This window comes from Erigeron canadensis, chromosome 1 (assembly GCF_010389155.1).
Source record: "Erigeron canadensis isolate Cc75 chromosome 1, C_canadensis_v1, whole genome shotgun sequence".
Classification (NCBI taxonomy): Eukaryota; Viridiplantae; Streptophyta; class Magnoliopsida; order Asterales; family Asteraceae; genus Erigeron; species Erigeron canadensis.
In genome coordinates, this window is record NC_057761.1 from 19,784,310 (window position 1) to 19,928,488 (window position 144,179).

General features: G+C 35.8%; 13 protein-coding genes across 16 annotated transcripts; 8 read left to right on the top strand and 5 right to left on the bottom strand.

Annotated features, from left to right (window-relative positions):
• Positions 1-17,042: 17,042 nt before the first annotated feature.
• Positions 17,043-21,248, bottom strand: LOC122586230 (expansin-A9-like). The gene is made up of 3 exons (XM_043758291.1): positions 21,008-21,248; positions 19,372-19,690; positions 17,043-17,426 (listed from the first exon to the last, which is right to left on the bottom strand). Exons 1-3 carry the CDS (start codon positions 21,246-21,248, stop codon positions 17,117-17,119), a joined length of 870 nt encoding a protein of 289 aa, XP_043614226.1. The 3' UTR covers positions 17,043-17,116.
• A 2,804-nt stretch (positions 21,249-24,052) lies between these two features.
• LOC122601204 (30S ribosomal protein S13, chloroplastic) lies at positions 24,053-26,134 on the top strand. The gene is made up of 3 exons (XM_043773970.1): positions 24,053-24,226; positions 24,305-24,529; positions 25,834-26,134. Exons 1-3 carry the CDS (start codon positions 24,101-24,103, stop codon positions 25,999-26,001), a joined length of 519 nt encoding a protein of 172 aa, XP_043629905.1. The 5' UTR covers positions 24,053-24,100; the 3' UTR covers positions 26,002-26,134.
• Positions 26,135-27,802: 1,668 nt separating this feature from the next.
• LOC122601196 (protein fluG) lies at positions 27,803-39,261 on the bottom strand. The gene is made up of 18 exons (XM_043773961.1): positions 38,876-39,261; positions 37,529-37,780; positions 36,349-36,416; positions 36,113-36,252; positions 35,560-35,665; positions 34,997-35,153; positions 34,786-34,881; positions 33,598-33,646; positions 32,581-32,855; positions 31,982-32,154; positions 31,603-31,723; positions 30,783-30,835; positions 30,561-30,690; positions 30,196-30,341; positions 29,509-29,697; positions 29,158-29,390; positions 28,351-28,493; positions 27,803-28,204 (listed from the first exon to the last, which is right to left on the bottom strand). The coding sequence occupies exons 1-18, from the start codon at positions 39,038-39,040 to the stop codon at positions 28,142-28,144; spliced, it is 2,559 nt and encodes an 852-aa protein (XP_043629896.1). The 5' UTR covers positions 39,041-39,261; the 3' UTR covers positions 27,803-28,141.
• Positions 39,262-41,729: 2,468 nt separating this feature from the next.
• LOC122586247 lies at positions 41,730-42,528 on the top strand. Its single transcript, XM_043758292.1, has 2 exons — positions 41,730-41,850; positions 41,936-42,528. Exons 1-2 carry the CDS (start codon positions 41,730-41,732, stop codon positions 42,526-42,528), a joined length of 714 nt encoding a protein of 237 aa, XP_043614227.1.
• A 2,784-nt stretch (positions 42,529-45,312) lies between these two features.
• LOC122586263 lies at positions 45,313-46,017 on the top strand. Its single transcript, XM_043758293.1, has one exon. The coding sequence runs from the start codon at positions 45,313-45,315 to the stop codon at positions 46,015-46,017; it is 705 nt and encodes a 234-aa protein (XP_043614228.1).
• A 13,847-nt stretch (positions 46,018-59,864) lies between these two features.
• Positions 59,865-61,208, bottom strand: LOC122586293. Its single transcript, XM_043758300.1, has one exon. It carries the CDS (start codon positions 61,206-61,208, stop codon positions 59,865-59,867), a length of 1,344 nt encoding a protein of 447 aa, XP_043614235.1.
• Positions 61,209-74,582: 13,374 nt separating this feature from the next.
• Positions 74,583-77,461, top strand: LOC122586322. The gene is made up of 7 exons (XM_043758324.1): positions 74,583-74,928; positions 75,016-75,948; positions 76,073-76,139; positions 76,300-76,449; positions 76,643-76,787; positions 76,846-76,902; positions 77,006-77,461. The coding sequence occupies exons 1-7, from the start codon at positions 74,583-74,585 to the stop codon at positions 77,459-77,461; spliced, it is 2,154 nt and encodes a 717-aa protein (XP_043614259.1).
• A 33-nt stretch (positions 77,462-77,494) lies between these two features.
• On the top strand, positions 77,495-78,040 carry LOC122586333. The gene has a single exon (XM_043758332.1). The coding sequence runs from the start codon at positions 77,495-77,497 to the stop codon at positions 78,038-78,040; it is 546 nt and encodes a 181-aa protein (XP_043614267.1).
• Positions 78,041-95,438: 17,398 nt separating this feature from the next.
• Positions 95,439-107,824, top strand: LOC122585128 (myb-like protein L). Of its 4 annotated transcripts, none has more exons than XM_043757228.1 (14): positions 95,439-95,566; positions 95,925-96,350; positions 97,058-97,566; positions 100,061-100,251; positions 100,788-100,949; positions 101,355-101,669; positions 102,724-102,882; positions 103,260-103,409; positions 103,980-104,180; positions 104,766-104,804; positions 105,217-105,402; positions 105,737-105,925; positions 106,345-106,545; positions 107,208-107,824. In XM_043757228.1, the coding sequence occupies exons 2-14, from the start codon at positions 96,005-96,007 to the stop codon at positions 107,608-107,610; spliced, it is 3,051 nt and encodes a 1,016-aa protein (XP_043613163.1). In that variant the 5' UTR covers positions 95,439-95,566; positions 95,925-96,004; the 3' UTR covers positions 107,611-107,824. The 4 variants fall into 4 exon arrangements, with proteins under 4 accessions (XP_043613163.1, XP_043613164.1, XP_043613166.1 ...); XM_043757229.1 differs by having other exon boundaries at positions 105,235-105,402; XM_043757230.1 differs by lacking the exon at positions 95,439-95,566 and adding an exon at positions 96,533-96,630 and having other exon boundaries at positions 96,324-96,350.
• Positions 107,825-111,215: 3,391 nt separating this feature from the next.
• LOC122586345 lies at positions 111,216-111,967 on the top strand. Its single transcript, XM_043758342.1, has 2 exons — positions 111,216-111,294; positions 111,351-111,967. Exons 1-2 carry the CDS (start codon positions 111,216-111,218, stop codon positions 111,965-111,967), a joined length of 696 nt encoding a protein of 231 aa, XP_043614277.1.
• A 193-nt stretch (positions 111,968-112,160) lies between these two features.
• LOC122586351 lies at positions 112,161-113,765 on the bottom strand. The gene is made up of 5 exons (XM_043758351.1): positions 113,681-113,765; positions 113,348-113,586; positions 112,917-113,264; positions 112,722-112,820; positions 112,161-112,618 (listed from the first exon to the last, which is right to left on the bottom strand). Exons 1-4 carry the CDS (start codon positions 113,763-113,765, stop codon positions 112,758-112,760), a joined length of 735 nt encoding a protein of 244 aa, XP_043614286.1. The 3' UTR covers positions 112,161-112,618; positions 112,722-112,757.
• Positions 113,766-129,182: 15,417 nt separating this feature from the next.
• LOC122586365 (zinc finger MYM-type protein 1-like) lies at positions 129,183-135,281 on the bottom strand. Its single transcript, XM_043758358.1, has 5 exons — positions 134,920-135,281; positions 134,650-134,842; positions 134,344-134,547; positions 133,793-134,089; positions 129,183-129,509 (listed from the first exon to the last, which is right to left on the bottom strand). The coding sequence occupies exons 1-5, from the start codon at positions 135,279-135,281 to the stop codon at positions 129,183-129,185; spliced, it is 1,383 nt and encodes a 460-aa protein (XP_043614293.1).
• A 4,985-nt stretch (positions 135,282-140,266) lies between these two features.
• LOC122585505 (cationic peroxidase 1-like) lies at positions 140,267-141,710 on the top strand. Its single transcript, XM_043757630.1, has 3 exons — positions 140,267-140,488; positions 140,594-140,788; positions 141,156-141,710. Exons 1-3 carry the CDS (start codon positions 140,267-140,269, stop codon positions 141,708-141,710), a joined length of 972 nt encoding a protein of 323 aa, XP_043613565.1.
• The last annotated feature ends 2,469 nt before the right edge of the window (positions 141,711-144,179 follow it).

A 144,179-nucleotide genomic window follows, 5' to 3' on the forward strand; every position in this document is an offset into this window, starting at 1 on the left:
CTGAAGGAAGAATTGAGGGGGAAATGCACATCTACTAGAATCCTGCAATGTGTTGATCTCGGTCAAGAGACAAAAATAAGGGGCCAACTGGGTACAGCAACGGGACCCAGAAGGGGAGTCATAATTATAACTGTATGAAGGACCTGTTGGGAAAGGTTTCACATAAAGCTTTGGACATCATGGCTGGTGAAATAGTACGCTTAGACAAAGTCCTTAAAAGACACGTAAAAAAATGCGGGTGCAAGGTTCAATCAAGTTGCGGGCTACCATGTGCCTGCAAGATTGCTGAGTACATGCAGTGCGGTTAGTATGTTTTATTACTTTTTTTCCATCAAAAGGACATAATTTTGTATACTTATTGATATCAAAAAAATGCAGGGACTCGTATTCAGCCTCATGTGATAGACCCGTTTTGGAGAAAGCTTGACTTAACACCGTGGACATGCGTAGAAGACGAAGACGATGTCCATAAAGTCGTCGATGGTCTTACGAATTTCTTGGATCAGCAACCCAAGGCCCAAAAGAAACATTGGTTGTCAAAGATTAAAGACATGTTTAAGCCCAGTAAGACACAAGTGAAAGATCCTCTTGTTCAAAAGAGCACACGCGAAAGACCAGTCGGGTCGAAACAAAAGCCGCCAAAGGTATACAAAATACATCATAAATTTTTCTATCAAATTCAAGAAATACATCATATATAACTACCTCAGTTTAGGTAATTGATTCTTACTAATGGTGTAGGTGCCGGATCTCAACAAAAACCCACCTGGGCTTCAAAAATCCAAGTCCAGTCGACCGAGGGAATACAAGGTGCCAGATTTGAACAAACCCCCACCTGCGCAGCCCGCCAGACAAAGTGAGTACGCCCCCACCACATCACGGTTCGACAACACACATGATTATTTTGATGACCTAAAGGGTGCGCGACACAGTATGTATGTGTAACACCCCAACGAAGGCGGAACGATGAGATGTACAGAAATTCGAGTATTCAAAACAAAAGATTATAAATAACATTTACCATAGTTTTATTTGATAAAAGAATTTACAAATGTACAAGCATGTGAACCAATTTCCAAGTACAAATGCGTCCACCGTACTTGAATATTAAGTTCACGAAACAAATAACAAGCACATGAAGTAGTATACTACAATGATCAAGGCGGATTCCATTGCCCATCACAAGGTTTTATCTTTGACTCCAAAGTGCAATGCAAATAATCATTAAGCATATAAATCCTCAAAGCTTAAGTTTATTTCCTGAAAAGTATGAAGAAAAAGTGTCAACTACGAAAACGTAGTTGGTGAGTGCATAAGTTTTTAAGTAAATCTCGGTGCCTAACCATTTTCAACACATAGAAAACATGTTATTAGATATTAACATACCCAAACCATATGTCCGGCAGAATTCTCATCTCCAAATATCAAGTTTTCCAAATACCATAATGTCATTTCAAGACTTGGAGAAATCCATGGTAACTTACAAAGTTCTCATTTGTCAAATCATCACGAGAGAAAAAGTATATATATATATCGATTAATTATATATCATACCGAAATCATTCGGTTATCAATATTTCAATGTCACCAATTTCAACAACTTTCAAAATTTCATATAGGGTCCAATACCCAAACCGTAGGTTCAAAACATAATATCCATCCATGAATAACATAATATTCCCATTTAGCCAAAGGCATAATTTGATGAGTAAATGCTTGAGCCACTATTAAGACCCTTTCACGTCCAAATAATTATAATAATAACTTGCCCGATAGATTATGATATAAAGGCACATGCTGGTAATCATGTGCAATAATTAATAATAAAGGAGTCGTGCCATGGAGACGACTAAATAATAAGTAGATTAGAGCACCCCACGACCGACACCGTTGAAGACGGCCACGTAGGCGGCCAAACAACCTGTCGCCGTTGATGTAAGTGAGGGGACGAATCCTAGTTGCGCAACTCTCTAACTACAGGCCTCAATGAGTTAATAGTAGTGTATAGGGGACTACCATTTGACAGTACTCAAGCTCATCATATAACATATATCACATTGAACATACAAATATCCCATATCATAAACAATCTTTCAAAGAATCATTTCATATAAGAAAACAATTTTATTTATCATGCTTTTCACCCCGAAAGTAAAACACATAGAAGAGTTTGAAAGGGAGCTATGACTCACCTTGATATGCCGCATATTATATTCACTTATCCAAAATGGGTACTTCCCATCGATAGCTTTCTTCACCATATATCCATTATGTTCCTCCATCATATTTCAAGCCAATACTATCCCTATGATAGGACAAATATACGTAAGTTCCTATCTTAAGCCATCACTTAGAAATGCCATTTTTATTCTGTTGCTATCAATTGTGGGATCCAAGTATATTGGTAACACTCGTATCGTTTTGGTTGTAGAGATTGATGGTGTAAAAGGTTACTTTCATTACATGCGTAGTTATAAGTTGTTAGGTTCTCGGTAACTTGGCTTCATTTGTTTTTCACTTGGCATATTAGGTTATCATATAAAAATGCCATATTAAGTTATGTTATCCTTATTCATCGTTTGTTGTGTAACCGATTTTAGCGCGAATTAGCATTTGTGATATCAATATATAGATTGGTTAACATAATTACTTATGCTTATCTCACTCAATTATCTTTGTTTTATTTTGATTACACTTATCTCATGAAATTCGTTTAAGTGTTATGGGCCATTATCATTTGGGCCAAAATGTGATGGGTTTTTAAGTGACTTGGGCTTAATTTAGTTATTGGGCTTAACCGTATTTGGGTTATGTGCTTAATGGGTTATATTGGTTATTGGACTTTATGGTTTGTTGGGCCAAGTGAGCCTACTGATTTATAGTTCTATGGGTTTAGTATTTGGGCCGGGTTAGCCCATTATGGTCTTTAGTGCACCTTTTAGCCCATTATACAAATGGTTAATTTCCTTTCAAATTTTCTGTTTTTAATTCAGATTTTTAAGAAATGTTGGCTACTATTTTAGGGTCAAGCTGAATTATTTGGACCTTCATGATTTTTACACAGTGACTTATATGTATCTAGTATTTTTGTGAATTTTTGGTGAATTTTTAGATGATTTTTGGTGTCCTTAAAAATTATCCAAACACAAACTATCCCGAATGAGCACTGCTTATGACATCAGAAGTTTTATAAAAGTTCTTGATGTTGTAATTGTTAGAAAAATCCCATGATTTTATTTTAAACTTACGACACATTGAAATTACTTTCTACCAAGTATGATCTCCTGGAGCCGTTTGGTTTAGGAGACAAAAATTATCAAAGTTCATAAAATATTCAGACAAAATTACAGTTTTGACCAGTTTCAGTAAAAAAATCATATCTTTCATTTAGTTCAGTATTTTTGAGTAATTCTAGTTGGTGCTTATTCTTAACTCGTTCCTCTACAACTTTTATTTTGAAAGGTTTTCTTGAAAATGTCCTCACATGCCCAATTTACCCGTTACAATACAGAAGATGGTTTCTGTCAGATTTGTAAGAGATAAAAACAACTCACCAATAGGCTTTCTTGCTTTATTTACACTTTATTTTACCTCTAACATGTTTGTTGGTTATTTTTGTATGGTTTTAACATCAATGTTTACTGATTTCAAACAAATTCAAGATTATTCATCACAATTTTCAACTGAACTTATACAAAACATAATTGATTAACTTAATTCTTGCAAAAACATCTCTTGATCATCGTAAAAACATCATGCATGTAAAGATCTTGTGATTTCTCAACATGCAATACATTATTTACTTGAAAAACACATACTTACTGATAATCAAACCCAAAAGCATTAATGGACCATTGAAAAATTTATAGATAAAGATGTATTGAAATCGGTTTTGAGAGAACAACCTTAGATGGATCGAATATGGTGGTGATGGGGCTGATTTTCAGACTTGTGACCACCAAATCGACTTGATGCATGACTCTCCATGATGAATCAACAAGAAGGGTTATTATTACAATAGTTTAGATTAAATTTGAGTTCCATTTTGGCTTGCATGTGGCTCGTAATCAAGAAGGAAGAGGGCTGTTTGAACAGCCTCCTGGTCGTGAGTTTTGAGGCTGTTGGGGGCTGATTTCGCATTATCATCCATGCTCCATCCCTTCATAGCTTTGCTCCTTACATTATAGAAATGATTAATTGTTTGTTTGATGATTTATTGTTATGTTTTAGGGGTGTTTTTGCCCCATTTTTCTGCCGAAAATGAGAAGAGGGGAAGAAGAAAGTTGAGAGCATTTGAGAGGTGTGTGTGTGAGATGTGTGTGTAAGAATGAAAGTTGTGAGCCTTCCTAAGGCTCTTGTCACATGAAGGAGGAAGGGGAAGAGAGTTGGGAGTGAGCTTATTGGTGGAATGGAGTGGTGGGAAGGTGGTGATTGGTTTAGGGAAGTAGTGTGGGTGTAAGGGTTTGAATTTGTAGTAAAATGAAGTCTAGCTTCCTAATGTGGGTGGGATTTAAACAAGTTTTGTAGTAAATGTTTTAATATGTAAGTTTTATTTATACAAGTATTAGGATTGTAATTATATATGCATGCATGTATATAGATATGTGTTTGTGTTAAGTGCAAATATTAGTTCTTGCAAGATTTAGGTGTATGTATGTCGTGTGTGTATATATATATATATATTGGTACTAAACCTTATAAAAATTCTCGATGTACGTTCTATTATTGGAGTTGTTGATTATATTTTGGATACGTACAGACTTGTTTGTTGGATTGTGTTAGGTCGAAAATCGACTAAGTATGATTTGTTCAAAATAGTTGAAGTTCAGTGAATGAAACTTGCTCAGGATTCTGAAGTCATTCAGAATAAAGCTTTGATGTTACCTTTGATGAATCAAATTCTGCAATCTTTAATAAACCAGTCTCTGAACCACCTTCAGAAGGTCCTATCAGTTTTGGTGAATCTGATCACAATGACAAATCTGATCAGTCACCTGAACATGTTTCTGATCATTCCAGTTCAGAACCAGCTACAAGTCAGCAAAGTAACATTCCATTTTATCCTTCAGTCACATTCAAACTACCCTCTGAATTGACCATTGGATCAGATGTGCGTACTACTCCTCAGATATCAGTATCCCCTGAAATACCTCAGAATGAAGAATTTCATGATGCAAATCATGATTTACAAGATGATGAAACTGAAATAGTTCATTCAGATCCATCTCCTGAAGTAAGCCAGAGGAGTTCTTGCACTGATATCATTGTTCATCCTGGTCATTACTCTAAATGGACTCGTTCACATCCAATTGATCAAGTGATTGGCGATCCAAGTAGAGGGGTTCAGACCAGAAGTGCCACGAGCGATCAATGCTTATATGTCAGCTTCCTATCAATACTAGAACCAAAGAAGATTGACGAGGCAATGAAAGATCCAAGTTGGGTTGAAGCCATGCAAGAAGAGCTTAACCATTTTGAAAGGAACAATGTTTGGGAGCTTGTTCCATGTCCCCCCAATCTGAAGAAAGAACCAATTGTGACAAGATGGGTCTTTCGAAACCAAGTTGATGAAGATGGTCATGTAATCAGAAACAAGGCCAGACTTATTGTAAAGGGTTATGCACAAGAAGAAGGAGTTGATTTTGATGAGACTTTTGCACCAGTGGCCAGACTTGAAGCTATCAGAATTTTCTTAGCATTCGCAGCTCATCATGAGTTTAAAGTCTACCAAATGGATGTCAAAAGTGCTTTTCTGAATGGAGAGCTAGAAGAAGTTGTGTATGTGTATCAACCACCAGGGTTCGAAAGCAAAGAAAAACCTCACTGGGTGTATAGACTGAACAAAGCATTATATGGTCTGAGACAAGCACCTAGAGCCTGGTCTGATACTCTAACTCGACATCTTTTAGATAATGGTTTTCATAGAGGTGCAATAGATAACACTTTATTCATCTTGCATGAGAAAAGTGATATCTTGCTTGTACAAGTATATGTTGATGATATTGTGTTTGGTTCTACAAATGAAAAATTGTGTGATAAGTTTTCAAAAATAATGTCCTCTGAGTATGAAATGAGTATGATGGGTGAAGTGACATATTTCTTGGGTCTTCAAGTGAAACAAACTAGTGATGGTATTTTTATAAATCAAGAAAAATATGTCAGAGATTTGTTAAAGAAATATCAATTTGATTCTGTTTCATCTAAAGATACTCCAAGCACCATTAACTTTGGACCCAGATCCTAATGGAAAACCTGTCGATCCCACAAAATATCGTGGTGTGGTGGGATCATTAATGTACTTAACTGCAAGTAGACCAGACATAATGTTTGCAATATGTCTTTGTGCATGATTTCAATCTGATCCTAGAGAAGCACACCAGAATGCAGTAAAAAGGATTTTTCGATACCTGAAAGGTGTCTCCAGACTAGGTCTTTGGTATCCCAAAGGCTCAAGTCTTGATCTCATGGGCTATTCAGATTCTGATCATGCAGGTTGTAAGATAGATAGGAGAAGTACCACAGGTGGGTGTCATTTCCTTGGTGGCAAATTAGTTAGTTGGACAAGCAAGAAGCAGACTGCAGTTCATTATCAACTGCTGAGGCTGAGTACATTTCTGCAGCAAGTTGTTGTGCTCGGATCTTATGGATGAAGAACCAACTAACTGATTATGGTGTTAAGTATACCAGAACGCCAATATTCTGTGATAACACAAGTGCCATTGCAATCTCTCACAATCCTGTCATGCACTCTAAGACCAAGCACATTGATCTCAGGTATCATTTCATCAGAGACCATATTATTAAAGGTGATATTGAGTTACATTTTATTCCCACTGGCAAACAACTAGCTGATGTTTTTACAAAACCCTTGGATGTTAGAACTCTTAGACATCTCATCAGCGAGTTAGGAATGCTAAATCCTGTGTAGCATCTCTGGGGGAATTAACAAAAATAGTTTTACAAATAAAGGAAATTTTTCTCTGAGGGGGAATTTTTGCCTCAGAAATTATTTTGTCTGAAATAACTCAGAATATGAAAAGACTTCAGAACTTTAGAAAATGAGAAGGTTCAGATTGCACTTCCATAACCTTTCTCAAAATTTAGATATATTAAATCTGAATTCCTTTAAAACCTTTTATTATATAAGTGGATACCAGGTTGGCAAGTGGACACGTGATTTCTACTGTACAAAGATACCTTTTTGCTGATGTGTCATACCACTTGCGCCGTAAAGGAAAATGATTATTGCTTTTGCATTAAAAACGATTGAATACTTTCCGAAAAAGTGGGGTCATGGCCGTTGTTGCATTAAATGCGGACGTATACCCAAAATTATTTTCGGATTTCAAACCCGATCAAAATTACTTTTCAATAAAATATTACTTCAATTTTATTAGGTTTGAGATTCAAAATCTTTTTATTTTTATTTTCGTGGAAATCCTTTCGTATTCCCTTGAAAATATAAATACCTTTTTCCTAAAATCATTCCATCATTTATTTCATTTTTCATTCACTCCCCAATCATCATTCTCTCTCTATCAAATTTCTCTAAAAACTCCTTCATTCAATTCACATTCTCAAACCCTAAATCCATTTCACTTTCTCTTTCATTCACAATCTTCAAATGGCTAAACAATCAAAGGAACCCAAATCTCTAATAGCATTTGAATTCTCTCCTCCTAAACCGGTGGTGAAGGCAAGTTCATCATGGCCGGAAAACTTTGAACCTAAAGCCATCAGGTTCAATATGAACAATTTCAAGGCGGCTTTAAATGCCAAATCCAAAACTCTCATGGGCAGAATAAACAGATTTCTTGAATCATGTCCTTTACACTATGCCTTGACTGCAGATCCCCAAAATCTATATCATAGGTATCTATTAGAATTCTGGTACACTACGGAGATCAGTAAAGATGAAAAATCTATCCCCTTCACTCTTAAGAATGGAACTAAGAAGTGCAGTATCACTTTGAATGGGTTCAGAGAGGCTCTACATCTGAACTACTTGCCTCCATCCTCTGCATATATGAAGAGAAAAAAAGGAACAAACTTCAGAGAAGTTTTGTTAAACATGGGCCATGACCAAATGCTTGATGGTGATGGAAATTTGAAAACCTCTGGACACATTTTTCTGTCTGGTTTTAAAAACTGTTGGAGGTATTTCTGGACTCAAATTGTTGAGTGCCTTGGTGGGAACCATGGTGGTTTGGATCAGATCTCTTTGATCCAAGTTGAGATGGGATATTATCTATGGCATGGAAAGGATGTTGATTATGCCGAAATGCTATTTTCCCAGTTGGTATCAAAGTTGAAGGGGAAAAGAAGTGTGCATATTGCGTTCTCAAGGTTCCTAAGTATCTGCTTTATCAATATTCTGGGAGACGCATATGCTGATGATCTTCAGGAGAGCTCTGCAACTGAATTCTGCAAAGATCTCTCCAGACTCTCCACATCTGAGGAAGAACCTGAGCTGTCTCCTGCAATGCTTCAGGTAATTGGTAAAAATAAAACTGACACAGCACGACCAGCTGGCTCAGAAAGATCACTGGGCGGGTCACAAAAGAATGTGAGACCCACCAGTGCATCTAGTGGCAAAATGTTGAACTTGTTTAAATCCAAATCAAGTTCTTCCACCCTGCCACCTACATCTTCCATTGGCCAACCTGAGGATCTCCCAAAAGACTCCTCAGGATCACCAAAGGGTTTATTAAAACTGCGTAAATTTAAGCCATCCTTACAACCCAAGGATATTAGTACCTAAGCTCAGCTTTCTGTATCTTCACAACAAGATCCAGGAGAAGGTCAAAAGGGAAACCCACAAGCAACCATCTCCAAAACTTCTTTAGGAGGAGATGGTGAAGAAAATATAAGTGTATCAGCCCAATACACATTAGAAGTTGAGTCTGCACGAGCACCCCCTGAAACTTCACAAATCTTACACTCTCTCTGTGCACAAACTGTTGATGTTTCTCAGGTGATACCCAGGGAAACTGAAGTTTCAACCTCTACGGCCAATGAAGGGATTCTTGGAGACAGCACGAGAATTATTGAGGCAACTCCGGTATCAACTGTTGAAGGCCAAGTTGCTTCGGCGGAGCCTATTCTGACTGGTGACGATGCAACTGCTGCTGCAGATGTTGAACCAGGTGTTGGTTCAGATGCCAGTCATCTGGACCAGGGCATATCTGATCAGATAGCAGCTTCGGCTAATATCTGGGAAGAAGATGAGCCAACTCAGGAGAATCTTGATTCTCTTGCTGACTTTGAGTTCGATGAGGATTTATTGGAGGAGAATCATTCGGATTCTGAGCCAACCTTCAACCTCTTGAACGCCCCAATGCCTCCTCCCCCAAATAACCAAGAAATGTTACAACTTCAGCAAGATGATCTTCCATATCAACCTCCTCAAATTTCACACCAACACCCCTACTTTCCACCAAATATAACTCCTACATATGTCACATCTCCCAGATTCACACCACAACTCTTACATCTTCACCCACAAATTCATGATGTACCACCAAGACGAAATTACGGTGCACCAGAAGAACAAGAAAAGGAACTAGATTCTGAGACTGAATCTGAGGGTCCTTCAGATGCTATGTTGGATAAAACTCTGGCTGGTCTTAGTACACTTCCTTTTATTGTTTCTGTTTCTGCTCAACCTCCTCCTCCTCTGAGCATGGAAGCACAGTTAGAGAAACAAAATGCCGAAGTCCAAAACCTAATTCTTCAGGTTGAGGGCTTATCAAAATCTCTGACTGCCAACACCAAGTCCTTGGCAGATGTTAAGGGTGCCCAGATCTTCATGGGTACAGAACTTACAAAGATTGCTGGCAATGAAGGATTGGTGGCTGGGAAGCTGAATGAATTGGTGTATGCTTGTAATAACATCAGTAGGACTATTGGTGAAGCCTTCAGACTGACCAAAAGGGATGTTCAGAATTCTGTTGTTGCAAATCTGACTTCCTCGGTTGAAATGATGAAACAAGATGTCTTTGCAGTCGGGAAGGAAGTCAGTGAGTTGGTGAAGAAGCCAAGTTTCGATGATAAAGCACTTGGGATTTCTGTTGGTGAAAATGTGGCTGAGAAACTGAAGTCTGTAATCTCTCAGGAATTAATCTCTCAGATTTCACTTTCAGTGTCAGAAAAGGTTACAAAGCAGGTCAGACTGATGGTCTCTGAACTTACAAAAGATACAAATGATAAGGTTGACAAAGACGTTACTGAAGTCAAGAATTCTATGTCAAGCCTTGACCAAAAGATTCAGGACCAGTCAAAACAGTTGGATGAAATTTTGATCTTTCTCAAGAAACCACAAGTTGTTGCCCCACTTCCATCTGATATGTTCTCTGAAGAAGATCGAAACATGCTCAAAGATGTGCAAGAACATGAGAAGTTGCTCCTTAACTCCAATTTCAGGTTAAGGGCACAATTTTCAACCATGAGCAAAGGCATTTCTGATTGCCTAGAACAACAGAGTTGGGAACCTCTGAAGGCCATGAAGGCCCGAATTGATGCTTATTCCAAAATGCCTGCAGAGGTCCCCAAAGGGGGAATTGGTCTATTGTCTAGCACTTAGGAAATGATTGAGAAAACAAAGAAGAGTGCTGAGACTAAAGCAAGTGCATTTGCACATGCTTAGGGGAACAACCATCTGAGAAGAAAGATAAGGAAGCTGGAAAGAAGGATAAGGGCAAGGCCTAGATGGTTGAAGAACCCAAGTTTTGGACTTGTGGTTGATGAACAAGGCTACCCTCTGCATAATCTTGACGCAGACAACAAAAAGTTAGAGGCCTTGCAAAAACAAGTCTCAAATCAATTTGTTATGTGGAGGGATAACAGAAGACAAGAAAGGGAACAACATCTGAAGATGGGGACCCTAGATCATTTGGATGCTGCAGCTCTTGGTCTTTCACTGGATAGATATCTGAAGATCAAGAATGATCCAAGAGTGCAGAAAGCCTTGGCAGAGATGGAAGAATATGAGTGTGGGAAGAATTATTCACCTCTGGAACAAAAGCTAGAAAGTATCACATTTAAGATGTCCATTGAGGACTTGGTCAAAAATTGAATGAGTGAGATGGAGATAAAGAAAAAGGAAATTCTAGCTGAAGTTCAGAAAGTGGAGAAGCAACTGAACAAGCCACCCCAGAAGCCAAAGCTTACTGGTCCAAGATCATCAAGGAAACATGCTCGTGATTCTGACCTTTCGACCTTTATACCAATTTCTGAAGACACTGCTCAGATTCAGAATAAACATGAGAAAGATCAATATGAGTATTATATGAAACACAGGTCAAATCCTGCAAAGATTCTGGATGTTGAGGTTGTCAAAGAAGATGGTTTGAAGTTGTTTGACTTAATTGTAAGGAGGGAAGGAAGGGCAGAAGAAGAATATAAGCAAGTTTCTGTGCATGAGTTTGGGATCTCTGAGCATAGAGAGATGATACATGCTCTAAAGGGGAAGCCAAAGTCTCACCTGATTGGTGCTTGGATGTCAAGAATTCAACAAAAGATGAAGGCCAAGGTGGAGATGGAAGGAAGGCTATTTGGCAAGATTGGTTCGCCCAAGAGGAAGGCTACTGATGCACCTTCTGGCTCAAGGCCTACAAAGAAGTAGCTTGCTTACATTGTAAATATTTGTACTTGTAAATATTTCTCATTTTATCATGTACTTGTAACTGAACTCATCTCAGTATCATTTATATAGTTGCAAGTTACAAAAAGTTGATAGGAAATAGTTTAAGTTAGAAAAACAACAAGAAAACTTTCTTAGGCATCAATGATCTATAAGATGTCCTTAGAAAATTTTACAACTTAAACCAAAAAGTTGCACTTTTAGACTTACAAACTTGTATAGATAGAAGTCTAAAATGCATGCACTATTTTAGAACAAATAGGGGGAATTTGTTAGGTCGAAAATCGACTAAGTATGATTTGTTCAAAATAGTTGAAGTTCAGTGAATGAAGCTTGCTCAGGATTCTGAAGTCATTCAAAATAAAGCTTACTGAAGCTTCACTTCAGTTTCGGAGTCAACCAACGCTGAAGACGTTCAGACTGAAGTCAAAGACTGAAGACTAAAGAAGAAGATCATTTCAGAAGCAAAGCTCAGAGAAGATCTTATCTGAAGGCGAAACTGAAGAGGGTCAGTGTAAAAGTATTTACAACACTTTTACACTGATTACGAGGAAGTCTTTTTGCAGGCTTTAAACTACTTTTACCCGGTTAATAACTTTATACCTGGGATTTGGATAGTTTAGGCAAAAGGTTGGGAATAAAGTATGTCAAGTCACATCAAAAAAACTTACATACTTTACCTTAAACAAACATGTTATGGATTTGTCCAACAAATCCATAAATGCACCCAACCATATTTGTATGGCATTTGCCATGTCATCAAGACATGTTTGCCTATAAATATAAGACTTCTCACACTTGCAAAATGGCTTGAAACTTTGGCATTTGCAACGTGTGATACTTACTCTAAGTATTCTTACGAGTAACTCCTCGTTGATTAGATCATTTGTATTTCTAGGTTTAGATATTTTCACAAGTGTGATTATCTTTGTTCCGCAACAACCTTTGTATTTTGTTTATAGCAATAAATAAAATACTTGGAAAAATACATCTTGACTCATTGCCATAATACTTGAATATAATTAGTATTTATATAGTTTCAAGCACTCGTTCTTTATTGTTCATATCCATAGCTGGATCGTGGTTCATAACTAGTCTTTGTCTAGATTCGAAGCACTTGCCAGTCGGGTTACTTGATATACTTGTGTAGGTGGACTCACAGATTGTGTACTTATAAACTTGTAATTATTTAAATACTGTTGAAGTTGACTTGATAAGTTATGGTTACATTCTTATAAGATTGTCATTATTTCTTCACTTTGGGATTGTCTTGAATGATTATAGTTTTTGTTTTTGGCATTTCTAAGGCATTGAATGATTATAGTTTTTGTTTTTTGCATTTCTAAGGCATTTCACTGTACTAGAGGGCAATTATCACTATGCCCTAAATGTCTAGGAGGCAATTCTCTTAATAAACTTCTAGGGAAAGATACCTAGATGATTATAACTAAGTTGTCCTAGTCGGAAATTGAGGGTTGTTACAGTACGAGCCGTCCCAGTCCTGTCGTTATCCCGAGAAACGAAACTTGTTCGGGGAGCAGTCCCACCTCGAGGCAGAGTGGGTCAAAGATAATCCTGACTTTTTCGGAAACCTGCACCCATATCCAGGTCTTGATGATATATATACATTCGGGGATCCGTCCCAATCCTACGGGGTCGGGGAAACACCATATGTGACACAAAAATTATATGGCTTTGGGGAAACGTCCCAATCCCATTGGCTCAACTAAGACCAACCATATTCCAACTTAGTTGATGACTTCTTCGGGGCACCACCGACACAACCTAACTATGCACCCATATATGAAACAATGCAAGAGCAGGTGTCAGATCCAGAGTCAGAGGCACAGTCCTCAGCCAGTTGGGTTGGGTATGTTGCGGAACCATATAACGCTAGTCTTTCCAAAAATTACGATTAGGTACTAGATGAGCTACCATCGTACTTACGCCCGTACGTTGTAGACGCACCGAATGTCAAAGGAGATGGTAATTGTGGATTTTGAGCTACTGCTGTTGCTTTGGGGCTAGATGAGGAGATGGGTGCAGAGTGGGTTCGTACGCAGATGCTCGCGGAGTATGAATCTGACCTCGATGGGTATATGCAAATGTTTGGGCAAACTGAGGGCACCCACATGTTGTCGGCGTTGCGAACATCTTATTATGGAAGAAGCCGGTCCAGAGATCATTGGATGAGTAAAGTGTGGTTCCATATCCTCCTGGCCAATAAGTTGGGTATAATAATCAACTGCGTAAGCCTAAGTGACCCCCGCACAGTATTCCCGATGCATCACGGCTTGGATCAACTGTTATTCCAGCAACCGATAAGTATTGCTCTCATAAATGGCGAAACCTATTTTGTTGCAGTGCAATTAGCAGGCGACTACCCAATGGCTTAGAAGAATCCAGAGTGGGATTTCCACGCAACCGGTCCTACATGTCGACTAGCATCAATGTACGCGAATCAAGAACAAACGTATCAAAATTGGATGTATGCAAACATACCAAGAGTACCACCTGGGCCTCCTATTGTAATAAATGATTAAATTCGTTCGATGTTGTTTATAGGTTGTATGTTTCTGTATTTTTTTATTGTATATATTTTTTATGTTCGAGTTTTTGTTGTTCCAAAACAAGTTTACAATCATTAATTTTTTTATAATATATTTTTTATCAACATATTTTTTATTGTACATATATTTATTTTATAATATTTTTTATTGTAAAGTTGATACCCATCGTATTTTTATAAGACGATTTCAGATCATATTTTTATAATATTTTTTATAATTTATTTTTTTATCAACAAAGATATACAAACATAAAAAATACAAATGATCAGATCACGCAAATCAAGATTATAAAAGGAAATCGAACTTCAGTTATAATGTGAATACAAACATAAACGAACAAGTTCGTAAAATTTAAAAACTAATCACTTTCATTATCACTATCAGTGCCCAACCGCTGTGTGGGGGCCCTTGACGTGCTAGGCCCAGGCTGGAATGATGCTTGGCTCCAAGGGCTACCCTAGGCGAACATATCACTCACGTTAAAGGACGGTGACTACTGGGCTGGGAAAGGTTGCTCTATATCCTCTGGGAGGGGGACATTCAGTCCACGTGTTCCCCTAACGACACGCCCAACCACACGAGTATGTCCCGATCGGGTCCCTAAAGCGTCCACAAATGTCTGCGTAGGCGGGGTATTGGGTACTTGGGAAAGTCTATGGTGGGTTAACAAGCCGCTCCTGTACCACATGAACAAAAAATTACAAAAAAATACCAATTAGTTATACTTAATAGAAAATTACAAAAAATTATCTTTTTTAAGTGTTGTGCAAGAACTTACATAAATGGGCATAACTGCATTCTGCACCGTCCCATCTCGTCTCGTGTGGGCCCACAAATAGAATTCAGGCGGATCCTCACGTCGCCCATCATTACCTTCCTGTATATACATTAATCAAAGTTATATATATGTATGTGTATCTCTCTATAGATATATGTATACATATGTGGATATAAATATTTACGTATAACTTACAGCGTAATGCGATTCACGCTGAGCGTATGACTGCCGACCGTGAGTACTGACAATATTATCTTGTTGCTGCCTGTTAGTCATGTTTCTTTGGGCAGCAATTATCCGGGGCTCGCTGGTCCAGTAACGCAATAGATAACTCCAAACCTGTGAAGGCATTCCATACGGCGGTTGACCCTCCAATTCTGCCAGCCTCTGTGACCCACCCCTATCGGTGAACCAAGTCTTCTTGAATTTTGATTTTTTGTCCCTGTAGATCTTCAGGGCATCCTGACGAATCATCTTGGTCACGACCTCTCGTAAGGGGTGAGTTTCTGGGTGATCTAGATAGGGTTCCAAGTAGAACCGTCTCTGCAATTTTGTAGTAATAGTTAGCATCTACCCTATTTTTTTAATGACGTATTTAAATTGTAAAAAATAATGTTTTATACCATAAGCCATCTAGTAAGTCCATCCTTGATGGGCTGGGGCACCTGATCCCACGACTCGTAATTATGTGGGACGGTAGCGACATAGGTCCCCAAATAGCTCTTGTACCATTTGGCGTGGTCCCCGATGGCCTGCCACCTACTAAGATCGTTATTAAGCATAAGAGAGATACGGCGTCTCGAATTCTGAAACTCCCGCTCCAGATCATTGTTAACAGCAGCAACTCTCCCTGTGCTAATACCTGCAAAACAAAATAAAATAACAAATATATATATATATACATATACCATATATTTATATGCTTAATACATCAATATATACACCATATATATATATATATATGCTTAATACATTAATAGTGGGGTCCATTGCACGTGAATCGGTCGTTTTGAATGGTGCAGACTGCCAGTGGGACCCACTATTTGCGGCGACGTCGCCGCTAATAGTGGGTGGTGGAGGACCCCTTTTTGGCCTGGTCATGTTACGCGCTTCGTATATGTAAGGCTGCATACACGAACTGTCTGTCGCTTACATCGGCTGACACGCTGACGTAAACATGTTGATTTCAAATTAAAACCCCGATGAAACCCTACGTAAAAACATCAAATTTGACATTTTTGGTAGTCATATTGAAGATGGTCTAAGTTGTTACGTAAATGTTCTGAATCGCCGATGTAACAATATACCAATTTTCAACATGGATCATTCAGGCTCTAAACGTCACCTATATAGTATTTAAAAATTTTTGGTTGCTAAAACGTACTATATACATTCATAGTTCTCATTAAACGGGATGATGACACACTACAACAAATTAGTCAAATTTATAAAGTGACTATATCAATAAATGTGTAAAAATTTAAAATTTTCATATTTAAACATGTGAGAAAAAATATTCACAGTAATAAGGGTGCACAAATTTTATACTTTATGCACTTATAAGTGTAGAGATTATTTTTTCGGGAGCGTAGAAATCACCCGCGAAGAAATGATTTTTACAGTGCGTACAAATCTTTCGCGAAAAAATGATCTTTACATTTAAAAGCGCGTACGAATATAATATCGTATACACTTATTTGTGTGAAAAAATTTTTTCACACTTTTAATGAAAAACATTTTTAAGTGAACTACTTACCAAAACTTTAGGCATTTTCAAAATTTGTATAGAAAAATGCGCACAAATGATAAAATTTTGCACGTTGGTCTATGTTGAAAAATAAATTTGTTTAAAGCTTATATTTAAAGCTTTTATGTAACAATTTAGACCGTCGACCACCCCTACGTAAGTACGTAACACTTTAATCAACATCGAGTCTTATGCACTTCTTAAAATCAAACATTTACAATAGATATAATTCTAGAAAACAAACTATCGAACTTGAATTCCATTTTCTTTAGCTGTGGACTGATCAACAAATTTTCTCTCAAGTTTATAGAATTCTAAAGAAGTATATTAATAAAACCGCATTATAAGTCAATATTCACGGTGTCTATGATGCTAATTTACTAGAAATTCTTTCCTTCGTAGGTTTGGCCAAACTGCCAATTTCTAGGGGCAATATTCAAGGAAGTAATGGTTCGAGAATCGCTAGTACGAACCCGAAAACTGAGTGATTGACCAACTAAAACAACATTAGTAACCCACTTCTGGCCCCAATTTCTACTCATTGTATTCCATTTAGCACCTTGATCATGTCCCTTTATTTCAACACCAGTTACATCCCCTGCTCCGCCAACGTTCCATACTAATACCATATTGAAATAAGGATTCCCGGTTATTGTGAATCTTATTCCTCCTTGTTTTGAGCATGGTACCCTGTCCAGATCACCATTATTAGGTTTGTCAGGTCCCAAGTTCAAATCCGAACATTAACAGTTAAACACTAACTTTTGAAAAGAACAATTACTTTTTTTGAAAGGAAAAAAAAAAGAAAAACAATTACTAACAATAAAATGTGTCACGAAAAAAATCACCATTATTAGCTACAAATTAAATGCTATAAAAATGTATTGGGTTAAATGCATAAAAATAACAAGTTAATCTATTTTCCTAAAATTCCTAAAACGCGTAATGTATTTATGTTTTGATTTAATTTGTAAGCAATAAAGGTAACTTCGTTAGTTTTTTAACGTTAGATATTCTTTAAGTGCCAACGTGACATGTCACATCATTAAATTAGTCTACGTGGCATTTATCTTCCTAATGCATGCACACCTCATTTCTATACGTATAGCAATGCAAAACCCATTTCATACCCATCACTGATCATAGATTTTTCTTCCACCGTTTCTATAACCATCACGGCATCACCGATAAATGGTACCTGATAGTTAAAAACGACGATGTTGTTATATAAAATGTTTATACCGACCTTTTTTTTATGGTGTGGCCTTTTTTTTATTGATGTAACATGTTACGTTGACACTTAAGAATATTTAACGTTAAAAACTAATGAGAATACCTTTATTGCATACAATTTGAAAACAGGACCCCTGTGAAAACATAAATACGTTGTCGTTTTTAAGAATTTAAGAAAAATAAATTTACCTTTCTATACATTTAACCCAAATGTATAGTCAAAAATGCTTTTTGATAATTCACTGGTAATTACTATCTTTATCATTGGACGGGACCAGTCGGTTAAACCGACCAGAGCATGTACCAGAGGACTTTGATTTTTTAAGAGCGGTCTGTTTAACAATTTATTGACAAGGCTCGAACACAGGACCTATGTAATGGGGTGGAAGAAGTGACGAATTTAAAAAATCGTATGAGAGTATGCAATATTATTTTTAATACTTCTATATTGTGTGCAGTCTCTGTATTAATATTATTATTTTTTTTGGTTTTGCTAAATAAATTCTTAAAGGCTTTCGTTAAGGTGCATTAAATAATTGTATATTTACCATAAAATTTAGGGATGGACTTTTGATATGAAAACGTACAACTTTTTTTTTAATGCATAATAAATAAGTACCTAAGTACTTTATTTAACAATTTTTTTTTATGTCCAAAAATTTACATTGGTATTCTTTCTTTCGTGGGCGATCCAAAGACTTGTTGATGTTAGAATCCAATGTTATTATTATTAGAGATTTGCTAAAATCTACATTCAATGCTCATTAATTTGAAATCCGGATTGATTATAGAAACATTGCTAGTAGTTGTTCTTTAGTATCTAGTAAATAGATATTCCTTTTCTTTTTAACACAAGTTTTGTTTTGTACTCGCTAGTCGCTGTTCGCTAGTAGTACATTTGGGCCTTATAGCGCTCGTGGTTGGGCCATATATAAATAAGCACTTCATCTAACTAGATAGAAATCGGTTTTACAAGTGATGTTTTAACATTCATTTTAATTTAGCTCACTACTTCATTGGGGGAGACAAATACCTATAGGATTAGGTGTATGTCCATTGTATATCCTCTCCTTGAACTAATGCTATTCTTATACTGGTCAATAAAAGGAGTTTTCTTTCATGTTTTATACTAGTATGTGATAGTGATAGTGACTCGTGACTTCGTGTTTGGTTAAATTTAAATACAAGATATTCGCCTGTGTTAATCTAGTTAGTAAAGTCATGATTCAATCTTTTTGTAAGTTGCCTCTTAAGATGTTGATCATTTTTTTATTTTGTTTGCGAATTATATATGTTGAATTATTATGATAAATGGTTAAAAAATAAACCATATATATGAACAAGTTATAAAATGAGTTACAAAAAATTGACCGAGACAAAAGTTATGATACTTAATGCGTACCTTCGGTATTGAACAGGAGTAATGCCAGCCTTGTATTCGGCTATCTGAAGAAACGATGGCTGAGACAAGTCGAAATGCTCGTTTGGGGGGTTACACCAGCCACCATTGTTACTCGGTTGATTGAAGTTCGGTGGGCAATAGTTTGTCGCGGTAACAATGAGCGGCGGACTGTTGGGCTTGCACCATTTGTTGTTGTTAACACACTTGATTTCAAAACAAGCACCACATGTTTGGCCGTTGTTAAATAAAGCTTGACTCAATGCTGTGTTTTGTACACCATATCCTCTCTGTTTCACGTCCTCGTAACCACATGCTCCCCCTTAATAGATCGATGCACACGTGTTAGAGACTAGATGTGCGATTTTAGAACTATCTATTTGTATAAATGAGTGATATAGTATTAGGTCATTTGTATATATATTATAAGCGATACATTTATCAAATCTGAGTTACTAACTTGTATTGTATGATATAAAACTAATATACTGTGACGAATTGATTAAAAATAATGACATAAATAATCATTCCCAATTTCATATGAAGGAAACAAATTTGTTCTCATGAAGATGAGAAATTCGAAATATTACACATTTTTCTATTGATTTTAATAGAATATATCATAAGGCCGGTTTAATATTTGTGTTTTTCTATTAATTACCATCAAATACGAGTAGTTAAAAAATCTTTAAATTCGTCCTTTAATAACTTCATGACCCCACACAATGTAGTAGGCTCGGGTTGGAGGCTTGGAGCCATCATGAGCAATCACAAAGTCACCACGAACTGTTGCGATAAACAAAATTTTTTGAATACCGACCTTGTCCCAAACACTATTTTGTCCTGGTACCGAGAACTTGTACCTAGTTTTATGGGACAGGGATTGATATCCATTTTTTTGTGTTTTTAAGGGTTAGAACTACAAATAATGGAGCATTTGTTCATACTTTTAGTTAGCGTAAACAAATTAAAAATTTTGTCACGCTTTTATGTGTGTAAAAATATATAGAACTAAAAGTGTGTATAATTAAAAGTTTACACTTTTTAGTGTGAATTTTCATAATTATTTTGTAACACCTCATTTATTCACACCACCTTTTTAGCTAATGTGAACAAATGGGGTGTTAGAAGATAACTTTAAATCTACACACTTTTTAGTGTATAGAAATTTCTACACGCCTTTAGTTCTACATATTTTTACACACATAAAAACATGCCAAAATTTTTAATTTGTTCACACTATATAAAAGTGTAGACAAATACAACATTATTTGTAATAACATGCATATTCCTAGTTGCGTCCCTTCTAATAATTATGTTTAACATAGAAAAACTTTGAATAATGTGACCGAAACAAGAACAAAATTTATATGTATTTTATTACAATAATAATGTTGATGGTTATACACAATATACACTTATACATGGATTTTATGTGAATTTGTACATTTACCTTACCGTTGTTATATACGTGCATGTTGGATGATTGATTATATAAGTTTAGCGTTTAGTTTGACCTATTTCATTATTAGTTATACAAATTCAACCTAAATTGAATTTGGTAAATTTATACGTATCTCATAAGTTCATGAAACAAATATGACATCAGAATAATAGAAACAGTTAGACACATATGTACCCATTGACTCGGTTCCATCGGTGCCTCCATAGAAAGTTGCATGCGCATTCTTCCATGGACCAGGACCAAATGGAGGAGGCTGCGGGTGGTTTTTGTCATGTTTTGGGCGTTTTGGGTGCTTTGGTTTATTCGGGTGCTTGGTGCGCGATACCGGATTGATTGTATTGGCGTACGAGTAGTATGACAATGTAATAAGGAGCAACCAACACCAACAAACGACTACATTCAAAGATGATGCCATTTTTGCATCATCGGTAAAAAAAAAAAAAAGGCACAGAGAAAATTGATGATTTTGGTAATTGATATGTCATAACATTTTGTTTTTGCCATTTCGTTTTTTTTTGGTAATTATGTGAACATAAATTAAAGCACGGTTTTTAATGACCGGGTTATGTAGGTGGTTAGTTTTTTTTTTTTTTTTTTTTTTTTTTGAGAAAAAGGTTTACGTTTTTAATTAAACTAATTCAAAAATAAAAAAAGGGTTGTGATCATTTGAAAACTAAAACTTTCGTGAAAATTAGAAAACTGGTCAAAACACACTGTAAACTGAATTTAACACAATGTGTTTTTAAAAAATACATTGTGTTAAGTTCATATCACGGTGTGTTTGAACAATTTTTCTGATTTTCACGTGCTATCAAAAACACAATGTGATTTAAAACTTAACATAATGTGTTTTTAGATTACACAATAAAAACACATTGTGTTAAATTCAGATCGGTGTGTGTTTTGACCAGTTTTCTATTTTTCACAAAAAATTTAGTTTTCAAATGAATATTTCACAATAAAAATAATACACACTTTCAAGTTCAAAGTTTTTTTTTTTTTTTTTTTTCGGGGGGTGGGGTAGATAAAAAAAAAGTTCACAAATAGTTACCTTATTAAAGGAAATAATATAAGAAATATCTTAGATAATCTCCAAAATAAAGTCAAAAGCATAGCCATAATTTTGCTAACAATACAGCCAAAAAATTTCAATAAAGGAACAACATGAAAACAATAACAATTCTGCACTGTTTCAGAAAACATGGTATAAAAGCAAATAATCTATCTTTAATTAACTATAAGGTACTAGCGAGCGAAAGTGTGAGATATACATAATTAGCTCTAGGTTCCTATAACAAGTTATATTTAGAGTGCTAAAAAGTAAACAAAATTTCAGATATTGGTCAATCGTAAAACCTAGAAATTGTTCGAAGAAGGTGGTTATGATCGCATTAAAAGAGTCTTTGATTTCAATAAGATGATTTTTGATGTACAATACAATGGTAAGATTAGAGTGATAGTTTTCAATTTATAAGACGATGGGTATATAATATTCTGACCACCGAAAAGAAACCCAAAATTACAGTGACGTGGATGTTGAAATTAAAAGTGGTTGCGCTCGATATCTGTCCATTGTCCATTATAAAGAGAGTTTAGTATCTTATATATGAGAATTTTATATTTAAATTGGTTTTAAGACTAGATTTATTTTTGGGGTATAGCTCGAAATCCATCGGAGAAGATGACCGAATGTCAGAATTTTGTTAGAGCAGGAAATTGCTTTACAAAAATCATTAAAAAGGTAAATTTTAATTTTCGTGTATCATGTTGTCACATTTTTGCACTTTTCGTCCTTGGTTAAGGAGTAAAGGACGTTTATGCCCTCTCGTGGGGTGACTGAATGGAAAAAATTGAACGTCGTTAGCGCGGGGGGTGTTCAAATCTATCTGTATCGAACCCCGTTATCCTATATTCTGATATGATTTTATCTGAAAAGTCAGAATCTGAAACTTCAGATTCAGATACTATTTTTTGAAATTTTCAGATATCCAAAAACCTTATTTACTAAAAAAGTTTCAAAATCTTTTCTTTTTTATATGTTTGAATTTCCGAAAGTATTCGAAAATATCCAAAGACATATTTATTTGAATTAAAGTTTGGATATTTGGGATATGTGTTCCAAAACCACTATCCAAAATTACTGAGTGGAAATCCGATTTTGAACACCCTTTTTATGTAAAGTTAGTTCCGATTCAGACGTGTTGACAACGAATTGCTGGACCTCTAACCCCCCCTCATGGAAAATATATTGAGATGAGAAACTCAAGACTCAAACCCTAGACCTTGATCACCTCCGAAACCCAAATAGTGGATTTAAAAGATACCCCTATCCAACCACTTAAATGGAAATGTGGAATTGCTGAACACCTCAGTTAGCATTAGGGCTTTAATTGAAAAAAATTTAACTATGCAAATTAATATATATATTAAAAACAAAAGTACGGAAATGCGTGTAAAGAATAGTAACGAACCATTTTATTTGTTTGGGCCCATTTCCATCTTTTTAATGGGCTAACTTCATTTTATTTTAGACCCATCTTATATTCTTAATTTTGGGCTTGACAAATTATGTTTTGATCTTTTAAATTGCTTCTAATTTGTTTACAAAGATCACTTATTTTAATTGCATATTATTATTTTTTAAGTTTGTAACATTTTTAAGATTATCTCATATTATTACAAGTGAATTATTACATAGTATATATACAAATAACAGTAGGGTGTATTTTTTGAATATATACACCTAACCATATCCGAAAAATTTGTTTGCAATACTTATTAGTTTCAATGTTATTTCGGTTGATGTTTTATTATTATGGATTATTTTTGTTACACTTTCTATTTTTAATGATTTGAGAAATTAGCTTTAATTATGTTTGTATTTTTATTTTAAATATTCTACTTTTATACTTATTATCTTTTAGAATTTATATAATATATTAATCTGTAATAAAATTTTACAGTCGATTTTTTCTAATTTATAATTGTTTATTCATTAAAAAATAAATATCAACTCAAGTTTTGAACTATATAATGTTTCTAAAAACATGTAATAATTTTTATACAGTACTAAACACAATAAATATAATGTCTCCTGGGCCCGCCCGGTAACATATCTCGTTAATATTATTTTATTTTAGGATTGAACATGAAAAGAGAGACTAAAAAAAATACTCTAATAATTTCCTCTTTACTAATTGACATATACATAAAGAACAACATATCTATCCTATCTATCTATATCCTACCAAGTAACAGAACAGAAGAATGGCTCAAACACTATCAGCAACACCAGTAGCACCTTCCCTATCTCTCATCTGCAAAACCCCTTCTTCTTCCTTCTTCAATTCCAATTCCAACTCCCTTTCATTTCGTACTTTCACTTCTCCAAAGGTAAACATTTAATTTTTTTTTTTAAATTGTTTTTTTTTTAATTTAATAATTGAATGGAATGGATACAAATACAAACAGGTAGGTGGGTTGAGCATAAGATGTGCACGTGTGGGAGGAGTGGAAATACCAAACAACAAAAGGGTTCAATATTCGTTACAATACATTCATGGGATCGGCCGTACAAGAGCGCTTGAGATTTTGAATGACTTGAAAATGGAGAACAAAATTACTAAAGATTTGTCTGAAGAGGAACTCATTGTTCTTCGTGACGAAGTTTCCAAGTACATGATTGAAGGAGACCTTGTACGTATCTGCTTTTTTGTTATTCTTCAATTTTATCTCTCATGATAGATATAGTAGTCTGTATGTATATATATGTGTGTTGAATGATAAAAATGAAAATGTACCCAATTATTTAGGTATTGGGGAATTTTTATATTTAGTGAATTTTGAATATGAAACTTATAAACAATGTTTGTATAAGGAAGAAAAGACAACCACTTCGCCTTTCGTGATTGTAAGTGTGTGTCCAAAGATTTAGTTATGTTTGTAATTACTAGTACTAAATTTCATGCTTTTTTCTTAAGCTTAGTATTTCAGGGCTTTTTTTTGACATAATTGCCAAATGCTAGTGTAAAGTCATTTTTAAACTCGAAAGAAGTTCGGAGGAGAGATGTTTTATGTTTATCTTTTCTCTAGGTATATTGTTACTTGTTAGGCAATTTGGTAGTTTTGCTCTAAGCATAAGATAGATAAAACTCTTTTGGGTTCGTATTTTTTTTTTTCATTGGAAAGTTTTCGTCTTTAGGAGAAAGTTAGCCTAAACGTTCGTTTGGGTTCCTTTCTGTTAGTTCATACATTACTCACTAAAAACATGTGACTGGTCCTTTTGAAGTAACTATTGGCTGTTAGATAAATTAACCTTTTAGGTTGTATCAATAACTCTCGTAGTGATATTTTTAACTAATGTGTAGATAACAATCGCTTAAGTATATGCCATTAATTGTCAAAAAGGTCACTCACCTTTTTTACTTTGCCTTAATCGTTTATGCTTTCTGAAATTAGCCTACGACATCTTACTGCCTTCATTGTTTATGCTTTCTGAAATTAGTCAAAAATATCTTGTTTAAAGGAACTCTATACTGTCTTCTTTTAAGAGTTGCTTTGTATCTTTAACATTTGGAAAATTTGCTCCTTAGCATATTGTATGTAGGTTTATTGTCTACATTCGACCTGAATACTTGCCTGTCAAGTTTTTTTAAGAAAACCTTCATCTTGGAGGCAAATTTGGTCCATTTCATTTCATTGTTTATATTTTCGTGTGTATCATGTTAAATGAATCTGCCTACCGAAAAAATGGGGATTAAGAAATAAGGGGAAATAATCAATGAAAGGATTAGATGGTTGTGAGTAAACATCCCACTTCAAAAAAAAAAAAAAAAAGTATGTTGGTGCAAGCAAAGCAAAAGGAAATGTGTTGGGGTGGTATTAAAATCTTGACAAATAGTCCTGTAAACAAATGTGCAAATGCAATTTATTCTGATTTTGATCATCGAACGTGGTTTGCGCTATCTATATTGGATTAACTTGTTTCCTTGATTGTTCAGAGGCGATTCAATGCACTTGCAATTAGGAGACTTAAAGAAATTCAGTGCTACAGAGGCATACGCCACATTCAGGGACTCCCTTGTAGAGGGCAACGGACTAAGAATAATTGCAGGACTTTAAAGGGTAAGAAGGTTGCAATTGCTGGCAAAAAGAAGGCCCCTCGCTAGACTTGACTTGTGGTTTGTTCATTTTCTTTCACTTTATGTGAAGAATCTTGTTTAATGTAGATTAAACTTGTTGTATGTCGAAATTTGACTACATTTTGAGTTTGTTTAATATCTGGGTCTGTTTTTTCCCTCACTTTCTTTATGTGCTTTGTTGGATTGACATGTTTGTCTGGCTTGAACTGGCTATTGGTACTGATCAAATGGAAATATTTGGGTCAGAATGCTGCCCATAATGTTATCTACATGCACCACGCGTATCGTCACAATTTCGATGTCATGTCACAGATTATCGTTTTTTTTCCTAATCTATATCGGGTGATCATACTTGCCGAAAGTATATCGAGTGTTTTTCATTATCAAATATGAATGGATTGTTAGACTGTCTAAAATTACTGGCAATTGATATATTGTTGCTACTTGTTAATTTTGTTTGAATGAGATTATTTTGGATGAGGCATTACAATTTACAAATAAGTGAATAACCATGTAAGGTCCTTAGATCAATGTTCGTCTAAAGCTCATGTACTGTTTTATGTTCTGGAACTTGATCATCGCGTATATCTGATGTTAATTTTATTCCATTATGCTCGCCACCAATTTTGTATGTGTCTGGGTAGATACCAAGTTTGGTATCATGGCGTGCTTACTGTGTTGATAGCAAGTCCTGTAAAAAGATGACGCTGACAATAGTAAACTTCAAAATTAACATCATAGCTGCCACACGCTCTAACACATTCTTTTTTCTTTTCTTTTTTTATCCTTCTAAAATTTGAAATTAAAAGCATCTAACACAACTGGAAGTATGAGAACGATTGTTAAATACTTACCCAAGCAAAGAGTATTTTTACAAACGACATCTATGTTACTAACTGCAATTCAGGGAGGAGGTATTTTTGATATAAACCAACACTCAACGTTCTAATATACTTAATAAACACAATACATTGTCATAACGTAAAATAACACTCCACATTTTTGGCTCCGGGACAATCGAGCCAAGAAGAAGTATATCTATTGCAAACAAAGCAACTGGCAACCATGACACTCCCCACATTTTTGGCTCCTGTGCCTGCGGGACAAAAGTTACTGTACGCTATCCAACCATTGGTAAAGCAAGAGGAAACAATTATGGTTAATAAGACAAGCAATCAATTTGTTACGGTTTACGGAAGTGGTGACATAATGAAGACCCGTGACCACCTCATGGGTGGCAGCACAAATGGTCAAGAGTTGCACTCCCAATGTACCTCTCAAGATCAGTAAGACTAGACGGAGTGGAAGAAAACACCCCCGACCCTCGCCCTCTCTCGCCCCCCACGCCACCCCCGTCCACCGACCTCTCTCTCGCCCATCTTCTCCCTCTCGCCCTCTCTTCCTTTGACCGGCGCGTTGACCGAGGTGTATTAATGCCTACCGGCTAGTTTTTTTACCTTTTTTACATACAACACCCTCTACCCCACATGCCACATGGTACAAGTCGCCCACCCCTTAAAAACCCACCCATTTCCACCTTTTTTGAGGGGCAACTCTTTTTATCCCACATGCCACATGGTACAAGTCGCCCCCTCCTTCCCCCGACACCACTCCTCTTAGTCTAATAGACCAGAAACACATTCTGAGTCAAAAAGAACATTTTATAATTATTTGTTTAATCCTGATACATTGTTTATTGTAGATTTTACCTCTTCACAATGACAACATATAGTTTCAAACCACAACAGAGGTCAAACAGGTCAGGGACTCAGGGTAGAAATTTGAAAAGTCCCATGTACTAAATGTTGAATGCATAGAAACTCCTAAATCACGTACAAAACTTTATATTATTACTGGTAATAGTTACTACAATCATACTTAATAAATTACTTATTTGTAGTCAAGGGAGTGAACCAAGGAAATGTAAGCGGCTCATAATGACCATTTCTGACACAGCGCAATCATGATCAGTATTCAGTGCTTTGCTTTCTCTTCATTCATCAAGAGGAAATAGAAATTGGTTCTGAGAAACATTAATGAAATTACTTGCTTTGTCTAACCAACAATAAGTTCTAACATTAAGTTATTAAAACAGTCAACAACTAACATAATGACACTAACTAATCATCATGAGAACTGCAATTGGCAACCATTCTACATGAATATATTAGTACTGGTGTATGAGTTTCTTGTACGCATCCTTATTCTCAGAGTAGTGTTTGATTTCTGCCTGTAAAAACAAAACAAAAAAAATAACAATAATATATAATTAAAAAATAAAATAAAATAAAAAGGAAGAAGATTTGTTCATCACCCGTTTTTTTTTTTTTTGCTCATTATTACTAAAAAGTAAAAAAACAAAAGTTTAACATGTACCTTGCGAACCCCTTTTATAGCAACTAATAATTTCTCTCCTAACAAAGACTCTAACACAGTGTCCTTTGCAAGAGCTACAACTGATTCTGCAAGGGAGGCTGGCAATCTTTGGAGTTTGTCACGTAGGATATCAGGATTGTCATCTGTTAAAATAGATGTAAAATTGATGTAGATAAGTCATAAGAAACATCTCAACTTCAATGGTTCAACCTCTTTATATGCATAATGGGTTTAAATTAAAATGATAAAAGGTAAAATGAGTTGAATGAACTATAGCTAAAAATGACATTAGTCCAGATCAGAAGTTACAAAACTTGTGTGTGTTTACAACTTAACAATCACAGTGAAAGAATAAACTAGCTGACCCGTTTATATTCAGATTACTTTGTTTGGCCTCCAAGGGGTAAATTAAATAAAAATGCTCGTGAGGAAACAGGTCAAATGGATTAAACATAAAGCTCAAAGAGTAGTATAAGGCGTCAAATATCAATTTATGCGAAAAGCGAATTTACATGAAATGCTATATATATTTGTAATCTGACTTGACAAACCAATATGTATTTTGAAATAAATTGTGAAGTGTTTAAGGTCCACCCAACCTTTTTCCACCTAAACCAAAAAACAATCATTTTAAGCCATTACCCAACCCGTTTTTCTTTTCATCTGTATATATAATACAAAATAAACATGGTTATATACAGAAAAACAATTTAATGCCACATTCAGACTACAAAACCACAACAAAAAAACCAAAGGAAGTCTGGAACCCGTTAGACAGGTGAAATTAGAAAGTTTATGGAATCTTACCAATAGGATCAGGGAGAGAAAGGTGTCTGCGAAGACCATCGATTCCAGAAGCAAGAATAGCAGCAAGCGCCAGATACGGATTAGCACATCCATCAAATGCTTTAATTTCGAAGTTGCTTACAATGCCATCGGCAATGCCAGGTGGACATGCTGTTCTCAGAGGAGCTTCTCTGTTTTCTTTACCCCAGCAAAGGTATGCTCCACTCCAGGTATTGGGTTGTATACGATCATAACTACAAATACATGAAAGTTCAATGAGATTATAGACTTCTCACTCTTCTTTGTTGTGTATTGTATAATGTAAACTTTATCCCAATATCAACAACAATAGTCAAAAATGAAACTTATTACCTGTTTGGGATTGGTGCTGTAAAAGCTAAAAGTGATGGAAGATGGTGTAGAACACCAGCCATGAACTCTTCCCCAATTTTGGACATTCCATGGCGAGACGACCCATCAGATGCGGCAAATACATTTTTCCCATTTTGGGACAAACTAATATGCACATGTGAACCAGATCCGATGTCATCCAAGGCATACCTGATTAAGACCACAAATAAGCATTCAAAAAGAGAAAGCATCAGCAGGTAGCAGCTGAAGAAGTCGTTATGAGCAAGATATTGTGCCACAGAAGAAACATATCTGCTACTCTTACATAAAAAGTAGAGGTGTCAATTCTGACCCCTAATAAATCAGTTTATCTGTTTAGAAGGATACATGTCAAACGTATCAAACAGGTCAAAGGCTTTCCAGGTGAATGTGGATTGCATAGAACATCTTCAATTATTTTATTCAAAAATATAGATTATTATTGTCATAAATATATATTACGAGTAATTATCATACTGAACCGTGTCCTTTTGTCTGTAAAAAGGACAAGAAAGACTTGGCAGGACCACCCAACCTAACCAGGGCCTTTCTGTCCCATACTAAAAGTAAATTGAGTCATTATAACCCAGAACCACTTTGACCGACTACCCAAGCCGCCCATCTTGCCATCTCTAGCAGCAGTGATGTTTTTCATCATGCATTACTTACTTTGGCATAAAAGTGGCTAGCAACCCATGTTTCCTTGCAACAGATCTAATAGCTTCACGGGCATATATCAAGTTATCTGCAGCATTGGTACAAGTTGTGTAACGCAATGCAATTTCAAACTGACCACTACCAGCCTCTGCATGTAGCTGCATTACCAAACAAAGAAACATCAGACTGCAAAATTTCAGAAGAATTACCGCTTATAACTCACGTTTTTTTCAATTTATGATGCAATACGTATACATATGCATGAATTATTACGATATAAAAACAATCAAGTCTACGAGTTATGACATGATTTTGTCATTTTGTGACTTCAGTAGTTCAATGCATCGATGCCCACAAAATTAAAAATTCCTTGTTACCTGTTCTACATCAATATTCAAAAACTGTAGTGATTTAACAACTTCATGTAACACAGGTGAAGCAGCATCAAAAGCAGCTGTCGAGCAGTAACGCGATGTGTCAAATGGGACCCATTCTTCTCGACCATCCCTGTTTAATTGTCTATGCAAGTTACAAATCATAAGACTATATGTAGATTTGCATCTTGAAGTACACAATTACTCATTAAAGTTACATAATACCTTAACTGACTCTTTAATAGATAGAACTCATTTTCAAAGCCAGCATTCATTACCTGTACAAAAGGCAGGCGGATGCCAAGTCCAGGTCAGGATCTTATTTGAAAGCTTTGAGGCTAACAGAAGCGTAACATTAATGCTACACATACAAAGAAATGCTTATAAACATTTGTCCCAAATTTTAAAGTTTTTTTCTCTCTCTCTCTTTGTTGATAGACAATATCACATGCCACATGTGCATGTAAACTGTTAGCAGGTGTAGCATTCTGCTAACATAAAGTTATGTTCATCATACCACCTAGTCTGCTACAAGCATCAATATTTGAGATAGCTTCATGGATAGGTCAAAGAGGATAATCATGAGTCAGGTCAAAATGAGCTGGGTCAAGTGGGCTAACCAGACAACACTTTTTCATCCTAGTTAATATATATAAAATTATTAATAATCCAAATAAGATAGTAAAGCAATATTAATGCAAGAATTATCTAACTTTTATATAAAAAAAATTACGGAGCTTTTATCAATTTTATACACTTCTGATGACTTTCAACGCGTTTAATCTGTTATGAAGATAACTTATCTTAAATCAGCCAATTAAAGTGGGTCAAGAATGCGACTAGTACTCAATATGTAAAAACGGTAGATTGAAAACTAAATATCATACTGCGTAAGCAAAAGAGTTCACAAGCTTATGTTAGAGCTCAGCTAGGATGCCAGCTTTAATAATTAGGAATACCAGATTACTAGGAGAGATATCGACAATATAAATTAATCGTAAGCAAAACACAAACTACCACATTCAATGAATAAAGTATTGAATACCAGGTTAAATTGTTCTTTCAGAACTTTTGAAACTCTTCTTAGAGTTTCTCTCGGGCAGTATTCCCACACTTGACCAGGTTTTATGTACATATCGGCTAAAACCATCTCTTCCTGCATCAACCTGTACATAAATCACTAAGATATGAGATGTCAAAACATATGTTCGAGTCATCGATGACAATATAACTGATTGAAAAAGCTATATGCAAAAATACAAAATGAAACTGGTATTTGCTTCATTGTTCAGAAAGATTAATGATCATAGATACAGAGAATGGTGACGAACATTGTCTGAATGAAAAGATGGCAATGACACTTATAAATAGAATAAGATAAAATGTGCTACTCTATTGTGACTGTTTCCAAAGTAATATTTTACCATGGTATTTTGCATCTGGTTGATAAATCTGGTATGAGTCTGATCTCACCAGTTCCTGTCAGATTGGTTTCATCAGCTGGACCATCCATTGCTGAACTCATTCCCATCGAGGCACAGGTTAGACCTAACCCATTCTCCTTCACAAATGTATCAAAGCGTTGTTGTGGGACAACCTGAGAGGGATGTATTTAAACTCAAAGTCCTTCACACCACATACAGCCAAATAATTAAATCTGAAGAAAACCAATATATCGATATTTAATTAACATTACCGGCTTTTCTTCGAAACCGATTGGGTATGCTGGTAGTTATAAAGTGTTGAACAAAACTATTTTGAGGTTTTATCGAATAAAAATACACTTTGGGTAACTTCGTCCCTTGCAACTCATTAGACAAAATGTAAGCTAGATCGACACACTCATTAGTAAACAGGATTGAAACTGCCACCTATAGTTTTTCCAATCTTAGATCTTCAGCTATTTGTGGCATTTGTCATAAAGACCGTAAATGACTATCGGAAACTATAAAGTAAAAGTAGATGTAAAACAAAAGTCCAAAGATGATGAGAAACAGAATGTATAAAGAGAAAAACGACTTACACGGCACCTATGTTGTCCAGATGCATCTACCCATAAAACACGAACAAGCGTGACATCTTGTTTTGTAGAGTTGAACTCCTTTAGACGATTATCCAACTTTGGAAACTTATCAGAAACACATCTAGATGTCAAAGAGCCATCAATTTTGTACAACAATTTTGCATTATCGGTAAAGATGTCGGTGACAGCTTCAAGAGCTTCAGATATTGAAAGATCACCCTCATTACATGCATCACGTAGAACTGAGAAAACAACATCTCGTGCTCTCTTTGCACCTGCGAAGGCAAGCAACAAGAGGAAGTTGACTTTACATTGATCTTACATGGAAGAAGTTGATACATATTTCTAAATGGTCCTGACAAACCACCTCCAACATGGCCTAGTGGTCAGCCATCCTTATGCCCTATCAAGAGGTCTCAGCTTCAAACCTCCAAATGTTAACATCTTGGGGGTGGCTAGGGAACCGTTTAGGGTGTGTACATCTGAGTCAAAGACTTCCCTCCCAAGAAACCTGAACAGGGAAATTCTCCTCTGTTTACCTCAGTGATTCCGACAAACAACATCTCTGTTAAACTTTTGTAGTTCGCTTCTTCACAGCAAAAGTGATTTTGTATAATTTTAACTGCTGAAAATATTTTGGTAACTCTTTATCAGAGCTACAGGTGGCAAACTCAGTTGGATCACACATTGTTGGGTAGTGGGTTGAAACTTGAAAGTTACTTATGTCAATACATACTTTTTGACATGGGTAGGGGATCGATTGACCTACAGAACATACCGTCCATAAATTTAAATCTTTTTATAGATAATAAGTGTGCCAAAAACATATTAACGTTTCAAATTATCTGAACCCTTTTCCCATTCTAGCCACTTTTTCGTTTGAACATTTCACCTGTTAGAGATGTCCCAATTTCCCCGTTCATAAGCAAAGGTGTTGAAATTTCCAACTCTAAAGAAAAATAATGCATACACATGCACAAGTCTTGTAGAAAAATTGCAATTTCCAGTTTCACAAACCTAAGTAAAATGTTTCAGGAAATCTACATCCATCAGTGCTGAACATCACCTGCAAATACGAATTTGCTTTTCACATTACAAGTAACATAGCAATCAGCCTAATTGAACAGTATATTAAAAGATAGACCATTAGACTAGCAACAAAAACATAAAATAAAGACAGTAAAAAACTTAAGATAGATATAGAAAAAGCCTGACAGTTAGTTGATACATTACATCAAGTGGAACCAGCCAGCTGAAGCATAACCTAGAAGCTAATTTCAAGCATATGGTATGAGAAAGAGGCATCCATTTGAATATCATTATGTTGTTAACTATTTACTAGACTTTAGACCCGTGTATTCACACACGTAGCGTATAAAATCTATGTTTTGTTATGTCACCTGCTTTTAGAGTAAGAACTCGAAGCATGGATAACTTATATTAGTATTGTGTATAAAATGTTCTTCTTTAAAACACTAATAGTACTAATTTCTCTTCACAAATTTAACGATGTTCGAAACTTTTATTATGTGTGTATGATGGTTACATAATATAATTAGATTTATCCAGTTATTGTTTAGACATTGTTCCATCTTCATTTTCCATGTTTATAAACATAAAGGTCATGTTTTTGAACAAAAGGGTTGATTGATATATATATTCGTTGAAAATCTGTGGGATAATGAAGTTTAAGTAAAGAATAAATTCTCTGGAAATGTATCCTACTTTAGCAGGCAGTTTATTGTGTGTATCTCACTTAAAACACATTTATTTTCTGTATTCAAGCTTTACTTCATCTACTTTGAGTATCTGGATACCAATATAAAATTTAACCAGTGATTCTTTCATTTTTCTAAAACTATCTTTATGCCACTTGACCTGAACATATCATAAGATCTTCCCTGGTTACACTTCAAGAAAACTTCTGCAGTTACATTCAATGTCAAACACATAGTAACAGAAAAGAGGTCTTCCTTGTGGATGTTGTGATGCTGTTATTATTGTTGGTCCAAACCTTGGCTAGTGCCAAAAAAGTACAAAATGACAACTCTAATGTCGCCACACCAGTCTCCCTCTGGGAGAGCTTTAGCTGGTTTGAGTACGAGTCAGGGTGGACTCGAACCTCGTGGATTAGTTCGCCAAAACCCAGACACCACTATTACCAAGAACTAAAAGTAGAAAAATCATACTGCGGATGAGCCTCACCTTCTTTATTGGTGCAAGCTCCAAAAGTTCTTTGACTGATGATATCATGCCATGGACACTGAGCTTAGGAATAGCTAAACCAAAATCAAGGTACACCTGAAATTGATTGCAGAACTTCTGTTAAGAACTAAAATATAAAACTCACAATCTTGAGATAACCATTAGAAGTGCTAGATTGCCCTTTCAAGTTTCAAGTCCCTCCAATTTTAACCTGGTGATAAACGGATGCCAAATACGATGCTTCCCTTGAAAAAGGGTAAGATGCATGTAAAAGGACTATTTGACAGTCCAAGAATCTCTTGTCTTCAAGAAGATTACGGAGATGAAGGGGATTAGCCAGCCTCAAATCCAGATCTTTGTCTCCAAAGCTAATAAGAAATTAATACATGTTATTTGGTACAGAAATACCAATGGGGGTGTTTGGATTAGAACTTTGAAACTGATTATCTGATTGAAATAATCAACTTAAGTGCTTTTTTTAAAGAATAACCAGCTTAAAAGGCTTGCCTTTGCTCTTTTATTTTTTCAAAAATAAATTGTCTTGTTGGATAATTTATCTATTCAACGATTCAGATTACACATAATTATGTATTATTTGATTATTGCAAATTTAAAAAGTAGAAGCACATCAAACACTATTTCCTACAGCCCATATAATTATATGATTATGATTTTTGCAACATCACGTAATCATCTTCAAAACGCAGATCCAAAGACCCTTTAAAAGTATATGCAATAAGTATCAGAAAATGCAACTCGGCAATCTGGTTTTACCCTGTATGTATCTGCATCGGCCAATCAAAACTCATAGCCACATCCAAACTATGCACGAAGATATAATCAACAAGATTCTTGTTTGAGATACGAACAGGATATCCAGCTGGAAAGTATAAAAGATCAGATAAAAACGTTGCTACTAGTTAGAGGTGGCAAAATGGGTGGGGTCTGTTAAGAAAGCTCAATTTTATGGGTCAGGCTGTATTTACCTGAAACCTTTTTAGTCCAAAAAATTCAAACTTATATTTATGGTCTTTGACATATCAAACATGATCAAATTAGTATAATTGCAGCAATAATCTTACTTTTTGAAGAGAATGACCTAAAAAATTATTTCGCATGGCAAATACACGTTTGCCAACTTACGAGTTACGACCCATTTGAACCATTAGACGGTCTAACGGTTCCCATGTTGGATTCTTATTTTTCATCTAACACGTTTGACTCATTACTGATAAAATATAACCCAAATCAGATCATTCATTAGTTGATGGGTCAAATCGTCCACCTCTGCCTCTAATAATATAACAAGGTGCTATATTGAACTCACCTTGCAGAACTTCAGCAAGACCGTCCTCAGCATCTTTCATGGTGACATTTGTATTGATTTCAAGGCCACTTCGATATGCAGCTATGCTTTTTAGACCAACCACTTTGGGGACATCTGTTGTACCAACTTCAACAGAAAATGTTACAGCACGATGTTAAGGAACTAACAAACTGTAGGTTACCTTTATATAGACAGAAAGGAAAACCAAAGTTCAGAAAGAAAACCAGCAAGGATATGACTTTAATCTTCCTAAGAAATTATCGGTAAATGTATCTAGTGTCCAACACTTCCCACTTAATATTCCCTGAAACATAATAATAAAGAAAATGAGTTATTGCCATGATGTTGCTTGTGTAATTAATGACGACAAAGCTCTAAAATTCATTATTAAAAAACCAAAAGATTTTGTTTTCGGAAAAGAAAACAGGAAAGAAGGAAATAGTACATCCGTGAATGCACATATGGTACATGCACAACATAAGACAAGCAGATAGATACATGTATATCCATTTGTTACATCGCAAGTTGGATAGAAATAGGATATAAGTATTTCCACACTTAACAACGCAAGTTTGAAACACACTAATTCTGTACTAGCAAACAAAAGGGAAACCTATCATACTTCTGAATAAACCAAAAGAATTATGTGTTTTGGAAAAGTAAACAGAAAAGGAGATAATAGTACATCCAGGAATGCACATATGGTACATGCACGACATAAGACAAGCAGATAGGATATATGTATATCCATACGTAAGTGGATAGGATATATGTATTTCCACACGTAACAGCGCAACTGGGAAACACGGTAATTCTGCACTAGCAAGCGAAAGAGAAACATACTGTATATTACTTCTGAATGAATCTTCCATATGCTAGAGACACTGCTTCTTAAGTATTTTATGGAAGGCTACAACAGAAATTTAAGGAACCGCACATGTTGTGAACACTAGGATTCTTTATATAGGTCAGCAAATCTACGACACTCCCCTCGAAAGTTAACTTCCACCTACCGCACGTTGTTGGGGCAGAAATATGGAGAACAAAATCAGAGAATTTACTTTGTATCAGCTGATCTTAGGGTCAAAATTATGTTGGTGAAAAGGCACCGAGAATTTACAGAAGGCAATTCCTACCCATTTACCTATAAATTGGTTTATTTCAGTAGCTTTTTATATCTGAAGGATCAAACGGGTTAAGTTAAAGGAGTGAAATAAAAGAGAAATATGTCAAATGTCTAGATGGTTGCACTACATTAGTAATATCTATAGTCTTTGGGCTTACACTAGAGCATGTTCCGACTTATACAGAAAATTGTGTGCAGCAGACATAAGAAGAAGAATAAAGACATTAAACGAATTCAATATAGTACTATTATGCGAGTATGTTACAAGAGTAAGGAAAAGACAATCTTACTTCATCAAGAATTTCCTCAGCTAGACGCTCAATTCTGAGTATTCTACCAACAAATGGCACGAAATCTCTATGCTTCTCAATACTAAGCATCTTATCAAGAATAAATCCATCATCTATTAGTACAGTAGAGATTCCTGCAGCTTTGAAGCACACTTTGCTGATTGTTTTGATACCTGAGGATCCTCTATATTCTTGGACTCCTTGAAGAGTTGACTCAGAGCCATATAATTCAGCAACATCCCTCAGACTTCTCTGCAATAGGCATCTATGAGTGGTAAGTGAAGTTGGCAATTTCAAATCATTTAGAATGGGTCAATGCAGGCCACACTTAATTGGTAACAAGTCAAAATGCGTTAAAGTTAAAACACAAAGATATGGCTAGAACTATAATGCGAAGCCGCTTGGTAAAAAGCAAAATGTTTGATGTGGTCTATCTTTTTATTTATAAGACCGTGTTACATTATTATTTCAATCTTCCAATGTATCATTTTTGGGTCCAATGGAATTCATATTATGCCTCCCAACCTAATAAGAATATAACAAATGACCTCTCTTACATAACGACCGAAAAAAACTTCTAAGAGGAAACTATTTCCTGAAGCTAGATTGCCAATGCTATGTGTATTAACATGTATATCACTGTAACTATATTCAAGACATCAATCATTTACCAAAAAAATATTTAAAAAACGACAATAAAACAAAAAATGTTGGCGAGTCAACGTAACCTGAACACCTAACCTTGGACCGTTTTCTTTAGACCACTAACTTGCTGGCCTACTATACCCTGAACAATTTTGAACCCCAGGGACCTCACCCAGCCTCGCACCAGTAAGACAATGTCTAGTCAGCTACATTTCCTCTTACTAAATCTAGTTTGGAAAGTTTTGTCACATGTATTAAAAAATGTAGTCACATAAATGAAAAATAAAAATCTAGCATTTCATTTCATATATCCATATACTACCATGCTTAATTGATTAATCTACACATGATGGTGGTCCAAATCAAAACACATTTACTTCATGTGAATTATAACTCTTTTTTCTTAATTAATAAAAAGGATTATTATCACAAACCGTCCCCGTGGTTAGTCATCTTTCACTTTTAACACTCCTACATTTCCATTTTTATTATCGACGCTTTGTCTCTAAACTTCAGCACTCGTCCCTACGTTCTAACGTCCGTTAGTTGGGCTCCACTAAGAACCTTACGTGCATACTATCTGAGGATATATCGGTCCTTTTACATCATACTAGTGTCGGTTATAAAAAAAAAAAAAAAAATCAAAGTTAGTAAAAAACATAAATAAAATTAATTAAGAAAAGAGAAATGGGGTGGGTTGACCTTGAAGCTAAGAGTGGAGGAAACTTGAGATAAGGCTTTGCCAGAAGCTTCAGAGAAACAAGAGATGAATGGAAGTGATGAATCGATTGCAACTATGTTATGAGCGTGAGCATCCACTAACTCTGCTCTCTCTACTGCTTCTCTTATTAGCTCCGAGTTATCCATTTTCTCTATATCTAGCACTTGACCACCAATGATTGATTGAATGATTGTACGTGATATATATATATATAATATATATAGAGAGAGTGATATATATAGAGAGAGAGAGAGAGAGAAGTCAGCAGCAAAAGTTGTGGATCGTGTCTTCACTCGCCGGGGGTTTTTCTTTTCACCTTCTTTGTGTTTTTCTTTCTCTTTCTTCTTTCTATTTTTATTTTAGTGTTTGGGCGACCTGAGTATTCATTTTTTTTAAAGTCGATACGAATTGAAGAACACAAATACACAATATATAGTATATATACACTCTTAAAAATTATAAAAAGAAAACATAACGTTAATTAAAGGTATATATATTGAGAAGTTAAAAACTAATATAAAAAAATATAAATTAAGACCAACTCTTAAATTAAGATTAAATCTCAATCATTCATTTATTTATAATCATTAAATCTCAACCATTTATTTTTTTTTTCTCTTCTATAAATTATTTTATATTTTTAATTCATTCAAAATCTTTTATCTCAAAAACCATACATCTATAAATTAAAAAAAATATATATGGGTGTTCTTAAAATTTGATACTTTTTCATTAGAGAGTTCATTCGACATATTTTCGAAGAATTTTTAAATCTAAACGCATGCCACTTAAAATGAAAAGCCTGTACGGCTAAGGGCGGAGCCTGTCAGGTAGATCACCACATCACCGATCACCCCTATAACCTATTACCCCCTATGACCGATCACCTTCTATGACTTACCATACTCTATGACTTATCACCCATACTACTTACCCCTTATTAAAAACCGAAAGGGCGAAGCTCATACCATATCAAATCGAGAGAAAAAAAAGTGATGACACCTATGACCTATCATCCTCTATGACCTATCACCCCCTGTGACCGATCATACACTATGACCTATCACACTCTATAACATATCACTTCACTAGCTATCCTTATTAATACCCGAAAGGGCGAAGCTTGTACCGTATCAAAAATTCGTTGAAAGTATATCGAATGATCTCTCTAATGAAAGAGCATGAAATTTTAAGAACACCTGTATAATTTTTATAATTTATCGATGTACAGTTTTTGAGATTAAAATTTTTGAATGAATTAAAGGAATAAAATAATTTATGTTGGAGAGAGAAAAAAATATAAGTGGTCAAAATTTGAGCAAGGATACATAAATTAATGGTTGATATTTGGTCATAATGGTCTTAATTTGTAACATGATCCTAAATTAACTCACCGCCTTATAATAATGGGTAAAACAAGCCAAGAGTATTTTTAATTTCATAACCTAGAAAACTAGTATATCTATCTATCTATATTATGTAAAGAACCCATATTTTACTATAACCTATCACTATTTTTACCATTATGTATCTGTTTTTTACTGTTTTCCCATTGCTGCTGCTTTTCTTTCTCTTTTTCTTTCATTCCCCTGAATTCATTACTTCCCCTTTCTATTTCATCAACAAAAGAGATGCCTTCCTTCCTTATCAAAAACCTAAATTCGTATGTATGGAATCAAGATTAAGCTTTGCAAGGTATGTATTTTAACTTAGTTTTTTTTTTTTCCCATCACTTTTTGTGTGGGATTAACTTGCAGATTATTGTTTATACTGTCAAAGTTGTTGCGGTGGGTTTCCTATACAAACAAGGGGATCTTTTCACAACTTTCTTTTACTTGCTCTTTGTGTTGGACTTTTTGTTTTTTGACTAATTATTAGGTTTTATCCCATGATTTATCAGCCATATAAACATCCAAAATTTAAATACCTTGAAAAGGGGATTTATTAAGAATAAGAATCATTAACAGAGTCAATATTTGTCAACTCTTTGGATATTATAGCCGATAACTTCACTGGCTATTTGAACATCCTAAATTTAATTAGGTTGGAAAGGGATTTCCTATGCATAAAATTCATTAGCAGAATGGCTGTTTCTCATGTCTTATGTTTGGATATTAAATATGACGGAATGATCTTTATAACCCACAAATGATTCTTAACAACTTTTGTATATTGTGGTGTTTTTCTTTTTAATGTTTATGGCTAGGTTTGATATTTCTATTCACTGAAATGCAGTACCAGCTTCGGCCTTACTCTTTGCAATATTGAACTGAATGGCTCGGTTTCCATAGGCTGAGGTACGTATAGCCAGCTCACACTTTTAAAAACACTTTATTGCTTTAAATGTGTTTGTGTCAAACCTGTTAAAACCGACAATCGTTTGAGCTGTATATTTGGTTTTTGCTTACTTGTCTTTACAAAGAATTTGTCGTGTGCCCCAAGTTTACTAGACTAAATATGAAACGAAAAAGAAAACAAACTCAAGCTGACCAGGTTCGCAGCAACATGCTTGGCGAGGCTTTCAATGATAGACTATTTCAACACCATAGTCATGTTAGGCATGGGGAGGTCGTGGAAACGCGTGCTTCCCCGTACTTGGCATTCAAGCAACCCATAATGACCCCTGATATGAAATTCATAAATACGACAAATTATAGGAAAGAGTCTATACTGAGATGGAAAAGAAAAAAGGCAAACCAAAAAGAAAAAAAAACACCTTCCAAAGAAATTAACACATTGGTTGCAGCCAATGGTTCTTCAAGCCATGTTAGCCCTTCTCATCCGCCTCTGATTATTTTAACTCACACAAAAGGTTTGTTACATAATATGTAAACCATGGCACACTCATGGATTAGGATTCATCGCTACTTGGTAATAACAATCTGTATGCCTAAGAGATACACAAGCATAACATCTAGCAGTAAGAGGCAAAGAACCCCAAGATCTCACGGGAAAGGTTCGTCCGAGAATTTACCCTGCATTCTTTTTGTTATTTTCTTTTCACCATCTGAATACGAGTCGTTCTTGCTACATGGTGACAGGACACACCCCGGTAACTGGAAGAAACCTGTTGCAATTCATTCCATTAATGAGCGAAACGTTACCTAGGATGAAAGATTGTGTACACTATGGTGCGACTAAGTTTTACTCTGAAACAAAGAATTTTTGTTGCTCAAATGGTCGTGTTGTTTTGGCTAACAACAAACTTCCAGATATCCTGAAACAACTTTTGACATCAACATCAGAAGAAGCAAAGGCATTTAGAATATACATCAGGACATATAACAACCTTTTTGCTTTTACTTCTCTAGGCGTAAAGTCAGATACCACCCTTGCCAAGAGGAACAACGGCATTTACACATTTAGAGTGCAAGGTCAAGTTTACCATTTCATAAATGATTTGCATCCAGATGACGATAGTGCCAAAAACCTTCAGCTTTATTTCCATGACATCGAACATGAAATGCAAAACCGCATGGCATCCTGTGAAAGGCTATCTGAACTAGCAATTGGCATATGCGTGGAAGTGCTTCTGCAAAACCCTTATGCTTGTGTGACACCCGGCAAAAATCAAGGTCCGTTTAACTTAGTTAACCACACACAACCAACTCATAATGTAGTGTATATGGTTTAGAAATAAGAACTTTATATATACTTACTATATGTGACCACTTGGTTTATATACGTGATTAATCTTCGAAAACGTGTATCTAGCTCTTATACTATTTCTTGACCACCTTTGCATGAAACTTTAGATATAAAATATTTAACTAAAGTAATGGATAATTTTGTTTAATGATTATAATAATAATCATAGGTTATAATAATAATAATACTTATAATAAAAATAATACATCTTTTACACTAACTACTAATTAAATAATCTAACCTACATATAAACTAAATAAATTAATAATAAAAAGTTACACTCCTAGTCCCTCAAGACTCCAGTTTTTCTGACTTAAACCCCTCTCCATAACCCTAATCTTCCATTATAAATACCCCCTAAACATCACAACTTAAGGGTTCCACACTTAAGCATAAACAAACTAATCTTTTCTTTCTTTCTCTTGTCATTTTTGGACAGCATTTTCTGCCCATAAGGGCTGCTGAAATCCAGCCCCAAATCACTCTAAAATCTAGCCTTCTTAATGATCTAATAATCATCTAATATCAACTAATCAAAATGGAAGGCTTATGGGGTGATCTTTGGGGTTAAACACTAAGAAAACACTAAGTTTTCTTTGTTATTTTCGGGATTTATTAAGAATAATAATAAAAACAACATCTCAAATCATCAAACACTCGTACATGTTGCTAGATCTTAATCCTCAAAGCTAGATTAAGCTATATGGAAGTCGAAAAGGCCACCCTCCTTCACCATGAGGGCTGGCCGAATTTTTGATGGGTGAAAACCCAAAGATTTTTCTTCTTTTTCATCTCTTAAATCATCTTCAATGATTTGTCTACTTATCTTGGATGTTTGACCCTTGGGTTTGAACCTTAATCCATTGTTTAAGACAAGAGAAGATTATATATTTAGTTGTTAAATTATTACTAGTATTTAAAATGTTTTTCATTGAGATTCATTACCCATAAAATTATTTATTCATTTATTTATTATTCTTCTTGTTAGTTCCATGTTGATTTTATTCCTTTGTTTGTATTATACTTATTCTTTTTGTTTGTATATGAATAATTTATTGGATCTAATGATTGGATGATAAAAAGGGGAAATCTGAAAATAAAGTTAACTTTTGGACATATTAGTATGATTGATTATGTGTTTATGATGTGTTTGTGTACTAGATCTATATATATGAAAGATATTCCAACAGATTGTATGGTTTCACATGGGGGATTTTTTACACAAACATGTGATAAACACATAGATCTATCATACTATGTTGATTTGGCATTAACATATTCTTGTGCACTTGATCTACGAGTGTACCGCACATGAGTTAATCAAGAACACAAGTGTTTGTTGATGCAATATCTTTATTAATTAATCAATCTATCAAAACTTAACCATCTTCTTTATGTTATAACATACAAGTATGTATTGATGTGAAGAATCTTATGATTACTAGCACATACATCTCTACCCTATCTCTTTTGCCCACCTCCTATCAAGGATATCGGTGCATGTACCATCTTATGACTATATGTATATGCTAATAATCACGAATGTCATTCAAATAGTTAAACTATACTTTAAACATCTTATATCCGTCAATATGGTCACAAAATGATTATTCTTGAAAGAAAGAAATACTTATTTGAAACTTATGTCCAATCTATAGATCCATCCAAATAAACTAGTAACTTGCTAAAACATTAATCAAAAATATATAAGTTACACTTATAATTACTATAATAAAAACGTATGTATATATATATAGGGAAAAGGGAATATAAGGCTGTCCGACACCTAAGCTTAGGTGTGGAACCCCTCACATACTAATATTTTATTATTTCTTCTTTAATGAATAAATGCATGGGCCCCCGTGATTTTTATGGATTAAAAAACAATCTATGAGTGTTCCACACATAAACTTAAATACCTGACAGCCTTATATTCCCATCCCCCATATATATATATGTATATATATGTACATCCATATATATATATATAAGAATGTATATACATATCTCACTTTTTATACAACAAAGTCATACTTTGGATTTCTAGTAAATCAAATATACAAACAAAGGAAATCAACAAACATTTTGGGTGATGAATATCGAGAAAATAACTTTCTTTTAGTTATATATATTAAAAGAATACAATAACTGATGGCGTATCCATATTATACTACGAAAGGCCTGCTAAACGGACAAGTGCTAACCCGCAGCATTACGAAGGAACCTGCGTGGGAAAGACGCCGAGCTGGAAATAATACCCAAATAAGGAAGAGATCACCTAAATCTCTTCTTCTCTAAAATAAGGACAATCGGTTACAGCCGATAAAGAAAGGTAATCCGATCCATAATTAAACGGATAAACTCAACGAGGAGGAAGTTTCCTTAAAGACTCTTCTTCCTCCTAATCACACATCTCCTATATAAGGAGACCCAAAACCTTGACAAAGGGAGATACAATTGATCACTCAACAAATATACATACTTCTGACCGTAAACATCAATGGCATAAGATCATGTTCATAAACACGGCCGGTCATTCATATATATAGTCCGATCTTAATCGGCTACACCACAAACCCTATTCAATTGGCGTAAAGAGGCTTACACTCTACCGTATGGGAATCGCCAACGAATAGTCCAAAACCCCTCAAACCCCTTTTCTAACCCTAGCGCGATTTGGTGTACAAACATTAGCGCCATCCGTGGGACCACTCTCTTGAACTAGAAAAACCCATAAATATACCATTCTGTGCATCTTACGCCGTAAAAAATGGTAAAGAAAAAAGACAAGATGACGAGAGGAAGGAGGTCTGCTCTGGCCATTCAACAAGCAAGAATCGGCAATTTGACCGTGGCCAAAACGACACCAGGAGGTTTTTATTTTCCATTATTGGGAGAAAGCGAACCTTCAAGTGATCCGCTCATCATCCAAGCCACCGTATTCAACGTTGACGTCCGGAGGGTATATCTGGACGGTGGAAGTGAGTGTGACGTTATCTTCGAGCACTGCTTCCTCAAAATGCCAGAATCCATACGAGCCCGAAGGACAGATCCCCGGGGACCATTGGTAGGTTTTTCCGGAGAGCATGCATGGCCGTTAGGAGAAGTCGATCTAGACGTGACCATCACAGATGGGATACACGAACGGACGGAGACGCTAGATCTCTCGATAGTACGATCTCCATCCCCCTACAATATAATTTTGGGAAGACCTGCGATGCAAAGGATGAAAATGGTCCCCTCTGTCATCCATAGGGTCATTAAATTCCAATCTGAAACAGGGATAGGATCGATCCACTCCTCTTACGAACCAATAAAACAAATCAATGATGTGAAAAGGGTGGATGATGACGTCCCCCCTACCCCCATGGAAACGCAAGAAGAAGAGGACGCAACAAAGTTGGTAATTAATCCAAACTTTCCCGAACAAACGATCTCCATAGGTGCTCAACTTTCAGAAGGGTGCAAGCACTAACTTAAAAAGCTGTTATAGGCCAATGTAGATGTCTTCGCATGGGACTATTCAGATATGACGGGGGTTCCAAGGACCCTAACGTTGGAAGGAAAGCCCTTCGTCACGGAGCATCGTCTGAAGGAACACAAGCATATAGAGCCTGTTCACCAGAAGAAACGCAGCCTTTCCGCTGATAGAGATGAGGCTGCTAGGAAGGAGGTAGACGAATTACTCAAAGCTGGGATAATAAGGGAGTCCGTCTACCCTATTTGGATCGCTAACCCGGTAATGGTCAAAAAAGGAGACGGAGGGTGGAGGATGTGTGTTGACTTTACAAATATCAATAAGGCATGTCCAAAAGACTGTTACCCCCTCCCGAAAATCGACTGGAAAGTAGAGTCGTTAGTAGAGCATAAGCTAAAATGTTTTTTGGATGCATACAAAGGATACCACCAGATACAGATGGCGGAAGAAGATGAAGACAAGACAGCCTTCTACACCAGCAAGGGAACCTATTGTTATCGAAAGATGCCCTTCGGCCTTAAGAACGCAGGAGCTACGTACCAAAGGTTAGACGAAAAGGCCTACGCTACACAGATAGGAAGGAATCTAGAAGCATACGTCGACGACATGGTTATCAAAAGCAGGGATGAAGAAGGACTCATTGAAGATATCCTGGAAACCTTCGGGAACCTCAAGAAAATCAATATGAAACTCAATCCCAAAAAGTGTTCGTTTGGTGTGGAGGAAGGCAAGTTCTTAGGATACTATGTAAGTAACAAAGGCATCCACGCAAATCCTTCCAAGATAAATAAGTTAAAGCAAATTTCAGCACCAAGGACAATCAAAGAAGCCCAAAGCCTAAACGGCAAGCTTGCCGCCCTTAGCCGCTTCTTCTCACGCGGAGCTGACAAGCAATTACCCTTTTTCAAAGTATTGAAAGGGTGTCTCAAAAATAAGGATTTTACATGGACAGAGGAGGCGGGGAGAGCTTTGGAAAAGATGAGAAAATATATTGCAGACTTGCCAACGCTAACAGCCCCAAAGCCAAAAGAAATACTCTATGTGTATCTGGCCGCCTCACTCGAATCCGTTAGCGCTGTGCTTGTGGCAGAAAGGGAAAAACAACAGATACCCATTTACTTCGTGAGCAGAGTCCTGCAAGGCGCAGAAGCCAACTATCCCGAGTTAGAAAAGCTGACCTTGGCCCTTGTCCACGCGACACATAGGTTGCGAAGGTACTTTCAAGCGCGCCCCATTTTTGTATTATCTGATAAGCCAATAAAGCAGATATTGCTCAAGCCAGAAAAGTCGGGACGGGTGGCCAAGTGGGCCATCGAATTGGGGGAGCACGACATTGAGTTCAGGGCCAGGAATGCAATTAAGGGGCAAGTATTGGCCGATTTCATCAGCGAAGTCCACGAAGGCAAAAACTCGATGACACACTCTGTGTCACTCGAGGTGTTGGGAAACGTCGAAAATGATGTATGGAAGTTGTACACCGACGGAGCCGCAAGCTCCGATGGTTGTGTAGCCGGTCTGATGCTAATCAGTCCCGAAGGCAAAGAGTTTACCTATGCTCTGAGATTTGAGTTTGAAGTAACAAATAACAAAGCCGAGTACGAAGCATTGCTAGCAGGGCTTCGGATTGCCAGAGATATGAAGATCCGCAACCTACAGATATATGTCGATTCCCAATTGGTCACAAATCAAGTAAAAGGGGACTACGAAGCCAAGCAGAATACTACAAAACTATACCTACAAAAGGTGCGGGAGTTGATGGAATGTTTCAGTCACTTCGAAATAGAGCACATTCGAAGGAACCAAAACAAAAAAGCAGACGCCTTGAGCAAGCTAGCTTCACTCACATTCGGACACCTAGGGAAACAAGTACTGGTAGAAGTCCTCAAGGAAAGATCGATCGAAGAAAAACAAGTCTCTGACCTTGTGGAGGAAGAGGGCAAAAATTGGATGACCCCCATTTACGAGTATCTAGTAAGCGGGATACTCCCCGCAGACAAGGATGAAGCCCAAAAGATAAGAGTAAAAGCCCCGCAATATAAAATCCAAGATAAAAAGCTGTACAAGAAAGGCTTCGTCATGCCATGGCTCCGATGTGTAGGCCCAAACCAAGCAGAAATGATCATCCGAGAGATACATGAAGGAGTCTGCGGAGCACATGCGGGAGCAAGATCCGTCGCAACGAAGGCTATGAGGCTAGGATATTTTTGGCTGACAATGCATCAGGACTCTACAGCATTACTGAAAAACTGCGAGTCATGCCAGATACGTGCCAATGTCCCGAGACAACCTAAGAATGATATGACCTCCGTAACGTCGACATGGCCTTTCATACAATGGGGTATCGACATTGTGGGACCACTTCCCGAAGCCCAAAACAAGAAAAAATTCCTGGTTGTCGCCATCGATTACTTCACCAAGTGGGTGAAGGCAAAGCCGTTGGCCACGACAAACGGAGACCAAATGAAGAAGTTTGTATGGGAGCACATCATATGCAGGTTTGGAATACCTCATACAATCGTCTCAGACAATGGCCCAGAATTTGCCAAAGGCGTCTTCCTAGAATTCTGCAAGCAATTGCAAATTCAACAATCCTTCACATCCGTTTACCACCCCCAAGGGAACGGGCAGGTGGAGGTAACCAACAGAGAAATAATCAAGGGAATGGAGAAACGCTTAGGGCGAAACCACAAGGGATGGATGGACGAACTACCACTAGTCCTGTGGGCCAACAGGACAACGCCAAAGCGAAGCAACGGAGAAACCCCTTTCAGTCTAGCATTCAGAACGGAGGCTGTAGTCCAAGCAGAATTCCAAGTCTCTACCCACAGGATGATAAACACCGAAGGGAACGGAGACGAACTAAGGATAGATCTGGACTTGCTGGAAGAACGACGAGAAATCGCCGCCATCAGAGAAGCTGCGTTTAAGAAAAAGATTAAAGGGTATTACAACAAAAGGGTAAACCCAACAACATTCAAAGTCGGTGACTACGTGCTGCGGTTGAATAGCACGAACGAAAAAGAATACACTGGCAAAATGGGACCTACTTGGGAGGGCCCATACAGGGTAAGGAGAGCATTTGGAAAAGGAGCATACGAGCTGGAAACGCCCGAAGGAGCTCCGGTTGACAGAACATGGAATGGCTCAAATTTGCGTAATGTCTACTGTTAAAATTCCTTTCCTTCTTAAAAATATATGTAGTACTAAATAAAAATGCCTGTAAGCAATTCTGATCATACATGCATTGGGCCAAGTGCCTCATTTAAGCATAAAATCCTACGGGAAAGTGCAAACAAAATATATATAAAATGGCCATATATATATAAATGAAAAACCGCAGAAAGTCCCGTACGGCTGGGGCAAAAGCGTCAAGGTGATATTTGCCTTGGGGGGTCGCTACCCTCGTAAAAGGGAACAAGCTAACAGGGACGCCTGAACAAGCTAACCTTATACACGTGATTACGTAAGAGAAGCAAGTTTTAACTACTAAAAAATGGTTCTCAAGCCAAAAATAGCAAAATTTGCTATACAATGATGTTTCTAAAAACACAGAATATAGTCATATAAAAACATATCATATGTTATAAGCAAAACAAGAAATTAAAACATCTGTTAAACATACATATAAGTACCATAGTTTGAAATCAAAACAGATTAAAAGGTACATACCAAAATAAATCTTAAAATATTTATTTCATAACATATATATAGTAATCAAACCGGGGTTTCACGACTAGGAAACTGTGCGCCCCGGTATTGTGCAGGTGGGTAAGATCATGAACATAGTTACTCTGGTAATTTGCCAGTTTTGAGATAGCTTGGTCAAACACCTGTTTAGCCTAGAGATATTCAGGAGACTGATCGGAATGCTGAGCAACAGCCATCCCCTTCTTCTTTGAAGCATTCACGACGACATCAACCAAAGCAATAGTTTCCGGCCCTGCAGCAAGAGTTTCACAAATATGGGGAATTACTTCTTTCACAAACACTTTTACCTCCCGGCGAAGTTCAACATTGTCCAGATCTTTTTCCAAAAGCTCATCATGACGCCTCTTCAAGCCTGCACGCAACACCTTCATCTCCACATCTTGCTCATATAAGCGCTTCTCCAATTAGGCAACCCGGTCAAATAAACTAGTGATGACAAGCTAGGACTCCTTCAACATATCCTGAGAATACTCATATTCTCGACACATACCATGGACCAAGAGATTTTTTCGTTCACTCATGTTATCATATAAGAGTTCCTCCTCCATGAATTTTCGAGAAGAATCACCAAAAAAGGAGATGGGAGGAAAAGTAGCAGGACCCTTCCCCTTATCCAAGACAGAGTCATCATCGAGGTCTGTAATCTTTCTCTTTGACATGGCTCTTAAGTCTTTAGAAAAAAAATGAAGACAGAGATTTTTGAAGAAACAAAAATAAAACACGATGGAGGTATATGAAAGAAAAAGTAGAAACAGTGACCTATGGGGAGGGAGCAGCGAAAAGACTGAAGGCAGAAGTTCAATTGAAGCAATAAATATTTCTGCGCAGCCAAATATTTTGGCACAGAAGAGAAAAAGTCCCAACCGTCGATTACACACCTAGGGATACGTGCAGCGACTTTTTGGTTCCCATTAACTGCAACATGTCATTTCATGATGAAGTATATTTCAAGTATAGTCCAAGGGAATGCTTATTTGGCAAAAAATCATCCCCTTGGACTGGGGGGCCATATTATACTACGAAAGGCCTGCTAAACGGATAAGTGCTAACCCGCAACGTTACGAAGGAACCTGCGTGGGAAAGACGCCCAGCTAGAAATAATACCCAAATAAGGAAGAGATCACCTAAATCTCTTCTTCCCTAAAATAAGGACAATCGGTTACAGCCGATAAAGAAAGGTAATCCGATCCATAATTAAATGGATAAACTCAACGAGGAGGAAGTTTCCTTAAAGACTCTCCTTCCTCCTAATCACACATCTCTTATATAAGGAGACCCAAAACCTTGACAAAGGGAGATACAATCGATCACTCAACGAATATACATACTTCTGACCGTAAACATCAATGGCATAAGATCATGTTCATAAACACGGTCGGTCATTCATATATATAGTCCGATCTTAATCGGCTACACCACAAACCCTATTCAATTGGCGTAAAGAGGCTTACACTCTACCGTATGGGAATCGCCAACGAATAGTCCAAAACCCCTCAAACCCCTTTTCTAACCCTAGCACGATTTGGTGTACAAACAATAACTAAGACAAGTATTATTTCTCTTTGAAATAGGTTCAACATAACACAACTAGCCTACTTACTTCTTTTCTTTCTTCACTTCCACGAGTCACTACAATCAAGGTGAGTCCCCTAGCCCCAATTTGTTAAACCTTTGGGCTGTGATACATACTCATTCCTTTATGAACACAAGTGTAATAACGGCATACATACTTGATCTAAGTCTTTGTTCATTCAAGTCCTTCCTTCATGAAACGTTAATTGAATATAAGCAAACGTGAATATGGTTAGTAGCGCTACTAGGATTGACAACCCCACTTTGTACAAGTGATCATATTTGTAAACTTGGGTACCTTGAACAAGTACCACTCGAGGCAAACTATTACTAGTCAAGTTTCGTTTCATGAGCTTAGATATTTACGTATGCATTTACTTACCCGGCATTGTAATATGACAATGGCCGCTAGATATTGCATTTCGGCAATGATCACTTTTGGTACCTTGTGGTTCATGGATAACTTGTTTATAAAACTATGGGATTCACCAACATTATTGTTGACTTTGTTTAGTATGTGTCACAGGTGATTAGATGGACTCTATAGCTTGTCAATGCGTGTATGCAACGGGGAAAAGTTGTGGGATCACAAGCCTTGACCATCGAAAGCTCTATGCCTACTATCTTTCATGTCTTTAATAAATATGTTGTTGTATATCAACAACGTTCGAACTCTTTTTATTTTAAATGTAATGTACTCATGTTTTCAAACTAATCATCTTGTTATTCGATAAGTCTTTTAATAGACAAAATCTTATGTTGTTTACTATGAAAGTGTGTTGTGATCCCATACACGTCACACCCATTGGACACCATATTTTTGGGGGGTGTGACAGCTTGTTTCTTTCGAACTCTTAAAAACGTCCCCCATTGGAAAATTACCAGATAATCCTTAAAATGCTTCCTTCACAAGATCAAAGAGTGTACAATAAGCCAGAAGTTTCACAGGTTGCGGCACTTTGGATAGATGGCGGGGAAGATGGGGACCATGGCCATAGGAACATTGAAGTTAAAACTCACATCAACCAATCTCAGTACTTACTTGAATTTTTCCAAATTTTATTTCGAGCAGTAGCTATTTTTAAAAACTCTCTAAAAGAAACTGCGCCAGAAAACTTACTGTTTTGCGACAGTAAGAGTTTTATAAAAGTTCGATAGGAAGGAAGCTTTCAAAAATTCTGAAACTTTTACAGAAATTCAATAACACCTAAATTGAGATACTGTAGAAAAATCAAGTCCCAGATCCCTCTGGTTTGCGAGATAAAAATTCGCAAATTTCTGTTTCAGGAAGTCAGAAATAGCAGTTTTGATCTCCTGACCCGTAAAACCCTTTTGATTGACTTTACCTTGCTGTTAAGACCTGAAATCAATTTGAACAGAAGTAGGACTCTTTGGACTTGAGTTTAGGCACCAGAATCATGATAAAACATTAAGCCGTGATCGACTTATACCCCTACGAAACAGAATATTTATTCTGACCAGAAGCCGAATACATGTTTAGAGAGACTTTTGTAGGTAGACTTTTGTGTGCTTCTGATGGAAATGTAGATAACTAAATATAAGACATACGTGATCATCTCAATCACTATAAGACCCTATTACCTGCTTTGATGTTACTCTTCTTGTACAACATACATGAAAATATATATACATATGCACAACTACACATTTGCTTTTTCTTTGCTTCTTATTAGGAAAATGAATGACATAACCGAAGCCCCCGATTCACCTTTGGATGAGCTGCTGCTACGTGTTGATGAGGATGGCAATTTCATTCCTGACATTGATATATTAGGAGACAATGCCGAGCTTCAAACCAGTGAACCTATTGAAGACTCCTCCGATGAGGAATCCATGGCTCCTTCGAACCAAGCTCCACCTGTTCAATCAGCCCCTACTGCTCCTCTTCCAAACCCTCCTAATATGAACCCACCTCCACTCCCCAACAAGGGGAAGGGGATTGCTGATGGAGAGGGTTCATCTAGGCGACCTTTTCCAGCCTCCCTCAAATATTGGGCCACACCATGGACACGACACTCCGCCTATCAATGTAGAACCTCAATGGAGTTGGCTGACCCGACAGCTTCAAGTATGGAAACTGATTGTACACCAAACCGAGATTAGGTTTTGAAAAGGGGATGATGGGTGTTTTTGGCTGTTTGTTGGCGATTCCCCGAAGGTAGAGTAAATCTCTTTACGCCAATCGAATATGATTGATATATGGCCAATTGAGATCGTGCCAATGATTATGGATCTGGTTGATTGTGTTTAGAATGCTCATGGAAGGATACTATCATATCCGATGTCTAAGGATGCTTTTGCTTAATCATTGTAGGCTGTGGGAGGCTTCGGGACGGAGAGTCATCGTCCCGCCGCATGTTGCTGATATGTGAGGATATTATTGTAGGTTGCTGGAGCATCTCTTATAGAGAGAAGAGGACGTCCAGATCTGTGTATGTGTTTTCTGGAGAGAAGGGGAATGAGAATTTAGGTTTAGGTTCATCCATATATATAGGGATAGAAATCTTGGAGAATAAGTTTAGGGTTTTAGAGAATATTCTTAATAATATGCCAGATCTGGTATTTAGGACGAGATAAGAGCAAATCTCTTTAATTTAGGAGGAAGAGATTGAGATAATCTCTTCCATATTTAGATAAGGCTTACAGCGGATACCTTCGTCACGCAGGGTCGGCTCTGTCACGAAGGTCGTGTTCCGTCACGAAGGGTGACATACACCAACAAGCCCCCCAGTTTAATATGAGGAGCTGCATAGGTCGTTATATTAAACTCTGAAAAATCAAATTAATGCTTCCTTCGTACGACGAGTGCTTCGTACCGCTAGGAGGGTATATCATCAAGCCCCCCGGTACAAGGTGATTTTTGTGAATCACTGCGTTAGGCTTTCGCTGGCCACATTAACTCTTCTATCACATTGCTGCTTCTTTCTTTTATTTATTCTGCTCTAACTGTCGCTGTCTTCGATTTTTAATGTTTTGTAAGTCTTCTTTCTTCGAAATAACTTACCTTCTCCATGTAAGCTATGGACTTCTTTTGTTATCTTTGATGGGGAGACTTGTTTTAATTTGTCAATCCTCGAGGGATTAGAGCGTATCCCTTTGTTGTTATTATAATACCCTATACCATTGGGGGCACGGGGAATTTTCCTTCCTTTACTCCGAATGAGAATTTATTCGGATCGGGTTTATTGTTTGGAGGTTTCCGAAGGTCTCCCAAATGTTTTATAAGAGGTTTTCTTCGTCCCTACAATGTCATTCAAGTAGATCTCCAAGTTTCTGCCAATCTGTGTGGCAAATGCTTTGTCGACCAGGCACCGATACGCAGATCCTTTTTAGCCCGGACAACATCTTTCATTGACAGTAGATCCCTTTACTTCTGATCTTGATATGCACCTAGAAATCATTTCAGCTGGTGTTCTGTCGAGGATTTTACTTTTCGATATATCTCCGGCTAGGGATAACGATCTCTGGCGCATGCTTTGTTCATATTAGTGAAATAAACACACATCTTCCACTGCCATTTCCTTTTTTAACATTACAGGTTTTGTGCCAGAATAGGACCAAGACGTCTCATCTTTCACGATGCTCTATTCCTATTCGCAAGCACGTAAATTTGGCTAGTATCTACGACGGATAGGTTTTATAGTAATTTTCAGGGGGTGACGATTGCTTCTTAGGGTTTTGTTCTTTTAAGTAGAGGCTACCAGTAATCAATGAGATATTCGTTAGACTTTCCTCCTGAGACCTTCTATTACGATGGAAATGTGGTTGTCGTCGGCTTTATAAGCTATGAATATCTATGTAGTATGATCATTGTGCACCATTCCATAGGCTCTGAGGGTCAGTTGTTTTCCTCCCTCGATGATGCTTTGAAGCACGATCTTTGTTACATAGTCTTTGTCGCTGATGCACTCTTCGATGCGAAGCTTTTTGCAATGGCATACTTTTCGTTGCGAAGCCCTTGGGGGTGGAATATCCCTCGTTGCAAAGCCTTTGGCATGGCATACTTCTGTCACGCAGTCTTAAAGACTCGTAATTGCTCATTTATACTAGACTTGTGTCATATGTTTGTGAGGCTCTTGCCAGCGATCCCGAGATTGTGAAGCTAATTGCTCTGTGCTTTGCGCTTCTGAACCTGCTTCGTCTCGAAGGGTCTCCAGAGTATGCTCTCTTGAAATTAGCTGTCTATCAGAGTAAATTTGTTAATGGTATACCTGATCCTGGGCGTTTGCATTATTGCGTGTGAAATCCCGGTACTTTGTTCTTTGGCTTTTTTCCTATACATTCAATCTTTTATATGTCGAATGTTTTGAAATATTGCAGCTTAGGAGCTGTCTTTTTATGGACGTTTGCGTGTACATTAGGGTGTTTGTTCAGGCGTCCCTGTCAGCTTGTTCCCTTTATTTATTGAGGTGGCGACCCTCTATTTATATTGAGACAATTAGTCTTTTAGATAATGCATTGTCCCCGTGGGACTTTTTGCTTATATTGAATAACTGAGGCAAATAGCCTTTATGAATGCCTTGAGAGGTCTTTAGGATTCTCTCTTATAGAGAGAACTTATTTTGGAGGAAACGTTAAGCCTTTTTAGAGTTTCCCTAAGTCTTAGGCTATAAGAGTCCATGAGGATTCTTTCCTTCTTACTAGACTTAAGTGATAAGATCAAATCCTGAGTTTATAGGGGAACAATCCTTACCTCCTTCATCTTCTGCGGAATCCTGCGTTACAGACAGCCTTTATGTCGTAACATCTTACTGTGCTTTCGTGTGACAGGGCTTGCATACCGCTAGGAGGGTATATCATCACAGAGTTTTTATGGAACTTCCGCAAATTCAATCCTTTATAAAAGATTGATTCCAGGTCTTTATCAACCAGACCCTTCGGGGATTTTTAACTAGTACGCTTCGTTGCTGTAGGCAGTTTCGGAGTATGTGTGGGCCTTCATATGTCGGTCCCAGCTTTCATTGATATTACGTAATGCTGGTGATGTTTAGCCAAAGTACATAGTCGTCGGTTTTGAATGAAGTAGGATTGATTCTTTTGTTGTAGCTTCCTTCGGCTTTCTTTTCGAACATTGTTTCTCCAATGAGTGCATTTTCTCTTCATTCTTCTGATAATTCCAGGTCAACTTTGGGTTCCTCCAAGTTTCCTTCAGTATTTAACATTCTATGTGTCGATATTTGGAATTCTGCTAGTACCATGACTTCGGTACCGAAGGCTTGTCCGAACGGTGATGCTTCGTTTCGGAGTTATTTTGTTTGCTTAGAGGACCAAGGGGAGTTCGTTTACTCACCTCTTCGTAATACGACTTGTTTAGAGACTATGTACCATAGGTGGTATGTGTATAATTATGTGATGAAAGTTTCGTACCTTTGAGCATCTTTTCCTCGTGGTTTTTTATGGCTAAAACTGAGGTGTTTCCTTGGTATGCCAAGATTAATCCTTGCGGTTCTCCCGAATATTTGCACCTTCTTTGGAAAGGTTAGTACAAGCGTTTTTTCCTTTTGGGTAGTGTGGATAACGGTTCCTAGTGCTGGAGGTTATCCATAGATTCGGATCTCCTTTGTACGATTGAAAATTGGAGTTACGTAGTCGGATTCTTCTTGTGAAATACATTTGATTTTCGAGCTCTAAGCTCGTGAAAATCTTTAAGGGGTGTATGAAGGTTTTAGGGAACCCTTAGACCTTGAGTTGCGGATTGGCCTTCGGGATCTGAGCTTCGAAAGCTTTGCGGGGTCTGAGCTGTTTCTGGACCTTCGGATCCGAGTTTTGGAGGATCTGCGGGATCTGAGCTGCGAATGGGCCTTCGGACATAATTCTATGTAAGGTATAAGGATGGTGATTGTACACCAAACCGATATTAGGTTTAGAAGGGGGATGATGGGTGTTTTTGGTTGTTTGTCGGCGATTCCACGAAGGTAGAGTGAATCTCTTTACGCTAATTAATTATGATGTGATTGTTAGCCGATTAAGATCGAGCTATAATGCTTTTAGATCTGATCGGCAGAGTTAATTGTATTATGTATATATGTATTGTGAGTGCCCTTTGTAGGTCTTTCATTCCTCCTTTTATAGGAGAGTTTATCTTGTAGAACAAGTAGGTTGCTTAGGGTTTCCTAAGTCTTAGGCTAGGGATATAATTTCCCTAGTTACAAGTTGGAAATGATAAGATCAAATCCCGTTTTAATAGGAGATATATTCTTATCTGATTTTGTTACGGGAGCTTTCGTAGCGAATGGACCTTCGTATCACGGCTCCTACGGTAGATCTTTCGTATCGGTGGAGGGGTATGTCATCAAGCCCCACAGTCCAAGGGAATATGTTTCTCAAGATAGATATTTCCTTGGACTATTCTTTGTTATTCCGCAATCTTCGAGGGTTATTTATGGAAATTATGGAAACTGCCTTAAATATACTTAAGAGATAATCAGAAGTGGTAGGTTTGCACGGATCTCGAGGCAGATGATCAACGGGTGCAAACTAGTTCAATTATGCCAAAATAATCATTGCATTGGACTTATCCTGAAACTATCGTATTTCCTTAGGGGGTGCTTGTGAAAAATTCCGAAACCTAAAAGTCCTCTTGTCAGCACACGAATCTCGAGGCATCCGATCCACGGTTAGGGTTTCCATACTGTATCCCTATAAAAATACCTCAACCGCCATCTATTTGTTTATTCATCCTTCGGAGTTTTCTAAAAAAATCAAAAAACCCGACCGTGCTTGCTTTGCATATGGCTTCTAAGAGAAAGGTAATAGAGATTGGATCGTCGTCCGCTCCTGTAGAAGATGCTGCAACAAAGAAGGGGAAGGGTGATGCCATCATACCTCCGGTGGCATTTTCCAAGAATACTGCTCGGAAATTTATGGAAGATGAACTGGCATCAGATCAGGTGAGTGAGCGAAAGAACCTTTTGATCCATGGATTAATCCGAGAATACGAGTATTCTCAAGATATGTTGAAGGAATCACAGAGAGTGGCTAGTGGGTTGCTGGACAGGATTGCTGCCCTCGAGAAGCATGTGTCGGAACAAGATGTGGAGATGAAGGCGCTCTAAACTGCTTTGGAGAGACGCCATGATGAAATCTTGAAGAAGGATCTTGAAAATATGTGTTTGCGAGAGGAAGTGGATGCATTTGTGAAGAAGGTAATTCCTCATGTATGTGAGACACTAGCGACCGGTCCTCAAGCTGTTTCCTTAATTGATGACGTCGTGAATGCTTCTAAGAGGAAGGGGGTTCTGTCTATGACCCATTCTGAAAAGTCCTCGGAGTACTTGAAGGCAAAGGAGGCATTTGACCAGTCTATCTTGAAGTTGGCGAGTTACCATAGTAATTATATATATGATATTACTCATCTCCATGACTTTGGGGCGTATTATTATCTTGTTGTAAAACCCTGTTTTGATTAGTCATGGGATGTATTTGTCTGTTACTTTCTTATGAATATAAGAATTGTAGGGTCGTCTGTACAGGCGTCCCTGTCAGCTTTTTCCCTTTATGAGGTTGCGATCCTCTTATTTGAAAATGACTAGTCTTTATTTTTCGTCCCTCATGGGGCTTTAATATGGTACGTCGCCATACAATTATAGGACTATGGTTGTCTCTCGTATTTTCATGTGGAGACTGTTGGTCCGTTATTTAATTGCAGTATTTCTGCTTTCATAAAATAGAAATTATAAGGATAGAAAGAAAATCTAACAGTGAAATATCCGTAAATTCGAACTGTTCCATGTCCTGTCTACCGGTGCTCCTTCGAGTGTTTCTAATTTATATGCTCCATTCCCGAAGGCTGTTTGTACCCGGTACAGGCCTTCCCATGTCAGGCCCAACTTCCCGGTGTATTCCTTTTCGCTTGCGCTATTCAGCCGTAGTACATAATCTCCTATTTTAAATGATGTAGGGTTTACCCTTTTATTTTAGTATCTTTCAATTTTCTTTTTAAATGCAGCCTCTCTGATGGCCACGATTTCTCGTCGTTCCTCTAAAAGGTCGAGGTCGACTCTTAACTCCTCCGAATTTCCCTCTGTGTTCAGCATCCTATGGGTAGAAACTTGGAATTCGGCTGGTACTACGGCCTCTGTTCCGAAGGCGAGGCTGAACGGGGTTTCCCCATTGCTCCGTTTGGGCGTTGTTCTGTTAGTCCAGAGAACTAGTGGTAATTCATCTATCCATCCTTTATGACTTCGTCCTAGCCTTTTTTCTATGCCTTTTATGATTTCTCTATTTGTCACTTCTACCTGTCCATTACCCTGGGGATGATAGACCGACGCGAACGATTGCTTTATTTGTAAATTTTTACAAAACTCCGGGAATACTCCTTTCGCAAACTGGGGGCCGTTGTCCGAGACTATAGTATGTGGTATCCCGAACCTACATATGATGTGTTCCCATAAGAATTTTTTCATTTGTCCCCCGTCCGTGGTAGCGAGTGGCTTCGCCTCCACCCATTTGGTGAAGTAATCAATGGCAACAACCAAAAATTTCTTATTATTTTGTCCCTTGGGAAGCGGTCCGACCAGGTCAATTCTTCATTGCATGAACGGCTATGCTGCAGTTACCGAGATCATGTCGTTCTTCGGTTGTCTTGGCACGTTGGCACGAAGTTGGCAGGCTTCGCAGTTCTTTAGTAGGGCGGTGGAATCTTGATGCATAGTCGGCCAGAAGTACCCGAGACGCATGGCCTTCGTTGCGACGGACCTCGCTCCCGAATGAGCGCCACAAATTCCTTTGTGTATTTCCCGAATAATCATTTCTGCCTGCTTAGGCCCTATGCAAAGAAGCCAAGGTGTTACAAAGCCTTTCTTATACAGTTTCTTGTCCATTATTTTGTATTGTGGGGCCTTGACCCTTGTCTTTCGGGCTTCGTCCTTGTCTGCTGGGAGTATCCCACTGATTAAATACTCGTAGATGGGGGTCATCCACGTGGTGCCTTCTTCTTCCACGAGATCTGACACTTGTCTTTCTTCGATCGACCTTTCTTTCAGAACTTCTACCAACACTTGTTTCCCTAAGTGCCCGAACGTGAGGGAAGCTAGCTTGCTCAAGGCATTTGCCTTTTTATTTTGATTTCTTCTTATATGCTCAATTTCAAAGTGACTGAAATATTCTATTAATTCCTGTACCTTCTGTAGGTATAACTTTGTAGTACCTTGCTTAGCTTCGTACGTTCCTTTGACTTGGCATGCTACCAGTTGGGAGTCGACGTACACTTGTATGTTCCGTATCTTCATATCTCTTGCGATGCGAAGGCCTGCTAGTAATGCCTCATACTCAGCTTCGTTATTGGTTACCTCGAACTCAAATCTTAACGCATAAATAAATTCTTTTTCTTCTGGGCTAATTAACATGAGTCCGGCCCCACAGCCGTCGGAGCTAGCCGCTCCGTCGGTGTACAGTTTCCATGAATCATTTTCAACATTCCCCAATACTTCCAACGACACGGATTGCGTCATGGAATTCTTTCCTTCATGTACTTCACTAATGAAATCTGCTAGCACCTGCCCTTTGATTGCGTGTCGTGCTCTAAATTCTATGTCATGTTCTCCTAATTCAATAGCCCATTTGGCTACTCTTCCTGACTTTTCGGGCTTCAGCAGTATTTGTCTTATAGGTTTGTCAGATAACACGACAATTGGATGGGCCTGAAAGTACCTTCGTAACCTTCGTGCCGCATGGACCAATGCAAGGGCTAATTTTTCCAGTCCTGGATAATTGACTTCAGCTCCCTGTAAAACTCTACTCACGAAATAGATCGGTATTTGCTGTCTTTCGCGTTCGGCTATCAGCACAGCGCTTACACATTCAGCGGAGGCTGCTAGGTACACAAAAAGTGTTTCCTTAGGTTCGGGAGTTGTAAGTGTCGGAAGATTGGCGATATATTCCTTCATCTGCTCTAGGGCTTTTTCGGCCTCCTCTGTCCATTTGAAATCTTTGTTCGTGACACACCCTTTTAATATTTTGAAGAAAGGTAGTTGTCAGTCGGCTCCGCGAGAGAGGAAACGGCTGAGGGCGGCAAGCTTGCCATTCAGGCTTTGAGCTTCCTTGATTGTTTTGGGCGCTGATATCTGCTTTAGCTTATTCACTTTTGATGGGTTTGCATGAATGCCTTTTTTACTTACGTAATACCCCAAGAATTTTCCTTCTTCCACCCCGAAAGAGCATTTTTTAGGGTTAAGCTTCATGTTGATTTTTCGGAGGTTCCCAAAGGTTTCATGAATGTCTTCTATGAGGTCTTCCTCATTTCTGCTTTTGATAACCATATCATCCACATAGGCTTCCAGGTTCCTCCCTATCTGGGTTGTGAAGGCCCTATCAACCAGTCTTTGGTACGTGGCTCCTGCGTTCTTTAACCGAACGGCATCTTCCGATAATAGTATGTCCCTTTGCTGGTATAGAACACAGTTTTATCCTCATCTTCTTCGGCCATCTGTATCTGATGGTAACCTTTATATGCGTCTAAGAAACACTTTAGCCTATGCCCTGCCAACGACTCCACCTTCCAATCAATCTCCGGGAGCAGGTAGCAGTCTTTTGGGCATGCCTTGTTTATGTTAGTGAAGTCGATGCACATCCGCCACCCTCCGTCTCCTTTTTTCACCATCACTGGGTTCGCGATCCAGACTGGGTACATTGATTCCCTTATTATTCCCGCCTTTAATAGTTCCTCCACTTCCTTTCTAGCGGCCTCATCCCTATCAGCGGAGAGGCTCCGTCTCTTTTGATGGATTGGTTCCATATGCTTTCGTTCATTTAGGCGATGCTCTGTCACGAAGGGCTTACCCTCTAATGTGATGGTCCTTGGTACTCCGGTCATATCCGCATATTCCCATGCGAATATGTCCATATTTGATTGCAATAATTTCCGGAGTTTCCGCTTGCATTCGTCGGAAAGCTGGGCGCCTATAGAAATTGTTTGTTCCGGGAATTTCGAATTAACTGTAATTTTGGCAATGTCTTCTTCCTCCGAAGGCCCTTTTGAGGATCCAGCTTCCTCTTCCATTCTTTTCACGTCATTGACTTGCTTTGTCTGCTCATAAGATGAGCGGATCATACCTATCCCATCCTTACATTGGAATTTGACAAGTCTGTGGATCACCGAGGGAACCATCTCCAGCTTCTGCATTGCAGTTCTTCCCAAGAGGATGTTGTAAGGTAAGGGGGATCGTACTACTGATAGGTCCAGTGTTTTGGTCCTTTCTAGTACTCCATCCTTGATGGTTATGTCCAAATCAAGTTCTCCCAACGGCCATGCGTGTTCCCCGGAAAAACCAACCAAGGGGTCGCGTGGGTCTGTCCTTCGGGCCCTTAGGGCTTCCGGGAGCTTGAGGAAGCAGTGTTCGAAAATTACGTCGCATTCGCTTCCACTATCCAAGTAGACTCTCCGTACTTCGATGTTGAATATCATGGCTTGAATGATGAGAGGATCGTTGGAGGGTTTATCCTTTCCTAACGGTGGAAAGTAGAAACCTTCCTCTGAGTCTTTGACCGGGGTGGCGTTGAGGGTGGTCCCTTTGTTAACTGCCAGGGCCGACCTCCTGTCGTTCAGGGGCCTGCCTTCATTTTTCTTTACCATCTCCGACGGGCGCATAAAAAATTGTTGCAATAGGATTTAGGTATTAATCGTGTCCCACGGATGGCGCCAAATGATTGTACACCAAATCGAGATTAGGTTTAGAAGGGGGATGATGGGTGTTTTTGGTTGTTTGTCGGCGATTCCCCGAAGGTAGAGTGAATCTCTTTACGCCGATTAATTATGATGTGATTGTTAGCCGATTAAGATCGAGCTATAATGCTTTTAGATCTGATCGGCCGAGTTAATTGTATTATGTATATATGTATTGTGAGTGCCCTTTGTGGGTCTTTCGTTCCTCCTTTTATAGGAGAGTTTATCTTATAGAACAAGTAGGTTGCTTAGGGTTTCCTAAGTCTTAGGCTAGGGATATAATTTCCCTAGTTACAAGTTGGAAATGATAAGATCAAATCCCGTTTTAATAGGAGATATATTCTAATCTGATTTTGTTACGGGAGCCTTCGTAGCGAATGGACCTTCGTATCACGGCTCCTACGGTAGATCTTTCGTATCGGTGGGGGGGTATGTCATCAGATGGGCTTTCGGACCTGAGGCTATGTAAGGTCTGCGGGACCTAATTTGCGGTTCGACCTTCGGATTTGAGCTTTGTAAGATCTGTGGGGTCTTCTTCGCAAGGTCTGCGAATGGTCCTTCGAACACGAGGCTATATAATGTCTTTGGATGGGCCTTCAGACCTGAGTCTATATAAGGCATGCGAGATCCTTCGGATCCGAGCTTCAAAAGGTCTGCGGATGGGCCGTCGGGTTTGAGCTTCGAAGGTCTGCGGATGAGCCGCCGGGTCTGAGCTTCTGAAGGCCTGTGGATGGGCCTTCGGGTCTGAGGCTATTATATAGCATTTAAAGAGGTCCTTCAATCTAGAGGTTGTGTATGGCAGTGGAAAGATCTTCAAGATGCGTGGCAAACGTTCCTCCTTAATCGTGATGTTTTTATACTTTACCTATGGAGATGTAGCCTCTTCTTTTGTAGGGAAAAGTCAAATCTTGATATGAATATTTGGACCTTATTTCGGCTAGCCTTTGAGACGTAGTTCCAATTGATTACCCTCTGTAACATAGCTCGTCAATGAGGCCGTGTAATGATGACTTGAGTCTTCATGACCCACGCGCTTCGTGGCGTAACCGGTTCGTGACGATGCGTTGTGTCGGACCTTTATCTGTCGTAGGGATATATCACCATGACCCGAATGTCATAAGAAGTATCAAGGTCGTGAATGCTTGGTTTAGAGGTTTAATCATGTGGAGTGCTAAGCATAGCTTGGAATATTTTCTTAACTCGGGGTTGCATGAGGGAATCGATGAGATGTCCCAAAAAAGCTCTTCAAATCTAGAGGCCACGTGGGGCAATAGATCTATCAACAGAATGGGGGTGTCCAAATAGTAGTATAATATTTTTGAATCAAATCATTAGATTATAGCCTTCGCTACGGAGCGTTGTCGTTACGAAGAAACCTTCGTGTCATAGCGACCTACTGTGATAGGTCCTTTAACAACCAGGTCCTTAACATCGAGATGATCTTCAAATCTGGAGCCTTCAGGAGCCTTCGTTACAGAGAAGCCTTTGTGTCGTAGCGAGCCACTGTAATAGGTCCTTTAACAACTAGGTCCTTAACATCGAGATGATCTTCAAATCTGGAGGCTTCGAGTCGCAGCAGAGATGTTTCTTAAAAAAAGAATCTTCAAACTGGAGAGAGATCTTTAGATCTGATGGCTACGTGTCGCAGCAAAGATATTTATTAAGAAAGAGATCTTCCAAACTTAAAGGAGATGTTCAGATCTGATGGCTGCGTGTCGCAACGAAGATATTGCTTTAGAAAAAATTGATCTCCAAACTGGGAAAAGATCTTCAGATCTGATGGCTGCGTGACATAGTGGATAAATCTTTTGAGAACATAGGGGTCTCGAAACAGAGAGGCCGCGTAACGCAGCGGATATATATATATATATTTATATATATTTATTTTAAAAGGGGATCTCCGAACAGGGGGGAGATCTTCAGATCTAGAGGTTGTGCTAAGTCACATGGAGGCACATGACATGTATTGTTTGGGTACATCTCCCATCTTTAATAAGTCTGGTTCGACGCACGTTATCATAGTTATGTTGAGAAAGTGGATATGGGATCTGAAATTAAAAGTCCCACGGATGGCGCCAAATGATTGTACACCAAACCGAGATTAGGTTTTGAAGAGGGGATGATGGGTGTTTTTGGTTATTTGTTGGCGATTCCCCGAAGGTAGAGTAAATCTCTTTACGCCAATCGAATATGATTGATATATGGCCAATTGAGATCGTGCCAATGATTATGGATCTGGTTGATTGTGTTTAGAATGCTCATGGAAGGATATTATCATATCCGATGTCCAAGGATGCTTTTGCTTAATCATTGTAGGCTGTGAGAGGCTTCGGGACGGAGAATCATCGTCCCGCCGCATGTTGCTGATATGTGAGGATATTATTGTAGGTTGCTGGAGCATCTCTTATAGAGAGAAGAGGACGTCCAGATCTGTGTATGTGTTTTCTGGAGAGAAGGGGAATGAGAATTTAGGTTTAGGTTCATCCATATATATAGGGATAGAAATCTTGGAGAATAAGTTTAGGGTTTTAGAGAATATTCTTAATAATATGCCAGATCTGGTATTTAGGACGAGATAAGAGCAAATCTCTTTAATTTAGGAAGAAGAGATTGAGATAATCTCTTCCATATTTAGATAAGACTTACAGCGGATACCTTCGTTACGCAGGGTCGGCTCTGTCACGAAGGTCGTGTTCCGTCACGAAGGGTGACATACACCAACAGAAACAACAAGAAGAAATCAAGAGGTCACCATTGTATGGAAGGGCCTTGGGAAAAATATGCACACCTCACCTAACCAAGGAATCAGTCCATAAGACCATTCCATTACTTATAGCTCGACTTGCGAGGACACAATAGCGTGTCAATTTCCTCGAGTGTGTGGACTATACTAGCCTTGCAAACCAGGTCTACATCATCGAGGACAAGCTGGAGGGGGAGGTTATGCAGACCCATAACTTGCATTGGAAGCTTACGGAGTTGGAGGCGGAAAACAGCTTGCTAAGGATTGGAGCCCAAATGAGTGAAGAAAGACTTCAGAAGGTAGACCATGAGCTGGATGGAAGTTTTGCACAAACCGACATCCTTTGGACAGCAATGATGGAGATGCTGGAATGTGAAGGGGCACAAGAGGCGCGACTCCAAAGGGCGGAAGTGCCCTCGATGCCATCTCCAAGGCCGCCTCAAGCTATGACCCGAGTCCCACCCAAGATTAAAACTATCTTATTTCCATTTCATATTTCAACTTAAATGAGCGGGATGTGCTCATGGACATTTTCAGTTTATTTCTTTCGTATGTTGTGGTTGTATGGATATTTTCTCAGTTGGAGTTTCCCTTTGTGTTGGGGGAAACATGCTACAAATTGAACTTTAAATTTATGTTTTTATGCCTTTGTGTTGGGGGAAACATGTTGCAAGTTGAACTTTAAATTTATGTTTTTATGATTATGTTATGAAATTTGTTCTTTCAAAAATACATATATATTATGTGGTGATTTCACTTTTATTTTATGGTAATAATATATCATGTATTTCCTAAGTTATAATGATACATTTTTTTTTAAATTTAATAAAAAAAAATATACATATATATAATAGTTGTATACATATACATATTTATATATACTTCTCGTTTTATGTGTACATATACATAAAATAAATAAGAAAATAATAAATAGACAAATATATAAATATATATATACTCTTCTTTCCTTCACCAAAGTTATTAAACTCAAAGAATTGCAAGTATAAGTTGTCCAATTTTCATGACAAAGAGTACTTACTAATCTTAATCGCATCATAATAGATTACATGGTTAAGCATCGCTTAACCTTTATAAAAATGTGGGTTCTTCCTTCATAAACATAATGCATCATATTAAGAGATTGATTAGTTTGTCTTATCACCAAGTTGTTGCTTATAAACAATATGAAATGGTGGTTAAAATTCCAACCAAAATTTATTGCTCTTAATTATGTGCTTATTTGATAAAATCATATGACTTCTAATATGTTTATCAAATGTTGTAATGTATGTAACAAGGATAACTTAAAACTACACTAACCCCCTCATTTCTTCTAAAAAGAATCATGCCACCCGCAAGAGCAGCTCGAATGACGGCAGCCGACATCCAAAGGCTTATAGACGAGGGTGTTGCAGCCGCCCTTGCAGCCCAATAAGCTAATCCAAACCGAAATGGAAATGGAGGTCAAGGAAATGACCCAATGTTGGAAAATGCACCAAGGAGGTGCACATACAGGGAATTTCAACAGTGCAATCCTCTTAACTTCAGCGGAACAGAAGGTGCTATCGGATTGATCCGGTGGTATGAGAAGATGGAGACAGTGTTCCGAGTTAGTGATTGCCCTATGGATTGCTGGGTTAAGTACGCCACTTGTACACTACAAAATGGTGCTCTAACCTGGTGGAATTCTTATGCCACTACTGTTGGGATTGATGCTGCCCATGCATTACCTTGGGAAGAATTGAAAGAAATGTTGAAAAATGAATATTGTCCCCGCAATGAGATTCAACAACTAGAGGCAGAATTTTGGAATCTCAAAACTAAAGGTTTGGAAGTTAAAGAATATACCACTCGTTTTCACGAGTTGGCCCTCCTTTGCCCAACTATGGTTACACCTCCGTATAAGCGCATTGAGCGCTACATTTGAGTACTTCCACCCCAGATTCAGGGCATGGTCACCTCATCTGAGCCAACCACCATTGACAGTGTTGTTCGAATGGCAAATAACTTGGCAGATCAAATTAAGAGGAGGACTGCTGGAGATGGAAGTTCAGGTGTACAAAAAGGAGGTGACAAATAAAGGAAGTGGGAGGATAATTCTGGAAGGAACCAAGGAAACCAACAAGCAAAAAGGTCTGAAGTTGCTAAGACTAGTCAAACGGGGTCCCTTACAAGGAAGAGTTATGTGGGCCACAAGCCTTTTTGCAACAAATGTAACGTCCACCACTATGGTCAGTGTATGGCTCAATGTGGGAACTGTAAGAAGTTTGGTCATGCAACCAAGGACTGTAGGAACCCCAACACTACCGCCAACAATGGGGGTCGAAATGGGTGCTATGAATGCGGAAGGGAAGGGCACTTTAAGAAAAACTGCCCAAGATTGAGAAACCCCGTTAACAACAACAACAACAACCGAACCAACAACAACAATAACAACCGAAACAACAACAACCCCGCCAACACCAACCCAGTGAACAACAACCGAAACAACAACAATGGCAACAACAATAATGCTCGCGGGAGGACATTTGTGATGAACGCTGGAGAAGCCCGTCAAGATCCTAACATCGTCATTGGTACGTTTCATTTGAACTCCCTCATTGTCTCAGTCTTATTTGACACCGGCGCTGACAAAAGTTTTGTATCTAGAAGATTTTGTCATTTGCTTTCAAACACTCCTTCCCCACTAAACGCTACATATTTTATAGAAATAGCAAATGGTAAGATACTCAAAGCAGATAGCATAATCCGCGGGTGTACCATGTGCTTTGCAAACAAATCATTTTCTATAGATTTAATTCCAATCGAAATCGGAAGCTTTGACGTCATAATAGGTATGGATTGGCTGTCCAAAAACCGAGCCGAGATCATATGTCACAAGAAGATTGTTTGAATTCCGCTCATGAATGGCGAGATTCTCATCATTCAAGGGGATAAGGAAAAGTTAAAATTCAACATCATATCCTGTATGAAGACTTAAAAATATTTGAGGAAAGGATATGAGGCTCTCTTAGCGCATGTATCAGTAAAGGAGCCTGAGGAAAAGAAAATTGAAGACGTACCGATTGTTCGGGACTATCCAGAGGTCTTTCCTGAAGACCTGCCCGGGCTTCCACCATCACGAGAAGTGGAATTCCAAATAGATTTAGTCCCCCGTGCCGCACCGGTGGCGCGAGCACCATATCGCTTGGCACCAGCAGAGATGAAAGAACTTGCAAGCCAATTACAAGATCTCTTGGAGAAAGGATTCATCCGACCGAGTTCCTCACCTTGGGGAGCTCCCATCTTGTTCGTCAAGAAGAAAGATGGATCCTTACGGATGTGTATAGATTATCAAGAGCTAAACAAACTGACGGTTAAAAACCGGTACCCTCTCCCTAGAATCGATGACCTGTTTGATCAGCTTCAAGGTTTGAGTTACTACTCGAAAATTGATCTTAGGTCTGGTTACCATGAGTTGCGAGTTCGAGAGGAAGACATACCCAAGACAGCGTTTAGGACTCGTTATGGCCACTACGAATTTCAGGTGATGCCCTTTGGTTTAATGAATGCGCCAGCAGTGTTCATGGACCTCATGAATCGCGTGTGCAAACCCTACTTGGATAAGTTTGTGATAGTATTAATAGACGATATCCTAATCTATTCTAAAACCAAAGAGGAGCATGAGGTGCATTTGAAGGCCATCTTAGATTTACTTAAAAATAAAGAATTGTACGCGAAATTCTCAAAGTGTGAGTTCTGGATTCGTATTGTACAATTTCTAGGCCACGTCATTGATAATCAGGGGATACATGTAGATCCTGCAAAAGTTGAGGCCATCAAGAATTGGGAAGCACCACGTACACCAACGGAGATACGACAATTTTTAGGCCTCACTGGTTATTATAGGAGGTTCATTGAGAACTTTTCTAAGATAGCACAACCATTGACCGCATTAACTCAGAAAAGCCGAAAGTTTGATTGGGGAGAGAAGCAAGAAAAGGCTTTTCATTTGTTGAAGGAGAAGCTTTGTAGTGCCCCTATCTTAGCATTACCTGAGGGGAGTGATGACTTTGTGGTATATTGTGATGCATCCCACCAAGGATTGGGATGTGTATTGATGCAAAAAGGGAAAGTAATAGCATATGCGTCTCGACAATTTAAGGTACACGAGAAGAACTATACTACCCATGATCTAGAGTTGGGAGCAGTTGTCTTCGCTCTCAAAATATGGAGACATTACTTATATGGGATAAAATGTACCATATTCACATATCACAAGAGCCTTCAGCACATATTCGATCAGAAGGATCTGAACATGAGACAGCGAAGGTGGGTAGAATTACTTAGTGACTATGACTTTGAAATTCGCTATCATCCAGGAAAAGCTAAAGTTGTGGCTAATGCCTTAAGTAGAAAAGAGCGAGTGAAGCCACTCCGAGTTCGAGCCCTAGGTATGACCATTCATACCCCACTCACCTCCCAGATCCATGAGGCTCAGCTCGAAGCCCTAAAAGAGGAAAACCTCAAGGGTGAAGCCTTGAGAGGAATGGAGAAGCAATTTGAAGTTAAATCAGATGGAACCCGCTATTTCTCTGACCGAATTTGGCTACCAAATTTTAGTGACCTAAGAAGGGTAGTTATGGATGAAGCCCATAAATCTAAGTACTTAATACATCCTGGATCTGACAAGATGTACCATGGACTGAAAGACCTATACTGGTGGCCCAACATGAAGGCTGACATAGCCACCTATGTTGGCAAATGTTTGACGTGCTCAAAAGTGAAGGCAGAGTACCAAAAGCCATCAGGTTTGCTACAACAACCAGAAATTCCTCAATGGAAGTGGGAATGCATAGCTATGGACTTTATCACAAAGTTGCCAAAGACTTCTAGTGGGTGTGATATGATATGGGTCATTGTAGATATACTCACAAAATCTGTGCATTTCTTAGCTGTAAAGGAAAATGCTAAAATGGAGAAGTTTGCCAAGTTGTATTTGAAAAAAGTTGTAGCTCGACATGGGGTTCCGATCTTGATCATATCAGATAGAGACAATCGGTTCACCTCTAGATTTTGGAGATCTCTACAAAGAGCACCGGGTACACGACTCGACATGAGCACTGCATATCACCCCCAAACTGATGGACAAAGTGAACGAACCATTCAAACTTTGGAAGACATGGTACGTGCTTGTGTAATCGATTTTGGTGAGGATTGGGAGAAACACTTGTCGTTGTGTGAATTCTCATACAACAATAGCTATCACACTAGCATCAAGGCAGCCCCTTTCGAAGCTCTATATGGGAGGAAGTGTCGCTCACCCATTTGTTGGTTAGAAGTAGGAGATAGCAAACTCACTGGTCCGGAGATTATCCACGAGGCAAATGAAAAGATTGTGCAGATACGAAACCGCCTAACGGAGGCGCGCGACCATCAAAAGAGTTATGCGGATGCGAGACGTAAACCATTGGAATTTCAAGTGGGAGATAGGGTGATGCTAAAGGTATCGCCCTGGAAGGGGGTCCTACGATTTGGAAAACGTGGAAAGTTGAACCCAAGGTATATAGGACCTTTCGAAATACTAAAAAGGGTTGGTCCGGTGGCTTATAAGCTTAAACTACCTGAGGAGCTTAGTAATGTCCATGACGTGTTCCACGTATCGAATTTGAAGAAATGCTTATCTGATGAGTCATTAGCGGTACCACTTGAAGAACTACAAATTGATGACAAGATGCAATTTATCGAGGAGCCAATAGAGATCATGGACCGAAATATCAAACAGTTGAAACAAAGCCGCATCCCCATTGTCAAAGTACGATGGAATTCAAGGCGAGGTCCAGAATTCATTTGGGAACGCGAAGACCAAATGAAGAAAAAATACCCTCACTTGTTTATAGACACCCAACAACCAACCAATACTAGCTAAATTTCAGGACGAAATTTTCTAATAACTCGAGGAGGATGTGACACCCGGCAAAAATCAAGGTCCGTTTAACTTAGTTAACCACACATAACCAACTCATAATGTAGTGTATATGGTTTAGAAATAAGAACTTTATATATAATTACTATATGTGACCACTTGGTTTATATACGTGATTAATCTTCGAAAACGTGTATCTAGCTCTTATACTTTTTCTTGACCGCCTTTGCATGAAACTTTAGATATAAAATATTTAACTAAAGTAATGGATAATTTTGTTTAATGATTATAATAATAATCATAGGTTATAATAATAATAATAATAATAATACTTATAATAAAAATAATACATTTTTTACACTAACTACTAATTAAATAATCTAACCTGCACATAAACTAAATAAATTAATAATAAAAAGTTACACTCCTAGTCCCTCAAGACTCCAGATTTTCTGACTTAAACCCCTCTCCATAACCCTAATCTTCCATTATAAATACCCCCTAAAAATCACAACTTAAGGGTTCCACACTTAAGCATAAACAAACTAATCTTTTCTTTCTTTCTCTTGTCATTTTTGGACAGCATTTTCTGCCCATAAGGGCTGCTGAAATCCAACCCCAAATCACTCTAAAATCTAGCCTTCTTAATGATCTAATAATCATCTAATATCAACTAATCAAAATGAAAGGCTTATGGGGTGATCTTTGGGGTTAAACACTAAGAAAACACTAAGTTTTCTTTGTTATTTTCGGGATTTATTAAGAATAATAATAAAAACAACATCTCAAATCATCAAACACTCGTACATGTTGCTAGATCTTAATCCTCAAAGCTAGATTAAGCTATATGGAAGTCGAAAAGGCCACCCTCCTTCACCATGAGGGCTGGCCGAATTTTTGATGGGTGAAAACCCAAAGATTTTTCTTCTTTTTCTTCTCTTAAATCATCTTCAATGATTTGTCTACTTATCTTGGATGTTTGACCCTTGGGATTGAACCTTAATCCATTGTTTAAGACAAGAGAAGATTATATATTTAGTTGTTAAATTATTTCTAGTATTTAAAATATTTTTCATTGGGATTCATCACCCATAAAATTATTTATTCATTTATTTATTATTCTTCTTGTTAGTTTCATGTTGGGTTTATTCCTTTGTTTGTATTATACTTATTCTTTTTGTTTGTATATGAATAATTTATTGGATCTAATGATTGGATGACAAAAAGGGAAAATCTGAAAATAAAGTTAACTTTTGGACATATTAGTATGATTGATTATGTGTTTATGATGTGCTTGTGTACTAGATCTATATATGTGAAAGATATTCCAACAGATTGTATGGTTTCACATGGGGGATTTCTTACACAAACATGTGATAAACACATAGATCTATCATACCATGTTGATTTGGCATTAACGTATTCTTGTGCACTTGATCTACGAGTGTACCACACATGAGTTAATCAAGAACACAAGTGTTTGTTGATGCAAGATCTTTATTAATTAATCAATCTATCAAAACTTAACCATCTTCTTTATGTTAATACATACAAGTATGCATTGATGTGAAGAATCTTATGATTACTAGCACATACATCTCTACCCTATCTCTTTTGCCCACCTCCTATCAAGGATATCGGTGCATGTACCATCTTATGACTATATGTATATGCTAATAATCATGGATGTCATTCAAATAGTTAAACTATACTTTAAACATTTTATATCTGTCAATATGGTCACAAAATGATTATTCTTGAAAGAAAGAAATACTTATTTGAAACTTATGTCCAATCTATTGATCCATCCAAATAAACTAGTAACTTGCTAAAACATTGATCAAAAATATATAAGTTACAATTATAATTACTATACACATCTCACTTTTTATACAACAAAGTCATACTTTGGATTTCTAGTAAATCAAATATACTAACAAAGGAAATCAACAAACATTTTGGGTGATGAATATCTAGAAAATAACTTTCTTTTAGTTATATATATTAAAAGAATACAATAACTAAGACAAGTATTATTTCTCTTTGAAATAGGTTCAACATAACACAACTAGCCTACTTACTTCTTTTCTTTCTTCACTTCCACGAGTCACTACAATCAAGGTGAGTCCCCTAGCCCCAATTTGTTAAACCTTTGGGCTGTGATACATACTCATTCCTTTATGAACACAAGTGTAATAACGACATACATACTTGATCTAAGTCTTTGTTCATTCAAGTCCTTCCTTCATGAAACGTTAATTGAATATAAGCAAACGTGAATATGGTTAGTAGCGCTACTAGGATTGACAACCCCACTTTGTACAAGTGATCATATTTGTAAACTTGGGTACCTTGAACAAGTACCACTCGAGGCAAACTATTACTAGTCAAGTTTCGTTTCATGAGCTTAGATATTTACGTATGCATTTACTTACCCGACATTGTAATATAACAATGGCTGCTAGATATTGCATTTCGGCAATGATCACTTTTGGTACCTTGTGGTTCATGGATAACTTGTTTTATAAAACTATGGGATTCACCAACATTATTGTTGACTTTGTTTAGTATGTGTCATAGGTGATTAAATGAACTCTATGGCTTGTCAATGCGTGCATGCAACGGGGAAAAGTTGTGGGATCACAAGCCTTGACCATCGAAAGCTCTATGCCTACTATCTTTCATGTCTTTAATAAATATGTTGTTGTATATCAACAACGTTCGAACTCTTTTTATTTTAAATGTAATGTACTCATGTTTTCAAACTAATCATCTTGTTATTCGATAAGTCTTTTAATAGACAAAATCTTATGTTGTTTACTATGAAAGTGTGTTGTGATCCCATACACGTCACACCCATTGGACACCATATTTTTGGGGGGTGTGACAGCTTGTTTCTTTCGAACTCTTAAAAACGTCCCCCATTGGAAAATTACCAGATAATCCTTAAAATGCTTCCTTCACAAGATCAAAGAGTGTACAATAAGCCAGAAGTTTCACAGGTTGCGGCACTTTGGATAAATGGCGGGGAAGATGGGGACCATGGCCATAGGAACATTGAAGTTAAAACTCACATCAACCAATCTAGAAGAATTCATTATTATTACGGTTGCTATGACCTGTTACAGTATCCTTTAATGTTCCCATTTGGAGAACTTGGTTGGCACCAGGGAATTCTTAAAAAAGGCCAAAAACAAAAAAAAAAGAGAAGAGGCGGATCAAATGTTACTTCTGCAGGCCTTATTTCTCCCCAAAATGCGGGAAATGTTGACGATCTGTTGTGCAGCGAACAGGATGGTAACACAAATTTCCTTTGATATATACTATTTTTTTGTGAGGCGATCAGCCATAACGCTAAAGTCCTACTCTCTTTCTTTTGGACAGTCTTGGCCCAAAATGACGCAGATTATGTCTCTATTAAAGAGTATTATGCGTACAAGCTCCAAATTAGGAAGACTGGCAAATCGTGCTTGCTACGTTTTGGTAGGCTACTCCAGCAGTATATAGTAGACAACTACTTCAAACTTGAAACACAAAGGTTAGACTTTTACAGAACACAACAGCAAGAAATTAGGAAAGAATTTCTGCAAGGAGTGGTGGATGCAGTCGCATCAGGTGAGACCCAAGGTTCAAGGGTCGGTCAACGAATAGTCTTGCCGTCTAGCTTTATTGGGGGGCCAAGAAACATGAGACAAAAATACATAGACGCCATGACATTAGTGCAAAAATTTGGAAAACCTGATATATTTTTGATGATGACATGTAACCCGAATTGGCCAGAAATCAAAGAACTTATGATGCTACAAGAAGAATCACAAAATAGAGCAGATTTGGTGGTAAGAGCTTTCCATGCAAGACTTGAACTGCCGAAAGAAGACCTCTTTAAGAAAAATATTTTTGGTGAAGTAGGAGCCTACACTTATGTTATAGAATTTCATAAGAGAGGCCTTCCACACGCGCCTTTTCTCATTATATTGAAACCTCACTGCAAGATGTATAGGCCGGAAGAATATGATGAGATTGTGTCAGCAGAAATACCAAATGAGAAGGACAACCCTCACTTGTATAAAATGGTTGTCAAGCACATGCTTCATGGCCCGTGTGGTATACTGAACGTTGATAACGTGTGTATGAAAAAGAATGGTACCTGCAAAAACTCATATCCAAGGCCTTATTCTAATGAGACTACTCAAACATCTGATGCATACCCGATCTACCGAAGGCAAAAAAATGGAGTGCGAGTCAAAGTTAGGAAAGCTACACTTGATAACCGATGGGTGATACCATACAATCCCTACTTGCTAGCAAAGTTTGATTGTCATATCAACGTAGAAATATGCTCGACAATAAAGGCAGTCAAATATATATATAAGTACATATGTAAAGGTTGTGATAGAATAAGTTTTTGCTGTGTCATCGAATAATGATTCCACGCTGATAGATGAAATAGACCAATATCAATCAGGCAGATGGGTTTCGGCTCCGGAAGCAACATGGAGGTTTTACAGGTTTGCAATGAGTGAGATAAAACCTGTTGTTATACATTTACAACTTCATTTAGAGAATTACCAACCATTGACTTTTTTAAAAAAAAGAAAAGCTGAAAAATGTGTTGAATAATCCAGTCCAGAGAAAAACTATGCTTACTGAATTTTTTTTTATGAATAGAACTGACAAGTTGGCCCAAGACTTGGACTTGACCTACTCTGAGTTCCTAGATCATTTTGTTTGGCTGCAAGGCGACACATTTTGGAAACATAGAGACCTAGGTGATTCTGTAGGCCGAATAGTAGCAGCTCATTCAAGTGAAGGTGAAAGGTATTACTTGAGAATACTATTGTCAAAAGTCCGTTGTCCTAAGTCCTTTAGTGATTTAAAAATGTTTAATGGCCATCAGGCGACCACTTTTAGGGAAGCATGCTTGTTACGTGGTTATTTGGTAGATGATAATAGCCAGCAATTATGTTTACAAGAGGCCTATGCTTTCCACTTGCCCTATGAACTCGATCAGGCGACTTTTTGCCACCCTTCTGGTTTATTCATGTCCCAACAACCCTAGAGACCTGTGGTTAGCTTATGAGGATTTAATGGTGGAAGACCTATTAAGATTTAACCAAATGACACGTAGAGAAGCTATAAAACAGGCGTTCTTGCAGGTAAATGGTTTTTTGCAGTCCATGGGCAGAAGCATTCATGAATTTGATCTGGTGCCAGAGGCTTACTCATATGCCGACCTCCAAGATCAGACAAGAGAAATTAGAGCTGAACAAGGTATTATAGTCTCTCAGGAAGATCTTGATACAATACTAAAACTCAACGAAAGACAAAAAAAATAGCCTTTGATATAATAATTGAGAGAGTGCATTCAAATAAGGGCGGTGCTTTCTTTGTTGATGGCCCTGGTGGTACGGGAAAAACATATTTGTATAGGGCTTTATTAGCAAAAATTAGATCAGAAGCACATATAGCGCTGGCAACCGCCACTTCAGGTATAGCAGCGTCAATACTTCCTGGGGGTCGAACGGCTCATTCAAGATTCAAAATCCCACTTGACCTGGCAGAAGGAGCAACCTGTAGAGTTAGCAAACAAAGTTCTTTGGCGACTCTAATTAAAGACTCTAAGCTAATCATATGGGATGAGGCCCCAATGGCCAAAAGGACAGCTATCGAGGCTTTGAATGATCTTTTACAAGATCTCATGGATTCAACGGAAATTTTTGGGGGTAAGGTTGTCGTGCTTGGTGGAGATTTTAGACAAACGCTCCCCGTGGTCCGCAAGGGTACTAAGGTAGAAACTATTGCTGCATGTCTAACTAATTCTTCATTATGACCATCCCTTCACATGTTACGTTTGCAAGAGAACATGAGAGCTTTGTTAGACCCTGCTTTCAGCGAGTTTTTGCTCAACATTGGCAATGGAACACAAACAATAGATGAGGATGCCCTTATCACCATTCCCACCTCCATGCTCATTGACAAACATTCAAAATCAGCCTCATTAGATGCCCTCATTAACTCTGTTTACCCAAACATTCAGTCCTTCTCTAGCTCATGTGCTTTAAATCATGCAATACTTACAACCAAAAATATATTTGTTGATGAGATTAATGACCTCTTGATACAAAAATTCCCAGGTGAGCCAACGGAATATTCCAGTTTTGATGAAACAATAGATCCGAATGACCAAACTCAACATGAGGACTTTCTGCATTCACTTACACCAAATGGTATGCCACCTCATAGGCTTTTTTTGAAACCAAACACGCCAATCATTCTGTTAAGAAACTTGAACCCTACTGAAGGCTTATGCAACGGGACTAGATTAATATGCAGAGATCTGAGAAGTAATGTCATACATGCTGAGATTGCTTTTGGAGACTTTGTTGGCAAAGAAGTTTTTATACACTGAATACCTTTGCAGCCTCCTACTGATGAAGAATATATTGTTCCGTTCAAAAGGATTCAGTTCCCAATTAGGTTATGCTTTGCAATGACTATCAACAAAGCACAAGGTCAAACCCTTGATCTTGTTGACGTCTACCTAAAAGAACCTATCTTCTCTCACGGACAACTTTATGTTGCGCTATCACGTGCAAGGACAACGGAACATGCAAAAGTACTTATTAGGGCGCCTCTCTTTGATGCTCCCAACGTTAGCGAAACAAAGAACATTGTATATAAAGAAGTTCTCCAAGTCTCTGACCATATTGATAAGTAAATATCTTTCATGCATATTTTATTTGTTGTATATTATATTCTGGTACAGTTTGAAACTTTATCTTATATGTCAACTTCCAATTGAAGCTAAAGTGTCTAAACACCTAAATTGGTGCGCTACTAAATGCTGGACATGCACTACTTTCATAGCTTTTGGAAAATGAACATTCGTGTCGTCGTTTCTTCTTAAACAAACGTAAGTTATATTGGTACATCACAGTTTCTTTCTGATCATTTAGGCTTCTTTTTTTTTTTGACTCATTTTCTTTGTCAGGAAACTTTTGCAGCAACCCATGGACATGCCTGATTTACTGTTCAACATTACTTCTAGAAAACCTATAGCGTCTCGGTTTTGGTTAAAGTCAGACGAGATCATCCAGGTTCTAAAGTCCACGGTGCAAACCAGGCTGCCTTCATTCTCTTGTAAAATTAACAAATCTGGGCTTATCATCACATCTTCAAGAAACTATACTCTTATTTTGTTTAAATGTAATGCACCATGTCATATAAGATCCAGTTATGTTAATGTATTTGGTATATATACTTGACATTTTCCAGTTAGCAAAGTTAGCAATCTGTACTACTGGGACAAACACCTACTTATATTTTACTTGCATGCTACAATTTGGGTCAACACATATTATTGTTTACGTATGCTTATGATGATCATATTACACGGCTTTAACAAGATATATGGTCCCCTTAAACAATTTAGCAACTATAAAAAAACATGAGACATATATTTATATTTTAATATGTATAAACTAATAGTATAAACACATAATTTATTTGAATACAAGAAAAAAAAGGAAAGACAACAGAAAGTAAACTACATTCTACTATTTTGTATCCCATATAATAGATTTTAGCTTACTATATAGGGTTATAAGAAAAAAATTACAACAATCAAACTACTGCTCTCACTATTTGGGTGTCTCATGTTACTTTTAGAACACAAGAAATGTTAAAGTGAATTTTGTTACCTAAAAATCAACATCATGCATAAGGTTTTTACATGATATGTTATGACAGTTTTATTTATTTTGATTTGCTTTATTACTTTTATATAGATGAAAGAGTCAAAAAGTAAATTAAAACTTACAACTTGTTGTATCATAAAAATTCTGACAAACGACCATGTCAATTGTGATAGTAAGAAACTATTTATAAACAAGCATACTACTTTTCTTCATCCAACCACTTTCACTATTACTCCTATTGACATAGTATTTTTTTTATTTTTAATGTGATATTAATTTACATTAGTAATTTTTTAAGGGTGATACTATAAACACACACCGCACTGTTCATATAAACACTGTTAAAATGAGCCGTTTTATGTAAAATTCCCCGTTTTGTACCCTGTTTTACATAAAACTCGGCGTTTTCTCGGTGTGTAAATAACAAAACACTGTGTGAGAATTGCACGTAGTCTGCCACTCATATCAGGGGAATGACAGGTGTCATTCTCCCGTTTTGGGTTCCATTTTACATAAAACGATAAGTATTAGTTGAACACCCCGTTTTATACCCCGTTTTACATTTAACGTCGCGTTTGGGCGGTGTGTAAATAGCAAAACACTGTTTGAGAATTACACGTGGTCTCACACACATGTAAGGGGAATGAATTCTCCCGTTTTTTATGCCATTTTACATGAAACGCTGCATATTAGGTGAACTGCCAAAACCGACCATTTTACCTCAAATGTGTATATGCCAGTGTCGTATTCTATGCCTAAACGTAGTGTTTATTCAAAGCGGAAAGAATTTTCTCTTGTACCAAAACGATCCCTTTTGTATAAAAGTAGATGATCCATCACCGTTTTGGATACACAAAAATGTAGCATCAGGGTATAAAACGGGAAGTTTTACATAAAACGGTGCGTTTCGGTAATGTTTTCTAGGAACGGTAGATGTGTGTAGATAACCTCCCCTATATATAATAGTCCAGCTGTCCTTGTAAATTGTCCAAATGAAAGAGTTCGCTTAATAATGTCACGTTTTATTTTTTATATCATGTCAAGTCTTCGTATGGAACATTTATTATAAAATATGTTATGTCCGAAAAGTCGTATAATCTATATAGTCTTTACAAAGTCCTTTTATATAAATGTATATATATAGTCATAAGTCCGTATTACACCGATGTTACGACATATTTGGATTAAGTTATTAATATGACTCGAAATGACTAACCATAATTAACTTTGACCAATAAACCCTAATTTTGACTTTTGACTACAAAACCCTAATTTTGAGTTTAACAAATCTTCAATCAATTTTGACTTTACAAACCCATCTAAATTTAACCCTAATTTTATCAAAAAAAACCAAAATAGACACAATAAAAACCTGACCGACTTGACCGACTTTGACCGTATAGAAAACGACTTCCAAAAGTAGATTTAAACACCAAAATTCAAGACAAATAGTTTTTTGAAGTCAAAAATGTTTTCGGCCAATTTGACCAACATTGACCGAGCCAATTGTCAAGAACAAAACCAAATTCAAACACAACACACAATTCAAATCACCTTTTACAACCTGGATCTAAGCTAGATCTAACCAAAAACAACCAAGAACAAGTCGAAAATCACAGATACCCACAGTTATAATTAATTTCAAATTTAAATATATATTTCCGGACCTCATACGACAATAACAAGAATCAAAATCGCGTTACAACCTCAAATCTTACCAAGAATAAAGATTTCGGATCATGGTTCACGGATTTGAAGGATTTCGGATTAAAACATCTCGGATCTAAGAGTTTTTGGTTCAAACATTCATGGATTCAAAAGATATCGGGCGATACAACCCGGATTTGGAAGGTTTTCGGGCTTTTCTTTTTGAATCTAACATATATACCGGAATATAAATACTTTTGTTAAAGAAATTGAGTCTATACATAATAAATCAAAAACTTCGGATTTAATTCTTATAAATTCGGATTTATATACAAATACCTATTATATATATATGTATATATATATTAATGAAAAAATTTCGGATTTTTATACCCATATACAAAATATATCCGAATTTATATATATACATATATATATATATATTCATGTATGAATTTCGTGAGTTTTGATGAATAAAAATCGTTTAATATATAGATCCATGTAATACTTACCCAAATCTACAAGAAAAAGGAAGAATCTAGAAGCTAAGATGGTAGATGATGGTGGTTTGTGGCGACCGTACGGTGGTCCGGTGGTGGTTGAGTGGTGGCCGCCGGATTTTAGTGAAAGAGAGGGGGTGGGGGCTGCTAGAGAGGAAAAAGGGAAGAGTGGGAGAAGTGAAAATGAGAAATGAGGTTAGGTTTAGAAAAAACTAGGGTTTTGTTATTTTTTTCCCTTGCTTTGACCAAATTTTGACTCTTCTTTGACCCCACTAAAACTCGTTTGACACGACCATCCAAGAATACTCGTGACCCGTTAATTCATATCATCGACATATTTACATGTAACTTTTAAATAGCTTTCTAACGGATATAAACATAACCATTTTTTATTAATAAATATTTAATTGCATCAATTTTTAAGTATTTGCTTCTATTTGACATTTCCACAAGACAACTAGTATTCCTCTTGTCCTCGAGTCCATGTACAATTTTTCTAAAGTCTAAATGCTCGTAAAGCCCGAATAAAAACATAAGTCCACTTATTTCGATAGTAAAGTCTTAAAGACTAATTAGGTCCACTCCCTTAAAGCACATATTCTAGTAATAAAGTCGCGCACATGAACGGAATGTATTAAAGACGATCAAAAAAGTACATCGGGAAAATATGCTCAGATGACGGTTGTCACAATGGATTGCTATCTATGCGATTTGAGCTACATTCATATACGATTTCATTCATATGAAATATCGTATTTGTAATATTATTATAACTAAACATCATGAATACTATACAAATCAATTTTTAATCGATCAACCAATGGAAAAAGTAAAACAACTATACTATGCAAATCGTACATAGTATAAATCGATCAACGTATAAAAATAAATTAATATAGGAAGTCGAAATCCACAATTTGGGCTTTCCTTTTCCAAATTTTTAACCTTGTCTTGATGTTGAGTCACCATATCCGATATTTTGAAAATTCTACCCCCATTCGAGTGTACAACCATAACTATTGTGTGATGCATGTGTTTAGTGAAATTCTGCTTCATTTTAAGTGTAAAAGTATTGTACTTGTTAAAGTTACCAAAAAAATAATCATCTATTTATAGACACTTTGTCCAGGTGAATAAGCTGGTAATTCTCCATTTTAGATAAAACGATAAGATTCTCCATGTAAAATAAAACAGAACATGTATTTCAACAAGTATTCTAGTTTACTTTTACACAAATTTATATAAATTAATGTGTTTTAACAACAAAACACATTACATAATTTTAAAAGGACATTACATAGTTAAAAATATATAAAAATGATTATAAAGAATTAGTTTCATCTACATCCAAAATGACCTTTCATAACAAAAATCCAAAATACACCATGAACTACACGCACAAACACATTTAACTATATATTTGATTGCGATCAAAATTTCAGGGTATAAAAAAGATGTTGAGTTACGCTGTCCGAATACAACGCTACTTTTTGAATTGGATGGGGAAATATGAAGAAAAAGTGTTTTTTTTTTCCATTTTGTGTTGATTCAACTTTTGGCACTGAAAATTTTATAATTATAAGGTATGTACTTATAGTCATGATATAAACCTCATTTAGTCATGATATAAAGAAGTCAAATAATCAATATTTTTTCTCCATTTTGTTACTTAAATTTCTAAATAATAAACAAGTCAAATAGTCAATATATGAATAAAGTTAAAAAATATAGGGCCAACACTTGTGAATAATATCTGATAAAAAATCCCATTTTCTTAGAGTGCACCAAAAAAAGGTTGCGTTTTAGATAAAACATAGACATTAAACGACAAAACTGATGAGAATCATGCAAATCTTATCTGACACATTATATCTATGCATGCAACTGTGTGGGTGTCAGACTGTCACCCACAAACTTGTGTACATAAAACTCTCCGTTTTACGACATACGTTGCTAGTTAGCAAAAGTATTTAATGAAAATGAGGATATCCACTATCCTAGTCACTTTAAACGTAGAACTCGCATAAGCCACGTTTTAGGTAAACTTTTTATGGTAGATGACAAATACATGGCCAACACATATGGCTAATATCTAACAGAAAATCTATCTAATAAGTGTTTCACCCATTTTCTTAGAGTGCACCAAAATGCAGCGTTTTAGACAAAATGTAGGTGGTAGATGACAAAACTGATGAGAATCATACAAATCTATCCGACACATTATCACATTATCCATGCATGCAACAGTGTGGGTGTCAGACTGTGACCCACTAACTTGCCTACATAAAACTCTCTGTTTTTACGACATACGTTGCTAGTTAGCATAAGTATTTAAAAAAATGTATTTTTAATAGTATACCGTATCACCTAAAACGGAGAGTATTATGGACACAAGTGAGTGAGCAGGTGAATAGTACACAACTAAAACAACATGTTAATTCCTAAAATGCCATTTGAATTGTTAAAAAAGTACATTACAACATAATTAAAACTACTTAAACCATCATAAACTAATTAAAAGTACTTAACATTACAAGTTAATTTAAAAACATGTTAGCCATAGTTGTCAAACTCATACGAGTCACGAGTCGACTCGTACGAGTCGAGTGAAAAAGTAGGTAAACGTTGCAACTCGCTAGATAATTCGTAAATGGTTCTGGCTCGGAAGTTGACTCGTGGTTTTTATATTGACTCGTACCAAGTCAATACAACTCGCACACTCGTACGAGTCTGGATAGTAAATGTAAAAGAAGTATTTGAATTATTAAAGTCTTTTTTTAAAGTCCACAAAGCAACAATATTGACTAAGGTTGAAAAGGTAGTACAGGGGCTACAGGCTTTTAGTAGACAATCTCTCCATTCAATCTTATTCCTTTTTCTTTCTTTAATTTCTTTAATCTTTAGTTTCTTTTTTCTTTCTTTTTCATTCTTTCCCATTTTCCATTAAAGATGATCTATCACTCCATTGTCTAGCAGTTTTTTTTCCCTCTTTGAGTGTTGATTCTCTCTGTGTGTAAGGTAAAACATTAAACCTTATACCTTATAAACTATAATATTTATTATTCCTTATTTAATTGAGGTATTATTAGACTATATTAATATATTATATTTAACTCTATATTTAATGTCATATATATAAAATATCTAATATCATATTGTCATATATATCTAATGTATGTAAGTTTGCTATCATGTGTCGTTGAATTTTTATATATATAATTTATGAATTGTTTGTTGTACAAGATCGCTAGTTACATCATTTCATATGTTAAATATGCATATATGACCCTTTGTGGTGTAATTTTGGGATGAATTATAAGTCTATGACTCGAAACTAACACACATTTAATCTTTTGGTAAATGTATTAGGATAGTAAACTTATCTATATTGTATATATATAAAATATTTGACTTTTACGAGTCGACTCACGAGTTGAGTCACGAGTCAAAAAATCAAGAATTCGAGTCGAGTCGGAATTTACGAGTCGACAACTATGATGTTAGTACATAATTTAGAGGAATGGAACATATTAATCACTCATTTCTTCATCTCATAAACTGCTTCGGTAGTTATGATCAAATGGTTCAAGGTGATGACCGCACAAGCAAGTTCTTCCATAGCAATTTCAATCTTGTCGACCTTCCCCTACGAACATAAAACTCCTGGTAAATCAATTTTCACCATTTTAGCCTCAAACGCATACCAGAGTTAAAGATGTAAGAATCAAGTATGGTTTATGACCACGTGGTGTTTCATATACGAGTCGTGGCGTTCACTCGGTATAAATTAACCCATACTGGACTCAAGGACAAGAGGAATACTAGTGGTAGGGGTGAGCAAAAACCGAACCGAAAACCGAAAAAACCATAGAAACCGAAAAAGATTGATTTGCATTTTTAGGTGTATATAATAATATCATTTATATGTTTAAGTGAAAATACACAACAAGATGGATTTGCTTTAATAATTGTATAATTAAACAACGCGTAAAAGATATAAATAGTTTGCGATAGACGTATAAGATATAAATACTTTTATGGATTTGTTGTCATTGTTGTAGTGTTATTGTTGCTAATATTGTTTTGAAAACTTGTTGAAATTAGGTATGGTGTAATTATAGGGTATAAAACTTATAAACTTTTCAAGCTCAATTTGAATCAAACCACAAGTGGTTAAAAACCGACTAAAACCGAAAAACCGAACCGAAATAAACTCAAACCGAAAAAACCGAAACCGAAAAAACCAAAAACCAATGATTAATTTTTAAAAACCGAACCCAACCGAACCGTACTCACCCCTAACTAGTTGTCTTGTGGAAATGCCAAATAAAAGCAAATACTTAAAAATTGATGCACTTAAAGATTTATTAACAAAAAATGGTCATGTTTATATCCGTTAGAAAGCTATTTAAAAGATGTCGATGATATAAGTTAACAGGTCTCGAGTATTCTTAGATGGTCGTGTCAAACGAGTTTAAGTGGGGTCAAAGAAGAGTCAAAATTCGGTCAAAGCAAGGGAACAAAAATAACAAAACCCTAATTTTTCCTAAAGCTAACCTCATTTCTCATTTTCACTTATCCATCTCCTCCCTTTTTCCTCTCTAGCCACCCCCACCCCCTCTTTTTCACTAAAATCCGACTGCCACTACTCAACCACCATCGGACCACCGTACGGTCGCCACAAACCGCCACCATCTACCACCTTAGCTTCTAGATTATTCAATTTTCTTGTAGATTTGGGTAAGAATTACATGGATCTATGTATTAAATGATTTTTTTCCATCAAAACTCATGAAATTTATACATAAGTATTTTCAGATATATTTTGTATATGAATGTAAAATCCGAAATCTTGTCATTAATATATATATATATATATCCGATTTCCATGAATTAAATTCGAAGTTTTTGATCTATTATATATAGACCCGATTTCTTGAACAAAAGTATTTATAGACCCGAAAAGAAGAGCTCGAAAACCTTCCAAATCCGGTTATATGGCTCGATATCTTTTGAATCCTTGAATGTTTGAACCAAAATCTCTTAGATCCGAGATGTTTCAATCTGAAATCCTTCAAATCCGTGAACCATGATCCGAAATCTTTATTCTTGGTAAGATTTGAGGTTGTAACGTGATTTTGATTCATGTTCTTGTCCTATGAGATCCGAAAATATATATATATAAAAATCCTAAGTTAATTATAACCGTGGGTATTTGTGATTTTCGACTTGTTCTTGGTTGTTTTTGGTTAGATCTAGCTTTGATCCAGGTTGTAAAAGGTGATTTGAATTGTGTATTGTGTTTGGATCTAGTCTTGTTCTTGACATTTGGCTCGGTCAACGCTGGTCAAACCGGCCGAAAACATTTTTGACTTAAAAAATCTATTTGTCTTGAATTTTGGTGTTTAAATCTACTTTTGGAAGTCGTTTTCTAGTCGGTCAAAGTCGGTCAACGAGCAGGTTTTTATTGTGTCTATTTTTGTTTTTTTTGATAAAATTAGGGTTAAGTTTAAATGGGTTTGTAAAGTCAAAATTGATTTAAGATTTGTTAAACTCAAAATTAGGGTTTTCTAGTCAAAAGTCAAAATTAGGGTTTATTGGTCAAAGTTACTTATGGTTAGTCATTTCGAGTCGTATTAATAACTTAATCCAAATTTGTCGTAACATCGGTACAATACGGACTCATGACTATATATATATATATACATTTATATAAAAGGACTTTGTAAAGACTATATAGATTATACGACTTTTCGGACATAACATATTTTATAATAAATGTTCCATACGAAGACTTGACATGATATAAAAAATAAAACGTGACATTATTATGCGAACTCTTTCATTTGGACAATTTACAAGGACAGCGGGACTATTATATATAGGGGAGGCTATCTACACACATCAACGGTTCCTAGAAAACATTACCGAAACGCACCATTTTATGTAAAACTTCCCGTTTTATACCCCGATGCTACATTTTTGTGTATCCAAAACGGTGCTGGATCATCTACTTTTATACAAAATGGATCATTTTGGTACAAGAGAAAATTCTTTCCGCTTTAAATAAACACTACGTTTAGGCATAGAATACGGTACTGGCATATACACATTTGAGGTAAAATGGTCGATTTTGGCAGTTCACCTAATATGCAGCGTTTCATGTAAAATGGCATCAAAAACGGGAGAATTCATTCCCCTTATATGCGTGTCAGACCACGTGTAATTCTCAAATAGTGTTTTGTTATCTACACACCGCCCAAACGCGACGTTTTATGTAAAACGGGGAGTTTTGCATAAAACGGGGTATTCAACTAAACTTAGCGTTTTATGTAAAATGGGACCCAAAACGGGAGAATGACACCTGTCATTCCCCTGACATGAGTGGCAGACCACGTGCAATTTTCAAACAGTGTTTTGTTATTTACACACCGGGCAAACGCCGAGTTTTATGTAAAACGGGGTACAAAACGGGGAATTTTACATACTCGGTGTGTCTTTCAAAAAGTTGATATGTGTAAATAGTCGTTCCCTTTTTTAAATTTCTAAGAGCTGTTTTTTTTATCTACAATGCTGACTTGTGATTGTAATTGAATTAGTAATTAAAGTCACAATATACAAAAGTTGTTAAGAATCATTTGTGGGTTATAAAGATCATTCCGTCATATTTAATATCCAAACATAAGACATGAGAAACAACCATTCTGCTAATGAATTTTATGCATAGGAAATCCCTTTTCCAACCTAATTAAATTTAGGATGTTCAAATAGCTAGTGAAGTGATCGGCTATAATATCCAAAGAGTTGACAAATATTGACTCTGTTAATGATTCTTAGTCTTAATAAATCCCCTTTTCAAGGTATTTAAAATTTGGATGTTTATATGGCTGATAAATCATGGGATAAAACCTAATAATTAGTCAAAAAAACAAAAGGTCCAACACAAAAGAAAGTTGTGAAAAGATCCCCTTGTTTGTATAGGAAACCTGCCGCAACAACTTTGACAGTATACACAATAATCTGCAAGTTAATCCCACACAAAAAGTGATGGAAAAAAAAAACTAAGTTAAAATACATACCTTGCAAAGCTTAATCTTGATTCCATACATACGAATTTAGTTTTTTGATAAGGAAGGAAGGCATCTCTTTTTGTTGATGAAAGAGAAAGGGGAAGTAATGAATTCAGGGGAATGAAAGAAAAAGAAAAAGAGAAAGAAAAGCAACAGCAATGGGAAACAGTAAAAAACAGATACAGATTGGTAAAAATAGTGACCGATTATTTGAGGCCATGTGGCTTTTTTTTTGGAATGTTATAGTAAAAAATGGGTTCTTTACATAATATAGGTAGATATATATCCCAAGGGGTAAAAAAAAAAGGATGAGGCAACAAAAAGAAGGACAAGATACAACTTAATTTTTTTTTAATTTATTTTGTATTTTGTATCTCGTTCTACCCTTACTTTTTTAAAAACATTGACTAGTTTGCTATTACCAAATCATTTCAAATTGAACTAAAATATAAAGAACCCCTTAACCTGCAGAACAAACCCTTACCCATACCCAGATGTACACAATCCCACACAAACTTTTAAGTGATCTGCACGCAATCTCTTAGAAAGTACTAGATGATGTCCCTGATTATTTGGGATTGTGTTCTACCTTTGACCTTCATAAAAATTCCATTCCAACAATCTCAAATAATAAACCAGCTATCGGATTTACAAGAAAAGGTCTCTCCTTTTCATTCTACTTACTGTTGTTACCTTATTGCAATTTCTATTATTAAATAAATTTTTCATTGTCATCATTAGGGAAAGGTAACATAGATCTGTTACAATTTTCTCAAATTCTCTTTAGTATTTGTCTACATAGTTCACTAAGAATTGCTTAGCGTGGTGCACAGATTAGTCTGGGTGCTTCTGTTTGAGTTTATGAGCGCATGGAAGATCCATCCGGCGCATATTCAGGTCTGGCAGTCGTTTAGGCTTGTTTTCATGCTCGTTTGACCTATAGACCTTATGTTTAGGTTACCTTATGATATAGGGAACTTAGAGAGATATTTTGAAGCCACGATTATGTTACCTATTGGTTGTATGACGCTATTGGTAGATGGAAACACAAAGAAGACAAGTTAATCTTGCGTATTTCTCGTTGTGCTCGTCACGAGGTAAGATACACTACTCTGACACGCTGAGGGTTCAATAAAAACATAGTTTTCATATAATAACTTCCCCTAATGATTTCTTGTTTGCTTATGGGTACTCGGGATTATATGGGAGGTGATATGGGCTATGTAAAATGCTACCTCAATGATATGAGATAATATGTTCTTAAATGAGAGGCCATGAACTGCTATGCAATGCTTGAAATGTTATGAAATACAATATGTGATTAAATGTGTTATGCAATGAAAGATGATATGTAATTATATATGCAATGCAATGACATATGGTGATAACGATATGAGATATATGATAATGTACGTCATGTGACCATGCTTGATATGTAATGATGCTTAATATGTAAATGTGCATGTGTTTATGTGAATGTGAGATATGATGATTACATGGCTTGTACATCTAGTTCACTAGACTTTGTAAGTTGCCATGACACGTGCACGTTTAAGGGCCCAAACGTTAATGAGATGTGATGTGATATGTGATTAATGTTTAGGTAACATGAACACCTAAACTATATGTGATGAAAATGCTCGAACTATTTTACAGAGATGAAAGTGTTAAGCTTAACCCGTACGTGCCTTTGCCAGGGTAGTACGTTTGATGTGGTTGCTTGGGTGGCACCTTGCAACGAGGTACAACATGAAGAGTAATACGGGAGGTCTTACCAACCCCACTTGTCTTATACATACAGATTACTCAGGGATTAGCTTGCCATTCCTTAACGACATTGATGTACTACCGAAAGGTTGTCCATCTAGTTGGGTGTGACTTATGTCTCACTTATAAAGATGCAAATGTTATATGAGATGCGTGACTTATGTCACAACTAGGGGTGAGCAAAAACCGAACCGAAAAAACCATAAAAACCGAAAAAACCAAAAACCGTTGGTTTTGGTTTTCTAAAAACCGAAAGTTATGGTTCGGTTTTGGTTTTTAATGAAAAACCAAACCGTAAAACCGAACCAAACCAAAAATATATATTGTTTACTTTATTTTATATGTATATCATATTATTATTAGTTTTTGGTAAATATATTAATATATTTGCATTTTTAGGTGTATATAATAATATCATTTATATGTTTTAAATAAAAATACACAACAAGATAGATTTGTTTTAATAATTGTATAATTAAACAAAGCATAAAACATATAAACAGTTATATACAAAATTTGTTTCAAATTTGTACAATTTACTTTAATGGATTTATTATCATTGTTGTAGTATTATTATTACTAATATTGTTTTTAAAACTTGTTGAAATTTATTATGATCTAATTATAAGGTTTAAACTTAAAAACTTTTCAAGCTCAATTAGACCCAAACCACAAGTGGTTAAAAACCGACTAAAACCGAAAAACCGAACCGAAATAGACCCAAACCGAAAAAACCAAAACCCAATGGTTTTAGTTTTCAAAAACCGAATTATAACGGTTCGGTTTCGGTTTTAGTCAAAAACCGACCCAAACCAAACCGTACTCACCCCTAGTCACAACTATAAAGATGTTTAGATGTGATATGTGAAGATGCAAAAAATGACTAGGCACATTTAGGATGACCCATCCTAATATGAAAGATGTTGATGCTATGATATGTATGTGAGATGATATGTGCCTTAACGACTTAATATGACTTTTATATGATGTTTTAATTGGACAAACGTTTTATAAACTATGTGTTATCTTACTTAACTAATTCGTTAGCTAACACTTGCTCTTTTGAAATATGTTGCACCCTCGGGTGCAACAATAGTGAGCAGGTAGATGTGAGGCATGGGTAGAGGATCTTGAAGCTGGTTGTAGTTTACCATAGTGGCTGCTCGCATTGGACATTCATTTATGTCTAGATATTTATGATTTGTATTCACTATAATATCGGTTGTTTAATGTTGGGCAACCAATGGATTTCCATTTAGACTTGTTTTGATGATATGGCTAGTAACACCATTTTATGAATAAAGCAAACAGATTTTGCTAGTTTGGTCTTTTAAAGTTTAATTCCATTTTCTTTTAACGCCGTTCGGCGAAAGTTTTTGGAAATCCATATTTTTAAACGACGGGTGTTACAATTACCCCTCCTAAATGTTTATAGAAGTAATATGCATTCATGTTATGGTGTTTGCGTGTTTTTGTATTAAGGAATTAAGAATTCTAGGTTATTAAGCCATATACATGTGATAAAAAATTTTTTGTTTGTATGGCTAAAGATAAATTAGAAATTATAAAGATTTTAAAACTTTTTTTGAGCATGATTTAGTAGAAGCAGACAATTAAAAATGCATATATCTGAATAGTTTTTGAAGAAAAACTTTTAGAACTATTTTTTTGATGTAAAAGTCTTGAGAAAATCCAAAAATCATCAATTTTTCTCCCTCGAAGGCTCAAATCACATGTTTGATGTACTTAAAATGTCATTCACCATTCAACACATATATCACCTAACATATATGGTCAACCAAAAGTACGGTCAATAAAATAATTTACTACTCCCCCGTCCCATTAAAAGTGTCATGTTTTAAATTTTCAAAAAGTCTAGTTTTTCTAACTTTTAACCATAAATAATTTTCTTTGTGTTAGATAATGATTGATGAAAGTTATACAAGTTGATTGTGATTTGAGAGGTGTTTTCATTGGTATAACTTTCATCATGTTTTATATATTACAAAAAAATATATTTAAGGTCAAAGTTTATAAACATTGACTTGGAATATTCAAAATAAGACACTTCTCATGGAACGGAGGGAATACATTTATCACTCAAACCCTATAATAATTAAACTATCCATTTTACATCAATTACCTTTAGAAGTTTACATCAATAACCTACCATTCTCATCACCACCAGTCGCCTCCACCAACACCACTATTGTTGATACCATCCTCGCCGTCGAATTGCACAAACATGAGTATAGTTTGTGTAAAACCTTTTCATACTATTTTTATTTGGGGATACCATGTTAGTAAATGCAACAAAAAAAATTTTTTTTTAAAATATTTATATAAGAGAAAATAGCCTAAATAACCAAAAATCATTACCCAACTTTTTTCGAATTCACAAAAAATACCCATAAAATCGCAAGTCCTCAAGGAGGAGGTGAGGATCGCAAGCAGCCCTTGAGGATCGCAAGACATCTTTGCGGATTTCCTTGCGATTCTCAAGCAATGCTTGCGATTCCAGTGCTTGCGAGCAGACCTTGAGGATCGCAAATCCTCCTTAAGATCTTCCGATTTTGACTTTTTTGACTTATGGATAAGATTTTTTGTGAGATTTTCTTGTATTTGCTAAGAGATAAAAAGCAATCTGTTCATGAATTACCAACAACCCTTCACCATAGACCCATAAATCTTTTTTCTTTCAATTTTCAAAATAAAAGATATGTTATTCTAGTTACAAGTATTTAGTATTTAATATTTAATTTAATTTTTATTTAGTAATAGAAACAACCAACGTTTAGATAGATTTGTGTTATAGAGGGTCTTGGGAGAACATAAATGTAGTTTACAATATACAAACTCTATGAATCGTTCACTAAAAGTGCCAGTTAAAAAATTAACTTACAAAAAGTTAATTTTACATGTTGCAAAAAGTTAAGTTTAGCCCTTAAAAGTGAGGTGAGTCTAACTTATTTGAAAAATGGTAAATTTTACTTGATAAACGATAATGAAGATGTTGATCGATTCATGAGTTATACTGGTGTTTGTGAAGATATTGTCACATTGTGTGTTGAATCTAGAAGTACTGAAATTGGATTTGGAACGATAATCAACTAAGTTCTTCCGCTCTTGTATATGGCATTCACAATGCACAACTAAATAGTTATCATCATCAAAATTTTATGGCTCCATAACAATTTAATCACCAACAATATTTTTGATCATTTTCGTAGTCAACCCATTCAAAATCTGCAATATTACCAAAATAAAACCAGAACTCCTGTTCACCATGTTGGATCCTGATTGGTAGCTCATCCCCATCAATCATATGTTGCAAAAATAGATGAGTCAAAGCTAGGTCTCTACTCATTTGTTGTAATTGCAACCATGGGCCAAAACAAGTACCCTCAAACAGTTATTTTTGTCTTGGTGTAAGAGCCCTTGCAATTTCATTAACTATGTTCATTCTACCCCTCAAAGTCAATGAAGACTGAATATATTCCTAAAAGACAAGAAAAAACCAAATTCAATCCGTATATGAAAATAGTAGTTAACAATAAATACGAGTATTGTTGTAAAGGCAAAAAGAATAATATGTTTGCCATAATAATACAAGTATAACTGAACTAACCTTAGGTGGTGATGCTTATTGACTTTCTTCTTCCATTATCTTTTTTCAAGAGTCGGGGAAAGTGTGGCCCGTGCCTACAAATACAGTACATTATAGAAGTCATGTGATTGATGCATTCACAGATCTTATTAGCTTAATTTCCTTGAGATTTAAAGTTCACCAAATTGTTAGACTAGTCACAATAAAAAACAGAAAATAAAGCATGATCAAGTTATAAGTATATCCTATCGAACCAATTCATAGTGATTATTATTACTGATACAATAACAAAGTAACATATTAAGTGAGGTCTATATATATGTATTATAACAAAGCGTAAATCATCATCTTCAATAACAACAACAAATCTTACAACATTAAAGAACCAAAATGGCCTGCTCCAATGCGACTTGGGAGTACCTGTTTGTTTATACACATAAAACAAAATAAACCTTCTCATTAAACTAATACTAATACCTTCCTAATTTCATATTTGGTGACAGTCTATACGTATATGGTAAGATGAACACTTCATGTGAACACTTTTGGATACAATTAGAGAAAGATAAACTATATTAATTAATTTACTACATGTACATATTTATGTAAGTAATCAATTAATTAATAAAACATTTTATGTGAACATTTTATATATTTATCGAGACCTGAATGTTTGATTCAACATACAATTCATTCATACTACATGTAATTAATCAAGCTATAAAAAAAAATAGATATACAAATTTATTAAGTAACAAGTGGTACATAAGAATAATGGAAGAAGAGTAATTTACCACACAACGATTTTGGGTGGAGAGTGGTGGAGGAAGTGGCTAGTGATGCTGGCGGATGCAATTGGTTCCGACCTAGGTACCGATGATGGGAGCAATTTGGGGTGGGAGAAACGTGGTAGCCGATGTGGGTGGTGATGGTGGCAGACGTGGGTGGTGATTCGAGGTGGCGATTTAGGACTGTGGAGAAAAGGGGTTTGCGATTTGCGGTCTAGGGTTTTAAATTGAACAGGTTATATGGTATATACTACAACCGGGTCGGGTTCTTGAGGATCGCAAGGCACGATTCTTGCGATCCTCAAGCGTGACTTGTGATCCGCAAGCGATGCTTGCGATCCTCACCTCCTACTTGAGGACTTGCGATTTTATGGGTATTTTTTATCAATTCGAAAAAAGTTGGGTATTTTCAATGGTTTTTATTATCTAGGCTATTTTCTCTTCAATAATCCCTTATAAAACATATGAACTCTCTATTTTAGGAAATTCAACGATCTTTTCAATATTCTCATATTGCCTATAATTCACAAATTACCTCTAATTAATATCTTTAAAACACAAAGACCCTACCAAAAACACATAATCACTTCTTTCGCTCCTTCCTATTTAGTGTCACTTGATTCCATGCTGACACCCGTATCGTTTAACCGTTTAACCGTCGCAGTTCGCGGGTACGGTTATATAACACTCGTAACTTTAAATTAATAGATTAAAGTTTTGTTAATGAAAAACCCTACCTCTTCTTCTTCAACAGGTGAAAGGCGATACCACATATAAACCCTAAATTAATTCCACGCCCACACCGCCCCGCAATCTCCGGCTGGCGATCACCTACGGCCCTTATTACTGTTTCAATCAGGTTTACACTTCTTTTTTTTTTTAATTTTAATATAATTAAATTCCAATTATCATATAATCTTTTTTATATTATAAATCAATAAAAAAAAGTAAATATTAGTATATGTAGCTTTTCTTTTTTCTATGCCAGTTTGTCTTGGATTATGGATTAATAACTTAATTAAATGTTTGTATAATTTCTTTGAATTACTGTTGTTCTAAAGATAAATTCGATTCGGTTTAATAAGCTTGAATTCCGATTCGGGTGGGGTTTGTTTTGAAAGCAGTTTCCAAAAAATTCCCAAAAATAAAAAAAAAAGATTTTGAAATGTGGCAAATGGGTTGTCAGAAGATTGATATAAATTATTATATGTTTGCAGAAACGCGACATTATTATTAAAAGACCTGTTGAAGTGCTTACACACGATAAAGATTTAGTCTGATTGTTGTGTAAGCGATAATGTACGATGACGAAGAATCGTCATCCGGAAGCGATTCTGATACAGCGTTTAAAGAAGACTTGGAAGCCTTGAGAAGGGCCTGCTCTGTCACTGGTATCGATGCTTCTGTCGATGATCTCCCTAAATCATCCACCGCAGATTTTAACGATACCCAGGAGTCTGAGGATGAAGACTTGGAGTTGTTGCGTAGTATTCAGCAACGGTTTTCTCTTCCCACTAATATTGATGACATCGGCACCAAATATCAACCTTTAAATACCATTCTACCTTCGGATGATAATGATGATTACGATAATGATTTTGAAACTCTCTGTGCCATACGAAGACGGTTCTCTCAATACAACGGTAAAGTTTAGTTTAGTTTTGTATTGATTATCGATTTTTTGTTTTTCTTGAATCTTGACTATCTGTTGCGTTGCATTGCCCTGAGGCATAGGGAACAATTCAAGACACTATGTCCTACTTTAATGAATTGCTGCTTGTTTAGAGGTTGCATGTTTATGCTAATACTTTTAAAATATGGATAGATGCTAGAGGTTTTCGTATGCATGCAATGCCATGTTTTCCGGAGGTTATCTTCCTTATGCAAATGACAACTCACAAGCTTGCAATTTATATCATTTAGGTAATTAGATTGAAGCAACATTGTCAATTCATTTTTGTTTTTACGGTTTTTGTCCTTTCATTTGCTATTTCACAAGCTAGAAAGATTGTGCTCGTATTAAAAAGCTGGAGTCAACTTGTGTTACCGTATGTCGTTATTTGCAGATTTCTGAATTTGGAACTACGTTATGTCATCTATTGGGTGGCTATAAAGCCATTACAGTTGTACAAGATTAAAAATGGAATATGGCATAAGAAATTTGAGGTCAAAGGTTGGACTTTTATCATCATGAATTTTATGCTTTGTTTCATGGTATTGGTACAATAACGTCAATACATGTCTCAGATATCGCGACTGCAATAGCTGCGTGCCTTGTTTCCAATTTTGCCACTTCCTGGAAACTTTTCTAACTCCTTTGTATCTCTTTGTTTATTGGTTTTTGAACCAGATAGCATGAACACTAGTGTGGAAAGTTCTTTACAGAGATCAGAGCAGGTTGGTGCATCTAATAACATAGACTTGGGAAAGGAATCTTCCCCTAATTTTTTGTCAAAGAGAAATAATAATGGACAAGGATTTGCTGTAGATGGAAGAGCCAGCGATCAGAATTTGAATTTTTCCAGTAACATTACCCCTGACATTCACTATGCAAATCTCAGTGAAGGTCATGAACCTGGTTTTGAACTTGTTGCAACCACGGGTGGTGGTTTTCCAAGATCTGCACAGGCGTTTGTTGAAGCCATTAAGAAGAACAGGACATGTCAGAAGTTTATACGGAATAAAGTAATTCAGATCGAAGCCAGGATGGAAGAAAATAGGAAATTGAGGGAACGTGTTAAAATCCTGAAAGACTTTCAGGTGGCTTGTAGGAAACGAACGGGACGTGCATTATCTCAGAAAAAGGATGCACGCATACAGCTTATTTCTATTCCAAAGCAGAGAGCCAACACATCTAAGGTTAGTTTTCACTTGATTTTTATCGTCTTTGATGCATCTTTTTGACATCTTTTTCGTGTAAATGTCAAATTGTTGATGACAAATGCTCTTCTTGGTTTGTATCATCTGTCTTTTATGCCCCTTAGCTTCATGTCTTATTGGTATAACATCTGTAAAAATGTAAATTTCAGAGTAATAGGCTCTGCTGTTACTCAATTCGCATGGATTTTTTAAGGTGGTTCTGGTTTTGATGAACAAGTTGATGTATAGACTGTCATGGATTATTGATTTATGCTTGTAATCATAGTGAGGTAGTTTAGTCTTTGAACTTTTTCATACCTATGTAAGCTATCCCCCCTGGATAGCTGAATGTTCTTATGTAAGTGATGTACTAGTCTACTAGAAGAAGGCTGTTGTCAGTGAAATACTGAAATAATGACATTTATTTTCTGGTGTGAATCATCTATCATGGAATAGAAAGCCTTAGAACCCAATATCTATTATTTTTAATAAAATTACTTCATTGTGACTTATTGCTCTTCATTGCTGTGGTCGTATGATTAGTGAGCCGAAGTTTTTATCTTATTGGCCTAACAAGTTATATAGATAAGGTGTATATAGGGTATGTTTAGCAAAACAGCCATCAGCTAGTGTTTCAGTGTGAGAGCTTTTTCTCCTATCTAAAAGCTTAAGGCTTTTTTAACCAAACAAAGCTTTTTATTAAGTAGGAGCTTTTTTTTAAAAGCTTAAAGCTTGAAGCTCCTAAAAGCTTGTTACCAAACATACTGATGAATCAAACCAGAAAATAGCCAAGAAACACACAATGAACACAAACCCAGCCGAATGTAGTCGGCTGTTTCTTTGATAAGGCTGAATTTGAGCTTCAGCTGCTCCAAGAATAAAAACTAGACAATAATAAACAAACAATAATAATTCTCCACCCTTAAGAACCGTGGCCTATGGCCTTATTTAAATAGACCGACTCCTTAACCTAACTTGACCCACAAGTAAATAATAATAATAACTAATAGAGTAATAATAATTATCACTTAAACACCTAAACCCAAACGTCATTTCAGCCCAATAAGCCCATTCAGCTCTTGACCATGCTGACCAGCTTGATTCGTATCATTACTCCCCGCCGCAAAACACACCTTGTCCTCAAGGTGTGACTTGGAACCAATTTTTTATTCCTGGATCCCAAGCTCGAACTGGAAATTTGTCTCATATGAATTCGTGTGAAGGCCAAAAACAACTAGATTCGGATTGTATATAAAAAATACAGCCAACAAAGCAGCTGAGTCTTTGAAAACAAACACCTCCTCCACTGACCAATGCTCACCATTCACGTGCAGTTCAGATGCAGTATGGCCCGATACTGCATAAATCACAACTACCTTCTTGCTTTTCCCATGATCACTGCCGATGTTTTCTTCCTTCTTTGCCACTCGAGCTGCAACCCTCCTGAGTCCTGACAAAGTCTACAGAACTTTCAGTCACCAATGATAACCGAAGTCGACTGTGTAAGGGTCCTATCCTGAACCTCCTCAATCCCAATACCAGTCACCTTAGAAGTCGAAATCTTTGCAGCCAGCATTGAAATCAGACCGGAAACAGGCATAGTCGACTCTGACTGTGAAATAGATTGTTTTTGATCTGCTTTCTGATCTTGCTGTACCCCAACCTCAAACCAGTTTAAAATTATCTAGCCTAGTTGTAGTCCTCAACTAAATTGTTGAGTGGCCAACTGAAATCGCGCAGTGGCTGCTCGAAAACGATTGATCTGAGCATGCATTCTATCCACCCAAGCCTCAGTAGATTCACAGTTTTGCTGGGAATCAACATCAGCATCAACGATCATCCTTGATCCCATTGTTTAACAAAACTACAGGCTGCAAGATCTAGAGCTCTGATACCAAATGATATGAATCAAACCAGAAATTAGCCAAGAAAAACACAATGAACACAAACCCAGCCGAATGTAGTCGGCTGTTTCTTTGATAAGGCTGAATTTGAGCTTCAGCTGCTCCAAGAATAAAAATTAGATTATAGTAAAACCAAACAATAATAATTCTCCACCCTGAGAACCGTGGTCTATGGCCTTATTTAAATAGACAGACTCCTTAACCTAACTTTACTCACAAGTAAATAATAATAATAACTAATAGAGTGATAATAATTATCACTTAAACCCCTAAACCCAAACGTCACTTCAGCCCAATAAGCCCATTCAGCTCTTGACCATGCTTATCAGCTTCATTCGTATCACATACCCATAGCCAAAATTGGAATAGGGGCGTGTCTTGCAAAGGCTGGCGAGATTCAGATGAGAGTGAAAGAAGCTGATCAAGTTTGCTTGTCGTATTGTCTTGTTATTGTATAGTACCACTGTAGTTCATTTTGGCAGTCTATCATGTTTGTTGCTAAAGAAATGCTTCAGGGTTTGTGTTTGGTTATTTTTTAGACGTTACAAAAACTTGTATGATGTTTTTAATACTCTTTTTTGGAATTACAGTCGAAGGATAAGCACTTGCATCCAATTTCTCATGGTCCTGCTGAAAATTCCCAAGTTGCAAATTATAGAGATGCAATGTCAAAATATCCTTTCTCTTTGAGTAGGGAATCTTGGTCAAAAGAGGAGACAGAGAATCTTGTGAAGGGAATTAAACAGCAATTCCAGGAAATGTTAATGCAAAATCTTTTCAGGTAAATTGTTCTTAGATTAGCAATAGTTATCTCTATATCTTTTAAATATTTATTGATTAAATTTACCTGTTCGTAGCATGTTATATGCTAGTACAATGGATAACATGCGTATAAAACACTGGATATTGATGATTTTGTGTACTTTGCTGGAATAAATAATTAATAAACAAGCTGTCAAAGTTATGCAGTAGCTCTTACCATATCTATAGGCTGGTAAATATTCAAACTTATATCTTTTCCATTATTTTTTAATAACAAAGATCTCTTAATGTCTCTATTATCACGTAATAAGGAATTAAGGATTATAGCAAAACTTTTTGTTGACTTATGAATCTCTTAGTATCTGCATTTCTATATTACTGGCAGTTATCTTATGCTTATCTATCTTCCAATTATATGTTCTTACTTTAGATGTCATCATATTTTTGGTTCATTCATGTTTCTATGAAATTGTATAAATAGTTCTGTTATTGCATATCTTCTACTATTCTACATGGGATAGTTTATCTGGTATCCTAATAATATTCAACTGACAGTGCTGAAGGTACAGATTCTAGCTATCTGGATAGCATGATTTCAAAAATCAGAGATCATAAAATAACATCTGAGGAAATCAGGTCATTCCTTCCCAAGGTCAATTGGGAACACCTAGCTTCCATGTATGTCAAAGGCCGGTCTGGCCTTGAATGTCAATCAAGGTATCTATTTCTCTCTTGGTTGTAATCTTAGTTAGGGATTATTGCATCAAAAAGTAGCCAACTTATGTTGGGCCAGAGAAACCATTAAAGTTTCAAAGTGGACTATGAAGGTAATTAATTAGTTACCTAAGTTAATCGATTTTAGATGTGACATCAGAGAAAAAGTAAACATTGTCATTACTTACCAACATGTCTACTGCAACATCATCATTTGAATCAGGTCAGGTCTTCTTAAGTTGGAACTGTTGGAAAATGGTTGCCTTAAAGTCATTATTTTTGAGAGTCGAGATTTATGGGGAAAGCTGGCTGCTTGTTAATGCAATTAGCTCTTTCATTTGATATTAAATGTGTATACACACCGCTCATTTTTTTCCCATACCTGATGTAACTTGTTTAATATTTTAGATGGATGAACTGTGAGGATCCTTTGATTAATCATCAGTCATGGACTACACAAGAAGATAAAAAGCTATTATATATTATTCAGAAGCAGGGGTTTAGTAATTGGATTAATGTTGCTAAGGAACTGAAAACAAATAGGACGCCTTTTCAATGTTTGTCACGTTTTCAAAGGAGTCTTAACGCATCTATTATAAAGAATGAATGGACTCCTTCTGATGATAAAGAACTTCGTCTAGCTGTAGCAGAGTATGGTGAAACTAACTGGCAGCTTGTTGCGTCTACACTTGAAGGACGGACTGGTACACAGTGCTCAAATAGGTCAGTATCTATATAGTTGTGATCGCTGAAATTTAGAATTTTCATATCTGTTAATGTTTGCAGTCCGATGCTGCAAACTATATTACTGATGATTATAGGTGTCAGTTTGTCCCATCTATATATTAATGGTTGTTTTGTAACAAGCAGGCCGCCTTTTAAGTAAAATTTTCTAACTTAAAGAGTTGTGATTTGTACAAGCCTGATGGGTTGACTCCCGAACACCTTTTCTTCTCATTTGTTAAATTTTTTATAATAGTTAATGCGTTAGTTAGATTTTAATTAAATGTCTTAGAAATCTTTTGACCCATAACCCCTTTAGCTATTCTTTTTAGTCAACTTTCTTAATTTGACCCGTTTGAACCCTTTCTTGGTTATGATAAATTACAATCTATTTTGGCCCATGCATCGAGAAACGGGTCAACACCGCGATAAATTACAATCTATTTTTACCCATGCATCGAGAAACAGGTCAACACCGCCACCTAAGATTAAGTTTGTTGTTAGTACATGTTATTTTTTGAAAATTTTGTCTAGGGGAATGGTGAATCTGCCAACTTTAAAGGTATTATTATTTATTTCTTGGATGAGGGTATGTGTTTTTTTGTCAATATTGTTGGTATTTCCAGTGTTCTAAAGGGGGTTTTTGGGATTACTTATCTAAGTAGGTTTTCAGCTTACTGCATTCTGGATACAGGCATACAACATATAAGCACTGTTGTGTCTTTGGATGGAATGACAACATGCTCATCGCTCATGCTTGTTGTGATTTCAAATTGCAAAACATACTTCTCAAAAAGCAGATTCTTGTCTGCTTTCTCAAGAAGCAGAAGCCATTATAAATAATCAATTTTAAACAACCCCTCAATTTCCTTGGAATTTCTACGTATTATGTCTGCTTGTTCAGCATGTTCTATGTGGATACTTTTGTTGCTTTTATCATTAACTGTTAATACGCCTTTGATAAAACACTAGAGAGCTGAGCCATTTTCAATGTCTATTTGCTTTCTCAATATGGTCACTCTGATGTTTGCTACATTTCTGTTACTGTATACAGATGGAAGAAGTCTTTGAACCCACTCAGGGAAAAAGTTGGGAAATGGGATCCGGATGAGGATAAACGTCTCAAAATAGCTGTTCGGCTTTTTGGCGCCAAAAACTGGAATAAAATAGCTAAATTTGTTCCTGGGAGGACGCAAGTGCAATGCCGAGAAAGGTACAGATTGGAGGTGGCAAATTGGGTGGGTTGTGTAATGGATCTAAATGGGCCAATTTTTAAAGAGTTTGTACTTTTTGTTCCAAATTTTGGTATAGACTATGTCAAATATGGATTTTTTTTATACATAGCTCAGCTTTTATGCTTTAAATATACACTTAAGACAAAGTTCAATGTCTTTATTGCACCTCATTTGACTATCTGCACGACTGCATGTATGATTTCAAAAGTTTGACCCATATTAGAGAACATAACCTGGATCAATCTATTTTGCCTTATTTCACTTTAGGTTTGAGTTTTCTACCCCTGGTACACTGTACACACACTCACATGTTTAGTCAAGTTTTTAGTGAATAAAGGTTTCGTTTGTGTAACAGATGGGTTAATTGCTTGAATCCATCACTTAATATGAATGAGTGGACTGAAGAAGAAGATTTGAAATTGAAACAAGCAATTGAGGATCATGGATATTGCTGGTCTCGAATAGCTGCATGTATTCCTCCTCGCACCGATAGTCAATGTCTCAGGTACTGTATCGCTTACACCAAAGATAGGCATTATGTTTTTTACTTTTATGTTTAATGATCAACAACATTTTTTCTTTCATTTTTAGATTCTTACAAAAGATAACCTTGTGTTTTTACTTTCATGATCAATGATCAATAACTTCTTTTCTTTCATTTTTAAATTCCTACAAAGATAGGCATTATGTTTTTTCTCTCTTGTTCGATGATCAACAACTTTTTTTTTTATAGATTTTTATGTTAAATTGGGGTGGCAATTACCGTCCACTATTTGAAAATGCGACCATCCTCGTGTCTGTTTATCGATAACAGGTCAATGTGTTGAATACAAAGATCTGCCTTTAATGGGAAGAGTCGAATGGGTAAAAGGATGTGTATTCAAGATTTCAGATGCTTACAACTTCTTGATTATTATATAAAATAATGTATTTTGGGTTTTGTACTATAGCTTTGAATTTATTTTGCAACATGCCAACTACGCCTATTTCTTATACTTTTCATTGCTTTATTATGCTTAGGTATTGTAGCTTGTTTGTTTTAAGAAAAGTATTGTTTTTTCTTTGGTACGAACAGGAGATGGAAAGTGCTACTTCCACATGAAGTTCCTATACAGCAAAGAGTGAGAAAAATGAAAAAGGCTGCTTTGGTATCCAATTTCGTAGATCGGGAGAAGGAGCGTCCAGATTTGACTGTCAAGGATTTTATCACACATCCCTTAATTGAGTCGCCCATAACCAGTGAAGGTCATATGAACTCCAAGAAAAGAAAGCGAAGGTCTGCTTTTAATTGTTTCATTAATTTTATATTTTTAAGTGGAAAAAAGGTTGGGTTGGTAAATATTTGGTACAAGCAGGGTCAGGTGGGTTGACTGGAAACTTTGTCTCAGCTTCTGGCTATAAGAACTGGTTTGACAAACATGATTCATATTCATACGAAATCATCAAATATTATAATGTTATAGAATAAACTGATCTATGGGGTCTTAGGTGAAGTATAAGGTCAAAGTCTAAAAGGCAAAGCACGGTCTTTCAATTGCTTTCTAACTGGGATTTAGAGGTGGAGATGGTGGGTCAGGCGGGTTTGGTAATTCCTTTGTGTAAAGTTTCTGGTGGGTTGGCCTGAAACATTTTTTATCTCCAAATTTTGAACTATTGTATAAGTAGTTTATTAAGTACGGTTGTGAAGTTTATATATACCATTAACCTATTGCTTTGAGTTAAGATTTAAGATGAATTAGGTAGTTGTATGCATTGAAATTCACCATGGTGGCTTTCTACCTGTTCATAAAAAATATGGAAGAAATTGCCGTGTTCTTTTTTTTTATTTATTTATTCTTAATAGTTATCTCTTTATGAACAGGGTGCGGCCGGAGCAATGTGAAGATGACTCTTCATTCGGGTATGCTCTTGACAATCTTCATATTCCAACTTCCCCTTTACTAGGGTCTCTTATTTAAACTATGATTAGTCTAGTAGAAAATGTTGTTACTAGAAAACAATATTCATTTTTGTTCACAAAAACAAGAAATTCCCATTTCATTCATGTTAGTTTTCATTTCACTCCGTCAAACAGAGATTAAAGATTATATGTAACAAACTAACAGTTGTACTCTACCATGCCACAGTGGACAAGCATTTGACTAACTAATCAAACATATATGAAAATGTTGTAAGTTTTGTGTAAACGGCATCACATAATTTGTACTGCTTTTACTTTTTTATTTTTCAAAAAAATTTATGCATTTTTCATAATCTAAAGCATTTTCGTTATGGAAATTATTCTTAAGTAAAACCTTTTCTTGAAATTTCAGACCTGTTGTTAAAATCAGATCTAGGAGGGCTAAAAAGGTTACTCATAGTGAAGATTTATACAAATTAATTGATGAAGATGGTGACGACAATGATGATCATGTTGTAATTACAACCAATGGCGACAGACAAACAGCATTGGATGAGGAAAATTCTGTTATTAGAAAGGCGAGCACTGGGAAAGATAGGTAAATTTTGAATATTCTCATTAAACTTGCAAGGATAGTTAACAAAAGAGATGCAATTTTCCCCTAATGATGCCCATAAGATCTATTTTGTCATTTCACTTGATTAAATGGAACATAAGGGTTATTAGTAATAATTGCACTTGATTATACTCGGCAAACATTCGACTAACTTAGTCACATGGAAATAACATTGTTGTAGTTTTTGTGTAACCGTCATCACTTGACTTGTATTCTTTTTTGCTTTGCTTTCCTAAAAACATATTTTGCAGTTTCCAAAAGCATTTTTCTCTTGCAGAAATAGTTGTTGATTTAAACCTTTTTTGTCTAATTGCAGATCTGTTGTTAAAAGGAGATCTAGGAAGGCTAGAAAGGTAACTTGGAATGAAAAAGTACACGAAGTAAGAGATAAAGATGATATAGAAGACGATGCTTGTCATGTGGAGTTCACAACTAATGGTGAAAGACTGACAGCATTTGATGGAAAAAATGCTACCGTTAGAAAGAAAGCCTCTGTGAAGGAAAGGTAAGATTCTGATTAAAAAAATACATGAAAAGAATTTAAGTGCGTAATATTTAGCAGCCAGCTTGCCAAAAAATACAAGTTAATTGATCATATAGATCATTGTAAGTGAATGCAAATGGTGAATGTATAAATATTGGACCCTGGGGGTGCTTGGGTTATTGCAATAATCTTTTATAGATATTTGGGTAAAAAAATGTTCTGTTTCTGATTATATTTTTATTGGCTGCTAGAAAGCTGGTTTCTTGGCATTTACGTACTTGGTAATAGTTACACATACAGTCATTTGCTGCCATTTTTTTGTGGGGAAGCTGGGTATCCTGCATTTCATTAAATTATCTTGTAATTTGACAGCCAAATAGCGTCGTGTTATATCCTTTTTGAAGTCATTCTTGATTTTGAACTTTTCCGTCAATTTGCAGAAACGTATTTAAAATTAGATCTAGGAGGGCAAGACATGTTACTTATACTGAAAAAGCATTGAAGTTAATGGATGAAGATGATATAGAGAGTAATGATGGTCATCCTGAAATTACAGAAAATGGTGAAGGATGCAGATTATTTGATGGGGACAATTCTGAGATTGAAAAGAAAGCCACTGGGAAGCGAATACGGAAGCGAAGGTATAACTTGCCTCTATTTTATGCCTTAAAGTTGTGACATAATATTATGAAGACCCTCGATGAAAACTGAAAACACAATAAGAGAAGGCAGTTAGAAAAAGATTTCGTCTTCTTGACTATAACGACTGGACTATCTTTCATTGACACGCATGGGAAAATCTCACAAACTTGTACATGCAAATTGTACATGCTTATGACTATATACTTTAAACTGGCTTGCTAAATGTAAATTGTGGTTGAAAATTTGGACATCTCTTTAGAGATTTTCAAAGTATAATGGTTGTTTTAGAGTTGGCAATTTCAATCCCTTTACATACTAATGATTTGATTACATCAGTTGCATAGAAAAGCTTATCTAAAAGTGGTCCAGATTGACTTTCACTGAAAGTTTTGTAAGCATACAGCTTTCTAATCTATTTTAAACAAAGATTTAGGCTATTATTGTTATTTTATGAGTACATAATTTTTGGACACATGTTTACATGTCAACCTTGTCTGTTGCTACTCATGCTAGAAATGTCCCACTTCAATCAGGTTCATATTTGAGTCCTTATCCAATCTACTTGTCCTGCCACATTTCTTTTTCTATGCCCAGTGTTGAGAGTAATTATCTGTATTAATACCAAATTTTAAATCCACTTTTGGTTTACCATAATTTGCAGAAGTAAGGCTGAAGGAGAGGAAGTGAATGTAATCGTGGAAGCTAACCCTATTTCAAAGAAAATGAGCATGAGACCATGTGGGATGGCATTTTATGATGTTGCAGAACCTAATATCCAGGTTGGCGAGCTCAGTGTTTCAAATGAAGATGAGGCTATCTTGACCAGCAAAAGAAGCATAGTGGACCCAACAGATAATCCATGTTCTTCTGCGGATATAATTGTGATCACAGGTGAGGATGAAACACATAAGATATGTAACGTGCAGCCCAAATACCCAAATAGAAACCATACTGAAACTGATCATGTTAAGAATGAAGAAGAGGATTATGGTTATCAACAGACCCTCGCTAGCTTTTTGAGCAATGTAAAAAAGAAGAGGCGGCTTAAATGCAACAAGGAATGAAAACATAGGATAGTTTTTTGTTGATTATAATGTTATGTTTCACGTAAAGTACATAAACCGGGTTGGATTGTTAAGTACCAAAGAAGAGAAGAGGTTTGGTGTTTGTTACAAATGCCATGAAAGTTTTGATGATTTTTTGTGAAACATTATTTTGTACTTGTTACTATATGTAATGTATTTGTAAATTTTAAATACAAGTTAAAATTTTCCCTTATTAAGCAAGCTTTGCTTACGACTGTTGTGGCTTGGTATTTGTCAATGGAGATGGGTTAACAGTTTGGAACCGGTTTTTAACTGCATTGCTATGTAAGCACTCCTAAAAAGCGGACTAGAAAAGTAGTCTCGTTCTACCTTTGCTTGTGATCCCTAATCACCAATCTTAGTCACAGAACTCAAATATGGGTTAAAGATTGAAAATAATCATAAAAAAAACTAGAATCAATTCAAGCCACTTCAAAACTTTTAATTGCTATAACATCGAAAGTGATAAATATATCACTTATTTTTGTACTTTTATAATTTTATGATAACTATGTGCTTTTGACTTGTATAATTTGTTGTATAAGTTGTAAATAATGCCATAGTGGTATATGTATTCACAGATATGGTTTGTGTATATTACTTCCCTTTTTACATCTATACCTGAAATTTCAATGTCATAGTCGATTTTTTTTGTTCCACTCCGCCTAGAATTGAGGAGAAGATTGCTTTGGGGCTTCAAGGAATTGTATTTGTTACGTGTTGGTGTCTTTGAAAAACTTAGAACTATAACAAGTTTGCCAATGGTATATTATGGCATTGGGTAACACCAAGGTATTAGCGGCGACGTCGCCGCTAATAGTGAGACCCCAGACTGACGACGTTGACTGACAACCATGTGGACGATGAAAACGATGCGCCACGTCACCGGTATTAGCGGCGACGTCGCCGCTAATGCCGGTGACGTGGCGCATCGTTTTCATCGTCAACATGGTTGTCAGTCATCATGTAGTAACATCATGTAGTGCCATAATGTTCTGCGACTTTGGGAATGATTATTTGTCATACCGAGCAATACTTGCATACTTCGATAGGATAAAATGATGGCAGCCCATCATTTTCATATACTATATATGTTGCGGAACCATATTGAAACAATGTAACTTTCTGAAAAAAAATTCTTGAGTATAGATATATATTTTTTTCAAGACTTTGTGTATCTTTCTTTAACAGTATTTGTAGTTACTGGTATTGTGTATCTTTCTTTTTCAAGCGTTTTGTTTATATATATATATATTTTGAGTATAGATGTAAATATATATATATATAGTATGGACACCATTAATAGTTAATGAGGTTGATGTTTACTTTAATTGTTTCAGATGGATAGTTTGGAGGATATTTGGGCAGACCCAGAAAACGTACGTATTGAAGTGCCGGATAATGTGTTTGAGCAACCTGATGCAGACGGTGAATATGAATGCGAAGCTGGGGACTTTGAAACTGATGAGGTGTTCGGTTCCTTTGAAGAATTAACGGAGTGGGCTCAAAGAACAGCAATGGATTTGGGTTATGTTCTAGTTATACGGCGGACGAACAAAAACTCAAAAGAGGTGGTCAATAAAGTGACACTTATATGTCACCACGGTGGAACGCGCGATGCAAGGTTAGTTGGCCCACCCAAACGGTCTAGTAAGATAGGTTGTCCCTTCACTTTAATAGGCCGCCCTGGGCGTGATGGTGGTTGGAGGTTAACTGTCAAGGATTGGAGACACAATCATGATCCAACTACCAATCTGCAAGGGAATGCATACGCCAGACGGATGACGGATGAAGAAAAGGAATATGTAGGGACCCAATCGGATCGCGGTTTGTACCCACATCACGTACAAAACTAACATCTACAACATGCCGCTAGTTGAGATCGTCGGCGTGACTTCAACGGGGAAAACCTTCAGTTTAGCGTATGCTTTTATCGTAAACAAGCGGGAGGCAAATTATCAATGGGTTTTACGATGTCTCAAGTCCACCCTTGCTGATAGCTTTGCCATTCATGTCGTTCTTACTGACAGGAAGCTGGCCCTGATGAGAGCTTTGAAGGTTGTTATGCCGGAAGCGAAACAACTGCTGTGTAGGTACCATATATGGCAAAACATAATCAAGCACTGCGAACCGGCATTGCGGATGAAGAAAGATGTTAACATTGACAGGCTTAACGTTTGGTGGAAAAAAGTGTATCAGTCTCGGACTTTTGACGAGTTTAAGTCAAATGAGAAGGAGTTAAAGGAAAAACTTGCGGGTTTTCCAGGCGTCTACAAGTACCTGACCGATAATTGGTTGTCCCCAGACCGAGAGCAGTTTGTGTCCTGTTGGGTCCATGAACACCTCAACTACCAAAACCACACCACAAACAGAGTGGAGGCCGAGCATCATCTACTGAAGGAAGAATTGAGGGGGAAATGCACATTTACTAAAATCCTGCAATGTGTTGATTCTGTCCTGATCAGTCAAGAAGCAGAAATAAGGGGCCAACTGGGGTATAGCAACGGGACCCGGAAGGGGAGTCATAATTACAACTGTATGAAGGACCTGTTGGGAAAGGTTTCACTTAAAGATTTGGACATCATGGCTGATGAAATTGTACGCTTAGACAAAGTCCTTAAAAGACATGTTAACAAATGCGGGTGCAAGGTTCAGTCCAGTTGCGGGCTACCATGTGCCTGCAAGATTGCCGAGTACATGCAGCGCGGTTAGTACGATTTATTACTTGTATTTTTTCATCAAAAGCATATAATTTCGTACACTTATTTATATCAAAAAAATGCAAGGACTCGTATACAGTCTCATGTCATAGACCCGTTTTGGAAAAAGCTTGACTTAACACCGTGGACATGCGTAGAAGACGAAGACGAAGAAGACGATGTCCATAAAGTCGTTGATGGTCTTACGAATTTCTTGGATCAGCAACCCAAGGCCCAAAAGAAACATTGGTTGTCAAAAATTAAAGACATGTTTAAGCCTGGTAAGACACAAGTGAAAGATCCTCTTGTTCAAAAGACCACACGCGGAAGACCAGTCGGCTCGAAACAAAAGCCGCCAAAGGTATACATAATACATCATTAAAAATATTTGACTTATTCAATAAATACAGTATATATAACTACCTCAGTTAAGGAAACTGATTCTTACTAATGGTCCAGGTGCCGGATCTCAACACCAACCCACCTGGGCTACGAAAATCCAAGTCCAGTCGACCGAGGGAATACAAGGTGCCAGATTTGAACAAACCCCCACCTGCGCAGCCCGCCAGACACAGTAGTACGAGCCGTCCCAGTCCTGTCGTTATCCCGAGAAACGAAACTTGTTCGACGATCAATCCGACCCTGAATCAAAATGGGTCAAAGATAATCCTGACATTTTCGGAAACCTGCACCCATATCCAGGTCTTGATGATATATATACTTTCGGGGAGCCGTCACAATCCTAGGGGGTCGGGGAAACACCATATGTGACACAAAAATTATATGGATTCGGCGAAACGTCCCAAGACCATTGGCTCAACTATGACCAACCATTTTCTAACTTAGTTGATGACATCTTCGGGCCACCACCTACACAATCTAGAAATGCACCCATATATGAAACAAGGCAGGCGCAGGTGTCAGATCCAGAGTCAGAGGCACAGTCATCGACCAGTTGGGTTGGGTATGTTGCGGAACCGTATAACGCCAGTCTTTCCAAAAATTACGCTTGGGTACTAGGTGAGATACCATCGTACTTAAGGCCGTACGTTGTAGGCGCACAAAATGTCAAAGGAGACGGTAACTGTGGATTTCGAGCTACCGCTGTAGCTTTAGGGCTAGATGAGGAGATGGGTGCAGAGTGGGTTTGTACGCAGATGCTCGCGGAGTTTGAATCTGACCTCGATGGGTACATGCAAATGTTTGGGCAAACAGAGGGCAACCGAATGTTGTCGGCGCTGCGAACATCTTATTATGGAATAAGCCGGCCCATAGATCATTGGATGAGTAAAGTGTGGTTCCATATCCTCCTGGCCAATAAGCTGGGTATAATAGTCAATTGCGTTAGCCTACGTGACCCCCGCACAGTATTTCCGATGCATCATGGCTTAGATCAGCTGTTATTCAAACAACCGATAAGTAGTGCTCTCATAAACGACGAAACCCATTTTGTTGCAGTGAAATTAGCAGGCAACTACCCAATGGCCTACAAGAATCCGGAATGGGAATTTCACGCAACCGATCCTGCACGTCGACTAGCATTAACGTACGCAAATCAAGAAGATGCGTATCAAAATTGGTTGTACGCAAACATACCAAGAATACCACCAGGCCCTCCTATTCTAATAAATGATTAAATTCGTTCAATGTTTTATATAGGTTGTTTGTATGTATACTTTTTTTATTGTATATATTTTTTATGTATTTAAGTTGTTGTTGTTCCAAAACAAGTTTCAATCAACAATTTTTCATACATTTCTGTTGTACATACATTGATTTTATAATACTTTTCTATAGTTGATTCCAATTATTTTTTTATCAACAAATGTATAAAAACATAAAAAATACAAATGATTATATCACGCAAATCAAGATTACAAAAGGAAATCACACTTCAGTTAAACGATGAATACAAACAATAAAAAAAGGGAAAACTAATCACTTTCATCATCACTATCACTATCACTACCCAACCGTTGTGTGGGGGCCCGTGACGTGTTAGGCCCAGCATGGGATGATGACGTCCTAGGTCCGGCCTCGAATGATGACTGGCTCCAAGGGCTACCCTGGGCGAACATATCATTGACGTTAAAGGACGGTGACTGCTGGGCTGGGAAGGGTTGCTCTATATCCTCTAGGAGGGGGACATTCAGTCCACGTGTTCCCCTAACCACACGCCCAACCACACGAGTATGTCCCGATCGGGTCCCTAAAGCGTCCACATATGTCTACGTAGGCGGGGTATTGGGCACTTGGGAAAGTCTTTGGTGGGTATCAAGAAGCCGCTCCTGTAGCACATGAAAATTAAGTTAATAATAACTAAAAATTAGTTATACTTAATATAAATATACCAAAAAAATATCTTTTTTCCGGATTTGTGCAAGATCTTACATAAATGGGCCTAACTGCGTCCTGCACCATCCCATCTCATCTCGTGTGGGCCCGCAAATAAAACTCAGGTGGCTCCTCACGTCGCCCATCATTATCTTCCTGTATATACATTAATCAAAGTTATATATTTGTATGTGTATCTCTGTATAGATATATGTTTACATACGTGGATATAAATAATTACGTATATCTTACAGCGTAACGCCATTCACGCTGAGCGTATGACTGCCGACCGTGAGTACTGACAAAATTATTTTGTTGCTGCCTGTTTGTCGTGTTTCTTTGGGCAGCAATCATCCGGGGCTCGCTGGTCCAGTAACCCAGTAGATAACTCCACACCTGTGGAGGCATCCCATACGGAGGTTGACCCTCCAGTTCTGCCAGCCTCTGGGACCCACCCCTGTCAGTGAACCAAGTCTTCTTGAATTTTGCTTTTTTATCCCTGTAGATCTTCAGGGCATCCTGACGAATCATCCTGGTCACGGCCTCTCGTAACAGGTGATTTTCTGGGTGACCTAGATATGGTTCTAAGTAGAACCGTCTCTGCAATAGTACCAAGTAATAGTTAGCATCTACCATATTTTTTAAATGACGTTGTTAAATAGTAAAAAAAGATAGTTTTATACCATAAGCCAGTCAGCAAGTCCATCCTTGATGGGCTGGGACACCTGATCCCACGACTCGTAATTATGTGGGACGGTAGCGACATAGGTCCCCAAATAGCTCTTGTACCACTTGGCGTGGTCCCCGATTGCCTGCCACCTACTGAGATCGTTATTTAACATAAGCGAGATTCGGCGTCCCGAATTCTGAAACTCGCGCTCCAGATCGTTGTTAGCAGCAACAGCTCTCCCTGTGCTAATACCTGCAAAACAAAATAAAATAACAAATATATATATATATATACATATACATATGTACCATATATTTATATGCAACGTACATTAATATATACTTACCACCCATACGCCTACAACCCCATTCGGGATTCCACCCCCAATTTGGAGGGTCGTTGCCACCATCTCCGTCGTGAAGTGCAACCATTTTAACCTACATCAGCCGTCCCAATTTATAAAATAACATAAACAAACACAAAAGTCATAAAAAAGGTGCGACCTAAATTAACATATTTTGGACACAAAATTGTTTTTCAAAATTATTATACCTAAAATGACCACTTTTTTGCAACTTTTTGTCAAACCTTCGTTTATAACATTAATACTAACCTAATAACAACTATATTAACAATTACAATCATACTAAAAAGTGTTTTCTAAGAATCATATTTTGAACTATAATAAACAATAATTATAACTACAACTGTTTTCTTAAAAATTTAAGAATTTCTAAAAATCATATCATTCCTAACTATAATAACATAAGTAATCTTTCCTAACTATAATACTATAACATTTCTATAACCAATACTTTCTAACATATATTTACTAACACTTGTTCCTAACATATATTTTCTATAACAAACATATATTTTATATAACATTAAACTATAACATTTATATAACTAATATTTTCTAACACATTTTTTCTAACTTTTTTTTTTAACATATATTTTCTAACAAAAATATATAACAATTCTATAACTAATAATTTCTATAAGAAATAAATATTTGATAACATTATTATATATTAAAATAAAAACAAGTATTTAAAAGGTAAATGAGTGTTACCTCGTTTGAAAAATGGTTTACCGGAAAAAAGAGTAGAACAAATAACGGATGGCTGGCCGAAAAAAATATTAGTCGCCGGAAAACGATATCGCCGGAGTAAACTGGAAAACTTTCAAATCTGTTTTCCTGTATATCGGTGGTGGAAAATAGGTTCTCCGCAAAACTGGTACGCCGGAAAATATAATTGTCGGAAAAATGTCGCCGCTAAAAAAAGCCTGAAAATGGACTCCGGGAGGCCGGAAAAGGTAAGTCGTGTAAAAAAGAACGTTGATAATGATGATGAGGGGATAGATGGCCGGATTTGTGAGTTAGACTAATGGAGAAGAAAGGATTTTCTGGAGAAATTAAAAGTTTTTACGGAGGAGAAATAAAACGGAGAAGACGAACGAATGGAACGAAGAAGAGAGAGCTGCCTTGTTTATACCGAAAAACTGCAGTGGGGGTCCCACTATTTGCGGCGACGTCGCCGCTAATAGTGGGGGCCACCACCACGTGAAACGGTCAAACATTGAGGAGACATGTGAACGAGGGACCCACTATTTACGGCGACGTCGTCGCTAATAATGGGTGGTCGGGTTACGCGCCAAAGCCTGATCGGGTTACTTCGTATATTATTATGGAAAGGAGTCTCGAGGACGTCAAGTCATTAGAATTTTTGTAGTTTAGGAATAGAATGGAAAAAATACTCGATTACTTGGGAAGAATGTATATATTCACTTTATTGTAATTTGAGCTTGTATTTTTAAGCACTTTACTAATGATTGGTTGCCGGCCGTTGTAAATATCAATAAACTTTCAAAAATAAATTAAAATAAGTACTCGTATTTAATGCAATGCATGCTGCATGTTATTATATTTATATTTTTGGCATCAACATTGTCTATATCTATGAAAAATAAAACTCAAATTCCGAAATATAAGATAAGATATACATATTATCACACAAATCCAAATCACAAGGTTTTACGGTCTACATGCCAATAGATATAAGGAGTGTCGGCTCGACCTTTTTAGTGGGCTAAAGCAGGATTAGTTTTAGAGGGCTTTTTTTAAAAGTTTCTAGCAAAAGCTCTTCTCTTATAACTAGGCTTTAAATGTCAAAAATAATCTAATGACCAACATTAATCACAAATCAGAGACCAATATTTCTAAATAACTACATCTAAAAACTCTATATTATAATTATATTCCCTGAGTTATTTGAACTATTAATAGTGAGTAGACTAGTATTTTTAAGAGTTGTTTCATATTTAAAATTCAAAAATATAAGCAAATTAAATTTGTAATAAAGTCAAATCTACCAAGTACTAACCTTCAAAATGAGATACAGTATAATTTAAGGTTAAATAAATAAATAATTAAAAGGCTCTGTTAATTTTATTGTAAAAGAAATCATAAAGTAGTATGTATATTTATAGAATTATGGAAAATTAGACTACTTTTTTAATATGTGTTTAAAAAGAGAGAGAGATATGTGTAGACTTGTATGTATAAATTTATGTGTATGCCATGGATGAGAGAGAGAGAGGGGGGGTTGAAGACATGTAGTGTTAAAATAAGCCCAATAGTTAATAAAAAGCCCAAAACATAAAATTTGGGGGCATGGTTGTTTGGGGACCTTAAACGACTGCTTGACGGCTTGACCCATGTAACTTGTTGGGCCGACCCTGGATATAAGCATTAAACAACCATATAGGTGCTAGGCCATGGCAGGTGCTTACATGGCAACCATGTCAGCATCCATGTCGGGTTTTAAACATTATTTGTTTATAAGTAGAACTTTTCTCTCCTATTATCCATGATGTAGATGAGTTGGTGCTCGCCATCTTAAACATAAAGAACATGTTGGAAGCAATGTTTTCAAATCGGGCGGTTTGACCGAACTGACCGCGGTTGGACCGGATTTTTTGGGAAATCTGGTCTGATCACCACCGGCCTAATAGCGGAACCTGAACAGTTTTGAACCGAACTGAATCGGGTGAATCGGAAGAACCGGACCGGTAGTTGAACCGACGTGAGGCGGTCAACCGTCGGTCAAACAACTATATGTCGTCGGAAAACGGGATGAATAACAGATGAAAAGTAGATCTGAAGGGTATTGAAGATGGCTTCGTCGTCACAGATCGCCGGTGGAAAGTAGATCTGAAAGGTCAACAGAGATGGTCGGTGAAAAGTGGATCTGAAGATGGCCGGAGTAGGCTGGGTCGTCGGAGATTGCTGTATCGCCGTAGCAATTTGGCTTTGGATCGTTTTTTATTTTGATAGTGGTGATGAGTGACTTCCATGGGGTGGTGGTGATCTGTTTTTCAATGAAGAAGAAGAATTATTTTTTGTAAATATAAAAGTTTGAAAGTGACGTACATTCGTTTTAGACTTGGCCCCACTTTATGTAAACCTCTTCAAACAAAATCGAATAATTTTTTTTTTTTTTTTTTTTTTTTGGGTGTCCACTGCGGCGCAGTGAGGCGAGACCACCTCCACTGCGGCGCAGTGGAAATTCTCCGCCAAAAGTGAAAGAAAGCTCACTGCGGCGCAGTGAGGCAGGACACACTCACTGCGGCTACAATACCAAATATGAGTACAAAATGTTTTCATTTTCATTTTTTAAATATACTACCGAGTAAAAACTGATATTTTTGTACATAAATTAGGATATGACATTGAATTATTTTTTTTATTATCATTAATTAATCTATTTACTTTTAGTATTATTGATAAAAGTTATTGTATTATTGATAAAAGTTATTAAAAAGAATAACTTATATGTATAATTATGTATCCGGTCTGACCGCGCTTCAAAATATTGTGAGTCTGGTTTTCAAAATATTGGTTGGAAGAAGGTATCGTGTTTGGGACATGATAGCTCCTATAGCGGCGTTGCCTACGATAAATTTGCACCATGTTTCGGAGGTTGGAAAGCTGGAACAACCCGAGTGAAAGATGAAAAGAATCATATAGTACCTGCCCATGGACAAGAACTAATTGGTTGCAACAAAAGTGAAATTAGATATATGAATAAACAATACTGATAAGCCCAGATTTTACCCTTAAAAGTAAAATAAAAAAAGCTTAATCGAATCATAATAAAATGAAAAGGGCCGAACCCGAACACTTCAAACATGGGCCTGCGATTTTATCAAGGAAAACCCTAAAAAGCCCACTATAAATCAAAACATTAATCATTTAAACCCCTATCTCACATTCAGATATCTCACCTGCTCACCTTGTTCCTCCTCCTTCCTTCACCAAAACCCTTTAAAAAATTTCACTAATATTTAGATTATTGTTTTTTATTGTATTTAGAATAACATGATTTTTCACTACTATTCTTTTTCTTAATCGGAAGGAATGAATTGTATGGAATCTGGTTAATTTTCATTATAAATAAAAGATAGAATGATGAGATCTAATTATATATGTTTGTGCATACGTAGCATTCTCATATGCAATGATCGGCACTTCCACACGAGATTTCTGACTTTACTTCCACCATAAAAACATTTATATTTTATTTTTTTATTGGTTTGAATTAAGTTGTTCTTGATTTTTTTTTTGTAGAGAGGTAAGACTGTCTACAGCTTACTTACCTTATATTCCGTGCAGGGATTGGGTCCTGTTGTTGTTGATTTTTTTTCTTTCTTTTTTTCTTTTCTGAGAAAGGAAGAGAAAAAAATGGGAATTTTCAGTTATATTTTTTTTTAACTCTGTTTTATATTCTTTGAGAATACAACATCAGAATTGTTTTTGATGACGTATTCAAATTTATTTAAGTTTTATTACCATAAATACTGTGAAACAACCTATGTCCTTTGATCTGTATTGGCAACGGTTCAGTTTTGGTCTTGTATCAAAGCTGGGTTTTAATGTACACACAAGTTTCTCCGATCCATAGAGAAACTGACTATAATTTGGTGGGTTTTGCATTGGTTTTCTGCATATTTGGATTAACGGGGCGCTGACCCAATAAAACCGACTAACCCAACGGATTAGTCACGTTTAAAATATAACCCGACTGTAAAGACGTCATTGTATGGATGTGGATTGATCCATTAATAATCCAACTTAATTGGATTGTGATTCGATCTATATCTAAAAATTTAAGTGTAGATCGCCATCTATCGATTCATATAATTTTTAGGGTTAAGGTGGTGTTTTTTTGGCCTAGTTTAAATTATAACCCGACTGTAAGGACGTCATTGTTTGGCCTAGTTTTTTTTTTTCTTTTGCTGGCTTTTAGCTTATTTAGCTTGTCTTGCTCAACATAATCTCACTTAGGCTTTTTAGTTTATCGTTTTTTGACTTATATAAGCCATTTTATAGAAGCCACTACAACAATGGTTTTAAAACAAAAGCCAAAAGTTTTTTTTTTACTAGGATTTTTTAACAACAGCTAAAATACTCATCTGCCTTTCTTTCTCTTAAACAAAACAACCGGTCTATTTTGTCATCTTCTCGACACCCACCTTCCAACCTCAAAAAATCTATATCTTTTCAACTCCAATGGTGGCTTGAAACTCCACATCAATCTGGGTCCATACTTGTATTCACAACAAACACATATTTGTATATATATACTTTGTACATGTTAATCGATTGCCTCCCTCCAGAAACTATTATTATATATTTTTCATTTATCACTTGACCCCCTTTCTACTAATACCTACTTTATTCATGTTAAAAAAAATACCTACTTTATTAAAATTAAACTTATTTTCCAACTCCATCCGAATTTTGAACAGTTTGATGATTATAACTATTATCATGTAGTTAACTAACTCATAAAAACATAAATACATATAAACAATGGCGAAAGAAAATTTTTAGTGGGGTTTGAGATCTAAATTTTTCTTCTCTAACACTATTTTTTTTTAAAATGGGAGGTCGAAATTGATTATATCGAAATTTTTCTACACGAAAACAATATACCGTTACATCTAAAAAAAATTCGGGGGGTCTGGGGCCTCTCCTTGCCCCTTAAAAGCTACGCCCATGCGTGTAAAATATAAGTTATATGATAATATGTAAATATTGTCCTTTTTGGACATTTTACTAACATAAGTTAAATAAAAAAATCAAACACAAACACTTGAAAAAAGCTTATTAACTTGTACAATATAAGCTAAACCAAACACTACAAAATAGTTTATAAACTTATAGAAGATAAGTAATTAATTAATAAGCACAAGCCAAAAGAAAAACGTTAGGCCAAAGACCCCCTAAATACATAAAATTCTTGAAAAAGAGTAACACATTTTTGGGATTCCATTTTCAAATTGTATGTAATTAACGTAATCGATTGAGTTTAATGTTAAAACTTCGTGTAGTGTCAATGTGATATAACACATCAATATAAAAGGCCACCACTATGAAATATCTGATGTGAAATTTATGTGAAATGCTCAGATTAAGGTAAAGTTTGTTTGAAAATTAATAAATTAAGTCATGACTTAATCAAAACTATTTAATCTATTAAGTCATTAAAAGTGTTTGTTTTTTTGACTTAATAAACAAAAAACAACTATATTGATTTAATTCATACAGACATTTTTTATCTCACTTAATCAATTTAGTTAATTATAATTAAAAAAACAAACAGCCCTTAAACTGAGTCAACTCACAAAAAGGGTTTAGATTGCTATGTGTATAAATGGGGCTTATATTATAATGTCATGTAGACATTTTCAATGAAATGACATGCCACGTTAATAACTAAAGCTTTATTGCTTACATATTAAAAACATAGTCTCTTTAATAATCAAAACATAAATATGTTATCTTTTTAAATATTTTAAGAAAATAAGTTATCTTTTTATGCATTTAACCCTAATTTAAAACTTTTAAGAGAGAGATATTTTTTTTCCTTCCTCTTCAAATCTAGATTTGAGATCAATCAAGACTAGATGTCTTCTTTCAACTAAGGTTTCATCTTGTCGTTGAGAATATTTTTTCAAGGGTTAAGCCCTAAGCCTGGAAATAACATCTTTATCTTCGTGCATGGGTAAGACCGTATACATCATACTTCACTTAAACCTGGGTTTTACTGGATTGGATACTTATGACATTACCTTATATTTTTTGGATATTATATTTACAAATTTGATATGATATAACACAGCCAATGGCATTGGTAAGGTCTTAGGATCTACCTGTGTTCGAGTCCCACTTCCCATATATGTTGGGGTGGATTAATAGGGATTTTTCGAGAGTCTTGAGTTTAATCTCAGACATGCGTGCAATTAGAAGTAGCAGTAGATTAAAATGTCGTTTTCTCAAAAAAAAATATTTTTTTTTATATATTTATATACAAATTTATTTATTTATTTATAAAATCACATGCTCTTAACAATTAAATTATATTATCTCTATTAATTTATTTTTTTAAAATCGAATTAGTAGTTAGCAGTTATCACTCGAACACCACATTGACATTTAATTGGGCAGTATGTAGAGCTCAAAGTCTCTCAAACCACTCAAGACTGGGATGAAATCCCGGACTCTTAAAACCCCCTAATAATCCACCACCTACAAATGTAGTAAGTGAGATTCGAACCCTGGTGGATTTCCTCAAGGTCTAATACTTTACTAATGGGTCACCAACGTCGTCATCATAACCACCGTCGTATCGCAAGATTCGGGGCTAGTATTATCAAAAAGTGATATGTAACTCTTTTATATTAAAAAATGAGAAGTTGTACGGATTGATCTAGATAATGATGAATCAATTAAAATTTTTTTGATATGGATTGGATTATTGTCCATTAGATCACCTTTAATGACATATGTTTGATATCTCGTACTTACAAAGCTTCGCCGTTAAGGTGAGTGTTATTAAAAGTCGAATATCAACTAATGAGTGAGGACAAAAGAAACAAGGGGTAAGTACGGATTGGTTGGATGCGGTTTTAAGTTAAATTTAGGGGTGAATAAAACCAAACCAAAAATCATAAAATCCATGAAAATAAAAAAAAACCAAATTGAAAAACAAATATTTTAAAAACCGTTATTTTTGTCATATCGGTGTTAAAAAAAGTTCAGGTATTACCGGTATTATGGGTGTTACCGGAAATTCCAGCCGGTATGATCATTTTAACTTATTTTATAAAGTACCTACAAAACTTATTACAATTTTTAAAAAATAGTCAAAATACAATTAGATTCCACTAAACAATAATACCAAATAAGTATTTTATAACAAATATAAATTTTAAAGTTCACAAATAACAAAAAAATATTATTAATGTATCATAAAAAAAAATTTTAAAAAATTTAAAATACCGGAAAATACCTAAAATACAGGAAATATCGTCCGGTATTAAATAGTGAAAATACCAAAAAAATACGGGCTTAAAAATACCAGAATATCCTCTGATGCCGGTAATACTGGTCGGTATGTAGCGGTATTTAAAACACTGAGAAAAACTGCCCCAAAGTAAAAAACTAATTTAATTGTTATTATATTTGAAAAAACCATATTAGTGATTTGATTTTTGGGTGCATATTAGAACGAAAACCAAAAAACCTACACCATACCATATTATATATTTAAAAAAAAATAAATTTAAGTTAGACATTAGTTTTTTTTTTATGGGTATGGATCGATTATCACACTAGATGGTCTAAAGTATATTATTTTAGCCGGGTCTACGCTATAGGACTCTCTCACCTGATCTTGCAATGCTCGAGCCGGAGATCGGTTTTGAGGCTCGAGCTCGTTTGAACCTTAATTTTCAAACTCGAGCTCGGCTCGTGATATTCGACTCGAGATCGACTCGTTTGTCAAAAAAAAACCCTAAACGAATTAGAGTTTAGTTCGAGCTCGAGCTTGGTAAGTGATTAAAAGTAAGCTATTAGTATTTGAAAGCTTGATTAATATAATATGTATGTATATATATAAATAACCATGTTATTAAATTAATAAATTATATATGAAAGCTGTTTAGGCTCGCGAGCTTAAACGAGTTATGTATTCTAAGTTTGAACTGAGGCTCGATTACGAAACGAGTGAATAGCTAAGCTCGAATTCGTCCCGAGCTTTTTAGACTCGTCTCGAAACGAATTTTTTACAAATCGAATTTCAATAATTCTCGAGCAAAATTATCTCGTTTACACCTCCTTAACAATCCGACCAAAGGCACGACAACATATTAGGGAAAACCTTGTCTTATAAGACTTGAACCTTTAGTATCTAATATACTGTATATCGTTAATGATAATAGATTTTTAATTTGAGCATGTAAAACTTGGTATAGGTTAAACAAGTATACTTAGAGTATTTTAGTATTTATACGTGCATGAAGTAATGAATAGTTAAATATCTTTGTATTTTAAATTAGATGATCATTGAATAACTATTTAGCTAGACTATGAATATTATGCAAAAAGGTTTACTATGTGAAATTCCTTTTGTTATAATTTTGTTTTAAAAAAAGCGAGTTTCGTACATATGAAATAAAAAAAAAATAAAAAAAAATTATATATCCAAAAAACCAAAAACCAACCGAATGAACCGAAAAACCATACTACTATAAACCAAAAACAAATGGTTTAATTTTTTAAAAACACAAATGATTGGTTTGGTTCAACCGCATTAAACCGGTTCATACTTACCCCTAGTTAAAACCAAAAGCCAAACCAACCATTTGGATTTTTAAAATATCAAACTATTTGTGTTTGATTTATAGCGGTTTATTTTTTGGTTTATTGGGTTGGTTTTTAATTTTTTCAGTTATAAATGATTCTTTTTGTATTATACATGCGAGATATGGTTTTCTTAAAACCATATTCATAACAAACGAAATTTTGTATAGTAAATATATTAGCATAATATCAAAAGTTTACTTAATTAATCATTCAATGAACAACTAATTTAGAATATAAGATTTACAACTATTCATGACTTCATTACCTATAAATGCTAATATAATCACACTCTACTTTCATAATCCATATCAAATTTAATATGTTTAAATTAAAAATTTATTGTCATTAAGAATATATCTATCTATAATATAATTAAAAGAGGGGGTTAGGGATACACTTGACACACATAATCTCCCTCTTTGAGCCTAATTCTCCATCCTCATTAATCTTCTATTTTTTAAATATTTTTTTGATTATTAAATCTATGGGGCCGACCTTATTATTAATAAAAAAATCTTTTTATCTTAAAAAGTCTCCCAAAAATTATATTACATCTATATACAACCCAGGATTAAACTCACATATCTTCAACCAAAACAAAAAAATAGTCGTCTATCAAGAAGTTGACTTGCAAGAGGGTTTTTTTTTTTTTTAATATACTTTGTTCATATTTAATCATTATTATTTAACATTAAATTTTTATGTTATTGTTATTATTATCTCTATTAATTTTAAATTTTTATGTTATTGTTATTATTATCTCTATTAATTTAGTTTGTTGTCCATTATAAGTTCATCATGGTTTCTTCTTCAACAACAAAAAATAAGACCACATTAGTTCATCTTGAATATCTTTTGTAAACACATGTTAACCATCATCTACGACTCCGTGTTGTGCATGTATGGACTGTTTGGGAGTGTAACAACCCAAAGAAAATCAAAACGTTCGAGATGGTCTTTGTTGATAAATTGGTATGTACTTTTCAAAAGTTATATATATTTGTTTAGTTTTTCGTAATTTTAGTCTAAAATGGTACTTTGTGTTTGTCTTAAGTTTAGATATAACAACTACAAAAAAAATTTTGTTTGACTAAAGTTGAAAAAAAAGGGTTAACTAGATTTAATATTTATATGGAGTTAATTTGCATATGTTTCTTTCTTTAGTTTTCGTAATTATAGTCTAAAATTATTGTTTGTGTTTGTCTTAAGTCTAGATATAATAAACTACAAATTCTTTATTTAATTAAAGTTGAAAAAAAAGGGGTTAACTAGATTCAATATTTTTATGAAGTTAATGTTCATATGTTTCCTTCTTTAGTTTTTGTATTGATTAAGTTGTCGAATTGGTTCTAGGGATTTTATGTTTAATATAAACATTGAACATTCGATTCGGTATGTTCGAATAAAAAGCAAGAAAATCAAAGAAAAACCAAAACCAACGATTTATTATATTATTATAACTTTTGTATATATTGAGGAGCATTTGTTGTCAACAACAATTATAAACATATGCAAAGAATGATGCGAAGTATTTGAAATATAATATCAAAAACTAAAACAATAAACTTTCAAAGATGCCAGATTTTCCCAAACCCCTTAACACTCCTGTTATGCCTGAAATTTCAAGTACCAATATTTTGAAAGCCCAAGATCTTGACATCTCAGGATCTTGACACAGCGGAACATTCGGAAGATATACTAACGTATTGTTGCAATTTGCAAATATTATTATTATTTCCTCGTAAGTTAAACATGCAGGATCAATGATAATCAATATCACACATGGGAAATACCTCTAATGGTACAAAATCAAAGACACACGTAAAGAATCTCTTCAAGACACAAAGAAGAATTAATCCTCCAACATAACCGGACTTCAAGTTGAATTCAGCATGAGGAGAAATACATTAACGGTCACTTGACCAGGCAAGATCTTCAATAACGTTCAAGAACTGAAGATGTGGAAGATCCCTACAATATCGGATAGTTAGTTTATCATTTGCATTATAAATAGAAGGAGGTTGATCGATCCTAGACACTTACTTTTCATCAGTCGTTACTCACTTGTATTCACACACACGCTACATACTATTCTCTTCGCTGTTCATACACTTAGAGAGATCGATCAACCTACTCCCACCAATTGTAATCATTTTAACATTCATCAATAAAGAACAAGGCAGGAACGACTGTTTCCTCCCAGGGTTTTTATGCCGACAATCCTCTAAGGATTAAGGGCTTTTCCTCGTCAACAAATATCGGTGTTCTTGCTCTTTACTTTTTATTTTACGCATTATTTATTTGATTATTGCTTAATATCTTGCTTATATTAACATATTATGCATTATTTACATTAGTTTGCGAATATCTTGACCTTCTTTATTGTTTAGTCGACATAATCTTTATCAAAAGTCTTTCTTAACAACGCATCTTTGTAACTCAACATATTTTTACAAGCACACAACCTCACGAACGAAAGTTGGTTACTTAACTGATCTAAGTCTTCGACATAGATTATCTTAGGTGATTTTTGACCAAAACAATTTGGCGCCCACCGTGCGGCAAAAGGTGCTTTTCAATAAATCAAAATCTGATCATTCTTTACTTGATTATGTCGACAAAACACGTAAAAGGGTTTTCCAAGAATAAAAATACGGGGACACTCCATATGAGAAAGGAACCTGAACTATCCTATCCCTTCACTTATGCTAATGCTAATTTATTTTCAATTATTGCTCGAACTGAACAAGAAATGGAAGAAAGAAGCTATGACGTCATGAAGGATCTCAAGACGCTACAACTGAGATTCGTAGAAATTCTCAAATTACAAGCTTTACAAACTCAAGCTCCTATTAGAGAAATAACTGCTACAAGGATATTGTCTAAAGATAGTACGTCAAAGAATCCCAACTTTGAGGTATGGAACATGGACATGCAGATTTACAAATCATGATTTCTTTTGACTAATTGTTTGACACAATTGTAGTCTCAAGAATATTCTTAGACAAATGAAAAATATTTGATCTCATTCGATGAACACTCTTTACTGCAAATAGGATCTTTACCTTATAGTTATAACACCAGCTATTGGTTGAAGGTTTCCACCTTCTCTTAATAATATCTTCGCAATTTGGCTCTAACGCCTACATTTGGTTAAAGGTTTTCACCTTTTCATTATGGAATTTCTACCGAATGGCTCTAACGCCAGCTTTTGGTTAAAGGTTTACACCTTTCTTAAAATCGCCCGGTCGCACAAATTAATTAGACGGTTGAAGGGTTAAATTCCATGGTCGTCGAAATTAATTCTGTTGGTTATCGATATTACCATTGATCTCCCGATTTGGCTAATCACGCCACCATTGTCTGATGTACAAAGGCTAACAACGCCACTATTGTTTAATTGATAACCAAGAGGGCTAATCACGCCATATGAAGCCGGCTAACTGTGCCATTCAAAGAGTATTTATTCAAAAGATTGGGGATACCCCACACATCTTATGAACTTGACGTTCAATCATAGATATCAATGAACTCTGGGATTCACTGTCTGAGAATTCATTTCTTTGAACTAATACAACTATCTGCTCTGTTTAGCTATATGCAATGAATGCAAGGAAATAAATACTAATCAAAGCATTCTAAAGAAACAGAGAGTGATGAACAGCCGAGGAACTACGATTTATTTAATCATAGCCTACCACTGAGACAATTCAATACGAAAGGTGCACGTATTCCAATTCCTTCATTGTTTCAATTCAGATATATGTGTCTGATTAAAACTTAGAAACGATATTATAAAAACTAATGCTAAATTATTAAGCATGAAAGATTAAGAAATACCTGGATAATAGCACGCCGTTATACCTGCCAAAATAAAAAAGGGGGGGGGGCAATGCTAAACAAATAGCAAAATTAACGCAACAAATATACGAAATACTTGTTGAGATTTGAAAATTTGTGCTAAACAGCACCGGAACAGTCTCCCACAGCAAATATGATCCTAAGCTATAGTTCATAAATCCTAAAACACCACCAAGGTTAATCATCCCAGATTAATCACACCTCAGAGAAATTATTTTGGTTAGAGACCACATTCCAAATTAAAAATACTAATTACAGCTATTAAAAACCGTCAAGCTGCCTTCTCCTACTTCTGCTCCTCATCCTTGTCAAACTCTTCATCATCTTCCAACATCTTGTCATCATCCCTAACTGCTTCCTGACTAACTTTTTTGATTTCTTCATACGTGTCATCGACTTCATCTTCAACAATTAGATCTTCATCTTGCTTTTTCTTCAATTTGGATTCACCTCCCAAATTCACATATTCTTGATCAAACTTTTTAATATCCCACTTCTTGGGAAGAACAGAACCAGCTGCTTGGGCTTCCAAAGCCATTTGAACTCTGACCCCTGCAATTGACCTTTCAGTGCTCCACTTTGCATTCTGTATGATTGCTGCCGACTTACTTTTCATCTTTTTCTCGAACTTTGCGGACTATTCCTCAAACTTCTTGGTCATCTTGGCTAACTCATCTTTGGTTTTGGCCAACTCCTCTTCCAGATCCTTGACAAGCTTATCCCTGTTGTTAAGTTGCAATTTGAGATTTGTACACTCCTCTGACTTCTTTCCCATAAACTTCCAGACACATTCACTGCTATAAGTGGCCAATGCAAGAGCCTGAAAAAAGATAAAACATTAGTAAATCGAAAGAAACTTTAATCAAAGAAAAATTAAGCACAAATATACCTCTTCAAACTGAGTCTTGACGAATTCCAAAGTCATAAGTCCTGGAATCTTGAGTGGAGGTACCTTCTTCCCAGTCAAATCGATCACCCTTACCTCAGAATCCGCCTTGGGTTTGCTTTCAGTTTTTAAAGAAGAATCAGTATTTACTTTCTTACTGGCTCGAGTTCTTGCTGTAGTCACTGGACGCTTCTTAGGAGTTTCACTCATAGCAAAAAGCCCCTCGTCACAGAACTCTTCAGATGGAGAATTCTTCTTCGGAATAGATTGAGCAGTGTTATCTTCCATAGTTTCTTCACTTGTCTTAGTAGAGGATGCAGACTTGACGGCGTATCGACCAAAGTTCCTTTTTTCACTATCTAAATCGAAGAAGGCTTCAATCCTTTTCTTAGCTCCCTTATCCTTCGAAGCTTTTAGTTTTGCTGCGAATATAACAAAAATATTACATACATAAGAATGGGTCATAAACTAATAAGTTTAAAAAGACCTATCAATCGTACCTCCTGCTATCCAAGATGGAGGTAGATAACTGCCTACGGGAAGACTCTCTCTTTTAACAAAAAAGAACCGGAATTTCCAACGATCATCATTGTGAGTTACTTTACCAACCAAATGCCTATGGCTATATTTTACTTTGAGAATATAAAACCCCGTACCAAAAGTAGTTAAATTATAAACTATACTCAAGTCGGGAACCTTAAGCTCTAACTTTTTGCTAGTAATAATATCGTTCAAGACAAACAGGATCCTCCAAAGCATAGGGCTGGCTTGACCATATGAGATCATGACGGACTTAAAAAACTGAGTAATAAAACTAGGAAAAGGAAAGGTTAATTTCAAATGTTTGAAAGGATATTCGGGAAAACCTATCCAAATGTCAGAAGCTAGGTCTATTTTAATTTTAGGATCCGGAGCCCTAAAGATAGTACCTTTTGGAAAATATGATTGTAAGTGATCAAGATCTGGCTTACTCATAGTGCTAACATAATCTTTATCCATCACATTTGTTTCAATAAATTCACTAACTGCTAAAGCAGAGGAAGAATCAACAAACATTATGAAAAAGAAAAGAAAAAGAAAAGTTTACCTTGAAAGAGAGATTAGCGATACACACGGTGAATAATGAGTGTAGAGAGAATATGACTCATACCTAATTTAAAGGATGCAGTAACTATTGAGGAGTACGTGGCCTAAAAACTAACCACTCACTTTTTAACTAAGGGCGAAGCGTATTTGAGAAACAAAACAAATTAATTAAATATTTTGGTTGTAATTATCCGTCAACTACATTTTACGATATTTTTGGTCGTAAAGGATAATGGTATACGTAATTCAAGAAACCGAATAAACATAAGCTTTAAGAAGTCCAATATGTTGATACAATATTTAAAGAGTCGAATTTCCTTTGCTAGGAAAAAGCGACTTAGCCTCTAAGGGATATTCTCTTTCAAATCTATTAACTCGAGCAGCTGCTAAATCATGTCTTCTTCTAGTAAGAATAAGCTCTTCTTCCAAAAGGTCGATTTCTTGGTATTCCTCTAACAACAATAAGTGCATATCCATTATTTTGGATTCCAATTGACTCTTCGTTTTATCGGCCATTTCCTTTTCGAGATTGGTCTTTTTCTCAAAGGATTCAATGATCTTACTTAGATTCTTGATGATCTCATTGTTCACAATGTCCATTCGTTTCAATTTGAAATTTTCAGATACCTGAAAAATATAAGAAGAGTTGTTGATCTAAGCGAACAAACTAAAATACAGAATGAAGATAATACCTCGGAAGAAGAAAAGTCCTTAGACATTTTTGACAAGAGAAGTTACACTGAACCGATATGACACTCAAAGAAATTTGAGTGACAAAGCGTCTTATTTGTAAGACGGTTTTGAAATTTTACTATTTGACTCCGTTCAAAGTTTTCTGAAAGCCCAAGATCTTGACATCTCAGGATCTTGACACAGCGGAACATTCGGAAGATATACTAACGTATTGTTGCAAATATTATTATTATTTCCTCGTAAGTTAAACATGCAGGATCAATGATAATCAATATCACACATGGGAAATACCTCTAATGGTACAAAATCAAAGACACACGTAAAGAATCTATTCTACACGCAAAGAAGACTTAATCCTCCAACATAACCGGACTTCAAGTTGAATTCAGCATGAGGAGAAATACATTAACGGTCACTTGACCAGGCAAGATCTTCAATAACGTTCAAGAATTGAAGATGTGGAAGATCTCTACAATATCGGATAGTTAGTTTATCATTTGCTTTATAAATAGAAGGAGGTTGATCGATCATAGACACATACTTTTCATCAGTCATTACTCACTTGTATTCACACACACGCTACATACTATTCTCTTCGCCGTTTATACACTTAGAGAGATCGATCAACCTACTCCCACCAATTGTAATCATTTTAACATTCATCAATAAAGAACAAGGCAGGAACCATTGTTTCCTCCCGTGGTTTTTATGCCGACAATCTTCTAAGGATTAAGGGCTTTTCCTCGTCAACAAATATAGGTGTTCTTGCTTTTTACTCTTTATTTTACGCATTATTTATTTGATTCTTGCTTAATATCTTGCTTATATTAACATATTCTGCATTATTTACATTAGTTTGCGAATATCTTGACCTTCTTTATTGTTTAGTCGACATAATCTTTATCAAAAGTCTTTCTTAACAACGCATCTTTGTAACTCAACATATTTTTACAAGCACACAACCTCACGAACGAAAGTTTGGTTACTTAATTGATCTAAGGTGATTTTTGACCAAAACAACTCCCAAACCAACCCCATTAAATTAGATGTTATTAATTAAATAAAGATTAAGAAAAATTATTACGAAACACGCAGACCTGAAGTCTAAAACCCGGATTCTAAACACATCATATTTTCCCCCTTACTCGAATTCCAATTTTTTAGCTTTGATTAATATATTTTGAGACTACCCGTACATTAGACGGGCTTGAACACTAACATGAATATTAATATGGTTTGCTTTGAGTTTTTATATGCACCCAAAAACCAAACCACTAATATGTTTTTTTTTTAAAACACAAAAACAATAAAATTAGTTTCTTACTATAGTACGGATTTTCGTAATTTTTCTTTTTTGTGTTTTTATGGTTACTCTTAGATATTCAACCGTTTTAAACACCTTAGATCCTGGTATTTATGAACTACTTAGTGAACCTTAAGTTCATTTGAACAAATGACAAAGATAAATTCATTCAGTAACATTTAATTTTCACGCATTTTACTTTTTTTTTTTAAATAACTAACTTATTAACCATTATAACAAAAAGCCAAAAAAAAAACCTAAAAACTATCCCATCAAACAATCAAAACTAGTAACTTTAAACATTATTGCAAAAAAAAAAAAAAAAAAACTAATATAAAACCCTATCAAATGATCAACAAAAAATCCAGCAAGTATACAAGTTTACTGAAATGCTTTAAGTTAAATATCTAAATCTAACAAGCATTATAATTGGATTGAGACCCTATAAAATTATTATCAAATTTATTTTACAAATAAAGTTGATAATATTGATTATCCAATGAAATATAAGAGAACCTTTTATTTCCACCATATACCTATATGAGAATAAAGTAAGTCCCAACTCAAGAGATAGTACTACTAAACACATCTCTATGTTGACGGTGAGAGTCTTTGCAATATGTTCAAGAACTAGACAATTGCCAGTTGCTATGAACGATATACCAAGTTACTGGATAGATTACTTATTAAGGTGACAAAGTGATAAGTAAAAGACAATGCAAATATTAAATACTTGTAAAGTAAATTGGTGAGACAATATGTAATTTTCAAGTATAATTTATTTATTTATATGTTAAATATATTACAAAGTTGTTGCGGAACCAGATAATAGAATAATGTAAATATCCTAACAACTTATTAAATACAATTGATCTATACTTGGAAGTTCTCTTTTCAATCGAAACACTTAAAGTTGTGAAATGTTCCTTTTTGCAATTGAGAGAATATTGCACAAGTTCACCAATAATATTGCAAAGCACATATGCAAAAGATTGTTTCTTGGTTGTGCAAAGGCCCTTGTTTATAAGCAAAGGTTGACATTGAGATGTCAACCTTGCCGTACAAATATGGTTGAGAGCATTTAAGGAAGTGTATTGAATTCCTTCAAAATGCTTGATAAAGTAAGATATAAAGTCACTTTATTCAACATACCTTATGCACTTTTGTACTTTAATCATAAACAAAGGGTATTGTCTCGATAATTGTACATAAAGTAATAAGGTCTTCCTCGTAATCAGTGTAAAGCTTTTTAAGTACTTTACACTAATGCTCTCCAGTCTTGATCTAGGAAAAATGTCCACTGGCTTCGCTGCCATGGTCATTCTCTTTTTTCCACTTGCTGTCTTCAGCTTCAATTGGAATGTCTTCAGTTCTTGGTCAGATCTCAACTAGAGTGAGCTCCAGTTGCATCAACTGTACACTGACCACTATACTTCTAATATTTCTAGACAAATCTTTTTGTCTCTAGATGCAACCGGAGATGCTCCTGTTTACAGCGAAACTCGACCTAATAATTCCATCATAATTTCAATAAAAGGGATATAAAGAAAGCAAGTAAAGAAAGCAAAATGACCCATCAATAAATGTAAACAGAAAATCAGTAGAAACATAATTGGAAACATCCACATCCCTTTCTTTCTTTCTCTCTCTCTCTCTCTCTCTCTCTCTCTCTCTCTCTCCTGTTCTTGTTCCTACGCAACCACCATCACCTCTGAAAGATGAAACGGAAATGCAGTGGTGCTGGGGATGGCTTTTTCCAGCAATGAAAAGTGGTGGAGGTGGTTAGCTGGATATTGGTGGTCAACCTTTGATTTTTGGGTGTCTTCATGAGATATGTATAAATATATACATAGATGTGCTTTTGAGCCTATTCATCGGAAAACTCGTTGTTGCTGCCGCCGCCACTGGAATCTTGAGCCGATTGTCGGAGTCCTCAAACATAAATGTTCAGCGGTTATTCTTTTGAGACTCACAAGGGGCACGAACGTTATATAAATGTTAAGCTCCTCTTTTTTTTACCAATGTCGTCCCTCTGGCTAATGTGCCAGGCGGAAATGTGGCGAAAAGGGGCGGCGGGCGGCTTAAAGCCATCCAACTCTCAATAGTTTTATTTATTAACACTCATTTATTTTGGTCATCGTCTATAGTCTATTATCACAAATGGAATAACAATTTTATCAATTTATTTATTTATTTATTTTTTCCAGCAAATTTACATCTGAACTAATGCATAAACTTCTCCATAATACTTTTTCTCTCCACGAGACCAAAGCCTCTACCACCCTACCTAGGTGGTGATGGCAATTAAAATCTTCTGCAACTTTTTAATAAATAGATTTCTCACTGTGTTCTCATTTTAAGATGTTCTCACTGGAATATGTGTGTGTGTGTGTGTGTAACGAACGACATTGTAATCTACATCTACTCTTAAATTACATGCATGCTTGAGATTAAACTCAGGACTTTAGAGAAATATCTCATTAATCCACCCCAACAAATATGAAAAGTTTAGACTCTAACACATGCGGATCCTCCCCAGTGGCGAAGCCAGAAATTTTTGAGTAGGGGGTCAGGATCTAATTTTTTTTTCCTAAAGTTATTGTTCGGGTAATATGTTAGGGTTGGTGATTCGATTCGGGTCGGGTAAAAAATTAAATACTATTATAATAAAAAAAAGTTTCAATCACTAAAAAACTAAATATTTGTCCAAGACAAGTAAATATTATTACATTAAAAAGGAGTTAAACGGTTGGTACCTGGTTCGATTCACTGAAGAAATTAGATTTCAACCTTTCAACCTTTAAGAACATTGAATTCTTCAATTATGGACTCCGCATCAAACTTGCTAGCAATTTTTTTTTTTCTATGTAAATCACCATACTGTTTGCTAGATTGTCACCAGACATCTTATTACGTAGGCGAGTCTTAATATCTTCATTGCCGAAAATCCCCTCTCTGTTGTTGTAGTTGAAACCGGAAGTGTCAAGAGTAGCCGACACACTCTTTCAACCAAATCATACATGCTATTTTTCCCAGTTTCTACAAGAGTTTGGCAGAGATCAGAAAGGGTTGCTACCTTACTTAGCTTGGAATTATCTATCCTTTCAACTTGAAAAGTCTCAACTTGACATCTTAACTGATTTCCCTCCTGCTCTATAAAGTCCATAGGATAATATTTCTCAACAAGAAGAACAATATCACCAATATTAATCTGTTTTGAGCATAAACTCGCACCAAGAGATAATAACTCTACCGATGTCTTTTCTTATCCAATGTCTCCATAAACAAATCTACTCGGTAAAAATGTTCAAATGTAACATGAAGATCATTTTTACGAGGCCGATACCGGGTAGATTTATATGGAGCCTTCATATCGGGCTGCTCAATGTCATATCTTTGACAAAAAAAATTAACTTTCTCAATTAAAGAATCCCATCCATTGTTTCTAAAATCATTTAGACTAACCTTTGTGGCTGAAACTGACTCCATTGCATTAAGGATGTCTTGGGATTTCTTTTGTAATCCTTGAGAAAGTGCATCAGTTTTTTGCATCACCTCTTTCATCATGTGAAGAACAAACACAAACTCGAATGACTTCAAGTGAGTATAAGCCACTTGAGCATCTCCACGTTGAGGACGGGTATTATTAGGTTTGTCGTCCATTACTCCCTTGAGAACAGTCCGAGTAACACCAAACATGTTAATCAAACTACAAATGGAATTATAATGGGAACCCCAACGTGTATCCCCAACCCTTTTTAATGTTCTGACCTGGTTTTTTCCTTTTCCCGATTTGATTTCACCCAACTCCGGTAATTCTTTAATCTCATTTGCCTTCGCCTTTTGTAACTCATCGTGACACTTACTAGAAGCACAAACCACATTTATTACATAAGCTAATTTATCAAAGAACTCGTGTACTGGATCGACTTGCTTTGAGACACAAACTAAGGCAAGTTGTAACCTATAAAAAAAAATCAACTCCATATGAGTATTTAGTCAAACCAAAAAAAGAACGAAAAACAATAAAAAGTAAGTAACCTGTGAGCAAAGCAATGAATGTAATATGCATAAGGACTATGCTGCCGAACGAGTGCCTGTGATCCGTTCCATTCCCCACTCATATTGCTAGAACCATCATAACCTTGACCATGAATTTTTCTAGTATCAAAGTTTTGATTCAAAATTCTATTCCACAAACTAGCCTTTAAAGTCGCCGCAATAGTATTTTCTACATGAACTGTATTCAAGAATATTTCCCGTATCACCCCTTTCGCATCAACAAATCTTAATACTATGGCCATTTGCTCTTTTTTGGATTCATCCCGTGACTCATCAACCATGATACAAAACCAAGAATCCCCCACTTCTTCCCGTATATACTTTCTCACTTTATTTGCCATAATACTAAGAACTTCTTGTTAGATATCGGAAGATGTATACTTGGATTTTTTAGGAGCATTTTCCAAAATAACATTTGCAAGATCATCATTATAAGAAGCTAATGGTGTTAGCAATTCAAGAAAGTTACCTTGATTCTTTGAATTGGAAGATTTATCATGTCCTCGTAAAGCACAAGCTTGGTATGTTAACCAACGAACTACATCATTGTACCTTTCAATCTTAAACGGTTTTTCCTTATTTGATCTTCACTTTGGTTTTCTATGAAATTTTCAATGTGTGCTTCTTGATTCACTAAATTAGTAGCAAACACAAATGCCTTTTTGTGTGTTGAAGATCTAATGTGCTTCAAAATAGTACAATTATTCTCATCATTAACCTTTTTCCAATTGTCAAATCCTTCACAAGTAAATGCACTATGACCACTTTGCCATTTGGTTTATCCTTATACAAATAACATAAAAAACAATAATCCTTGTGTGTTGTTGGAGAATACTCTAACCAATTAGGAAACATACCAAACCAAGCATATTTAAATCGACGAAGATTATTCTTTGGACCTCTAGGCTTATACACTTCAAGATTAGGTTGATACACTCCTAATGATATATATGCTAGCCTTACTTGCTCACGTACCTTAACCGGATATTTCCACATTTTAAGTCGTTTAGCGGGATCTCTTTCTAGGCTACTAACCTCCACTTCATTGATATTAGCTTGTGGAATTTGTTGATTGCAAGTATCCGGACCAATAACCGGTTCGCTTGTTGAAGCTTTTTACGTTTACTCTCTTGTTTTTCTTCATCATCAATTCCTTCTACTTGTTCTTATTGATTCTTTCTTTTAAAAAATGAAGTTATGGTTTTGTTATTCATTATTTCTTTTAAAATTTGTTCTACAACCACAAAAATTGCAAATAATAACTAACAAATCAAGTAATTAACTATAAAAGTTAATAAATCAAGTAATTAACCCCAAGTTCAATTACAATTAACAAAAACACTATCTCAAATTCTCAATTAACAATTAACAATTTACTATTTCTATTAAAAACTTAATCCTTAATTTCCATTAAAACCCTAAATAAAAGACACATACCTGAAATCAATGGGAGGGCAGGAGTTTGGTCGGAAGTAACTCGGACGGCGACGTAGCGGCGGGCGGCGGACTGCAGGTGGTGGAGGTCGTGGGTGGCAGGAGACAGAAGGGGGGAGGAATTTGGAGACGAGGGAGGCAGGGTCGCAGGGAGCGTTGTTTTTTTTGTTATGGTCCGTTCCTTTTTTTTTTCTAATATTAATGGGCTAAGTTATTTAGATTATGGTTTTAGTTTTGGCTTAGTAATTTTGAATAGGCTTATGTAAATTTAATTGATGAATTTTATTGTTTGGTATATAAAAAAATTTTGACAATTAAAATGTGGGGTCGAAACTGAATATATCAAAAAGTTTCTACACGAAAAATATATACCCCTTCATCGTAAAAGATATTTCGGAGGGTCGGACGACCCCCCGCCCCATGGTGGTTGCGCCTCTGATCCTCCCAAGATCAAAGACGTTATCAATGAGTCACTATATATATAATGCAATGATAGAGATCAAATGAAAGATTCCTTAAGGTAAGAAATGAGAGGAAGTGATTTTTAAATTTATTTTCCTTTATTTTTAAATTTTTTTATAGGCCTTTTTTAATGTGTTAGTAAAAGCTCATTCAAAAAAAAAAAATATAAAATAATAAAAAAATTCATTACAGATATGTAAAAACCTACGTATGTGTAAGTTGTATATTTTACACACTAAGGTATTTTTTATTTTCTAAATTAATTTTATATATTTATTATTTAGTGAGATTTTGTTTAAAAAATCAAAAATGAAAACAAAACTATAATCAATCTTTTCTTCCTTTTCTCTTTAAACTACCTACTTCCTATATCTCTACATTATAATATAGGGAAAAATATATTAAAAAATAACCTATTTACTCAAAATTCCTAAACAGGAGAACCTATTTAGTTTTCGTCTATTTAAAGGATCCAATTTTCATAAATTTCTTAATAAGGGGAACATTGTTAGTTTTTGACGTCAGGTCTCCGTTAAGTACCACGTCATCATCTTTGCTTACGGCCGTTGACTAAAACAAAAAAATACATTAAAAATGAAAAAAACGAAAATTCATAAATCGAAAATACATATATACGGATATAATATATATATATATAACACATTATCTTCCCTTTTTTTTCACTTTCACTTTTCCCGATTCTTCTTTTCTCCCCCCTTCATGAAGAAAAAAAGAGCAAGCAATGAGGATAGACCTATTATATCAACTAAGTCAAAAAAAAGTGTTCAAACTGTTGTCAATATGATCATAACTCAAGGAGTTGTACAAATGCCCCATTTAAGAAGGGGAAAATCATGGTTCATGGGTTTTGTGGGGAAAATGTTAGGTCCAGTTTTAGAAAAACTGGTCAGTCTCCAGTTGCACATGGAGACAATAAGATTTGTCCAGAAATATGAGAGGTCCAGTTGCAATGTACAGTTTATGCAACTGGCGACCTCCTCCAGTTGAAGATCTGACACAAACCTGGAGACGGTCCAGTTGAAGTCAAAAACATCAAATGGAAGAAAGAGATTGACCATGGCAGCGAAGCCCAGTGGCAATTTGACCAGATTAAGAACTGGAGAGATTCGGTGTAAATGCCTTTACAAAGCTTTACACTAATTACAAGGAAAAGACCTTTATTGCTTTATGTACTCTTACCCGGATAATGGATATTATCCTTGTATAAAGTACAAAGTACATAAAGCAGGTTGGATAAAGTATACTCTCTGTCATACTTTATCAAGCATTTTCAAGGAAAAGTTTACACTTCCTTAAATGCTCTCAACCATATTTGTACGGCAAGGTTGACATTCCCAATGTCAACCTTTGCCTATAAATAGAGGCCATTGCACAACACAATTACACGTCTTCGCAAATATACTCTGCAATACTTTGGTGTGCTTGTGCAATATTCTCTCAATCACAAAAAGGAACATTTCACAACTCTAAGTGTTTCGATTGACAAAGAGGATTTCCATGTTTAGATCAATTGTATTTCATAGGTTATTAGGATATTTACATACTTGTAATATCTTGGTTCTGCATCAACCTTTGTATTTTGTTTATAATCAATAAATAAAATACACATGAAAAATACATATTATCTCATCATTTACTTTACTAGTTAATTATTTATTGCATTGTATTTACTTATTTACATTGTCATCTTAATAAGTAAACCTTCCAGATTAACCTGGTATACTGTTCACTATAATTGGTCTTGTCCAGATTCAGTGAACGTATTGCAAATAAACTTCACTATTGACATAGAGGTGTCTCCAGTAGAATACCATCTTTTGAGTTGGGACTTACAGAAAATAGAAAAAAGAGAAAATAGGGTGTTATATATATATATGTATAATATATCCGTATATATGTATTTTTGATTTATGTATATTCGTATTTTCCATTTTTAATGTAATTTCTGTTTTAGTCAATGTTGTAAGCAAAGGTAATGACATGGCATGGGTGATGTGGCACTTAACGGAGGCCTGACGTCAAAAACTAACGATGTTGTCCTTTTTAGGAAATTTATCAAAACCAGATTCTTTAAATAGACGAAAACTAAATAGGTTTTCCATTTTAGGAATTTTGGGCAAGTAGGTTACCTTTTTATGTATTTTTCCATAAAATATAATACAATATTATATCCTTACATTAATGAAAATTGAATTATGAATAGTAACCATGATGAATAGTAACCGTTTATGTGGCGGATTACTATTTGTCCACTACAATATCTGAAATACTAATCGGATTTTGCCATATCGTATTTCCTTCACGTTTTCAAACACGGATTAATTGTTGGTTTTTTCATACTTTTTTCCTTTTGTATTTTCAACCAATATATTGTAACTTTTTCGTCATGATTTCAAGTACCATTATGCATCATTATTATATAAACTTTCATTAAAATTTAATCTTTCATTTTTGATTTTTAGTACTTTATTGCACATATGAAATATATATATATATTTGTTACCATAAATTTTTAATTGTGTTTGTAGTGTTGACTTTAGGCAGATATATATTTCATATGCCAAATTTTTTAGTTAACACATATAGTGATACATTATCAATAACAAAACTCAATCACAATAAGTGAAACATTGCAATGCGTAAAAGTAACCTAATGTAAATAAATGTAACATTGATTCTTAATTAGGCGGTTGAATGTTTAATTCAATTTTACCAAAATAATGCAACTATTTCAACAAAATAATTGAAGTCTCGCAACGCAGGACCGAATATTACTAGTTATAATTATAAGTGTCTAGTTCATGTTAATTTTTGAGGCTATCGACTTGAGTTTGACAATTTATTTGGCTTCAAGTCTTGTACTTTTTCAATGAGAGATTTTTATAAACTAAGTGAGTTATCTAAATTTGACAACTTCTTGGGTTATGAATCAATCCATTTTGCGATTAGTGTTAGCCAAGTCAATTTCTGTTTTGATTATTTACCTTATGTATAACTTATAGCATTATAATATTCCAAAATCACTATTTAACGGGTATATTCGACTCGAAAGTCATCATTTTAAGTACAAAAAAATGTACTGCGTGTTTCAATTCTTAACGTATATGCATGATGTAAATTTTTCTCCACCTAATCTCAAGTAAAATATTTAAAAATTGATGGTCTAAAACTTGAATAACTCAACAGTTTATGTCCAATTTCTAGACTTAATAACCAAGTCTCCTAATGCATGTATTAATTAGTGTAAGAACTAAGAAATATTGATTTGACCTTTTCTAAACCCAAAATCCTTAATTAACATTTGTGTTCCTTATAAATACTTTATAAGACTACCACAAGATCATATAACACAAATATTCGTACATCGTACTAATTAATTAAACACTACTCTTGGTCACCAACTACGTATATGGAGAAGATGAACACTATAAGCTTGTTGTCTCTCGTTCTTTTGCTCATTTTTTCGTTCATCCCCAAATCTACCGCGACAGATCTGTCTTCGAATTACTATGATCGAGTGTGCCCTGAAGCTATACCGACCATCAAACGCGTCGTTGAGGACGCAATAGCACAAGAACGCCGCATGGGTGCTTCTTTGTTACGTCTTCATTTTCATGATTGTTTTGTTAACGTAAGTACTATTTACAACTATATATATTAACTTTGAGATTTCAAATCATTATTGTGTGACTTTGCATTGCAATTTTAACGTTGTTTATATACATCATGTACGTAGGGATGTGATGCTTCTATTCTATTGGATCAAACTCCAACTATCGATAGCGAGAAAAATGCAGCTCCAAATGCAAACTCAGCTAGAGGGTTTGAAGTTATTGACAGAATCAAGTCTGAGGTGGACAAAGTTTGCGGTCGTCCCGTAGTATCTTGTGCTGATATCTTGACCGTCGCTGCTCGTGATTCTGTCGTTGCAGTAAGTATATACGTACAGTATGATATAAACATGTTCTTAAAAACCTATTCCCTAGCTCCGTCCCACTAAATGTGTATTGTTACAAGTATATATTTCAAACTCTTTCATTATCGACTTTGACCTTAAAAATCTTATTGTATATTATATAATAGTTGATGAAAATTTTATAAGATAAAAAAAATTTAAAATTCAATCAATTAATATAACTTTCATTAAGTTTGAAGTTAATAAAAAAAAAGACTTTGAAAATATAAAATAAGACACATTTAGTGCGACATAGAAAGTATAAAGACAATATTTATACATAAAATCTTGAACGTATGTATGTGTTAAGTTTGTTTTAACATGTATTATGCATGGTGTGTAGCTTGGTGGCCCTTCATGGAGAGTCAAGTTAGGAAGAAGAGACTCGACCACAGCTAGCCGAACCACAGCTGACGCCAACATCCCTGCGCCGTTCATGGACTTACCAGCACTAGTCTCAAACTTTAAGAACCAAGGGCTCGACGAGGAAGACCTAGTTGTTCTCTCGGGTGCACACACCCTTGGGTTTGCTCAGTGTAGAACTTTTAGGGATCGTATTACTGATGACAACAACATTGATCAAGGCTTTGCTAGCCACCTTCGAACCATTTGTCCACAAGTTGGGGGCGACTCAACGCTCGCACCACTTGACCCAACACCAAACTCATTTGATGGGAGATACTTCAACAACTTGGTGAGTAAAAAAGGGCTTTTGAGATCTGATCAAGCATTGTTTAATGGTAATGATGGTGAAACTGATGAGCTTGTTGAGAAATACAATGAGAAACAGCAAGAATTCTTCGAAGATTTTGCAAAGTCTATGATTAAAATGGGTGATATAAGTCCATTAACAGGAAATAGAGGCCAAGTTCGTTACAACTGCAGGAGGATTAACTAAAATATCAAACTAGATGGCTTGATAATCTAAAGATTATGAATTTTTGCTTTATGTAAAAATTTCAATTGTATGTTTGTTCTCCTATACATATATTCATTATATGTTAGAATTGTTTATTCATTCGATGAATTGTAGAAAGAGGAAATTAAGTGTATAGGTTATTGTTTTAATGTTCTCTTTTAGATTATTTTGATTAAAAATCCCAATGTTTGTATGATCAGTATCAATGATTTGATTTCAACAATCTATGATATGACATCAATATAGTGGTTAAAATAATACTATCTCCGTCTCATTTTAATTGTTCTATTCTGACTGGTCACGTATTTTTTCTTCCGATTTTGACCGTAAATATCTTTATTTATGTTATATATTAGTTGATGAAAGTTATATTAATGAAAAGTTATTTAAAACTTAATCAATTCATATATGCTATATCAATTCTTATATAATACAAACAAAAAAATTTACGGTCAAATTTGAAAGAAAAATACTTAAAAAGTCAAAATAGGTTATTTAATTAGGATGGAGCAATATCTATTTTTAACAAGAAAATAGAAGTTTTATTACAAAGTACTAGAATACTAGAGTGAAAGCCCATGCGATGCACGACCGGGCTTGTTCACTTATTTGATGTCTTTAGTGATGGTTATAAGGACTGTTTATCGATGTTTGTCTTCATACTTTACAACCACCCAGGGCTGCTTTGCATTTTTGACAGATGAAGTACATGGTCATGCTGTGAGACATCGAAGATGATACCCACAAGTAGAATAGAAATTCAATACTACAAAGTTGATCCCGAAGAATAATAACCCCCAGTACTGTAGATGCTAACACCAAAAGCCATGTTCACTTGGCAAAAAGATCTTCTGCAGTAATAGATAAATACGGTTTCTTCACCAGGAAAATCAAACAGATGTCAAATATAAATAAGCAATGAGGATCATTGGGTTTATTAACACACATAAGTGCATAACCACACACCCCTAAATATGTTTCATAAGAAACTGTGATTTTTTTTTACTGAATATAGTATTAAATATGTAATTTATTTGGATCATGACCTGCCAGAGTTTGAACACAACTAAGAACTTGGCGTTTCTAAAAAAAAGTATTCACTTTTTAGGTAAAACAAATAATTTACTCAATTCCGAAATTTATATAAAATATTTTACATCTTTGAATAAAATTTCAAGAAGCTACTAAACATAAAAATCGACATATTTTGTCTTACGTGTCTAATTAAGAGAAAATGTAACAAAATTATTACCGAATGTTGTAAGTATGACTTCAAAAGTCAGAGGGATTAGATTATAACTCACCTGTTGACCAACAAACATCAGGGTTCTGAAGGAGATACTGCCGCCTCCTCATAGCGGTCACACTTCCTATAGTGTACGTTCGTAATGGTTACGCCTGAACAAAACTTATTGGTTACATTGAAAGATTTAAATTAACATTGACTTGGTTTATAACAAAACCGGTTGCGTCATAAATGACAGTTTCATCCGCGAATGCTCCCGCAAAGTGGTTTCATCAACATTTGTTGTACCTTTCCTTGTCGACCCATATTATGCGTTATAATTTTTTCGCTTAATTATCTTGTTATACAATGGTATCAATCTTCCAATATAGACCAACAAAGATTTACAAACCTACACCCTATATAACATAAATAATGTAATACATCAAAATAAGATTACCCGATGTCGCAGAGGGTGGTGGGATAAAAAAAAATCTCTAACTATTTTAATTAGATAACTTATTGAATGCTTAGCCTTCCCTGTACCAACTTACAAAGAGATTTCATAAACAACTTGTTGGGTTATGTAACTATTTATCACAACAAATCACAAAGCACGTAACGGAAGATAAAATCTATACAGTTTAATTAATTAACCAAAGTATAAAATATGTACCTTATAATGGAGAGATTGAAAACCCATGAACCAATTACCATTTGTTTCGTCTAACAAATTCTAGCACAATTAATGCTATGTATGCATTAATTATATGAGAAACCATGTGATTATTCGTAAAAGCACAAAACCGAATCCCTTTTGGGATTTTTGGTTCGGTTCGACCAAAAGGAAAAAAGGGAAAGAGGAGGAGAGTTTTTATTATGTGAATGAATAATTAAAACCTTTAAATTAAGCCCTTTATTTATAGGGAATAATTAGGGTTTAATTTATTTGGTGATCAAGCTAAATCAAGACCTAAAAGACCTCTCAAAAACCGGCTCCCTTTATGGATTTAGAGCCCAACTCTAATTTCCATATTTCATATTTTAAACCTCCTCTTAATTAATTTAAATACAATTAATCCTTTAACTTATTTAAATTAATTATTTCGTGATCAAATTAACTAATAAATTACATTTAATTTATTAATTAATTTATAGTTACATTTACGTTGAGGTGTGACCCCGTAGGCTTAAATACTTTTCGGACATACGTTCATTTTACG

Excerpts from the sequence above, each read along its gene's own strand:
- LOC122601204 (XM_043773970.1), top strand. The coding sequence starts at position 24,101 with ATGGCTCAAACACTATCAGCAACACCAGTAGCACCTTCCCTATCTCTC. Across the intron at positions 24,227-24,304 it reads GTACTTTCACTTCTCCAAAG|GTAGGTGGGTTGAGCATAAG; the intron begins GTAAACATTTAA and ends AAATACAAACAG. Across the intron at positions 24,530-25,833 it reads ACATGATTGAAGGAGACCTT|AGGCGATTCAATGCACTTGC; the intron begins GTACGTATCTGC and ends TTGATTGTTCAG.
- LOC122586351 (XM_043758351.1), bottom strand. The coding sequence starts at position 113,765 with ATGGTTGCACTTCACGACGGAGATGGTGGCAACGACCCTCCAAATTGG. Across the intron at positions 113,587-113,680 it reads GGGTTGTAGGCGTATGGGTG|GTATTAGCACAGGGAGAGCT; the intron begins GTAAGTATATAT and ends TTTGTTTTGCAG. Across the intron at positions 112,821-112,916 it reads AGCGTGAATGGCGTTACGCT|GAAGATAATGATGGGCGACG; the intron begins GTAAGATATACG and ends ATGTATATACAG.
- LOC122586263 (XM_043758293.1), top strand. The coding sequence starts at position 45,313 with ATGGTAAAGAAAAAAGACAAGATGACGAGAGGAAGGAGGTCTGCTCTG.
- LOC122586345 (XM_043758342.1), top strand. The coding sequence starts at position 111,216 with ATGCACCCATATATGAAACAAGGCAGGCGCAGGTGTCAGATCCAGAGT. Across the intron at positions 111,295-111,350 it reads TCATCGACCAGTTGGGTTGG|GTGAGATACCATCGTACTTA; the intron begins GTATGTTGCGGA and ends CTTGGGTACTAG.
- LOC122586322 (XM_043758324.1), top strand. The coding sequence starts at position 74,583 with ATGCTTCCTTCACAAGATCAAAGAGTGTACAATAAGCCAGAAGTTTCA. Across the intron at positions 76,788-76,845 it reads TAAAACAGGCGTTCTTGCAG|AGGCTTACTCATATGCCGAC; the intron begins GTAAATGGTTTT and ends ATCTGGTGCCAG. Across the intron at positions 76,903-77,005 it reads AGAAATTAGAGCTGAACAAG|GGCGGTGCTTTCTTTGTTGA; the intron begins GTATTATAGTCT and ends CATTCAAATAAG.
- LOC122586293 (XM_043758300.1), bottom strand. The coding sequence starts at position 61,208 with ATGAAGGAATATATCGCCAATCTTCCGACACTTACAACTCCCGAACCT.
- LOC122586365 (XM_043758358.1), bottom strand. The coding sequence starts at position 135,281 with ATGGCAAATAAAGTGAGAAAGTATATACGGGAAGAAGTGGGGGATTCT. Across the intron at positions 134,548-134,649 it reads CGGGAAAAGGAAAAAACCAG|GGAGTAATGGACGACAAACC; the intron begins GTCAGAACATTA and ends ACTGTTCTCAAG. Across the intron at positions 129,510-133,792 it reads AGATATTAAGACTCGCCTAC|GTATCTGAAAATTTCAAATT; the intron begins GTAATAAGATGT and ends TATATTTTTCAG.
- LOC122586247 (XM_043758292.1), top strand. The coding sequence starts at position 41,730 with ATGGCACACTCATGGATTAGGATTCATCGCTACTTGGTAATAACAATC. Across the intron at positions 41,851-41,935 it reads CCCAAGATCTCACGGGAAAG|GACACACCCCGGTAACTGGA; the intron begins GTTCGTCCGAGA and ends ACATGGTGACAG.
- LOC122585128 (XM_043757228.1), top strand. The coding sequence starts at position 96,005 with ATGTACGATGACGAAGAATCGTCATCCGGAAGCGATTCTGATACAGCG. Across the intron at positions 96,351-97,057 it reads ACGGTTCTCTCAATACAACG|ATAGCATGAACACTAGTGTG; the intron begins GTAAAGTTTAGT and ends TTTTTGAACCAG. Across the intron at positions 105,926-106,344 it reads AAAGCCTCTGTGAAGGAAAG|AAACGTATTTAAAATTAGAT; the intron begins GTAAGATTCTGA and ends GTCAATTTGCAG.
- LOC122586230 (XM_043758291.1), bottom strand. The coding sequence starts at position 21,248 with ATGGCATCATCTTTGAATGTAGTCGTTTGTTGGTGTTGGTTGCTCCTT. Across the intron at positions 19,691-21,007 it reads CGATGGAACCGAGTCAATGG|GGGGAGCATGTGGTTACGAG; the intron begins GTACATATGTGT and ends CGATCTATTAAG. Across the intron at positions 17,427-19,371 it reads ACTCCTGTTCAATACCGAAG|GGTACCATGCTCAAAACAAG; the intron begins GTACGCATTAAG and ends TGATCTGGACAG.
- LOC122601196 (XM_043773961.1), bottom strand. The coding sequence starts at position 39,040 with ATGGATAACTCGGAGCTAATAAGAGAAGCAGTAGAGAGAGCAGAGTTA. Across the intron at positions 35,666-36,112 it reads TCTTGCTGAAGTTCTGCAAG|CTGGATATCCTGTTCGTATC; the intron begins GTGAGTTCAATA and ends TATACTTTCCAG. Across the intron at positions 30,836-31,602 it reads TGAAAGAACAATTTAACCTG|GTAATGAATGCTGGCTTTGA; the intron begins GTATTCAATACT and ends CCTTTTGTACAG.
- LOC122586333 (XM_043758332.1), top strand. The coding sequence starts at position 77,495 with ATGAGAGCTTTGTTAGACCCTGCTTTCAGCGAGTTTTTGCTCAACATT.
- LOC122585505 (XM_043757630.1), top strand. The coding sequence starts at position 140,267 with ATGGAGAAGATGAACACTATAAGCTTGTTGTCTCTCGTTCTTTTGCTC. Across the intron at positions 140,489-140,593 it reads TTCATGATTGTTTTGTTAAC|GGATGTGATGCTTCTATTCT; the intron begins GTAAGTACTATT and ends TCATGTACGTAG. Across the intron at positions 140,789-141,155 it reads CTCGTGATTCTGTCGTTGCA|CTTGGTGGCCCTTCATGGAG; the intron begins GTAAGTATATAC and ends CATGGTGTGTAG.